This window comes from Numida meleagris, chromosome 2, assembly GCF_002078875.1.
Source record: "Numida meleagris isolate 19003 breed g44 Domestic line chromosome 2, NumMel1.0, whole genome shotgun sequence".
Classification (NCBI taxonomy): Eukaryota; Metazoa; Chordata; class Aves; order Galliformes; family Numididae; genus Numida; species Numida meleagris.
In genome coordinates this window covers 137,618,394-137,762,572 of record NC_034410.1, presented here as the reverse complement: position 1 = coordinate 137,762,572, position 144,179 = coordinate 137,618,394, and the positions used below count along the sequence as shown (strand labels likewise).

At 42.4% G+C, this 144,179-nt stretch overlaps 1 protein-coding gene and 3 long non-coding RNA genes across 6 annotated transcripts; 3 read left to right on the top strand and 1 right to left on the bottom strand.

Annotated features, from left to right (window-relative positions):
- On the top strand, window positions 31,666-32,969 carry LOC110394922. The gene is made up of 3 exons (XR_002436027.1): window positions 31,666-31,861; window positions 31,965-32,035; window positions 32,522-32,969. It is a non-coding gene; the product is annotated as an uncharacterized LOC110394922 (long non-coding RNA).
- On the bottom strand, window positions 73,634-89,453 carry LOC110394103. Its single transcript, XR_002435367.1, has 3 exons — window positions 89,055-89,453; window positions 88,399-88,524; window positions 73,634-74,080 (listed from the first exon to the last, which is right to left on the bottom strand). It is a non-coding gene; the product is annotated as an uncharacterized LOC110394103 (long non-coding RNA).
- On the top strand, window positions 89,518-96,533 carry FAM84B (family with sequence similarity 84 member B). 2 transcript variants are annotated; one of them, XM_021387774.1, is made up of 2 exons: window positions 89,518-89,650; window positions 90,379-96,532. In XM_021387774.1, the coding sequence occupies exon 2, from the start codon at window positions 90,384-90,386 to the stop codon at window positions 91,284-91,286; it is 903 nt and encodes a 300-aa protein (XP_021243449.1). In that variant the 5' UTR covers window positions 89,518-89,650; window positions 90,379-90,383; the 3' UTR covers window positions 91,287-96,532. The 2 variants fall into 2 exon arrangements, with proteins under 2 accessions (XP_021243449.1, XP_021243447.1); XM_021387772.1 differs by lacking the exon at window positions 89,518-89,650 and adding an exon at window positions 89,775-89,980 and having other exon boundaries at window positions 90,379-96,533.
- Window positions 96,613-118,091, top strand: LOC110394332. Of its 2 annotated transcripts, none has more exons than XR_002435556.1 (4): window positions 96,613-110,332; window positions 114,410-114,581; window positions 115,235-116,680; window positions 116,971-118,091. It is a non-coding gene; the product is annotated as an uncharacterized LOC110394332 (long non-coding RNA). The 2 variants fall into 2 exon arrangements; XR_002435557.1 differs by having other exon boundaries at window positions 96,614-110,332; window positions 115,340-116,680.

Sequence of the window (144,179 nt, the reverse complement as noted above, 5' to 3'; positions counted from 1 at the left end):
GCTAGCAGTGTTGGAAGTCTTGCTTAGAGAAGAAGGCGGCAGTCTCTGTGTCGTACACGGTCAGGAACAGTGGAGTTACACATTCACTATCAAAATGAAATCTGCTTACACTATTGAGAAAAGGAGACTGCCTACAGTGGTCTCCAGTTTTGGATTTGATTTTCAGTCCACATTCCTAACTTCAGTCCTCATCAGTCAGTTCTGCCCCAGACTCTTGCATTATGAAGACTAATTTACATAGCCAAATAAATGGCTCTCAAAGGAGAAATTTAGGCTGACATAATGTAACTCATCCTCATCCTTTTAGAGCTATTTTTGCATAAAAAAAAGATTAACAAACAAAACCAAGGAGATAAAGAAAGAAATGTCATGGAACCTCTGGGATTTTTGAGAGACTATTCAACTATCCTGTACAATCACAAAGATTGGGTTGTGGGGAGGGAGATTTCCCAGTTGACACGTTTCTCCACTTGTGAACATGTTGAAAGATCACTCATATGTTTTCAATGAAGTCACTGACAGTCAAGAATGCTGGAGGCAACAGCTGTTGGGGATTGATTTACCCCAAGGCTATTTAATCTCTCAGCCTCTCATAAGGATGCTTGCTAGGGGGAAGGTAAAGAAGCACAACTAAAAATTGTATTGCTTTCAGCAGCTGTTGTTATTCCTGAAAGCCAAGAATGGGTCAAAAATATGTGATGAAAGTCTTGGATTGTTATCAGCTATAAGGGTGGCCAAAGCTTACTGCTTCCTTTGGGAGTAGAGTTTCCTTTGTGGAATGAAATACAGTAAAATTACTAACTCCCTTAGGCTTAGTTGCCTGGGAGTTACCATGAAGTGTATATGTGCCTTGGAATTTCCAGAATTATAAGTATATTATGTCAGTTGGAGTGATACAGGTTGTGAAAGGCAGCAATTGTGTTCAGTAACAGGAGCTGAGACAATCGGGTAGCAAGAAAAGATAACATAAAACATTCATTAAAATGGTGGAAAAAAATGACTGAAAAGCAGAGTGCAGCTGCTGTTATGTGTCAGTTACTATTTCAGAATGGTCTCCTTCTGTGAAACTCCGGACTCTTACAAAATCAAATTGTCCAACCAGGCATTAGACTCTTAAAGTGTAAGGTAGTTGCCTACCTTGTTGAAAATAAGATACATGCATCTCCCAGCAGAGATTCTTTTTGTAACCATGCATTTTTCACGCTTTGCTAGCAGAACTTCTCAGAGGGGAGAATTAGCATGGATTACATTTTCACTTGGGAAGGAAATAGAGTTGCAGTTTTGTTTCACCTAGGATTTCATGGCTGTGAATATGGGTGATGCCTTGTGGCTTCTATGAGTGCATAATCAGCCACAGAACTTCTGTCTCTTCCCTAAAGCAGTGCAAGCTGTTTGAGCCATGCCGTCCTGGGCATTAGCATTGTATAGCTCCACATCTCCCTCATCCCTTCCAAATCCATGCAGTGGCTTACTCAGGACGTCTCTACACCAGGGCTTTCCTTTGGCTCAATAATACATTTTTAAAGCAAATCTGTTATCCCCACTTACTGTGCTTTGTTTCCCATCATGGATCTGTTTTGGAGAGCATGAGCCAGATTTGTTCCAGATGAAACAAAAGTGGAAAGTGCTCTCCAGGAGCAAACCTCATGTGTTGCACCACAAAGGGCTCCCCAAGCTATTTCAGTGTAGAACAACCTTAAAAGGTGGATAATAGGGACATGAGACACTTAGATGTTTCATTATGCAGATCCACTCCTACTATCCACAGAACTTGCTTATACACAGTCATATAGGTGTCAGTTAATTAGAAGCCTCCTCATAAAAAAAAACTGAAAAATAACAACAGCAAAACAAGGAGCAAAAACCTCCAGGCAATGGGAGAATGGATCTGAAAGTTACGGCTAACCCGAAAACAGTTATGTTCTGAGGAGGATGAGTATTCTTCAGGGCAGTGCTGTCTCCTTACACTAGCAGAGTTCTCAAGACCAAAACATAAGACTGCAATGACAAAAAAAAAACTGAACACAGCAAACTTTGCTTAATGTGGACCTAAAATAACTTTAAATACTCTTTAGATGCTGAAAAAAAAAAAAAAGGCAAAGCTATAGAAAAGATCATAATGCTGAAAAATAGGTAGTGTGCTCATAAAAAGTTTACAGAATCACAGAATCAAAGAATTGTAGAGGTTGGTAGGCACCTCTGGAGATGATCAAGTCCAGCCCTCATCATAGTGCCATGGGATTATTGCTTAGTCCTGTGGACACCCAGAACATGGTGCAAAGCCAAAGTTCCAACAAATTCAAAACTTTTGGCTCTGAAAAAACTGGAAAAGGGCAACTTTGGGCAAGTACTACGGGACTTCAAGGAAACAATAATCAAATTACTGAAAATCCCTGTCCCACAAGTGCTTACCAAAACAGAATAGTAATTTTTCTTGTGGCTTTTCAGCACATCTCCCTCTGGGCTAAAGTGAAAATGGGAAAGAGGAAAAATGTAGAAATTAAGACAAATTAATTATGAACTGTGTCCATCAGAATTCAGTAACTGTTTTTCTGCTGATTATACTGAAGTTTGGATTGGGTAGTTTTGGTCTTCAGAACATTCGACAGCTTCACAGTGGTATGACTGGACAGATATCCAATTCCTGTTTTTACCCACCTGCCAAACTGGCATGCATTCTAGGATGGAATATGCAAGTCCTGTAACACAATGCAGTTCCCCAACAAAAAGTGTCATGAAAAGATTACTTGATTTTCTAATAGCAATCTTAAAACACAAAATAAACCAAACCAAAACAAAGCTCAAAACTTATGAATTATTCCTTAAAAATCAAAACATTAAAAAAAAACACAACCACCCTCCTCCCACCAAGAGACAAGGTAAAAAATGGAAAAGGAGGATAATGAAAACTTTTGACACTTACATGTATTTTACCCTATGGCACTCTAACACCGTATACTTGTACTCAGCAAGCTGAAGTGTAACCACATCTGGGCCATGGATAGTCCTTGTCCTCAAAGGAAGACCTGTACAAGTATCTGTGTTCTTCTTTGTAGTAGCACCAGGCACAAAGGGAGCCTTGCAAGGACCTGACTGAAGTTCCCACTAATCTCACTAGCTGTACACCCCAGCTTTTTCATAGGGATGATCCCCATCCACTGAAGGAAAAGGGATTTGTTCACCTCTAGCTCCAATGGTTATAGAAGTGTAATCCAACAAAAAATCCATGCATACAGGTCTTCAAGAAGATTTTCTTCTTCCTGTATATTTGATTCTCTCTTTCAACATTTTGACTTCCAGGCATCTCAAGAGGCCCTAGTGCAGCTGGCTCCCTTCCCATCTTGTAAAAGAAAGAAAGTGATTATGTTATTTTCAGCCACCAGATAAATAAACTTCTACAGTTTACTTGAAGTGTATTATTTTTTTAAACCCATGGTTGTCATTTCTGCTTGTTTAGGAAAGTGTTTTTAGTTCTCCTGCAAATCTCCTAGTCTGTGACACTGTGTATACAAAGACAAACCTCGCTACAGGAAACCTTTCAAGTCAACAGATAATGAAGGGCCAGCGGAGGCACTGAAGGTATGGAGATGCTGTCATAGAATCAGAGAAACATAGAATCATTTGAGTTGGAAGGGACCCTTAAAGGCCACCTAGTCTGACTCCCCGGCAATGAACAGGGACATCCACAGCTAGATCAGGTTGCTCAGAGCCCTAATCAGCCTGACCTTGAGTGTCTCCAGGGACAGGGTATCCACCACATCTCTAGGTAACCTGTTCCAGTGCCTCATCATCCTTACTGTAAAACACTTTGTCTTTATATCCAAATCTAAATCTCCCTTTTAGTTTGAAACCATTTCCCCTTGCCCTATCACAACAGATCCTCCTGCAGAGTTTGTCCTCTTCTTTCTTATAGCCCCCTTTAGATATTGAAACCTTTCTTCATGTCATCTAGCCAAGCCCCAAGATATATTTTTTTTTAATGGTAGAGTTTTATTTTGAGTAAATCAGACTCTGTAACTGGCTCACCACACAGACACATGGACACCAGTATGGGCGATAGAGAGGAAGCCAGTGGAAGCATTGAAAAAAAAGAAAATCCAAAAAAAAAAAAAAAGAAAGAAAAAGAAACCTTGACTTATATTGATTTAAAGTGATGTGAAACTCCACCAAAGGCTCAGTGTGAAGCTCACACCAAATAGTGAAGTCCCAAAGACAGTGAGTAGCAGTGTGTAGGCTTAGCAAAGGACCCATCATATCATGAAATATGTCAGTGTGTTTTCTCTGAATCCATGGAGTTTTGTCAAGATATAGCTACAGCAGATGCCATTATAAATGTGTGAGTTCAAGATGTTACAAACCAGATAAAGAACATATTTCTCAGACCTGTTTCTTTTCATAGACATATTTTTTTAAAGCATGGTTCTTCAGTAGGACTGTCATAATTAGTCCAAAAACCTGTGGAAAAATATAACTCAATTTCATGCAAAGAGTGAGGATCAAGGTATAATCTGTGAGGTCTCTGGTCATTTTAAAGCCTTCTCCTAGTACAGTCTCTTTCACACTGTTGATGGAAGTCTTAGGGGCAGGGAGACAGTTGCTTCTGTCTTGTTCTTAGGTGTGAAAATCAGTAGGAGAATGTGAAAGGCTTAGAACATACCATCCCAGAGAACTGAGTCTCAGCTTGCAAAGGAGACTCCAGTTAGGCAATGACAAATTCCTTCCTCTCATTAGAGACACGTTCCTCAGCATCAGGGACCTTCCCTGGAATGTGGCTTCCAGCTCCAAGGTCATTCTAATGATGGAAAAAAACCCAAGATATCATGATGGTCTAAAGCAAAAGCTTGTGAAGCGGCTTTCTCAGACCCTCCAAGTCATGTGTGAAGGAATGAGCAGCAGCATGCCTGGGGACATTGAGAAGCTGCAAGCTGTGTTCCTGCAGTGCATGGAGAGGTCACCTCCCAGGGCAAGGCACAGAGAGGCTGATAAGAAAACACCCACATCACCTGCTGGTTCAAAATCAGTGTCTGTGCAGAAGGGTGTTGTTCACAAAGCAGCATGAAAAGAAAGAAGAAGCTTTTGTGGCCCTTTCCATGAATGGTAAGGATGCATTAGGTGATGGCAGAAAGTGAGGAAGAGGATGCAGTTCCGAAACTCTGGGGCACAAACATGACAAAGTACAAGAGAATGAGGAAAGATACAGAGAGGGTAAAATTAAACATTTTGATTCATCTCACCTTATCAATCATGAATGACAGGCACACGGAGACTCAAAGAACAAAGAACAACACTAGACCCGACAATGCATAATTCAGAGCCACCAGGTACAACAGAAACAAAAAGCAGAGGTACAGATATAAGAGAGGATTAATCTTGAAGTAGAACATCATTTCTATAGAAGGAGGATAAAATAATGAAGGATTCATAGGAAAATTTACTGAAGATACTCATGGAAACTTAACTAAGAGGGCTGCTTCTAAAGTAATACCTCCTATATTATTATGTTGGCCCATGACGTCAGAGGTGGATGTTGGTGTTACAGCAGTAGATACTGAATCTTCCCACCAATATTCCATTACATGTTGTTGTCATGTGACAGATGGCAGCAGAGGGGCAGTCTGACAGAATGGTGTCTGACATGGAAGTGCATATGAAGCAAAGGCATGGAATTGAATTCCTCCATGCAGAAAAAATGGCACCCATTGACATTCATCAATGCTTGTTGTATGTTTATGGACACCAAACAGTGGACGTGAGCACGGGGAGGTGGTGGGTGGAGCATTTCAGCAGTGGCAACAGTGATGAGAGTGACAAGCCACATCCCGGACTGCCATTCAAATTTTTATCAGTACGGCACACAGGCTCTTGTTCATCGCTGGTGAAAATGCACAGCTAATGGTGGTGACTATGTTGAAAAACAGTAGTTCGTTGCTGAGAATTTGCTCTGTCAAATAGAATTATCGTGCTCTTTGTATCTGTTATAGTTTCCATGGAAATAAATAGGAAGCATTATTTTGGAGTGACCTGCATAGTTCTGACCTCTATGCCAAGGAAGACAATTCAGCTGTAGATAGGAATATGATATTTGCTGATTTGAATATAAAGGCCTAATCAGTACATATTACCTGCATATAACACAAACATGTTCTGCTTTCCACTGTCACTGACTGAACACCAAATTAGACAACCTGAACTTCTGAGGGCAAATATAAGTTCTGAAATGTTCCTCTCATCTTTTGAGATGTCTTGGTCATTAGGGGGAAAGAGGTTCCTATATTAGCAGATTTCATAGAATCACAGAATTTCAGAATCATTTGAGTTGGATGGGACCCTAAAAGGTCATCAAGTCCAACTCCCCTGCAGTGAACAGGGACACTTACAGCTAGATCACTTTACTTAGATCCCCATCCAGCCTGACCTTGAGTGTCTCCAGGGACAGAGCATCCACCACCTCTCTGGGCAACACATTCCACTGATTGAAGCATTTTGTTGTTGAAAATAAAAACACAAATTATGTTACATTAAATGTGTGCTTAAGCAGAAAGTATAAACTTAAACAAGTATACATTCATTTATATAGTGTTACCTCATTACAGTCAGCACTAGTTTCAAACTGACAGCAATGCTCTCTAAAAACAACCGATCAGGTTGTTGTATAAAGTTGGATGTGGAGGCTTTCCTCCAAAATATTTCTTCTTATAGAATATCTTGAAGGAAGGCTGAGTTACAGGGGTATGCATCTGCGTGTATGTGTGACTACACTCGTGACTAAAGACTGGAGGAAGGGAGGAACCTTCTGTCACGCTGGGGAATTTCTGTGTCCCAGATTATTGCAAAAGGGGTGAAAAATGATAAAAATTAGTATGGTGCCTAGTCCTATTTCTTAATTCCTCATGGAGCCTGAAGGCACAAACTATTCAGCAGCTGGGCTGGGAAAGAAAATTCCCCCTCCATGAAACATTATAGCTCAGTTGAGCACATTTACGGTTGCACAAAACTTTTCATGGCATCAGCTATTTTCTTTTGGGAAAGACAAAATACTTGAAAGCACAGCCCTGCTGTACTGATGCAATTTTCTAAAGAAATTTTCTTTTTTACCCGAAAGAATAGCCAGTCATGAATATGCATGCAGGCACTGGGCAAGCCAGGAGAAGGAATGCTTTTCCCAGAACCCTGCCTGGGGGAAGGCTTGGAGGGCCTGCTGCACATCCCTTTGGCCGCAACACAACCTAAGGGACTGTTGGACATGACCCCAGTAAATGTACCTAAGCACAGTGCAGGAGTGCATTCCCCTAAGGAATCAACTGCAACACAGTTCTAAACTTCTCCTTATTCTCTATCAGGCAAACCAAAATGAGAAAGCTGGATAAATAGAAAAAATGGGAAGCTTTTTATGATTTAATATCTGGAGACCAGAAGTGACAGCTGTGTTGTTTGTTTGCTGTCATTTCGTTATCACTTGTGAAGTCATGTTGTCTATGCAGGATATTTATTTGTGTTTTACTTTTCCTTATCTTAAGTTCACAGTGATTTCTGAGTTACTGGATAATGAGAAGGCAATCCCTCTCCAGGACTCTATTGACTCTATAAGCAGGAGGACCTTGAATGCTTCAGTTCCTTTCATGTTCTCCAGAAGGAGAATATTTCTGTACCAAGAATATTATACATATAGTAAAGGTCAGAAAAAACCATGCATCTCAAGGGTCAGAAGAGGAAGAAGCACCCTTCCATGATGAGGGCAACTCTGGGTGCTCTCTGCACCAAAATCCTAGGAAGCACACCTAAAAATTGGAGAGCTACAGGGTGTTCATCGCGCCTTTTCTCTTCTTAATAGGGCTAGGGTTGTACCTCTGTAGTTTATAAGGATTCGGCTTTCACAGAATAATAGAATGGTTTGGGTTGGAAGGGACTTCAACGACCATCTAGTTCCAGCCCTCTTGCTGTGGGCAGGGTTGCCAACCACAAAATCAGGCACTAGGTCAGGCTGCCCTCTGCCCCATCCAACCCCATGGGAGATGCTCAAGGCGAGGCTGGATGGGGCCCTGGGCAACCTGATCTAGTGCCTATTTAGTAGTTCCACTATATCATCCTAGCTCAAGAACATTATTTTGTGAAACCACAGCCCAACACGCTGAATCGGAAAGTAGTATATAGGCTTTAATATACTGAATTGGTTAGAAGAAAAGATATTTGACAGATTTTTTTACATAGTTCCTAGTTTTGGCTACATATCTAAGATACTAATTTCCAGTAAAAAAAAACACGCCAGTAAAAATAGCAGGTATTCATCATTTCCAGAAAACAGGCCTCAATTGGACCTAGCATTTTCCCTCAAATTTTATAAGCCATTCTTGAGCCTACATTTTTAGAATAGTTCTTTGAGTTAGCTTCCACTTTCCTATCTCTTGCTGTATCTTATCACCAAAGTTATTTATGTAGAAATAAGCTCCAGAGGCCATTTTCTGACATTTTGAACCCTAAAATGAGCAAATGTGTTAACATCAGTCTGTCAAAGGAAATTTTATCTGCATCTGTGGAAGAATAGACAACAGATACCACTTCCCTAGCCTACAGGATTTTCAAGATGTGGGATGGGACACCCTACTGTTACAGTTCTGCTTTTTCACATTTGGCACATTTTTTTCTCAATGTGGAATCCGTACAATCATAAAAAAATGCACCAATTTTCTTCATAGGAATAAATAAACCTGATATTGGGAAAACATCTTACTAACTTCAGAAGGAATGCCTGGAGATACTAACTGATGGATATCATCCTGTTCGAAAACAAATGTCATGTCCATTACCAGTACCTGCATGGGTAGGGAGAAGTACTGAAGAAGTCATAAGGTTAAAAACGCAGCAGAACAGAGAGCTCAGCCTGCCTGACAGGCTGGGCAAGTGATCACTTGTAAAACTTTATACATCCTTATCCATGTCTGCCCTCTTTGTGAGCCCAAGGACTAGAAAGTGTGTAGGGAAGAGAACTAAGATGTCAGACTCAAAGCAAACCTACCAACTCAAGCTCTTTGTTCACAAAGCCTCTAATTTTTGGAGTTTTCTGTTTGTTTGTTCTAAACTTCCATTCATTTACAAAGGACACTATTGCTATAGTTACTATTCAGATCTCAGAGCTTACCAGACCCATTTTCAAGAGTCGGCTCTGACTTAACAATGGTAGGACGCTGCTTTTTGGTAGTCTGGCTTTGAGCTGAATGCTATCCAAGCACCTAAGCTTAGACAACATTTTAAAACATTTAACAGTCATATTAACCTTAGCAATGATTTTTCTCAGCAATGTTTTTGACAGTTTTTTTGAATCTATGTTGTAAAACTGATGAATAAGAAATACTGAAAGCAATTTTAGCCATTGATGGTTTGATGTATCTTTCAAACAAGTGGATTCAGAGATGTTACAAGAAGTCTTCATCAGACTGCACGTGTTTACATTGTACGCATATACATTTATGCTCATTGCCTGAGCAGCTTTTAGTTGGTTGTGAGTTATTCAAGTAATTTGGAGTGTGCTTTCATACTAAAACACAGTTTCACATCTGGTCCAGTGAATCACCTTTTAAATGCAATTGACTGTATTGATCAGATCTCCACTAGTATTCAGGGGAGCTTAGACACCTCACTACACACAGATTCTACATATCTAAATAAAAGGATATAAATACCAACTTAGGACCTCACTTTCATTAAAACAATTTCTTTAAAAAGGATACTTTCTAGACAGATCTGTTTGCTATAATGAAGGGTAAAGTTTGCCATTTAGTTTATTTTTCTTAAAAGCTAAAAAGCACATTTCCATCATTCTCCGTACGTGGATACACTTAGTTCCACCATCACCTAATCCCATACTTTTCTCTCTCCTTCTCTAAACCATTTTAGCTGCAGCTTTAAGAGAAAGGATGGACCTTCCCCAAACAGTTTTTTTTTTGTACTACAATTTCATCTGGGATTAACCTCAGTTCTTCAGAGTTTCTCCAAGATGCCCATGCAGCTGCTGGTTCTCTTTTTTCCTTTCCCTTTTTAAAGACATTGGTGCAGCTTTATCTCACATACCCACAGGAAGGGAAGCAAGGAAAATAGCCCCCTAAGACTGTGATGAGTTCCCCATCCAAAGAATACTAATGACAACATTACACTTTGATCGGCATAGCCAGCCAGAAAAATTTCAAAAATATCTATTTATTCAAATATTTACAGACTTAAAGAGAATATCCCTACCAGGTGACATAATTTAGAGGTTGTATAACTCAATTCCATAATAAAACATGCTGCTCCCTTTTTGCTAAGCTGCATCAGATTTTGCTCTCAGTGCAGAGTCAAAGGACCTTTTACCCTGGTATAGATCTGGGAAAACCCTGCCAAACTTAACAGAATTAAAAGGCTGTGAAATAGAGTAAATTACAGCCACAGCAACTCATTTAATTTTAGCAGAGCTATTCCAGGTTCCCAGCAGTCCAACTAATTGCTTGGCCTTACTCCACTTTCTCTAGAGATGGAAGCATACCTTTTTTTCCCCCTTTTTTTCCCTGTGAAATATTAACAGGAACCTATGTATTGATTGTCAGAAGACACCTAAAAAACTGAGCATCCTTCAGTAGCACCTGTGCAGCCCATGCTGCTCTAGGCTTTGTTTCTCTCCTAATCCTAACCTTAATTTCAATCCTAATGTGAGGCACTGTCTGAGTCTTGGCTTAAAATCCTCAGACATGGCTCAGGAAAAAACAATTTCAAGGGAGACATCTTTGTGCAGTTTACCCCCTCTTTTGGCCGCCCCTCGGCAGCCCCACTCCAACTAAAGCTGGTTTGTATTTAGGATAATACTCAAGGAGTAGAGTAAGCAAAACAATAGAAAGAGAAAGCACACCCAAGAGGAAGGTGGCCAAAGAGAAATATCTGAAACTGGGAGTACTGAGAAGGATCACTCTGAGGATAACAGCAGCAAGGTGTTGTCCCAGCAGCTGCACTCCATCCGCTCCCATATTTTTCAGCTTATCTTTTAATCATTGATGTTCCTTGTCATACCCTTCAAACCTCACAAGTTTACTGCTGTTTGCACAGTGTAGCTTCCATCCCTAAAGGCTATATGCTTGACAGGGTAAGAAATGTATGCAAGCACGACTTTCCCTGTGTTCCCCTTGGCAGGCAGATGGCTCCATGTCTTCCATTCTAAAATCTGACAGTTATAAAAACTTTCCAGCTACACTGGTGGGATTTGGGGCCAAAACGGTAGCAATCTAGTGAGGGACACCGAGACAGAACAAGTATGACTGCAAAATAACCTGGGCTTTGGCTGGAGAGATCAGGTCTACTCACAGGCTGCTAGAATGAAAGGCAGATTTTAAAGTGATTTGGTGCCCTCTAATGGCAAGGATGCTTTTTACCAGAATGCTCTTGTGAACATTAACCCAAAAATCGGTCTCTCCACTACCAAGCTCAGTTCAAGTAGGATAGTCTTATTTTCAAGTGTCACTTTGTCTGGCTTTACTGACAGGCTCTCTCTCTCACTGGCCAATTTATATTTGTTTATCATCTGGGCTTTTTAGAGAATGAGGTATTTCATGAAGGCAAATCACTGAGATCCTACTCCACTTTATGTGCACAATGAGGATGTGGCTGTCCTGTCAGCTCTGTCATGCCGGAGATGATGGCTATTTGCCCTGTCTGAGCTGTATCCCATACTGCCAGAAAAGTCTGCCGCTCCCACAGTGGGAACATATGTCCCATCTGTGGTGAGAACAAAACAAGAACCACACAGAGCAGAACCTGTGCATGCCTCTTGAGTGGATGGATTTGATGAACTACAGTCTATTTCTTAAAGATTCAGAATTTAGTGGAGTACAGTGAGTTCAGAGTTTTGTGATCACTCGACTATTCACTTTCTGGACTCAGTCATGGGTGCTAGCTTCAAAGTAGTGGATGTTGTGTAGCTTGACTTCAGCAAGGCATTTGACACCCACAACATCCTTGTTATGAAACTTAGAAACTGCGGGATAGATGAGTGGATGGTGAGGTGGACAGAGAACTGGCTGACTGACAGAGCTCAGAGAGTGGTCATCAGCAGTGCAGAGTCTGATTGGAGGCACGTAACCAGTGGTGTTCCCCAGGGATCCAGTCTTGTTCATCACAGGATCATAGAATCATAGAATCACCGAGGTTGGAAAAGACCTACAAGATCATCCAGTCCAACCGTCCAATTTGTGTGTGGCTATGACCTTTATTTTCTGTATACTGTCTAAATCAGAATGGGTTTATTGATCTCCTCATGGGGAGATTGTGTTCATCACTTGCGTAAATGTTTTATAAATATTCACAATTTTTCTTCATAGCTTCCTGTCTGACAAGAAGATATTAGTACTTCCATTTCACAAATAAAGAATTGAAACAACAGAATAAGCACCATAATGTGAAAGTGTCTGCTAGTGATTCAGACAGTGACCTGGATGAAGGGATAGAGTTCACCCTCAGCAAGTTTGCTGATGATACAAAGATGGGAGAATTGGCTGACACACTGGAAGGGTGTGTTATCATTTAACATGACCTGGACAGACTGGAGAGCTGGGCAGGGAGGAACCTGATGAAGTTTAACAAGAGAAAGCGTAGAGTCTTGCATCTTCTGGGGAGCAACCAGATGCATCAGTACAGGTTAGGGCATGACCTGCTGGAGAGGAGCTCTGCGGAGACAGACCTGGGTGTACTGGTGGACAACATGTTGGCCATGAGCCAGCAGTGTGCCCTTGAGGCCAAGAAGGCCAATGGTATCTGCAAGTGCATTAGAAAGAGCATGTCCAGAAGGTCAAGGGAGGTGATCCTCCCTCTCTACTCTGCCCTGGTGAGGCCACATTTAGACTATTGTGTCCAGTTCTGGGCACCTCTGTTCAAAAAGACAAGAATATCATAGGAGTCCAGCAGAGGGCCACAAAGATGATAAAGGGCCTGGAGCATCTCCTGTATGAGGAAAGGCTGAGTAACCTGGGTCTGTTCAGCCTAGGGAAAAGAAGACTGAGAGGGGATCTGATAAATGTGTATAAATCTCTAAAGGGAGGTGGGAGGCAAATAGATTAGGCTCTTCTCAGTGGTGTGCAGCGATAGGACAAGGAGTAATGGCCTAAAACTTAAGCATAGGAGGTTCCGTACTAATATGCAAAATAACTTCTTTATGATAAAGGTGACGGAGCACTGGAACAGGTTGTCCAGGGAGGTTGTGGAGTCTCCTTCTATGGAGATATTCAAGACCCAGCTGGACACCTACCTGTGCAACCTATTGTAGGGAACCTGCTTTAGCAGGGGGGTTGGACTCGATGATCCCTTGAGGTCCCTTCCAACCCTTTAGAGCCTGTGATTCTGTAGTATATCGGCTACATAGTGATCAGGTCAGATTGCCTGAGAAAAGGGGGAAATTAGAAAGAAAATAAAGCTTTCTATCTACATTTGGGCATCTCCTTCTCCTGCCCCTCTCTCATCCCAAGCCGGTGCTATTGCCTCCAACAGTTGTCCAAATATCAGGACAGACCAGAAGCTTTAATAAGGTAGATACACATGGAGCAATGCAGGCAGCTGCAGGTCTTCTGGCTGAATAGAAGCTACCTGTAAAAGGATGCCTTTTATTCACACGCTCCTCTCTTTCAGCTAATAAACCCTGGAATAACAGCAGGAGAATCACAAGGTGCTGTGTGTCTGGGTGATAGCATAACAGATGTAATTCAGCTTCAATAAACCCATAGCAATAAACATAAATAAAAACAAACACAATTGTATCCAGATACCGTGATGGTTTCTAAATCAGATTTTACCACTCTGGGACATGATCTTGTAATGACTGTAGTGATTGCTCATGCAGTGACTCTGGAAAAGGCAAACTGAATCACTAAAGATGAGTAGATTAAACAAAACATCATTATGACATTATGTTCAAATCCTAAGAAGTGTCTAGAGCTGTCTGTGTCTCTGGTAATCACAGCTTAAAAACAGACTGCAGAAAAAAGCTGTAGAAAGCATGCAGAGAAGCATGACAGGGATGATTAACAGTGTAGAACAGTTTCCATACAAGAAACAAATACAGAAAGGTGCAGAGAATCACAGAAGATGTGGAATGAGGAGCTCAGGGAGACTATTTCCTGTTTTTCACAGTGCAAGACCTAGGGACATCAAATACTTTTAATCTGGCATTTTGAAGACAGAAGGTGTTCCCTTTTCTCACTGCCCTCTCCCTCCACTCACACTCAGCTAAATATTGAAATTATTGTAATTGTGGGTCAAAAATGAGATTAATCCATGTCTGAAGGTTGGATCCATCAAGATTTAGAGAAGCAGGAAGGACCTCAATTTCAGGGACTTCTTATCACTCGTGGCTGGAAGCTGGGTGGAGAAAGACAGGACTAGTTCATGGAAGCAATGGAAAGGACACAAGCAGAATGACTCCTTTAGAAGGAAACACTGCCTCTTTTGGGATAAACTGAGCAAATAGCTCAGCTTCGAGGCTCCAAGGCTGTCATGAAAAGTGTCATTCTTCAGCCTTTGAAAAGCATTGATGGTTCTATATTTCTCACTTAACATCCTTTTTAAAACATGGACAATTGAATTGTATATGGGATTTCTACAGCATCACAAAAGGTGCCGGAGGCAAAAATCTCTCCACTCCAACTGTAGTATTTTTATACAAGACTGTCACACTATGTCTTTATATCCAATTTCTTGCCCAATAGTCACTCTTTCCTTCTCAGTTTTTTCCAGAGTGCCTGTGAATGAGGATTTGGTCCCTGATCAGTAAATCTGATCCAAATATTCTCCTAAATGGCACAACTGCTGTGAAAGCCAGTTACTGCACAGTGGGTTCTTCAGATCCGTAGCTTCCCAAAATTTAATGTAAGTGCTGGAAAAGATACCAGAAAAGAGATCAGTTATGGATAATCTGAATCTTGAAGTGCTTCCCCGGGCTTTACAGTTAATCTCTGACCCAACCGAAGGCTGTGGAGGGACCATACACAAAAGCAGAGCTGTAGTCCCTTTCCCTTGTATTTTACATCACAAATGAATATTCTGTATCTACAGGCACCACAAATTACAATTCAGAAAGATAGTTAGAAGCCTCAGTGAAGTTCCTGGTGTCTTGGCACAGGACTTCCTAATGGGGGTCATTCAGAGGGAAACCTGCTGAGGGTTACTGGAGGAAGAGGAAGACAGTGCCTCTGAGGGAGCCTCCTGTCCATATCTCAGGACTTTTACTAAATAGTGACACTGCTTCAGAAAGAAAGCAAGCTTAAGCTGTTAGAGCAGAAAAAATCTTCATTATGGTACCCCACCCTCAGGCACATGAAAGACAAGCACCTCAGCACCTTCCAGAGTTAGGCCCATAAAGATGAAATACGTGCCGGAGCAGTGCGCTATTAAAAGACCAGATAAATATTTCAGAGAGAGGCATTGCTTGGTGTGGTTGTATATACTCCTGCAGCATGGTTACATACCTCATTCTTGCTGTTATATACATGCACAAGTAGATAGTATTTTGGGAGGCAAAAATCACTGTGTGGTTCTACAATAGCATATCAAAGTGCTTCCTTTGGGGTCTCTGCTTAGAGACTTCTATACAATGCATAGTCTGAAATACAGCGGTAGCTGCCTTAGTCTGCTTTGAAGTCTGCTTTCTCCACAGGCAGACAGCTCTGGTGTGGTCACATTCTGCACTGAAGCAAGGAATCGCCTCAGCAGGGCAGCCAAATTCCTGGCAGCAAGGGGCTGCTGAGTGCCTTAGGGAGTGCAGCTCCCAGGAGCTCTGCCAACAGGATGAGCAGGGAGCATGGCACACCAGTAAGAGTGTGGCACAGCAGTAAGAGCATGGCAAGGCAGTTTGTGTGGCAATTGGCACAGGCAGGGCAAGCAGGGAGAGCAGAGTATCCCTCCGCAATCAGCAGACTGGCTCACCTATTGGCTGCCTTCCAGACAACTGATCTAACCATGGTCTCCACGAGGCAGAAAGCTCTCACCAAAAAGAATGTGTCTACTCAGACTGTGAGTGCCTGCCCAGAAATGCAGCTGCTGCCCCCTCAGGATGGTAGAGATACCACCTGTGTGAGGTGTGAGCAGGTGGATGGTCTGCTCAGCATGGTGGCAGAGATCAAGGAAGAGGGGGAGAGGTTAAGAAGCATCAGGGAGCGTGAACAGGAGATAGACTGGTGGAGCAACTCCCTGCCATACCTACAAGAAAGGCACCTAAGTAATACATCCCAAATAGTGGTGGACCCCCCGCAGTCCTGTCACCGATGAGCAAAGCAAGGGGACCTAAGAGATGGGGAGGAATGGAAGCAAGTCCCTGCTCGGTTTTGCAGGAAAACCACCTCCTTATCTACCTCACCTTTGCAGGAGCCTTACACAATAGGTTTGAGGCTCTGAAACTTGAAGGACAGGGAAGTGAGGATGTGGTGGAAGGTCCACTCAGGAGGTTATCTAGGGCAAGGAGGCTGACTCCAAGACTGCCACTGCCAAGATGGTAAGATGAGTAATCGTCGTGGACAACTGCCTTCTGAGAGGAATGGACAGCCCCATATGTTGGCCAGACCCAACCCGTAAGGAAGCATGCTGCTTCCTGGGACCCAGGGCATTACTAGGAGACTCCCTAGTATGGTTCTCCCCTCTGTTTATTATCCCTCACTGATAGTTCAGGCTGGCAGTGATGAAGTCACTGTAAGAAGCTTGAGAGCTATCAAGAGGGACTTCAGTGGGCTGGGGTAGTTAGTGGACAGAGGAAGCCACAGGAATTTTGGCTTTTTAGATCATGAGGCTGTTTACTCAGCACCTGGCCTGATGGCTGCAAATGAGGTCCACCTGGGTCAAAGGGGGGAAAAGAATTCTGGCTCAGGAGCTGTCTGGGCTCATTGACAGTGCTTTAAACTAGGTTTGAAGGGGGAAGGTGGTGATAGCAAGCCTGCCCATGACATGGTGTGGAATAGCATATCTAAGTTAAAGGGACAAGGTGCTAGCAGGGGCTCTCAACCTGTTGCATCTTATAATGAATATACTAGGCATCAAGCTGGCAGGACTCATCACCATGGCTTTAAAACAGATTTGATGGAGGAAGGGGATGTACTGCTGAGGAACAGAGAAGAGTCAGGGAACACTGCCACTTTAGGAAGCAGAGGAGAAAACCTCAGATTTGTCCCAGAGGTTTTTGGGAGGACTCCTCCAAGAAGGGAATGTGGCCCAAAGCCCAGCTGAAATGCCTCTATACCAATGCATGCAGAATGGGAAATAAGCAGGAGGAACTGGAAACTGTGGTGTAAATGGAAAACTACAATCCTATTGCTGTCACAGAAACATGGTGAGATGACTCACATAACTGAAATACCATGAGTGAGGGCTATAAGCTTTTTCGAAGGGATAGGTGAGGTAGAAGAGGTGGGGGAGGTGCCATATATATTAAGAAGTGGATAGACAGCAAAGAGCTGCTCCTAGGAAACAGTCATGAAGAAGCTGAGGGCTTGAGGGTTAAAATTAGGGACTGGACCAACGAAGGGCATCTGGTGGTAGGGTCTACTCCAGGCCACCTGATCAAGGGGAGCCTGTTGACGAGACTTTCTTGCTTCAGCTGCAAGAGGTGTTGCGCTTGCAGACTTTCATCCCAATGAAGGATTTCCACCACTCAGTTAACTGCTGGGAAAACAACACGGCAGCCTGCAAGCAGTCCAGGAGACTCCTGAAGTCCATTGATGGCAACTTTCTGGTTCAGGTATTGGACAGACACAGCGGAGGTGAAGCGTTCCTGGACCTGGTGCTCACTAACACAGGAGAGATTGTAAAAGGGGTTAAGATCAGAGGCAGCCTGGGCTGCAGCGACTCTGCCCTGGTTGAGTTTGTGATCTCAAGGAACACGGAAGCAGGGATGGGTGGCCCGGGAAGAATATAGGGATGCTGTCTGGATGTGCAAGGGTGGAGTCAGGAATGCTAAGGCACAGATGGAATTGAATTGAATTTGGTGAGGGATGTGAAAAACAAGAAGGGATGCAAACAAGACAAAATAGAGGGGTCACCCTTCTCCACAGGGACTCCAATGCTATTACAGAAAAGGACATTTTAATGTGCTGCTTCCCATCCAAACCTCATGAAATGCAAAACCTCCCAGAACTCTCCCAGATACCCAGCTGGAACTCCCCACCATGAAAAACACCTCAGTATGAATTAGGAAATCTGCAAGACTTCCTACAACAGTACCATCCTTTGCTACGCTATGCAGCACTTCCCACATATCAAAGGACTTCCGAAGAATGTCATTTTTGCCTTGAAAAAAGTATCTCAAGCTATTCCCATCAGCAGGGACCATCTCTTTACTCCACTCTCAGAATGTATGATGTCCCAGCTATATCAGAGCCTACACCACGGACATCGTGACAGGTTAAAAACCTGAAGTACTACATCATCTGGTGGTGCAGGAGTGCTTCCTTCTGTGCCTGACTTTACTTTGGACTTGGGAACAGGAGCTAAGTCAAAGAATGGATTTTCTCTCAGTGTTTGCAGACACTTCTATTACATGGTTACATTATAGCACTGTTGAAAACTGCTGTCAGCCCATTAAATAACAGTAGACAGGTACTTAGGATCTTCCATTACCACAGTAACTACAGTATTTCTCAAGTTTTCAAACACTGGCTCAAGTTGCTCCCAGCTATTCCGTAGCAGTTCATTTTCCTGCCAATCACCACATGGTGGTGGTGTATCACCATGAGTTCAGTGTTCAGGTCTGACTCCTGGGAACTGAACAGTTGGTTAAAGGAAGCTGGATATATACAGCACATTTACAAGGATGCTTGTAGAGTGAACCCTTGAAATCCAGTTTACTTTTGAATTTAATGCATTGCTTAACTGCTTTTCATACAGGACTGTCTGGCTTTCCAGTCAGGAATCTCCCAGGGTATTTCAAACAACATATTTATAACTCCAGGTACAACCAAATGCAGAAGTATTTGAAGTCACATGCGATTTATTTGTCTGATCCATCTCAACCTATCTTTTTTGTTTTTGTTTTGTTTTTAATAATCCTTTGATACTTAATCCATTTCCTAGGAAAAAAAAAAGTGCTCCTGAGAATTCCATTAGAATCAAGGAAAGCTGAGTGCATACGGTTCTGAATTTGTTCCTAAAACTCTTCTTCTGCAAAGCTTTTCCTCCACCCTTCACCAAAGTCAGGTAATAAAAAGAATGTGTACTGCACTGCCATTGTGTTTTTCAGCTCATTCACAATATAGACCTTAAATTAGCTACTATATGTCCTTGGCTGAATATAGACAGTGACAGCCTGATCGAAGAAACAGTGAAGTCAATGGGAGCCTTTCAGTTTTCCCTCATTTGGCCCTGAATCAAGTTGAAAGTTGTCTGATTCAAGAAACAGATCTTCTGTGTTTTTACAAAGATGATTATTCTCCAATATGGATGTAGGTTACGAAAAAATCCATTAGGACTTTGTGCACAAAAGAAGCTATATGTAACAAAGACAGCATGTCTCAAGCCAACAGAGAGATTAGCTCTACTTTAATTGGTTTGAAACAAGGGCACATCATCAACAGGGACAGGAGAACTGGTTTGGACTTAATGAGAAATGCATCATCTCCCACTCACAAACTTACTGAAAACTCACCGTGAACTTTCTGAATCAAAACTGTTTTTAATACGCTTTTTCTTTGCACTGTTACAGGCCTTTCTATCTTAACGTTTTGTCAGGGATCAGAGAAACTGAAACCACCACTGTGAGAGGGCTTTTTTCTGTCAAGGGGGTCACCGTATACAGGAAATATCAGATATGCCACGAAATATTGCATTCCTGGACATATTCTAGACCAAGTGTACACAAGCTCTGACAGTTCCTTTGAGCCACACAATATTCTGACTTGAAAATCTTTCTGCACTTTCTAAGTGTGGTGTTTGGCATCACAGTTCTTTTGGTGTAGGCAAGTCTCAGTGTGGCTCCTTAACATCTTTGGAACTTGAGAAAATACTAATCCACAACCATCTATTTCAAGCAGTTATCAGTTACTTGACGTCCTTGTGCCACTGCTGCTCACCCAGGAACAACTAAAATCCCCCAGATATCTGCCCCTTTTTTTGCGGCTGAACATTTGTGGGTCCATCCCAGTCCTCAAAACACTAAGGATTTGGAAGTCGACTTCCTCTGCCCTGACTTTGAGGCCAGCTCTATGAGTGCTTTCAGGAAACACTTATTGGATAAGGGCTCTCTGGAAAAGCTGACATGGAGGATCTTCTGCTCTGCAGCTGGAACTGAATGAGCTAGAGCCCTTACTGAGATCTGGCATCTTCAGATTTATTCTGTCTGTTTGAAGTAGGTCTTCAATCAATGTCTTCAGTGGCTAAGAGCATACACTGAACCTGGCTAATACGTCAGGAAATTGAGGAAATCTTCAGTGCTGAGATTTTCTGCATAAGTTTTCCAAATATTCAGAAAACATATGTATATATTAAAAAATTGTCTATATATTTCTGTGGCTAATGTTTTTCGCTTTCCCAAAAATCCACAGAGACTGAAGCAAAAGGGTTAGCTGGTATGGCTGGAAAGGAGGTAACACTTTGAAAACGAAAATAGATACATGACTGAGATATACTGAGGCCTGAGTATTGCAAATAGGATCAATTGATCCTCAGTCCAACTTAGACATAAAAATTAATTTACAAAGTAGAATGCTGCAGAAATGATACCACTCATTTTGGCACATACCTTTTTCTTTTTTGTTTTCTGTAAACTGGCAGGCCTTGCTAGATTTTGACATGAAGTTCAACCAGAAGCACTAGCTGTACAGAGAAGATACGAGCCATTTGATCCTCTCTTTGAAGATACTGTTCTCCCAGTGTTCTACACTTGGCTCTTCTCTGAGCATAATGTAATCACCACAATGTCCAAAAAATAACAGAAAATTCTTCCAAGGCTAGTGCTACAAAATCTAATGTAATCAATAGGGGTACTACCACCAATCAATTCTCTTCTGACAGTCCCTTAATGCCTCACTGACAACAGTAACTTTAGAGACAATCTCTTGGCTTTTCTGGGAATGACAGAAGAACAACATCTCTCCTGGAATTACATACACAGTGAGACAAGTTAAGGAAAGATGAGACACCCAATCCGCACCTAATAGCCTTCATAAAATTGAGGTAATGTTAACCAATGCAAAGATTGCAGAGTTCCTTAATGCACAGCACAAGTGGACATTTGCTTTCTTTCTCTACCTTCCCCTGGCATAACAGGCAAACTTCCTATCCTCCAATAGCCTGCCCAGGCAGGAAACATGCACTGCATCACTTACCAGGGACTGGGTACCAAAGCTTCAGTGTCCTTTTAACAATGTGTTTGGAGGGGAGAAGTGGAAGCTGAAAAAAATCTGTGCTTTGGTCCTGAATGAGCCAAGGACAATTCATTCAAATCACTTTACTCTTTGTGCCAGAGGCAACCCAGCTGGGAAACTGAGCAAAAAGAACTGCAGATTAAACTCAGCCTCTGCAATGAGCTCTCCCAGGCCAATGAGTTACAGTGGCTGAAAGGATTCATTTGAGCAGAGGATCTGACTGAAACCTGGATAATGTGGTAGAACTAACAAAGTTAGTTCTTTATAAAAATGCTCGGCAGAACTTTGGCTCAGAAACACTGCCCTGTCTGGTCAAAGCTAGTTCTAGAATCCCAGAATGGCTGAGGAAGTCAAAGAGAGCCAAGGACAACCAGAATAAAGTCTTACAGACTTTAGTAAAGGAACGTAAACCAAAATCCCTCATGCTGTGAAGGACTTGCCTGGTCTCACGTTTCATGTTTCTGTCTGTATCTCAGGTAGTATGAGATCATAGAATCTAGAATCATAGAATGGCTTGGGTTGGAAGGGACCCAAGGATCATCAAGTTCCAACCTCCCTGCCACAGGCAGGGCTACCAACCTCCAGATCTGGTACTACATCAGGTTGCCGAGGGCCCTATCCAACCTGGTCTTGAACTACTCCAGGGACAGAGCATCCACAGCCTCTCTGGGCAGCCTGTTCCAGCACCTCACCACTCTCTCTGTGAAGAACTTCCCCCTAACATCCAATCTAAACCTTCCCTCCTTGAGCTTAAAACCATACCCCCTTGTCCTATCACTGCCTACCCCAGTAAAAAGTTTAATCCATTCCTGTTTATAATCCCCTTTTACATACTGGTGCTGGAGCAGGTCCAAAGAAGGGCAACAAGGCTGGTGAAGGGCTTGGAGAATATGCCCTACGAGAAGCGACTAAAGGAACTGGGGCTGTTCATCTGGGGAAGAGGAGACTGAGGGGAGACCTCATTGCTCTCTTCAAATACCTGGAAGGTGACTGCAGTGAGAGCAGGGTTGGTCTCTTCTCACTGGTGACAGGACAAGGGGAAATGGCCTCAAGCTGCGCCAGGGGAGGTTTAGGTTGGATATCAGGAAAAACTTCTTTACAGAAAGGGTTGTTAAGCACTGGAACAGGCTTCCCGGGGAGGTGGTTGAGTCACCATCCCTGAATGTGTTTAAAAACCATTTGGATGTGGTGCTCAGGAACATGATTTAGTGGTGGGTTGTTAGAGTTAGGGTAGTATGGTTAGGTTGCAGTTAGACTTGATGATCTGGAAGGTCTTTTCCAACCTGACCAAGTCTGTGATTCTATGATACTGGAAGGATGCAATGAGTTCTCCTCGCAGCCTTCTCTTCTCAAGGCTGAACAAGCCCACCTCTCTCAGCCTCTCCTCATAGGGGAGGTGCTCCAGCCCTCTGATCACCTTCGTGGCCCTCCTCTGACTCTCTCCAACAGCTCCACATCTTTCCTGTATTGGGGGCCCCAGATCAGGACATGCTACTCCAGATGAGGCCTCATGAGGGCAGAGTAGAAAGGGACAATCACCTCCCTCTCCCTGCTGGCCACCCCTCTTCTGATGGAGCTCAGGATACCGTTGGCCTTCTGAGCCGCAAGTGCACACTGCTGGCTCATGTTCAGTTTTTCATCCACCAGGACCCCCAGGTCCTTCTCTGCAGGGCTACTCTCAGGGAGTTCTTCTCCCAGACTGTGTATGTTTCTGGGGTTACTCCAAATCACGTGCAAAACCTTGCACTTCACTATGTTGAACCTCATTATGTTCACATTGGCCCACCTTTCGAGTTTGTTGAGGTATCTCCAGATGGCTTCACTTCCTTCTAACATGTCAACCGCACCACTTAGCTTAGTGTCATCAGCAAACTTGCTGAGGGTGCACTCGAGGAGTCATTGTGGCATTCTTCAAACAGCTCAGGCATATTTATTGAATGGTTTTTCAGTACTGTTGAGCAAACCTGTCCTGACTGCTGCAGCAGCACTCAGATAGGAGCCTTTACAGGATCTAAGATGTAATATTTCTAATTAAAAGTACAAATGGATAGTAAATACAAACAACATCTGTGGACTTTCTCTCTCTTTTCTGTTGTGTTAACCTCCTTTTGACACTATCACATGTTAAATGTATTATCTGGAGATTAGGGTTTGACTTTAGAGCCCTAATTCATCCCCAGCTGAGCATCATGTGCTGCTCTGCACAGTTCCTTATTGCTCCCCAGGTACAGGGGCTAAGCTGAGTGGTTAGTGCTTTCCCTTTAACATCTTGCTGGAAAAACTCCTGCACTTCAAGCCATTAGACTGTCTAATAGGAGTAATAAAGCTGATATTGGGTACATTTATTTTAACTATACAATAAGGCACAATGTTAAAACTGCAAGGTGCCAGCCTGGTTTTCAGCAGTACATAATATGTCTTGCATTTTTTACAGTAACCAGCAAGGCATAAACATGTCAGAGAAACTACCCAGCATGCAGAAATATTCCTTGCAGCATCGCTTAAGGAAAAGCAGACACCATTCTTTAAAACCAAGTAAGCACAATTAACAAGAAAAATATTGCCAATAAAAAGGGGAAAGATGGCCAGCAAGTATAATTAAATGGGATAGTTCAGGGTTTGGGTTTGGCAGGAAAATGACAGCTAGAAGTAACAAAAGCACTTTCAAAGGGAAGCAGTGCTTGTAGCTGCAGCTTCACTGCTTACACTTCATTGTTATGTGCAAGTGGAGCTTTACAGAGGCCTCTTGGCCAAAGCACATGGTTCATGTTTGTCAGGTAAGAGTTGAGTGGGAATGCAGGGAGGTGACAGATTTGGTTTCCTATGGGAAAGGATTTATGTCATTGTTTATCTCCAGTGAATGATCAGCCCAGGAGGTGTTAAGGTGTCCAGGTTTCAAAACTGGAATCTAAAATCTAATTTGTCAGAGTTCCTATTAATTCATTGCATAAATATTTCTCAGGATCTAGACTCAACTAACTTGGGAAAGGTCATAGGCAAGCAGTATAGACAGTTTGGAAATACAGTCACACCACAATATGTATCATGGTGTCCATGTTTTTTGTATTAGTTCTCTTTGCTCATGCACTGACCAGATGGCACAGTTGCCCTCAGTCCTCATATGATCCTTCTTTTGCCAGTGCCAGACCTCTGGATCTGGCTTATGATTTGTCATGAAACTCCCCTGAAGCAGAGGAACATAAACTGTCCCATTGGGAACTGAAACACAGACCCATATGGCCATAAGGATATGTTGTAGCAAAACAAGCACTGGACTGTGTCCCATGCCTTTGTTTAAAATCCTTTGCAACCAAACTATTAATCACCTCATTGTATTTTGGAATATAGATAATCTCTAGTCTCTACAGTGCCTCGTTAACAAACAGTTCAAACTCCGAGGGTTCAGCTCTAAAAGCCATCCATATGGGAACACTCAATGAAATCCAAGGAATTCACTGCAAACAGCTAGCAAATATACAGAACTGCAGGCAAGACTGCAAGCAATACACCAGCAAGCACAACAAACTCAAAATGGATTTGTGTCTTTTATAACATAAATGCCCTCAGTGCTTTGCAGCAAAAAGTAATAATTTTTTTATACATTTTAACTGAAAGCATGTAAAAATGAGACAATTCGAAAGAAAGAATCCATGACTGTATATTCAGTGTTGAAGAGATATAGAAACAGATTTGAGTCAAACTCCATTGTAAAACATACGTTCAGTGAGTTGATCTGGAAAATCCTTGAATTTCATGCAATTGGAAGAGACCTCAAAGATTTATATAGGCTAGTGCTCATGTCCAAGAGCAGGATTGAAGAAGCTCACAAGATTTTCCTACACATTATTTCAAGCCTCCAGTGAGAGTGTCCTGGGATCTTGTTAGGCAGAAGAAAGATCTTTCTTCATGGAGCAGATCAAAATCTCAAGATCAATCTACATTACACCACGAGGAAACGTAAACATGTCAGATGCTTTCAATGCATCTTCCATTCCCACATCTCATATTTGCTGTCTCTAAGTTGAGTTCAGAGTAGTCTTACTGAGTACTCATCACCTGATGATCTGTCTTTGTTAGTAAGCACAACTGCCCACAAAGCTTAAAGATGTTTTCAGTTGAGAAATACACACATACACACACACACACACACACACACACACAAAGAGCTTCCTATCCAGGGAGCAATGTGCCTTGTTCGTTGAAGATTGTATCTACAGTCATAACCAGTGCAGGTTTTCATCATCGGAGGAAGCCTGTGCAGTCCCCAGGGGTGGGACAGGACAGAAAATGTCAGCCACAGATAACACCTCTCACAGAAGCACAGAGAGGCTTTACAGCATTATCTGATACCTATAATGTCCTATCCTAAAAGGAAGTCATGTGGTAGTTACAAAAGAAAGACAACTTGTTTAGGATATTCTGTTTTCTAAAGTAATAAATTAATCATTACTATATGTGTCAGAAAACAGAGCTGCACAACAATTAACTACTCCTTTATTATACAGAATGCCTTTTTTTGTTTGTCTTTTAAATAGTAAGGGATAATGACTCTATTTAGCAAACATGCTGTCCTCTCTCTGGGCTGCCAATTTTAACGCATTGTTTCTTGCCCTGCCTCAAGGGTGATGCAGCTGTGCTCTGTCCTGAGCTGGGCTTCATTACAAGTTTTGCTCTAGCCTGCTTAGCAATTGAATGTAGATGAGTCTAATACAGGAGCTCTGACAGTAATTTCCCAAACTATGCTTGTTTTGCTCTCAGAAGAAATTTGGTGAGTAGGAGGAAACAAATTATACTGTCTTCACCATGGGCACTACTGTGGACACTTTTACTGTGGATACCTTCACAAAGCATTTTCCTAAGCATTTCACTTGTAAGACTCCAGGAATACCAAAATATAAGAAAATGGAAGTCACTGTACTAGGTCAGACTATCTCCAACAGCTTTCTGCTTTTGCAAGTGGCCAAGATGGTTCTTAGAGAAAATTTTAAACGTGAGGGACAAACCTATAATGCAACCTCCACAATCACTTTATCATCTGCCAACAGTTAGAGCAAAATTCTTCTGTGACAGCTGTCATCTTTTTTTCAGTAGACCTCAGTAGATTTTTCTTTCATAAAATAGCCCCATTGCCCTGAAAAACCACAAAATCTATTAGCTCTCAAACCCCTTTAAGATACCTACAGCAACCTGTGGTGCAATGCCCCACAACTCATCTACGCAACCCATGAAGAACCATCTCTTTCTGGACACATTGAACTTGTGATTTGCTGGCTTAATTTGAAGTTCACTAACATTTTTCTTGGAACAGACAGGCAATAGTAATTACCTATGTACCCATTTCTGGCCACTCATTATTTTACAGACCTTCATCATATATCCCCTCAATAGTCCTTAAGGTCTCCTAATCTACTTAATTGTTCCTTGCAGAGAAGTCATTTTATACCTTTATCATCCTTGTAGCCTGTCTCTGAGCCTTTTTTAGTCCTGTTATATACCCTTTGAGACACACGGAGCAGAACAATATGCCACAGTGTGGTATTTACATACCACATGTATACCACAGGCACATACTCATGTGTTCTGTTTTGCCCATTATCCTTTTCCTAAAAACTCCTAATATAAGATTTAGCTTTTCCAAGTCTGTTGAGCACTGAACCATTTTTCACAAAGATGCTTTCTAGTATACCCTGAGATCTTGTTCCTTAGTGATAAAGTTGTATCACCTCATCGTTTTATAAAAAAAGCTCAACTTTTACCCATCTGTATTATTATTCACGCTGAATCTTGTCAGCCATTTTATTGCCAAGGAAAACCCTTTTGCAGTTCTTTAGAGAACCAGACTTCCTTCTGTTATCTTAACTTTGTTTGCCTTTCTTTCCAAGATTTTTGATAAATGCATTGTGCAAAACGGGTCATAGCACACTTCCTTGTAGATACTGATCATGTTCCTTTATTATGACAAATGATTGTTTATTCCTACTCTGTTTTCTCTCTCTTACACAGTTCATTGTCAAAAAGCTTATGCTGAAATTCTCAGCTCTATATGAGCATTTTTATTGATTATGGCAGCCAGTAGAACTAGCGTTCATCACTAATTTCTACCTGATACTGATTTTAAATGAAATCCAGCATTAGCTCTCAGAGGTTACTATCCAAATGTATAAAAAAGATATTCAGGGACACAGCAAGTGATCAATGCTCCAAAACAAAGTTCATACTCTTCAGGACTGTTCTCCCCTTCAGCAACTTCCTGTCTCTGGACATAGTACCAAACTATTACTTTTGCTGGAAGAGGCCTCAAGAGTCCATACACCTTACTCTAAGCATGGCTATCTCCAAGGTTAGCTCAGTTTACTTAGGTCCAGCCAAGTTTTACTTATCCCCAGAGATGGAGAGACCACACATCATGAACCATATTATACATAAATTGGAGTCATACTTAACTGGATAATGTTTTGAGGGTTTCCTTTCGGTCTTTGGTGGTAATGTACCTCTTCTACCTCACATTTGATATTGAACTAGTGCTTTGAATGAAGCGTACTAGGACAATGTTGGTGGTATTTGGTTGCATAAAAATAGGTATTTGCCATCTGAGATGCTCTAGGAAAACACCAATGTCTTCTATATCCTTTATTGTATTGGTCAGCCCAAAGAGGATGCCTCAGACACCAAAGAACATCACAGATAGCACAGATGCTTATGTTTAGTCAACTAAACCATCTTAACTGATCACAATACTTCCCCCTCTCCCTATTCCTTTTGTTAAATTCACTCTGGGCAAAAGACATATGGTTTTGACTTCTGAAGTGGAAGGATAGCAATTCAACACACCTCTCTGCTCACAACAGCACTTTGATTAATAGATGGAGGCCAAAGATAAACATCTCATTTCTCCTTTTGCAGAATTGTATAGCTTTTCCACTGCAAAGTTCACCCAAGTGTTTTACTCTCTTTAGTACCAAACAGCAATGCACAGAGTAAAGGGAAGTAGAAGTGTAGTTCCCAGGTCAGTGGGATTCCTGTTCCTGGCTAAGGCAGAGGTACAGTTCTGTTTATTCATTTCCTTTGTAGAGGAATATTTCACAACATTTATCTCAAGCCTAAGTCTTAGATCCAAATGGTATTATAGTAAAAGAAAATGTGGGCAGCTTCTCCTCTTGCTTATGAGTTACTTTACAAACAAGCTAGAGATGCAAAGGCAAAGGGGAAAATGAAGGTCCACAATGGAGTCTGTTAAAATAAAATGAGCTGATAGATCCAGTATATATTTTTTTCTGTTTTCTTCAGGAGTTAAAATTCTCATTGATGTTTTGTGCAGACATTTTCAGCACCAGCAGGAGAGCTGGTCTTTTTTTTTTTTTTTTAACTGTGACAACCTACCTCAAACTCTGTTCTACTTTAGAAAATCAAACCTTGCTGCAAATGATATGTTAAATGAAGCCTGCATACTGTGAAAAGGGTTATATTGGCCTCTGAGCAACAGAGAAACAATTTTGCATCAAATGGATTTAATTAAATGGAAGTTTGCATTTACTAATGTGAGTTGAACTGTGAAATAGTGGAAGAACAGAGTGCGAGTCTTTGTTCTGTTGCATTTGGTTACGCTAACAGAAACTAACTTCAAAATTTAGCTCCTTTACCTAGCTTAACTGGTTAGAAAGGATATTCCTTCCCATTTTTTGAATATCACAAAATCTCTCTCAGAGAATAGTTGTCTCTTAAAACCATTTTCCTCTGTTCCCCTAATGAGTTATTTGAGAAGAGAACATTTCTATTCTCCAACATGGATTCATTCATGACCAGCCTTTGTCTCTTGTTTTCATGACAGTTTTTTCCTGAAGGAAAGCAGCACCTACCTTCTCCTTGATACTTGCCTTCATGCTTCATGTATGGACACCCACTCTATCCCCTCAGCTTCCACAGTGCCTGCTGAGCACAATAAGTTATCTATTTCTGTGGTCTTTTTCTATCTCCTTCCAGACTGCATTCTACTCAGGCCAGGTGACCATCTCTTTTATCACAAAGTGTCTAAATCCCTTTGAATGAAGATTGCTCTTAGAAGATAAGCAAATGCTTAAATCAATGGGAAAACAGCTCTGCGGTTGCAGAAGTTAAGCTTTATCCAGACCTTTATTTCCTGTTATAGTTGTCTGAGATCATGGACAAGGTCATTTTCTGCAACTCATCTGGCATGGAAATATTTTTCAGTACAGACTCAGACTGGAATTTCCTTTTGCTCACTGAGGTGATGAAATACTCTCACAGATTTCCAAGAGACTAGTTTACAGAGAGTAATCCATCTGCATGAGGATGGTAAGTTGTGAACTAACTGCAATATCCAGACCTGTTTTTAAACTCAGCAGAAGTCTATGGTTTGGAGAAAAAAAACCAACACATTCTAAATCTATGAAATTAGAAACAAAGTAATGGTGATGATGTAGAGAAACCTGACACTGAGATTTGTTAGCTTCTGGAATTATTTCCAAGGTTAATGATAAAAACCCATTTATCACTTCGGTCTTTTAAAACTACTCAAAGCACTAAAAACAAAAACACTTTAGGAAAACAATGCTCTATTATCAGGAAGATGTGCTGAGTGACCTGATAAATCTTTTCTACCTGTGATCTTTTGGTCTGCTGAGAGCTGTGGGAGGATGTTTTTCTAGGGGTATTTCTGCTAAAGCTTCCATTCTCTGGGAGTAGGCATTTCATTCCGGACAATTCTGAAGTGGTGTTCTTATAACTTGTCAGTGAATTATAAAGGAAAAATCCTTATTTATGACATATTGTAACAACTGGAAGGACAAACACGATGGAAAAGGCATTATAAAAGAGATGGAAGAGACCAGCACAATAGCATGGTGCTACAAAAGAAGGGAAGTAGATCACTCACCCATAACAGAAGATTCTGGGTTTGTAGAGAAAAGCTCCCACTAAAGAGGATCTCCAAGAAAAGAGCCTTCCTTAGTGGCAGTCAGCCCTTAAATGTGGCCTAAGAGGGGTGGAGCCTGGCTCTACCACCTTCTGGTCACACAGGTGAATTGCCTTCACCTGTGCTCCCAGGGCTGACTGCTTCTTTCCTCCAGGTGCTCAGTCAGTGGTTCAGGTCATGATTCAGCAGTTCTCATACACATATTTATATGTTTTGTTTTAAGTATATGAAATTGTCTTTAAAATGTCGACATGTTCTGTTAGCCCCTCACCAGAAAGCCAGTAATTTTGTTGGTAAATGACAATATATGGTTCTACACAGTAAGCTCTTTTTACCTACCTGCCTATCTATCCTTAACAGTGCAGTAAGGGGAAAAATGGACGAACAGACAGCTGTCAGCCACACTGTCTGTCAGACTGGATGGGGCTTTGGACAACTTGATCTAGTGGAATATGTCCTTGCCCATGGCAAGGGGATTGGAACAAGATGATCTTTAAGGTTCCTTCCAATTCAAACTATTCTATGACTCCATGTTTCTATGATTCTATGAAATCAGTGTAGAGATGACTTGATAGCAGTCCAGTCAACTCCTAGCATTAAAATGGTGTATTGAAGTCACTGAGTGCAACAGATTTACTCCTCATTTTTACATATGCAAAAAGCGAATCCTTGCCATAGGAGTTAACTGATGAGCCCCTATGAAAACTGTCCCAGGTACTACCAATAGATTCAGCAGAGCAAAAGACATGTTCTTAGCAAAAGTTTTTATGTGATTAATAAAGGAAGCAGGCTGGAAAAATGGTGTCAGAGGGGAAAAAAGAAAAATCTCAGATCCTTCTCTTGTCGGGAACCTTTGACTTAGGTATAATTCTGAGAACAGTTCAAATAATTCCCTCTAAGACACCATTATGGTAACATGTGATGGAACTTAACAGCCTGATCTAATAGCAAATTATCTTCTTGATGCAGAATTATAGAGGTAGTTCAGAAGTCCTGAAGAAAGGATAATGTTTTCCATTTAGTACTTTAGACTTTTTGAGTAGTTTTTATAGAACTCCATTGTGTTGTTCCATTATTTCCGAAGTGAATTACTCTATGAATCTAGATGGTTATTTTCAAAGCAATAGTAGCCCTTAACATAAAAGGCATCAAGAACCAGGCATGGCCGAGGTACAGCTGTGCACACTGCAACTTTTTCATCTGGAAGAAAAGATTTCCCCATGCAAATGGCTGTGTTTACTGATTTGCTTGTTTAAAAAAATGTAAAACAAACTAACAGTGAGGCATCATCTTTGCCTGGATTGGCAGAGCTAAATCCCGATTTACACAGCTGGCATCCTTTAACACAGCAAACAACCAACACTAATACTCACCAGCCTTCCTGTCAGGTGCTTCTTTTGTGAGCATCTTTCTTCTTCCCTCTCTTCCCCTTAATAAGTGTTTACCTGATAATAAGGGCCACAAATCCAAATGTTCCTGCTCAGCCACATCAGGGAAAGAGGAATTTACTTTATAGTCATGTTGTTGTCTGCCAATAACTTGCTTTATTTGAGTCATGAATGGTTTTCTTACTGGCTTTGTAAGTACCTTTCTGCTGCCTGCTACAGGCCTATTGAGGGGGACACTGTGGTATTTTGGGTCTGCAGATAGGAAAAGCCTCCAACCACATCCTTTGATTGCAGAACGATCCCAGACGCTCTTCCTTACTTCCAAAAGACTCAGCATGGTGACTACATGGCAACGCACCTGAGAGGTGAGGCCCACCTGAACAGATCTCATCGTGCACAGTCGTGCTGCTTGGTCCTCAACTATGCAGTAGGCTGGCAAATTGAATGGGTAGTCTTAGCAATCTGATGGTACAGAGGAGGCAGCAGAGATGCTGGGTGATTTCTCTCTCGGTAAAAAAAATTGTAATTTCTTACACTGCTCAGTCAATAAGCCTGTTCTAGCACAGCCCTGCTGTCAGACGCTGTATTTCCTGATGCTGATATTTATCAAGCATGACCCATGCACAGCCAATGCACCCTAGGCAAGACCCATGACCTGAGATGTTTCTGTTTCTTGTTTTTTTTCTGAGGTTTTTATTTCTTCTGGTGAAGAAATCCACTTGTACTCTTGCTTGTGTCCATACTGCAGTTAACTAGATATGAGTCTTCTGGCAGCATTTCCATGCATCTGATCTGGTAATAGGAGGTTCTGAGACAAAATGTGCAGGAATTTACCCTTATGTTGCCCACAGCCCCCGCTGTGATTCCCCAGATCACAACAAGGCATGGACACCAAACACGAACAGGAGCCAGCCTTTAATGCTGAGCTGCAGTCACATCCATTACAGAAAAGGAGTGAGCAGCAACCAACAGAATCTAAACTGCAATAAATCACAAGAACCAGATGGCTTACTTATCTGAGGATCAAGTAAGAACTAAAGCCTGGACTACCAAAGCTGCAACACTACAATACATGATGGACCATTAGCAGCAGCTACTACACCTAGAGACTGCAGTGTTGAAGGCTGTGCCAGGCTTGGTGGTACAGCTGTGATAGTAGCAGGAGAAACAGCTGTTAACATCTCCGAAGCAGAGCTGAAAAGCATTGAGATGTATTTAACAGAACTAGAACTGCTCATGTAAGGGTAAATCATGCCTCCTTTGTCTGTTAGGATGTTTTGAGAAAGCTGAGGAAGGAGTGCTACTCAGAGCTTGTTGAAGCCTCAGCTGGAGTGCTGTGTCCAGTTCAGGGCTTCCCAGTAAGAGAGACCTGGGCATGCTGGAAAGAGTTCAGTGTAGAGCCACCAAGACGATGATGGGTCTGGAGCACCTCTCCTGTAAGGAAAGTCTGAGAGAGCTGGGGCTTTTCAGACTGAACAAGAGGAGGCTCAGGGGGGACCTTAACCCATGTCCGTAAATATCTGAAGGGAGGGTACAATGAAGACAGAGCCAGGTACTTTTCAGCAGTGTCTAGGGCCAGCACAAGAGGCAGTGGGCACAATCTGGAACAGAGGAAGTTCTGTTTTCAATACCTGGAAGCACTTCTGTGCTGTGCTGATGGCTGGGCACTGGAACAGCTTGCCTCGAGAGGCTGTGGAGTCTCCTCCCTGGAGAACTCCAAAAGCAGCCTGAACACGGCCCTGGGCCCCCTGCTGTGAGTGTCCCTAACAGAGCAGGGCTTGGGCCAGATGGACCCAGAGGTCCCTGCCAACCTCAGCCATTCTGGGATTCTGAGATTCTGTGGCTTATCACAATCAGTCCTGGAGCTGAAGATTTAAAGGGCTGTGGTGAAGCCAGTCCTGGGCCCCAGTGGCAGTTACAGCTCCATGATGAAGGACAAACTTCAGGAAGGACTTAAAGGCCACTCACAATGTTTGGGCAATGGCGGAATCTTGTGGCCAGCATTCAACAATGTTTAACCAACACTGATCTAACAGAAAATGTGAAACAACTTCTCACTACATTGGATGAGTTCCCTCTTCAGGGGGAATTTTGTCCAGGAGTGCATGATGACAGCACGTCTCTGTCAGAAAGGCCCTGACAGGCAGGAGGCCAGAGCTGCTGATATTCTGCAGTAGAGGCATCTGTGCTTTGTACAGATGGTCCTGGCCTCCCTGTAGATTGTGTGAGATTTGCAAATGGGCCCCATGGCAAATTTTTCAACAATGGAGTCTGCTCCAGCTGCTTTCATCTAGCAGAGCCCTGACAACACCAGAAAAGCAAAATATATCTACACAACCACACAAATCTTTGTCTCTTTCAGCAAAATCAGTGGAAGCAGTAATATCAGAATTCCTTCTTTTAACTAAAGATTTATCACCAAAACAGTGGAAATACATATTTATCTATGCTTTTTTTTTTGCTGCAGAGTTTGCTTCCTAGTATTTCAACCAACAATTTCTCTCCCATTTCTACATATTGTGCTACACAGCTGACATATTGCTAACCCCATCCCAAAGCACAAGCTGTAATAATGCTAGCAGACCAGCATTTCAGAGAGTTTTTTCTCACTAACCTGTGTCTGACCTTTAATTGATAAACAGCAAAGTGGATCTGATAGCAGGGTGATGCAGAGGCCTTATATCTCTCTATAACTTCAATTGATTGCCCCTAAAATTGAGATAAAGTGATACAAGACTGCAGTATCTGATATAAGAAAACACATTACTTAGCACATGAACAGAATGCCAAGGCAGAACATGAAAAGGTTAGACAATTGGAAGAAATGGACGGGAATGTGGAACAAAAATCTCTGTTCAGAGAACCACAGCCGGTCTATCAGAATTAGTCATGCAGTTGTCTACAGCTTTAAAACATCTTGTTTGATTAGTCCCAAAGATTATCAGGGAATTTAGCTACACAAAACATTAATTTCAATGAGCATTTTAGTTTCTAACTACTTTTATTGGCGTTGAAAATTCAGAGACTTGAGATTACATTTTTTCCGTGGGTTTTTCATAAGCTGAGAGCAGCAACAATGAAGAAAGGTGTTACTACACGCGTGATTTTATCCAAATAAATGTCTAACGCAGTATTTTTTTTCAGCTACTATGGCTGTTATGAAGAAGAAGAATTTAGAAATATTGCTATAAATAGAAGGCCATGTTCATGAGCATGTGCTGTGAGTCACTGCTGTTAATTGCTCAGATGCCTTCTCGAGATACTCAGGGATTCTCAACAGTGAGCAGTCAGATTAGAATTAGTTATTTAGCATTGTTATTAACGTATATATTTATATATCTGTTTGGTTTTGTCCTGTGTACAGGTACTCTGTATAATTAAAAGGAAGGAATTGTATCACATGTTAGAAGTGGCTAGTCACACGATATGGTGAATAATGAACTCAGTGTGCAGAACAGCTGACAAATCCCCCATGCTAAGCTATATTGTATGCAAACTATTTGTCAGGTGCCTGTGACTAACAGATTGATTTTTCCAGAAATCACGACCAGTTAGTGGACAGCTGACTAATCCAAAAAGAGGTAATATCTCTGATGTATGTTCTTAGAAATAAATTGCTTTCACGGGTTTATTAACTACCATGATCCTGCAGTGGGGGTGTTTCGCTTCTGTGCCTGTTTTAGTTGTTCACTCTAGGATGTTTTTTTTTTTAAAGAGAATTAGGAACAAAGTACAGATAGTACTGATAGAGCTAGACTGATTTGGAGTAAGCATCCACTTCAAAGCAGGTTAGACCAAACCAAGAATAGCCTCAGTAGTCATTACTTTATTAAAAAAAAAAACAAAATATTATTGGGAATATCCGCAGCCTGGTATGGAGTTGTCTATACTGTTAAATGAACATGTATACCCTGGCCCCTGGCCTGATTCTGGGGCAATTAGTACCTTCCCAAACCATTTCCAGGTACCACTCAGCAGTTAGCACAAGCCAGGGGCCATTCCTGGCAAGTTCTGGGCATGGAGTCATGTGATTGCAGGGACTTGGGGACCAAGCCATCAGCAGCATGGATGCAGGATGTTCCACACCAGCAGCTTTCGCTGCCCAACAACATGATATTTAATCTACTAAACTTGATGTAGCTGCTGTCCCCAGGAAAGCTTCTCACTATGCAGTAACTCCTCTGCTTCCCAGACAAGAGGAACACTACTTTCTTGTTATCCTATGCCCAAGATCCTGCAATGGTCATGGTTTCATGTACACCTTTATCTGTCCTTGAATTCCTGCTCCCTTTGGGAGGATGCTTCTCACTCTTTTGCTAAGCCAACATTTAGTTGCTTTTTACTGAGCCCCACAGGTGAATGTGTGCATATGTGTAAGGTGGGCTCTTTTTGCAGGAGTCCATCCAGCTCTTTTAAAAAGATTTAGAGTTTATTCCATCAAAAACCCTAAGGTAAGGAGAGTAACATTCAGTATGGTTTAACATATCAACCTGGAACCTGTTATCACATTATCTCAGTCCAAAGGTACCCTCACTGAATGCAGAGCATTCGCATTTCACTTTCACCCAGGCCACCTCTGTTTAGGTTATTATTTCCCCTTGTTACCATTCCCACAAGCAGAAAGACCATTTACTTCCCCCAAAGTACAGTCAAGCTGAGCTCTCAGGTGTGCTAATAGCAGTAATAAATGACAAAAGCCACAAATAAATGAAAGCAAAGCTGCATTTCCTCCAACATTTAGCCATTGTTCTGGTCTCAGATCAGTTGTGTGGAGCATGTGTGCAAGTAATGGCACAGTCTGGCAGCAACAGTTTTCTCTGAGATCACATGACAGCAGTGGTCTTGAACACTGGTTGCAGTAAAGAATTTGCTGAAGTCCAAGACCAATTGTACTAAAATTCTCAGCCTCCATAGTGGAAAAAAAAACACCTTGCTTTCAGGTTTGCAGGGTAACCATTTCCATGTGCCTCCAGAGGGTACCTTTGTTTCAAAACATCAAGGTGAAGGATGGTGTGTAGATGCTTAATCTCAAACCCATGTCTTCCCTTCTCAGCTACACCTCTTCCTCTCCAGTCCAGACGGAGAGGACACAAAAGATAACAGGATAAGGCATATATAGAAGAAGGAAAATTTGTTCTCCTCATGGCTTGGATCCCTTGCAATATCTGATGGTGCTCCCCCAGTTCTCTCATTCTCTCCTCATAATAGAGATGCTCCAGTCCCTTCATCATATTAATAGACTTCTGCTGGACTTTTTCCAGTAGCTCAGTTTCTCTAGTCCAATGTTTGGTAATGTTCTGGGACCACAGCTAAGAAAGGTCCAATGTACTATGGCTGTATGAAAGCCCTTTCCCTCACACCAGTTGCCCATGTCATGAGCAGGACTAACTCAAATCCTTGTTTACCCTGGCAAAACCTCAGGCAGACTGGAAGCATGCCTGCTTCCTCCCTCTGGTGAGCAATGCAGAACGGCTGTGTCATGGCTGCTGGAGATGCTGGCAAGAATAGAGCCTCTACAAAGAGCCATTGTATCCCATCCAACACAGACGCAATGTTTTGCTTCTTCACATTAGTCAACAAAATCCATCAACTGATTAATTTATGCCTTGCAGTGGGTGAGGTAATAGTGAAAGAAGCATGTCTTGTTTAATCCTCCTCTGTGAGGCAGGTGCCAATGGGTTTAACGGAATAATCTCCTGTAGATAAAAATATCAGTTGCCAAGTGCCCCACTAGCAGCAGGCTGGGGAGTGCTTGGCTGTAACTCCTTTCTGATGTTTGTGCAGAGCCTCCACGGTCAGTGTCATCACCAACATGAGCTGCTTGTCTTTGGCAAGGCAGTTCCTGGAATGTTCAGTACAAAGATGCACCAATAAAAAGCTGAACACAGGAATTTGTGCCCCTCTTAGCCTTTGCTTGTGAGTGCAGCAAAAGACCTAACACTTGGTACTCATTTCTCTACATCTTTGAAATCCATTGCACTGAACAGGGTTTACTTCTGAGGCTAAATTTTCATCTTGCTACTCTGGAGGAGGAAGGCCACTGTGAAAACTAAAGGGTTGTATTTGATTTGCACCCTTATTAAGGAGAATGGAATTTCTCTCCTGAGATTTACATAACATGGGGATTTTTTTTCCTTTTTCTCTTTTCTATTTTTCTTTTTCATTTTTCCTTTTCTTTTTTCTTTCTTTCTTTTTTTATTGTGGGGGTGATTCTAGGCATTTGGAATCTTCTAGCATTTTTTTTTTTCATCAGAACAATTTAAGGGAACCAAATCAGTCTGTAAATTGCTACAGATTGTTGCTATGAATTATCCCAAAGCCTTTGTGCCAGCATATTGATTGCTTTAAAGTCAAGTGAAAATAGATGCACAGCTTAGAGGAGCCATAAAAAACCCTGTACAAGAGCAAAGGGATTATTCATCCATACCATTTAAAAATGTAGCTTGTAGGTACATGGGTAGTATTAGTGAATAAGAATAAGTGCAGCTCTGACAGTTTCAAAATTGTGAGACATACACACAGCCAAGTGTCTGCCAATTCCTTAAATAAACTAATTGTCTAGAAGGAAGCTTATTCTGATTAGTAACAGAAGATTCAGGTAAAGACTTTTATTTCCTGGGAAGGTATAACGACCTGAGTTGTAGTCAGATTTTACAACAATAATGAAATCGAGGTTTCGTTTCAAATATTTATTAGATTTGTTACTGTGGCTGTATCCTTAATCTGGAGTGAGCTGTTTTATAATTTATGACTTATAATGGCATAGATTCTCAATGTGCTGTGGCCAGACTTTGTTCCTTCTCTCTGCCTGTCGACTCAATTGGTTGCTATCTCTTCTATGCTAGATTAGTGCTTATTAGTTCTGATAGATGTTATCCTTTCAAGTTGTTGCTAGTTCGACTTTGTATCTGGGCTAGAAGGAAAACGTTTCATGAAACTAGAGCTGTGAGCATGCCCTTCAATGCAGATTTTAACCCTCGTGGCTGCTTTGCCTGCTGGTCCTGCATTTACTGACTCCTCCGGCTGTTAGCATTGAGCAAGGGCCGAGTTGAGCAGCTCTGAAGCACACATTTCTAACATCCTCTACAACCCGGCCATGCTGGTTAATGAGAATGTTCATAGCTAACATCTGAAAAGTGTTTGTCAACCTCAGTAAAATAAAGCCAGTCCTTGTGAAGAAGTCTTCTCTGAGCAGAAAATATCCTCTCAAGTAATGTCCGGTATCCCTACCAAACAGATAGGTGGTCCAAGACCAATGGAAGAGGAATGACTACAGAATCACAGAATTGCAGAGTGGTTGAGGCTGGCAGGGACCTCAGGGTCCATCTGGCCTAACCTCATAGAATCACAGAATTGCTCAGGTTGGAGAAGACCTTCAAGATCATAAAGTCCAACTGCAACCTAACCCATTCGTTTGGATGTGGTGCTCAGGTACATGATGTAGTGGTGGGTTGTTAGAGTTTGGGTAGTATGGTTAGGTTGCAGTTGGACTTGATGATCTTTAAGGTCTTTTCCAACCAGGGACAAGGGAAGAGCCACTGATGACATCTATGTGGACTTCAGTAAGGCCTTTGACATGGACACTTTAGCAGGGTCTGTGGTGATAGAACAAGATGAAATGGCTTCAAGCTTAAAGAGGGGAGATTTAGGTTGGATATAAGGAAAAAGTCTTTATAGTGAGGGTTGTGAGGCACTGGAACAGGTTGACCAGTGATGCAGTGGAAGCCCTATCCCTGGAGACTTTCAAGGTGAGGCTGGGTCAGGCCCTGGGCAACCTGATCTAGTTGGGCATGTCCCTGTTCATTGCAGGGGAGCTGGACTAGATGGCCTTTAAAAGTCTCTTCCAACTGTAAGGATTCTGTGATTCCATGAGAGCAATTCCATTACTGAAACCCGCTTAACTGAGTATCCTAGCAAGCACTGTATGTTTTGGAGGGACTGAGCAAGACACTTGCCCACAGGGAAGGCTGCTACCTGTCAGCATTTGGGAAAAAAAGTGTAAAAATGTAGAACTCACATGAAGGTTGCTTTTGAGCACTTCTAAAGCATGCGTTTCCTTTTAGTACTGAATATCATTGTGTTTTGTACAAAAAATACGTTTCTAAATTTTATGACCCCCTTTAAAGTTAATATCTTATTTTAATGAGTTCCTCATGCTAATTGTGCATTGCCTGAGAAAAAAAAATCTCCTTGCATCAGTTTCTCTGAAAATATTTGCTATGCCAGTTAAAGGACTTTATTTTCCACAGCAGTTAATACTGCTGTTAGTTTGCATTCTCCAGGTTGGAAATGGCTGCTATATATTTGGAGGAGTGATCTAATCACAGGTCTGGAAACCAGGAATTTATGAGTTCCTTAAATTTTTTCTAATATTTTCCCAGATTTTTTTTTTTATTAAGCAATCCTTTTCTTCCCTGTATTGTTTAATCTGTTCTACTTACACATGCATATACATGCACCTTGGTGTCCATTCTGAACAAGGGCAAGCCACTGGGCTCCAAGTGCTCGCAGATCCTCTCAGAACAGCCCATTTTGTTTCCAGGAATCACAGGAAGAACAGGTTCAGCTGGTTCCCTGTGTCAAGTTAAACCAACAGAGACTGGTATTTGTTTTCCTTCAAATTAATGTGTTTAGTGGGGCTCAAAATCAATCAGGAAAGAGATGTTCAGAGCTAAAATACACACTCTTTTTTTAGTATGGTTTTGTTGGGGATTTTTGTGTTGGAAAAAAAGCCTTTTGGCTTTGGCACCTGGCTGCCTCAGATTTATGGATATATCAGGAGGGAATTTGTCAGAAAAAAAAAGAGGACATTTGGCTGGAAAATTTTTTGAAGACATAATAATTAATCTCTATTTATTCAGGTTGCAAGAACGGTAAGTGTTTATTCCATACATTCTTTAGAGGAGTTACTGGCTGCATGTTATAGTCTAGTTGTGTTTTGTTTTTTTCCCAGCTTTCTGAGCCTCTGCTGATTTGATACCAGCCAATTACTAACCACACTGCCTTAACCTTTCTTTGTGCTGAGCCACTGAAGAGAAACAGTGACTCCACGATAGATTATTGCATTTCCAGAAAGGCTGTTGTAAACTAAATGATGATGCATTGTGTGTTCCCTTCTGGCATCATAGACAATGGGCTATCACTTTCACTCTGTTGCTGCTGTCTTCACTGTATTTAACATTTAAGGAGATAATTTTGGGGCAGGATTGTACACTTAGAGGTGGCACCAAAGGCACTGAGGGGCTCATGTTGCTTCATGGTGAGGAGAGGAAAATGAATGCCAAAACTTCTGAATTCAGGCTGAGAAATGCTAAGTGCTGAATAATCTCCAGGTCAGCTGTTAGGACAAATGGGATTGAATTCTCCAAGATGGTTAAGATAGCACAGAGAAAGCCCAGAATCTGAGTCTTACTGTGGCTTATGATTGTCGCAAAGCCTTGAAAACTTCTCATTTATCTGCCACCTTGACTTTGGGAATCTCAAAGCATACCACCTGTAGGAAACAACCTGCTTCCATTGGGGCTATGGTAGAACCAACACCTGCAGATGTTTGCAAGGTGAAGGCAGAGGACAGGTTTCTCATTAAGACCCAGGTTGCCTCTCAGAACCTCAGGCCCTCTGAGCTTAGACTGACTCAAAGAAATCTCTGTGCAAGATCTTTGGCATTCCTGAATGATAAAAACTGGGAAGGAGCCAGTGACTGATTATGTTCAGGGACCTCCAGCCAACATTTCCTCATTCCAGTAAGGGGATTCAGGATAAGCAAAAAGGCTGGTTTGCCCATCAGTAGTGACCAGATGAGAATTTTTGGAAGAGCCTATGGTCTGGTTTCCTCCCTCCACATTCCTGCTCCTGTTATTGTTTCAGCAGTTCAGACAAATGGTTGGATACACTTGAGTGAACAGCCCTGCAATGCTAAGGTGATGCTGCTGTAGTGACTCTTGTGTTTAGGTATTTCCAGCAGGAGGAAAGGACAGGAGAGAGAAAAAAACACAAGAATGTGTGAAATGCTTCTTCTTTATTTTTTTTTCTTTTTTCTTTTCCTTACCAAGTCTTTGTTACAAAAGCTATCAGCTGTGCACCAGGCAAACCTACAGCCCTGTGTTATGCCAAACAGCTTTGCAAATCCCCTTGCACGGAGAGCAAGGTCCTACTCAGAACATTGGGAAGGTCCAACTGCAGCATTCCAATCAACTTTCCTGAGATATTGACTATGATTTGCTTAAAACTGCACAAGCATCAGTGCTGCAGCCCAAAGTTTTGGCTTTGATCACACACATTTAGGGGATATTTAGATTGGATATAAGGAAATAAGTGTTTTATGATAAGGATGGTGAGGCATTGGAACAGGTTGCCCAGAGAGGTGGTGGATTCCCCTGGAAACACACAAGGTCAGGCTGGATGGAGCTCTGAGCACCCTGATCTAGCTGTAGGCATCCCTGTTCAGTACAAGGCAGTTGGACTAGATGACCTATAAAGGTCTCTTCCAACTAAAATGATTCTGTGATTCTATGATTAGGGCTGCACGAATGTAAATGAATGTAGGGTTTGGCAAGAAAGGAGTTTTTCAGAATGGACCACTATAGACTTCATGGGACTGATGGGGGTCAGTTCTTGGGTACTGAACCAAAAACTATCCCTGTATGTGCTCTTAGACTACAAGTGTGCTTTGTGAGCCTCTAAAACCACAGACACTGTGCAATGAGACTCCAAAAGCACAGTCACAGTACAGTACTTTGTGCTCAGCAGTGACTGAAAATACAGGGGTCAGTGTTAGATCCAGTCTTGTTCAACATCTTCACCAATGATCTGGATGAAGAGAGTCCACCTTTAGCAAATTTGCTGATGATACAAAGCTGGGAGGAGTGGCTGACACACCAGAAGGCTGTGCTACCATTCATGAAGACTTAGACTGGAGAGTTGGGCTAGGAGGAACCAGATGAGGTTTAACAAGAGCAAGCGTAGAGTCTTGCACCTGGGGAGGAAAAACTGCATGCATCGGTGCAGGTTAGAAGATGATCTGCTGGAGAGGAACTCTGCAGAGAAGGACTTGGATATTCTGGTGGACAACAGGTTGGACATGAGCCAGCAGTGCACACCAAGATGGCCAATGGTATCCTGGGGTGCATTAAAAAGAGCATGTCCAGCAGATCAAGGGAGGTGATCCTCCCCCTCTACTCTGCCCTGGTAAGGCCACATTTAGAATACTGTATCTAGTTCTGGGCTCCCCTGTTAAAAAAAAAAAACAGGGATCTCCTAGAAGGAGTCCAGCAGAGGGCCACAAAGATGATAAAGGGCCTGGAGCATCTCCTGTATAAGGAAAGGCTGAGTAGCCAAGGTTTGTTCTGCATGGGGAAAAGAAGACTGAGAGGGGATCTGATAAATGTGTATAAATCTCTAAAGGGAGGTGGGAGGCAAATGGATGAGGCTCTTCTCAGTGGTGTGTAGTGATAGGACAAGGATTAATGGCCTAAAACTTGAACATAGGAAGAACCATTAAGGTAAGGATGATGGAGCACTGGAACAGGTTGTCCAGAGAGGTTATGGAGTCTCCTTCTACGGAGATATTCAAGACCCATCTGGACACCTATCTGTGTGACCTATTGTAGGGTACCTGCTTTGGCAGGGAGGTTGGACTTGATGATCTCTTGAGGTCCCTTTCAACCTCTGCAATTCTCTAATTTTCTGATTCTATGAGCTGTGCCACTCTCCTCAGTTTTAGATATCTTTGTAAAATGAGGTAACAACCCAGGTATCAAATGCATTATTTCCTTGTTTCCTTGTGCTTTTCCCCCCAGCAGCTGGGCACTAAGCTGACACTAGGGCGAAAGGACAGGCTCAACTTGCCAGAGAACCAGCCAAAATCTGAAATTATTCAACTGAAACCAATAAAGGGACCAGGATCAAAATCTGGCCTCATGCCCAGCTCTGGAGTCCTTTCTGAACAGACTAAGGAAAAAATCACTGTGGATTGCAGGCAGTGTCTGCAGCAGAAAGTGGAATTTGCTAGGGAAGCAAACTTCTCAGCACATTTATAAAGCTTTTGAGCAACTTAACTTGCTCTCTGATGTTTGGAGCGCCTTTAAATAAACACCTGAACTGTAATGAGCTTATGTGTTAAATGAATGAGAGTGGAAATTAGGACATGAAATATTTTCATAGCAGCCAGGAGATAAATGTTGGGGGCAGTCCAAGCTGAAGAATAGTATCTATTGTTTCCAGTAAGCTAGTTTTCATAAAATAACATGGACTTCCTGTACGCAAAATGCTCATACCAGCAATGTCTACAATAATATGTGGCAAATTGTTAACAAAGAAAGAACATGGAGAGGGAAAAGTCAACCCTAGAAAAACTGCAAAGGATTAAACCTAATCTGCAGTAAATCTCTATATTTAAAAGGTCTCCGTACTGTATATTTTTCTATCCAGCATTAAGTAAGTGCAAATATATGCTGGTGAAAGACACTGGATTTTCATTTCGGAATGACTAGAGTTTATGCATATTTATACACATGCAGAAATACAGACATTAATAAATTACCTCCTTAGGTCAGGAGGGTCGTGATAGCTAAGGATCCCATTAGAGGGCATGGCTATGAATAATTTGAGGTCCAGTCTAACAGAGTTGGCTTGTAATATGCCATAGGTAATACAATTAGTTACTAGCAGAGGAAGTCATCCTTACTCTGGCACCATGTGGGCCAGTTTTCCCCACATGAAATGTAGCTGCCCAGAAACAGATCTCCAAGACTGTTTGGTGAAACAATAATTCATTCTGCCTAGGAAAAAAATGTTACAGGACCAATGATGGCAAAGTGACAAACACCGCAGGGTGATTTAGGTCCAAAGAAGGGAGGAAAAGCCTGCCAGCTTTGCCTCTTGCTCCCTGTGCATCTGCTTTGGGCCACTGTCACACACAGGCATGTGGGCTTTGTGCACAGGAGCTGACCTGCTCTGCTGGTCCTTATGCTCCTGTGACTCCTTACAGGCAACTGCTGCAGAAATTGTGCTGCATTGTTTCAAAAATGGGTATCTGGAGGGCCAGGACTCAATTACATATCATTACTCAGGATTTACTACTAAACCAACATAGCTAGAAATCAAGGCTCAGCATCTTAAGTAAGTCTATGGACACCCACGACCTCCCTCCTCCTGGCTTCCCTAAAACTCCTCATGAATTCAGCAGGACCTCAGTGCCAGTGAGAGTGGAGCAAGGTGCTGAACATTTTCCTGAATGCTCTCTTTGTCCTCCCAGTCAGTCTGTGTCACACCAGCAGATGCTGAGAGCAAAAGGCCAGGCCCCAGGTGGTCTGAGCTGCAGCAGTTCCATGGCAGTAAGCAGAATGATGCCAGGTTAAATCACTCCACAGATTGTATCATCATGACCGAGAGGATTATTATATGTGTAGTTTCCTCCTGCTGGCCAGAAAAGCTCTCTGTTCTTTTTTTTTTTCATGCTACCTTCCTCTTTCATTTTACTCTTCCAAGGTCATCTTTTGATAGGAAACAAGTGGCCAGATAACAATATGATATGTGTGGCAGAAGAAGGCAAAATCAGATATGCTGTAATATGGCTGTATGGCAGAATATTATTTTCCAAGGAAATTTGTGTTGGTTATTTAACCCCCCTCCTTCACTCTGCCCACTCTCAACAAACACTGCTTCCTATTTATAGAGAGTCTCTCTAGCAGTCTTTTCATGTCTCACTGTCTCATTTCCACTGGGTCTTGTAACACTCTGTGAAAAATGTTAACACTCGTTTTTAGTCCACTGAGAAGCAAACAGAGATACAGAGCCTGAGAGAATCATAGAATCATAGAATTGCTCATGTTGGAAAGGACCTTCAAGATCATCAAGTCCAGTGCAACCTAACCATACTACTCTAAATCTAACAACCCACCACTAAATCATGTCCCTGAGCACCACATCCAAACGGTTTTTAAACACATTCAGGGATGGTGACTCAACCACCTCCCCGGGAAGCCTGTTCCAGTGCTTAACAACCCTTTCTGTAAAGAAGTTTTTCCTGATATCCAACCTAAACCTCCCCTGGTGCAGCTTGAGGCCATTTCCCCTTGTCCTGTCACCAGTGAGAAGAGACCAACCCTGCTCTCACTGCAGTCACCTTCCAGGTATTTGAAGAGAGCAATGAGGTCTCCCCTCAGTCTCCTCTTCCCCAGATGAACAGCCCCAGTTCCTTTAGTCGCTTCTCGTAGGGCATATTCTCCAAGCCCTTCACCAGCCTTGTTGCCCTTCTTTGGACCTGCTCCAGCACCTCAATGTCCCTTCTGTACTGAGGCGCCCAAAACTGAACACAGCACTCGAGATGAGGCCTCAGCAATGCTGAGTACAGGGGCAGGAAGGAGATACGCAAGCAGCTACCTCCGCTTTTGAAGAATGTTTGAAGAGCCACTCCAAGTGACAAGAAGAGTTTGGGACAGCTCTGGGAACTAATCCCAAGTCTTCTTCAGTTTTGGGTCCTTCACTACAAGAAAGACTTTGAGGCACTGGAGTGTGTCCAGAGAAGGCCAGCGAAGCTGTGAAGGGTCTGGAGCACAAGTCTGATGGGGAGCGGCTGAGGGAACTGGGTTTTCTCAGTCATAGAAGAGGAGGCTCAGGGGAGACCTTATTACTAACTACAGCAATCTCAAAGGAGGTTGTGGCTTCTTCTCCCAGGTAGCAGCAATAGGATGAGAGCTAACGGCTTTAAGTTGTGCCAGGGGAGGTTCAGGTTGGATATTAGAAAAAAATTATTCTCAGAAAGAGTGGTGAAGCATTGGAACAGGCTGCCCAGGGAGGTGGTGGAGTCACCATCCCTGGAGTTGTTCAAGAAATGTTTAGACACAGCACTGAGGGACGTGGCATAGTGGGCATGGTGATGATGGGTTGATGGTTGGACTAGATGATCTTTGTGGTCTTCCCAACCCTAATGATTCTGTGATTCTATGGTTCTGTAAATACATGACTCATCCCACCTGTTAGTTTTTCATAGAGGTGACACCTTCCTTTCCTGGGATTACCCATGGGTCGGTCCCGCAGGTTGTAAGTGCAGCAGGACTCATTAAACTCATTAAAGAAGAGCAACTGCACATGCAAAGAAAGGAGGGAGGGAGCAGGAGTTTTTCCTTCCTGTCTACTTGCTCTTTGATAGGGTTTGCAGGTTAAATCATTTTAGAACCTGACAGATATTTTGACTCTTCTTAGTTTCTGAAATGATAGTAGAAGAGTCAAGCACACATATCCACCCAACACAAAGTTTTAGTGTTCTAAGCAGACAAGTTTCAGTGACTGTTATTATTGGAAAGGTGTGTGGGCATGTGTCGCTGCATGCAGGTGAACAGGAATATAATGAGCAAAACCTGGCTAGGGCAGGGGGAGTCCGAAAATAGAGTTGGACTGGGGGTGCCAAGCTAGAACTGGGAACTGCTTCTGATTGCTCCTGTGCTCAGGGAAAATGGGCTCAGCACATTCCTGTAAGTACACAGAAATACATTCAATGTCCCCACTCCCAACATATCGTCCTAATTACAAGTGCCTGTAATGATCCAGACTTTGTCGATTTATTCAGATCAGAATAGATAAGAATATCCTTCTGTCATGGTTTTATGATTTTCGGTTATTGGTACTCCACATCATAACATCATGTAGTGAATGTACCTGGTTCTCAGAAGAGAAGGACTACTACAGTCCCCACGGTACTTTGCTCCTCTGTTACCATTTTCCAGCCGGAGGGAAAAGATAAAAGCTCGCAGTATAAAAACTTGCAGATCACGAGACCTCGTCCCTTTTTCCGTCTCTCGTCTTGGCAGCACCTCGCTCTCCAGCCATCTTATCGTCAGTAGTAGAGTAAGGCCTACCTTGATTTTGGGACATTCTTTCTCTCTGTATTGGATTTATCAGCTTAAATTGTAATTATATTGTATTATAGTGTATTGTTTTGCATTCCGATATTTTATTTAGTAAATTAGTTTGTTTCTCCTCAGATTGTTGCCGCTGTTCTTTGCTCTCAGGGCCATCTCCCTACACTTTTCCCCTTTCCCCTTTTCCTGGGACATGGGCCCGTGGGTCCCCTGTCCCCTTTGTCACGGAATCAGGCCTAACACTCGTAAACCGTTGACACCTTCATATAAGGAATATTTATATTTCCAAATTGATGTATCTAAACATTTCACAACCGGCCAAGTTGGTCATCTACTACTTTATTCTCCTGGTTCATACCCAGATACTAATTTCTGCTCTTCAGTTATTCCATTCAGCAAGAACACTGACAAGATTTTCAGAGACCATGTTGGGAGAGCTTTGCCCTTAGACCATCAATATCTCATCCCATACAAGAACTGTACTTAGGAGGAAGCACAGGAAGTATAGTCTATTCTCCTTCATACCTCTGCACCACAGGGAATCGAGCAGGGCAAACTGGCATGCCAGGCCCTTTCCTGGAAAGCATCTCTAGGCTTATCAAACTGGAGTGTTTCTCCAGTGCTTTTGGCACTTAATGCAACTTCTTTACATTCCTAAGGCTCCCCACAGTGATCTCTGACGCAGGCATGTATGAACATACATACTCAAAGGCGTCTACTCTCCTATCACTTGATGCATAAGGATTGGCAGATGAGCAAAGACAAAATGTTAAGCAATTATGCTTAACAACAGTGGTGACAGAGTTATGGATATGCTGGCAATGGGGAATAATACTGGTGCAGCTGAGTACAACTCATATATCCTGCTGCATTGCACTGGAGACAAGGTAAATAAGCATGTATATGAAATAAAGTCAAGTTACATGTAAAAGTATCTCATCCATTTATGATGTAGCAAAATGTCATGGTTTTATGATTTTTGTTATCAGTATTCCACATCATAACATCATGTAGTGCACTGGGAGTTAAAGAGTTAATGCTCCACTGCCGTGGATCATCGATAGACAAGAAGAACTACATACCCCAGAGGACTTTGCATTGTTCTGTTTCCGTTTTCCACTCAGAGGGAAAGATAAAACTGTTTGCAGATCACGAGACGTCCTTTTTTTTCGACCTTCTGGCTCATCTCTGCTCCGGGTGCTCCTAGCCGTATCGCCTCAGCTTACTTAGAGAAAGGCCTTTGGTCTTCGGGCACTCTCTCTCATTTTATTTGATTTATTACCCTCAATTTTAATTATTCTGTATTATATTGTGTTATCTTGCATTCCAATATTTTATTTAGTAAATTAGTTTGTTTCTCCTCAGATTGTTGCCACTGTTTTGTTTTAGGACCATCCCCCTACCCTTTTCGCCTTTTCCCTTTTTCCCTTTCCCGGGGTGTGGGTCCGTGGCTCCCCCCGCCCCATTAGTCACAGAACCGGGCTGAACCAGCGCATAAACCATTGACACAAAACCTGTGAAGTAGACAACTCATAGACGGCTTTGTTGATAAAGAAAATGGAATGGAAGGGCCTTGTAAATTATTGATATCACATATTGCATGTGAACTTTTGACACTACTGTCTCCCTGCTGTCGTTCACTGCATGCCATAATCCTTTCCTTCCCTGCCAGATTTCTATTTGTTCATGTAACCCTTGCAATTCCTCCAGCAAGGGAATTCAGCAGCATCATAGATTTTGTACAAGAATTGTATTTTATAAATCATTCCTGCATTTAGCCTTCTGGAAGGCAATCACTTAACATGTTTTAGCCTCTCTCACATTGATTCTTAGGCATTTACAGGTCTAAGCTTCAGTAGCAGGATCCTGTCTTTGGAAAGAATAAGAAGCTCCTGAAAAGTGGGGAAGCCAGACCTCCAAGAGTCCTCAGGTGTGAACAAATTTTTCAGAAGAGCTCAACTGCCTTTAAGCCCCTGTGTAGGGGTCAGATGTTCAAAAGTGCCCACTACCTTAATAGCTCCCACTGTAATCCTTTTCACTAGATTTTAAAAGCCCATGTATTGATTTATTTGAAGCCTCTGGACTCAGTAGTGAGAGTAGAGCTCCAAAAAATTCAGCAGTATTTTATCAACAAAGCCTACTAAAGAATAAATGTTCCAGTCTGAAAGTAAAGAAAGAAAGAAAGACCTAACATAAAAAATTCTCCCATTATTTTTCCTGTTCTATTTTACTGGGAGCTACTCCAAATTGGTACCACTAATAAAAAGCAGTGACCGGATTTTTTCTGTTAACTTTTGAATAAGTACAAAAATATTTTGATAGTCTCCAGGTTAAAGATTATCAGGGGCTGCATCGATTTCAAAATTTCATCTTAGGGAAAACTTAAATATTGTCTTATTGTTTGAAGCAAGAATCTTAAAGGCCACCATTCCTTGTTGCAGCTGTTGTTACATTACATGTCTTATGTCCTTGCTTTGCTTCCTTAGATGAAATTATATCATAGCTGATTGCAGGCTATTCTAAATCATTTGATAAATGCCTTAATGCTACTTATTATCTTTTCGTTGTTCAGTATCATACACTGAACTGACTGAAAGATAAGAGTGGCACAGACCAAAGATCAAAGCCCAAAGCACTGCTAACCATTTGGTATAAGTTTGATAATCAAAATCTTGTATGGCATGAGTTCAACAACCAGGTTACTGCTGTCCTTCTTGTCCCAGCATGTTATGTCCCAGATTAAAAATCTTCATGAACTTGTATATTAGGTTATACTTAGGTTTATAGAAATTCATTTGGTACAGAATTTAAATAATTTATCTTATAGATATCATTGTTTCATACCTATAAACTTTACAACTATCAGATGATCTTGAAATTGAGTAGAAGACTGCCTAATATTGTACCTCCTCACACTAAAGACGCACATGACCGAGTAACGCTTTAGACAAGAGTTGCAGAGCATCACCAAGGACCCTTGCAAAACAAGGAAGCTATCTAAGCACTAAATGAAATTGCAGTTTTTATCCCCACTGCAGAAATCCTGGAAAGGAATGAAACTGTTGGAATTCCTTCACAATCCATGAAAAAAAAATGACTGAGGCAAGAAAAATTGGGTGCTGAAAGTAGCTAAAGGCCGCAATTCAGTTTTAAGTATTTTTGTGAGCAGCGTAATAGATAAATAACTGCCCAACAGTACCAAGGTTAATGAAACCCTTCATGATCTGCTGGCTACCATCTAGCTATATAATCTAAAATGACTTGGGTGACCTACTCAAATAAGCACATTTTTTTCCTGAAATTTAAGTGACAGGAGAGACTGTAGTAGATGTGTGGTTATATCAAGAGAGATAGTGAAGTATTAGTGCAGGGCTCTGTTGAAATTTGTGTGTGATGCAGTGTAGAAGCCTAGCTAGCCATATTCAGGAATGCTGAATTTAAACTGGAATGGACACAGAAAAGGGCTCTTAACATTGCCAAGGGAACCTGACTTACGAGAGAAGAGAGTATCACAGAGAGTATCATTGTCCCTAAGTCTGCCAGACAGTGAACACAATCAAGGAATAAAATAGACTAAAGAGACAGCCTGAGGCCCACATTATGGCTGAGCACTAGGAGTGCCAAAGGCCTCTGTCACTTGGTAATTGGTTTGTCACTTCATTTTGGAGAACTAAGTTGCTCAGTTGCAATTCAGAGGCGGACAGAGAGCCATCAAAATCCTCTGAAAGGCTAATGCACCACCCAGACAGCTCAAGTCACGCTGAGCAGAGCTGAGACCACAGGAGGGAGCATGCATAAACCACAGTAGAGTCTGGGCTCACACAATAGACTGACAAGGTGGAAGTGCGAATCCTATGCAATTTTCCACTACAGATGGTGTAAATGGTGCTCTTATGTCTTTCAGGAATGAGGAAACCACTCCATGATAAAGCTGGGGATGAGGAGCATTCCTGACTTCTTTCTCTGAAGAGCAACTGCCATACAACGAGCAACAGGGTCTGCTTCAAAAAGTGGTGTGTTTTTCACCTGAAGAGTCATTATATGAAATACACAAACTAGCACTGGAAATAGGCCCTAGAACTCAGCACTACACATGGTGCAGCACTCTATCATGATTTCTCAACAAGGCATTCCAGAAGTATTAGGGGAAAAAGAAATAAGTGATAAAGGATGGGAACTCTGCATGTAATAACAGGGATATTAGACACACTGGCCAAAGGGGTTCCTTGTTCCTTACTGGGGTCTGCTTTTCCTGTTGTTATGTCCTTTTTATCCTTTCCTCTGTACTGGTGAGAGCATTCACCACCTCTGCATACATCTCCCTTTCCATTCTACTCTATTTCCTGTAGATGGACACAGACTGTTGAAAGTGGAAGGTATGTTTTTATGCTAGCCACTTCTTCATTTAAATTAACTTAAAGCTTATTGAGAACTGGGGTCTGAGTAAAAGTGGAATGCAACCTGAATAATTGTAATAAAAAAACCTAATGGCTTCTATAGGACCTATTTTGAGAAGGGAAGATGATTGATAACACAGTGAATATTCTAACTGGCATACATTTTGTCCCTACAAGAACTTAGCTATTTTACGTGCCATACTCTGTAGAAAGCCCCACAGGATTTCATTCTCTAATATCTAAACTGAAGGCAATACATATTCTTAGCACATAAACAATAAATAGGAAACATTCAAAAAGATCAGTTCTTATGGGATACCCATTAGTTTCCACAATAAAAGAACACAAATTAAACCCAGCAGCTGAAGAGCAGATGAGTGAATGATTATTCTGAGCCTCTAATGAAATGATACTTTGAAAGGCATTAGACAGATTGATTAGAGCTCAGCTGACCAACAAAACTGCCCATTCTGTCTGCCATTATAGTGAATCTGCCTAAGTCTCTTTTCTTCTAATTGTGCAGTGGTGTGTACATTCATGTGGGTGTGTATGTGTGTTTGTGTGCTTTGTAAATTACTCATTGCTGTTTCTACATAGTGTAAAAACAGTCTCAATTTCAGAGATTCATGCTTTAGACCTCTCTGTGAACACACTTTCAAGGTAGGACTCCTGAAATGACTCACTTTCAGTACATCTGACAGTCATTTCAATTAACACATTTATCAGTGTATTTACAACATGCAGAGAGAAATAAAAAGCCTCTGAAAAAATGAAGTAAGATGAATCAAGCCTCTCACCTAGATTAAAAAAGAACTAAAACTTAATCATTACTACAAGTTAATACTGAAGCTAAAAGCACAGTAAGAATACAAATGAAGATCGGATTCTGACACATTAAGGAGGATATTCAGAGAAACGATAGTCAGGATTAAAAAGAAAGCAAGATCAAGATCTTCTGCTGTATAAATGTTGTCGGTTCCATTAACTTCAGCAGAACCATGCCAACAGCCATTAGTGATGGATCTGACCTGCAGTCTCAGAACCTGGACATTTTAGATATACAATCTAACCTTGAAACAAAGGTTTACAAATTGTTCCTGGAAAAAAAGGCAAATGCGAAGTCTTGCACATGGGCTGGAAGAAATTCAACAGCAGAGACTGGGTTCTGGCTACAAAGCACCTCTGCTGAAAATGATCTGGGGTGTTACTGGACAATAAGCTGAACATGAGTCTGCAACACAGCCATACGTTGAAAAATGCTGACTCCATAACAGCCTGCATTAGCAAGAACACAGTTGGCAGTTTGAGGGAATTTCTCCTCCACTTTGCACTTATGAGGAGTACATATCTGGAGTACTGTGTTCAGCCTTCGGCTCCCCAGTACAAGAACGATACCAACAAGCTAAAGTCCATCAGAGACTGAAATATATGAGAGGCTCAAGAGGCTGAGTTTGTTTAGCTGTGAGAAGTCTAAGGGAAACAAGTTAATATCTTCAACTAGCTAAACAGAGCTTAAAGAATAGATGAAATCAGACTAAGAGGTGACAGTTACAGCTAACAGCAAATGAAAATTATACATATCAATTAGCTACAAGGGAAAAATTCTTCACAGTGAAGGTGGTCAGTCATTACAAAAGAGGCTCAGAAAGGCTATGCAATCTCAGTCGTTGCAGATATTTGAAACAAGATACAAAAAGGCCCTCTGAGACCTCATTCACATTGAGTTCACCCTGCTTTGGCCTCTGGAGGTTTCTTTGAATTGTATCATCGTATGATTCTAGAAACAAATAGGAACAGGGTGTAGGGAGAAAATCAGAACTGTCAAGGTACAAAATGTGATTAAAGAACCAAGAAACATATAAAGCAGTCAGAAAAGAGGTGTCCAGGTTGGATATTGACCTAGACCCAAAGAATCATCATTAGGTGATTCAGAGGCCAAACAAAGACAAACTTCATCTCCCTGTGGAAATTTAATCTCTGAAGGCTTCTTGTAGTGAGGTAAATGAAGAACAAAATAACCTTGAGCTCCAGTCATACTGTTTATTCACTGCTTATTTAAGACATAGCAACTTATTGTATATGGCTGCAATTTGTATAGCTAATTACATAGAGCTACAGTTACACATTGTGGTTAATTGCCGGAATATACATCCTCTGAAACCATTAGGAGTGTTACCACTGATTCATTTTAGGTGTCTAATTTAGACATCTGAATTATGTGACTCATCTCAGCAGGCTCATCTCAGCAGGCTCTTCTAACGTTGCTCTTCAGAGAGGCTTCTCTACAGCACTTACTATACAGAGGTCTTGGGGAGATTGACCTAAGGGAGATACCAGTGCCAGGTTCCATAAATACCATCCTTTCTTTCCTCCATGATGAAATGAGGATGGTAATAATTGCCTACTCTCATATTCCTTGTGTAAGTCAGTTGGTATAAGAGCAATTTAACATCAGGAATAGTAATATATCCATGCCATTTGCCAAGGTATTGAAAGATTAGAAGAATGAACTGGAAGAAGGATTGCTGACCATTAAAACGCCAACTTTTTAGCATCACCAGTTTATATGGTGGTTTTAGGGCTGTGTGAATGCCTTGTTAAAGAAAGAGTTGAAAGACTAATCAGTGAAACTGGAGTTTGCAGAAAACTATGTGAAGGTATGAAAGAATAAAAAATAAAAAATTGAACAAAGGAAGATAATGAGTACTGAGAAGGCTTCAATGAATATGGGAGCATGCAGAGTTCTTCTGTCTTTGATTTATGGTCGCTGAATGGTGGTTACACAGGTACTCAGGGGTTTATGAAGCATCAAAAATATTCCAAGAAGTACATAAAAGAAAACAAAAATTTTAGAGTATATTCACGACACAACATGCGGTCAGATGCAGCAGCTGCAGCATATATGTATTCATATATATTCTACATGTTCTGTTCTACCAAAATAGATTTGCTGCTGCTACTTTATAATAAATGAATATGGCCGGAGGAGGGATACAAATATTTCTGCTTTAGAATGGAACTATCAGTTTGGGGAAGAGTGAGAAATATAGAAAAGAAAGAATTACAGATGGGGAGATCTAGTTGGGAAAATATTATTAATCACTTTGGTTAGGTCAGTGTCAGTGAAGACAAAGGAGGGGATTAAAAATGACTGGGGATTGGTAACAGGAAAGGACTGCCAAAGATTGATTTTAAGTACCACGTCTAACATTTGTAAGGCTGAAAGAAAGTGTTTCTGACAAATGCAAACTAAAGCAGGGTTATATTTTATGAAAATATGCCATGGAGAGGAGTAGGAGTATGAAGGAAGGAAGAAGAACAGGAGAAAAATGCAGGCAATATGTTGGAGTGGTGGCAGTAAACAATAGGGGCTTAGATGAGAATTACTGAAGGAGTGAACTGCTGGATGTATTTGATAGAATCATAGAATCATGGAATGGTTTGGGTTGAAAGGGGTATTAAAGGTGTTCCAGTTCCAGACTCTCTGCCGTGGGCTGGAACACCTTCCAGTAGATCAGGTTGCCTGAAGTCCCATCCAACCTGGCCTTGAAGGCCTTTTATCTGATGAGTGATATCTGACATCATCAATAATCTGTGAAGTTTTGTGCAAAGAGCCAAGTGGACATCAGGGCATGAGAAATGACCTGCCCCAGGAATGTGTGTTCTGATTCACATGAACGAATCTCAATAAGCTTCACCAAGAGAGGTAAAATTAGGATAACTAAGAGAAGAATTAAATCCAGAGCAGAAAGAAACAGCTGTGGGGGCCTATGTAGACTGCTGCTAGGACAGCTGTTGCTGGAGATGCATTACTGGCTGAGAGCTCCATGAATGGCCCTTGCCAGTCCTGTGCTCTGGGCATGCAAAGACCAGATCCAGCTCTCATGTTTCACCCACTGGCCTGCTTCTCTACGTCTAAAGTGAAATGTTTATTGATTATGCAGCTGCAGGAGTTATTGCCTGAGTTATCTTCAGGCTTTCCAAACACTGGAGTCAAATGGACAACCAGCAGAGATGGACTGACCTTTTTTTACCTAAAGCTGGACAGGTTTGGCACAGGCAGGCCAGGTGATTCAAATGATGAATATCCTCAAATTGTCATCCATCCTCAGGCTGTGTTGAGTTCCTTGTGGTTGTCTGCAGAGCCTGCTTCACCAGGGCATGTTCAAAGACAGCTGAGCCCATTTTCAGGTGCAGACAATAAAAAATGCAATGCGATAAAAAATGTTACACAGAAGGAGGATTTCTGTGACTCAGACTGCAGCGGCCTAAAGGATAGCTTCTCAGTTTGCCCACTAGTGTGTTGGATTTGGCAAAATGTGAGTTTCTCCCATCAACTAACTACATTACAGCCCATTCGGATCTTTGTAAGCACTTAGGATCACAGCACTATAGTTGCCCAACATCCTAAATTTTACCAGGCATACACACCAGTGTGAGACAGCACAAGGGCAGTTTTTCACAGACGTGAATGGGGTGTGATTCATCTCTGTAATTAGGTCGTCGCTGCTGGCTGGGTTCCTGTTACTGTCTCTGGGGATTTGGTCAATACAGCCGTAAGGCAGTTTATTCTACTGCAGACATCCACATTTAGGTTAGATGAGTCATGCCCAAGGTATTATGGACTGTATTGACTGGTTATTGACTGGTTATCCACAAAGCAGAGTTGGAGCTCAGATATCTGCCTCAAAGATGAAAATTTATATTTCAGAGATCTAGAGTTAGGGAACAGCATCCCACTCTTGAGTCCTTGCCACGTGCCCCCATAATGCCATGTAGGGGTAAGCAGAAGTAGAAGGAGAGCAAGTTGACATAAAGGGATTGGAGTGATAACTTAGGTCTCGGGAGGTTCACATAAACTTCCAGGAGGAAAGATGAATTCACAGCTACAGAAATGATCTCAGACCTCTGTTTCAGTCCTGACCTTACTACAGGCCACATCCTCTGTTATCCAGTCACTTTGGCTCTCTGCACCTTTGTATTTCATATGGACAGGATGATATCCTGCTCATAGAACTGCTCTGCTACCTATTTAGAGAGTGAGCACTTACTGCTCCTCACAGGGTTTGGCACACACAATCTTCTGTTTTATTTCAAACCTTTTCTTGCTACTGTGATATGAGTAAATAATGAAGAAGCCACAGCAGCTAGTCAGGAGAGCTTTCAGTCTCAAGAGTGATTGCCCTTTTAACTAAGAATAGTTTGTTTTCATATTGGATTTCTTTCTTTGTGTGTGCATGTGTGTTATTGTTGTTGCTGTTGAAAAATGTGATTTATTTCAACACGTTTTCTCTTGTTTAAAAAACAGAAGCTTAACCCTTGCTCTTTCTAGAGTAAAAGTAACCCTATGGGGTATATAATAAATATTTAAAATGTGTAATTGAAGGGGGAAGGAAAAAATCATGTCACTGAGGGATAGCAGGAATTTTATTTCAGGGTACTGACAGCTTCTGTTGTCTCTGCCATCAAATAACTCTGAAGTTGGGAGAACTGCTGCATGCAAATGAAGCCAAACTACATACAGGTGTCCATGTCAGGCACATCATCTTCATCAGAGTGGCAGATTGGCCCCCTCTGCACAGAGACCAAGTGTTGGATGCTGAGCACTGCACTGCTAGGGGTGGTCCCTTGAGGACCAGGTTACAGCAGGTTAATAGCACGAGCCCTGAATTGTGCCTTCCCTCCCTGTCTCCATCTAGAGCAGATTTCCTCCCTTGGTGCAGTCAGGCCAGTACGTTTCTCCATTTAATCAGTGTTTTAAATCACAAGAGGGAAGAACTGTATGCTGATGAGCTGAGTAAGCTGTCATCATCCAACCAGCCAGGTCCTCTGCACCTGTCTTGAAATCCAGTGCTGGGATTGCACAGGCAGCAGCACAGCAGCATGATGCCAGCCTGGTGGGACATGGAGAACATCCTTCAGAGTCACTGTCTTCATCCCTATCTCTGTCTCAGGAAGATTTCTCTGTTTCTCTTCAAGTCTCTGTCCAGGTACATTTTCTGGGGGGTGGTGTGGGGGAAACTGGTCCTGGCTGTCCAAAGCCACACCAGCACTACTGTGATGATGGACTATGCTCATTTACCACAAGGATCCAGTCAGACTCATGTTTGCATTCTAAGTACTGTACAAACACATACCCTGCTGCAAGTCTCCCCAGCTTCTTCATGTTCTGAACTCCAGCTCTGCCAGAAATTCCACTGACTCCCCATTATCGTGCATGATTTCCCCTCATTGCCTAAAGCTCAGTGAGACAATAAATAAAAAAGCACTTGAGCAACAAAAGGCAGTTGTAACCTGGAACTGATTCCTTCCAGTGCCAGTGAGCATAAAGCATGTGTTTGAATTACTTTTCTGATCTGAGTAGTGTAAATTGCTGACAGGCTATAAGGTGATTGTAGCCGAAAGGACTGATTAATTAAAAAAAAAGAAACATATTCCTGAAGAGGATATTCTTCTGAAGAATATTCTGAAGAAGATCTTCTCAAATATTACCAGTTCAAACACAGAATCATAGAATGTCTTAGTTTGGAAAGGACCCTAAAAATCATTGAGCTCCAACCCTCATCTTCTGTCCTCCAATTGTATTGAAAAACGTATCTAAATGTAAAACCATTTTTGATCTGTATGAATGGCTAAAATAAAAATAACTTTTACTAACAAGTGATTATGTAATATTAAAGTGTTGTTATCACATTTATCTGTTTACCAGCTGGAGTTCTAATTGAAATTTGTTCAGAACTCATAATAGCATTAGGTCATGTTATGCTTACAGCATTAAGCAATGATTACATCGGTGGCTTTTGTTTTAATTAGCTTTTTCAGTTATCTGGGAGAGATAGAACCTTTCAAGATTGTAATTCACTTTTGATTACAATGGAAAGAGAACAAATCGAGTCATGGTACAGAAGAGTGTGTGCCTGTATAATTTACATCCCTGACTCTAGAACTGCTAGATCTGACTCTATTTTGATTTCCTGTCACTCATCAGTTATGTTAATTGCTTTTTGATGGCAATGAGGTGCTGGCGTTTGCACATTCAGGGATCTAAAATGACTTTTTACAAAAAAGAGATGAGAGTGTATTGTGTCTTACTTTTTCAGTGGCAAAGTACTGAAAAACAGATATTGTACCAGCCGTGCAGCTGAGCATAGACAGAGGTGAATTTTAAGGAAGGTCTTGAAGGTAGAAAAGCATTTGAGCATGTGCCTCCACCATTCATCTTAGCATACCGACATGTGATTACTCACCTGTTTTAGGTTAAACGTCTTGCTGAGTCTTGTCCTATGGAAAGGGCAAGCCTTTGCCAGCAAGTAGCCCACGGGGGGTACTTTGTGTGCCCTTATCAGTAGGTAAGTGGCACTAACTGCTTGTTAGTAATGAACTGACTCCAGCAGCTCTCTGGACTATCAAAAGTGCCCCTGCTGCCCTCTTTATTCAAGCCCTTCCTTTGCTTGTTGTAAATACCCATGCTTGAGAGAATGGATGAGTAAGTCTATGAGCCAAGACAGGGAATTATCAGCCTTAATTCGCTGGAACAAGCAACTGCGGAGAGCCAGAAAGCAGCCAATCTCACCCTTCTGCTGCCACTGCAATCCTAGGGACATCACCAAGCAGAAGTGCCACCTCATCATGCCGTGATGCACTGCTGTTCTCCAACAGCACCCAGGGACTAACAAGAACCTCAGCATGGCCAGCCAGGGGAATGTCATAGCATCATTCATGGGCGAATTGCTTATGAAGATAAATTAGATGGGGATAGAAGGCTGCAGCTGTATGAAAAGAGCATGGTCACTTGTTTCTAATACACTTACAGAAGTGTGAGACACATGACATAGTAAGGCACCAAGTCTGATATGCGTACATGATAGTGATTGGTATCCTTGGAAAAGCAGGAGAAATTGTAGAAATTGTAGAAAAAATGTTCAGAAGGGATCTTGAGATGTAATGTAATCCATCCCCCAGCTGAGACAAATTGAGAGAAGAATTGCCCCCAAGACACATTACCTGTAATTCTCTTGCTCTACTCAGTGCCAGAGGAATTCAACTATTTCCCAATGGCCAGTTGAAAAAACAGCTTTTTAAGAGGAACTGTAGAAAATTCAGGGTGAGTTATTAGAATGAACAGAGGTCTAAAATACTTCTATCACTGAAAATGAAGATAAGCAGCTAATACCACTTATAGGTGAAAATATGTAAGCTAGAGCTCAAATTACCTGACCTGACTTGCAGCCCCCACACATCAGTAAATTAGTCTCCATCTCATCATGTCTCATTTTGCCCAAATAGCTCTTTCTGCATTGACATAAGCCACTCAATCATAGAATCATAGAATGGCTTGGGTTGGAAGGGACCTCAAGATCATCTAGTTCCAAACCCTGTGCCACGTGGGCAAGGTTGCCATCCACGGGATCAGACTGCCGAGGAACCCATACAACCTGGCCTTGAATGCCTTCAGGGGTGGGTTATCCACAACTTCTCTAGGCAGTATGTTCCAGTGCTTCACCACCCTCTGAGTGAAGAATTTCTTCGAAACTTCTAACCTAAACTTCCTCTCTTTGAGTTTAAATCTATTCTCTCTTGTCTTGTCACTATCTGTCTGCATAAAAAGTCAGTCCCCCTCCTGCTTGTAAACTCCTTTGAAGTATCAGAAGATTGCAATGAGCTTTCTCCAGAGCCTTCTCCAAGCTAAACAATCCCAACTCCCTCAACCTTTCATCGCAGGAGAGGTGTTCCAACCCTCTGATCATCTTCATGGCCCTCCTCTGGACCCACACCAACAGCTCTGCACCGTTCTTGTACTGGGGCCCCCATGCCTGGACATAATATTCCTGATGGGTCTTCACAAGGGCAGACTAGAAGGGGACAGTCACCTCCCTCTCCCTGCTGATCATCACTCTGTTGATTCAGCCCAGGATACCATTGGCCTTCTGGGCTGCAAGCACACACTGCTTGCTCATGTCCAGCTTTTTGTCCATCAGGATTCCCCAGGCATTCTCATCAAGGCTGCTCTTATCTCCCAGTCTGTACTCATATTAGGGACCATGACGATTGAAGTGCAACACCTTGCACTTGGCCTTATTGAACCTCATTAGGGTCTCATGGGCCCACTTTTGAAGCCTGTCCAGGTCCCTCTGAATGGCATCCCTTCCCTTCTATTGTATCAACTGCACCACTCAGTTTAGTGTCATCAGCAAACTTGCTGAGGTTACACGCAATCCCACTGTCTATGTCAGTGATGAAGCTGTTGAAGAGCACCGGTTCCAAGATGTACTCCTGGAGGTCACTGATCATGACCAGCCTCCACATGGACATAGAGCAACAGACCACAACCCTCTGGCTATGATCACCCAGCCAATTCTTTATTCACTAAACAGTCCACCCTTCAAATCCATATCTTGCTAATTTAGAGATAAGGATATGGTGTGGGACCACATCAAAGGCCTTGCACAACTCCAGGTAGACAACATAATTTGCCCTTCTTTTGTCCACCACTGGCACCACTTCATCATAGAAGGCCACCAGATCGGTGTCAGAGACACTACTTCCTACTGGGAGTGTTTGAGCATGTCCTGTCCTTCCCTGGGATAAATGGTCTGTAAGAGCATTATTCTGGATGGTTTTTTTATGGGGAAAGGACTGAGAGGTTTTGGGCACACTGCTAGTTTCTGCAGGATGTGATGTTCTTTCCCACTTGTCATGGAGCAAGGGGGGCATTCCCATGGCAATTCAACCCGCAGGCTTCTGCTGCACTCTGTTTGTGGGGCAACTCATTCATAGCCCATGGACACTGGCTGGAGGTTCCTCCTTGCCTTTGACAACAGCACTTTGTGCCTCTGGTTATGGGAACTGGTAGTTCTTAAAAAGCTGTGTGAGGTCTAACAAAGGAGGACAGGAACATTGATTTTGCTTTTTTTTTTTTTTTTTTTTTTTGGAAAAACAAACACTATGTTCTTTGCTGTTTATATTGACTGCCCTGCAGGATCTGTGGTGAGGTCCAGGCAGTGTGAACAGGACAGATATCTGTGCTGGAGAAGAGACCATCACCTCTTCCAGATGGTGCCTTGTACTACCACGAGGTCACGTGAGGATGCAGATGTGAGCTAAGTCCGTTAACCCTTTAACACGACTGAGGAGACAAAGACTTGCTCGTACATTTGGAAATCTTTCCTGCTCTTTCTCTGCATTTTGCTCTTCTTTTTAACCACTAAAAATCTTTTTTTTTTTTTTCCCGTGAAAACATGGGAGACAATAAGGCTCTACAGTCATTATGCATCAAACAACCAGTTTAGCTAAGGTACAGCAGTCACTCTATTTCCAGTCCGGCTGTGAGCCATTGAGCAATAGGACTCTAGCCTGCCTTTCCCAATTTATAAGGCCCCAGGGAGACCAGACTGAGGCATTCAAATGCATAAAGGGGCCTATAAAAAAGTTAGGGAGAGACTGTAGTAATATGGCAAGGGTTTAAGGACAGTTTTCAACTAAACCAGTAGATTTAGACTGGATATAAGGAGGAAATTCTTTACTCAGAGGATGGTGAGGCACCAACACAGGTTGCCCAGAGGAGCTTTGGTTGCCCCATCCCTGGAGGTACACAAGGCCAGGTTATATGGGGCCCTGGGCAGCCTGATCTGGTGGATGGCAGCTAGCCCACAGCCTGGAGTTGGAGTTGGATGGGTTTTAAGGCCCCTTCCAACCCAACCCATTCTATGTTTCTATGATTCTAAGTCAGCTGCCCAAATGCTGGCAATTAGCAAAATTCCTCCTGGGACCTGAGCAACCTTTTGCAATCAGAATTTCAGCAAAGGGAATGCATAGCCACAAGAAAGTGCTGGCTCGTTTCTGAAGTTCAGGTAAAAAAAAAAAGAAATCCAACCCGTTTTAAACATGAGTGCAATGCCATTAAATCAATGTAGCAAAAATAACTCTAGCCTGGAGACTCAGAAATGTAAGTGAGACTGGAAGAGGCCTTTAATTACTTCCATTTTTTGTTCCTCAGCAGCCTCAACAGGACTAAAATAGTTCCTCCCCACTCTTCCCAGTGTGTCAGTAGGACAGAGCGGTGGGACTGGTGCGTGTCGTTCCTCAGACACAACAGTACCTCCGTTGGCTTCCTCTCCCCCTGCACAGCAGGCATTCTATGCCGATCCATCCTACTACAGCCAAAACAAGAGGCACAACAGGTGGATTTCTTTTTTTGTCTCTGCTCTGTTCCTTTTTTTTTTTTTCAGAGGAGATGCAGATGGCAGAGTCACTCCCTTTGAGATGCATGAGCGTCTCGATGGAAAAACTACCCACAGCTTGTGCAATTTTCTGAGCTGCCTTCTGCTCACCTCCACCTCCTCATTTCCCTCTTTATCTGCTTTCTGTATTCTCCATGCTGCTATCGGTCCTGTGGAAATGAACACATCAAAGCCACGAGCAGTCATTTTTTTCTTCTGCTCCCGTGTCCTCTCTCTCTGCTCTTCCTTAAGCATTAATATTAATAGCCACTGTACCTTTTTTCACTGTTGCTTTCTTCTTGATCCTCCAGGGAGTAATCCTTTTCTTGGACTTTCTGCTACACCGAGTGCTTGTTTGAAGGAAGGCTGGGGCATGCTGGGAAGCACAACGTCGGTGATGCCTGTGATACAATATTGGGCCAAGCAGCAAAGATATTAAACTCTATTGTACTCATCGGAGGAGTCAAGCATGCTTTCATCCTTGCCACGTAGAGCTGGACTTTTTTTTCTTCTTGTTTTCCCAGCAAAAATAGCTTTTTAATCAGTCCAAAATCTCCAAGGAAAGGGGAAAACAAACAAACAAACAAACAAAACCAGCACACAAAGCTCTTTCCTATTTCCTCCTTGATGCTTTTCCACAAGGCTGCTACCTGAGGACCAAAGGAGCAAGTGCTCTTTCACTCTCGTTGTCAAACCAAACCTGCACACATAAATACATGCTACAGGGACACACAGCACCTGCTGCCCCCGGCACTGCTGTTATTTAAATTGTAGTGTTAACGAGCTCCAAGCCCTTCAAGGTTGCAGACCGCTACCGGTCCCTGGGGCAGCAAGCTGAGCATTGAGCGCGTGCGTCAGCCCTGCTCTCCATTTGTATTCTGCAGTGCGGGTGCTTGTCTGGAGCGTGAGGAAGAAATCCCCCAGGTTTGATTTCACTCACAGACATATAATGGAAATACAGCAACGTGCCAAGCACAAAGCTTCTGCTCTGCAGAGGCCTGCTGCAACCCACAGCCAAGGTTGTCCTTAGAGTCGCAGTTGTGTCCAAAAGGCAGAAGGTGAATTTCTTGGTATTGTCATAAGGAACAGAGACCGTGGTAATAATGGAATTCACTATAACCCTTGCAGTGATTTATTCCAAGGATGCTTTGTGCCTGTACAATGTATGGATGTAAAGGTTATTATGTGCTATCTTGTCACTCAGGACCACTCCTCTTGCATGAAGGCTTCCCCTAGTGTGCAGAGAAAGGCTGCACAGCACAGTACTTAGGTGAGAATCCCCCACCGTTCTTTGACAGCACGTGCTGCAGTTGGGCACATCAGCAAGGAGCTGCAGACTGCACAGGTCAAGCTCCTCTTATGGCTCCTCTCAGGAGATATTCAAGACCCATCTTGGCACCTACCTGTGCAACCTACTGTAGGGAACCTGTTTTAGCAGAGAGTTGGACTCAATGACCTCTTTCAACCCCTGCAATCCTATGATTCTGTGATAACCTTTTCAGAGACTAGAAAGCCTTGGACAAGAAAAGCTCCATGCCCAACGCCTCAGGTCCAACCAGCAGCACCAAAAGCTGCTAATGGAAGATTGCTGCAAGACACCGGACAGGAGAGTCTCACTATATTTGTATTGCATATTGTTAGTGCTAACAAACAAAAGGAGGTGGGGCAATCTATTTTCTTGCTATAAATAATCACCAGCTGGATGATTTAAAGTATATACAGCAGCTGTGCAATCTAATAGAGATTCCTCGTGTTTGCACACATGCAACCTAAACAAAGTTTCAGGCGGTGATGATGGGATGCTTTCAAGATCTCTGTGGGATGCCTAATAGGAAAATTCAAATGAGGTCACATGCTTTGTTGCTTGTCTGCAAGATTCTCCCAAAGGTCTCCCTGCTACCCTGGCTTATGAGCCTAATTAACCCTCCAAACCTCATTGCCAGGCATGGAATTTTAAGTAATTATTGGGATGTGTGCTTACTTACCGGCATGTCAAACTCTTCATGTCACACTCTGAGCGCTGGTATTTGCCTTGCACTTTTTTCTGCATTGCAGAAGGTGGTCAGACACCCACACATGCAAAAACTCAACCAGGAGGCATCAATTTGCAGTCAGTCTTTGGACCAAGGGGGATCAAAATTCCCCTGGAGAGCCTTGCAGGTTTTTGCAGCACTCTAGAGCAGTAAGATTCAAGTCTGAGTTGTCATTAGATGTTTTAAACTACTTCACAGGCATTAACTATGCCCATTTCATACATGCAATCCTACCTTAACCAGCTCCCCTGAGCCAGGCGAATGGTGTGTAAGCTTTTCTGCATATTCAGCTGGAAAGGGACAACCTGAGGAAGCTGCACTGCTCCCACAACTCTTTACACATTCCTCATTAGTTAGCTTGGATTGAAAGAAAAATAAATATAACCTCGAAAAAAAATCCAGGAGCAGTAAGCTGTGCTAGGAATCTGAAAGAAGTTTGAGTGCAGGATGCTATGAATGTTGCCCTTTGCTCTTTTATTTCCAATGCACACTGAATTCCTTCCTACTCTGAGAATTGGTGATGAGGGCATCTTCTCTTGCCCCACTGCTCTCAGATAGATCACACCCCGGCTCTTTCATGGTGTGCAGAAGACACAGGATTGGATAGGGAAGGACCCAAAACCTTCAGATCTCACATCCTGAGTGGGTGCCATAGCCACTAGGTCAGCAGGAAAAGACCAGGAGTTGTAAGAGTCTCTCAGATACATGACCTTGCTTAAGACAGTTTCAGGCTCTCCATCCCAGGGCAGACAAGCCCAGATGACAGTTTCACAAACTCCTTTCTTAGTGTGCTTCTTGGCTGGCTTGGAGGATCCAGTGTCCAGCACACTAAATGTTGTAGATCCTGTGGCTAAATATCCATTTCTGCGATCATTTATTACACAGTGAATTTAGGAGTTATTCAGTAATGTACTGAATTTGCACTAATTTTACTGTGCAGACTTTACAATACCATAATTCCCAGAGCTGTGAGACAACGTGGAGGAGCTGCAGTCTCAGCATCATCATACAACACTGACACAGTGCACTGTCTGTCAGAACTTCTCTCTTCTCCTTGAGAATTGTTTAGGTCCTCCATATACAGCTAGGCATGGAATCTTTGTTCATTTGAATGGGAATCCCTTGGTACTGGAAATTCACCCCAATTGCTGCCCAACTGGGGGCCAGTAATGGACTGTTAAAGAAAATAATCAAGTGCACGAGCACAGTTTTCAAAATGATCTGGAATAATCTGAATAAAAAGGATAACCTTTACTGAAAAACTTAGTAAATGGCATGCCATTTTCTTTTTAACAATTTCAGAGACCAAAGAACAAATTTTGATTGTATATAAGCTAAAAAGATTCCTAAAGATGAACGTTGCAACAAGTTGATGTGTATATTATGATAGTCTCTACGAATCCTTAGTTCTATTAATTGTTGACATCCAAACACAGTAACATGTAGTTGTATCTGAAGGAAATATCATTGTACATTCTATTTACACCAGTTGATCAACCATTTATTTTGTTAGTCCCATGTGCGTCCTACTAAATAAAGCATTTGCCTTAACTCAGGAGCTTGCATCCACAAATCTTATGTAGTGGGTGACTTTCCCTTTCTCATATTCAGTTCCTGAAGATATAAAACAGGGATAATGATAATGACCTCCTTAGTAATGCCATTAGGGATTTACTAATAAGCAATTATTATTAGGGAATAAAACTTTATGTGAGCAACCATTTATTAAAGCCTTCCCATGGCTTATTCGCACTCCAAAAGTGATTTCTGAATGGAGCCTGAGAGGGAAGGTCGATGATAAGTGCTGCAGTGCCAAAACATAAAATATCTAAAGCTCGTGGTTGTATCTCCAGCATACATGGGTGATTCAAGGAATAGACATACGAACACTCAGTAGTTCTTTATCTTTCTGTCCCTCTCAGCCTTCCTCAGCAAGAAGGAGCTGGGGAGTACTTCTTTAGCTGTTCTCATGCAAAATTACAGTATACTTCTTTGTTTAACGTGATCACCAAATGGGTGTAAAACATTATTCCTGCAGCTGTTTCTGCAGTGTTAAACCCATGGGAAGCAAAGGAAAAGGAGGAACTGTGCATAAGGTTATTGGGTGCAGGCGAAGAGAGCTTCCTCATAGTGCCTGGAGCACATTTGAAAATATATATGAGTTTGAAAAATACTAGATCATAGGTTTCATCTATCTCTGTCAATCTGCCAAAGGCCAGGTTTAAGCTTCACGATGGAGTGAGTGGAACAGGAAGTAGAAATCAAATCACTAAAAGTGATCCAACTGGTGTGGAATGGAGGTAAGTGGTAAACAGTATAGAAAACTTCACCTCTTTTGTCCACCTGTATGGACAATCTCAAATGTTACTAATGTATTTCTTGTTATTTTTTCCTCTGTCTAGTAACCTCTATTTATCGGCTCTCCTGTCATGCATTCCGTTTAAACCTTTGCAGGGTTCTTGGCTTGCCCAGCTGCAGCATTTGCTTGGATTGCAAAACTTTGAGATCTGACTGAGTGGCAAATGTGCCTCTTTGGCTCCTACCATACTCTCAAATGAGGATTTTAGCCATTTTCACTTATAAAAATAGGTATTCATCACTGCAAATCACAGCAAGGTTGCAGGCTGGAAAACATTCGAAGATGTTTACTTCTATAGTACAACTTTTTGAACTGTCCAGAAAGGACTCTAAAGAGTGTTTTGTCACTGGTTGTGATGACCAGTGACACATGGATATGGCAAATGGAGAAGTAGAAAGAGAATCATTATGTGCCAGGGATAATGACAATAGTAAATTGAATGTTTAGTCACATGGCTAGGCAAGATAACCAGGGTACTGTAGGCCTGTTCTCAACCAAATCTCCTCCTCAACTGTAGGCTACCATTGACAATTTCATACCGCACTTGATGCTACTGGGAGCCTATTTCATATGTCTGTGCGTGGCAGGTCTCCCCAGTATAATTCTAGGAACTTTCTCAAACGGGAAGTGCAGGCCACATAAGGAAGGGAGTTACTGGGAAAAAATCCTACTGAACTCTCATTTACTGTGCAAAAATAAAATAAATCCTCTCTCTTCAAGTCCTCAAAGCTCTCTTCCCATGCATATGGTAATCTGCTGCTGTTAATTTAATGGCACCGATGGTCAGGGGCACCAGCTAACAAAAAATTACATAGCTGCAGTAATGAATAAAGTGGTACCAGTGCCAATCAGTACAAGATGTAGCCTCAAGTCATATAGGCTAAAGTTGCATGAGTTCTTGCAGTCAGACGGCTGATACACAAACACAGGAAAGATGCCAGATCATAGGTTTCATCCATCTCTGTCTTAAAGCTGAAGGTCAGGATCAAACTTCTTATTTCTGATGTGGGAACAGAGATAGAAATCAAATCAAGATTCTTGTGCATTAAATCAAGAACAACACATTCTTAGCTGGTGTGAGATGAAAACATGTCAAGGGAAGAAGAAATCTGTGCCACCTAAACATCAGTCTGGTCTTGGGGTGACATATTCCAGCAGAGGGCCACAAAAATGATAAAGGGTCTGGAGCATCTGCCACATGAGGAAAGGCTGAGTAACCTGCGTCTGTTCAGCCTGGGGAAAAGAAGACTGAGAGGGGATCTGATAAATGTGTATAAATCTCTAAAGGGAGGTGGGAGGCAAATGGATGAGGCTCTTCTCGGTGGTGTGTAGCGATAGGACAAGGAGTAACGGCCTAAAACTTGAACATAGGAAGTTCTGTACTAACATGTAGAAGAAATTCTTTATGGTAGGGGTGACGGAGCACTGGAACACGTTGCCTAGAGAGGTTTTGGAGTCTCCTTCTATGGAGATATTCAAGACCCATCTGGACACCTATCTGTGAGACCTATTGTAGGGTACCTGCTTTGGTAGGGAGGTTGGACTCGATGATCTCTTGAGATCCCTTCCAACCCCTGTGATGCTGCGATTCTGTGATTTCTCCCCATAGTCTTGATCTTGGCTTTCCTCTCAATAGCCAAAAACACATCTGATAATCTGTGCACGGAATCTTCACATACTGAAATCCATACTGCTGACCTGCAGGAATGACAGAGGTCTAGCATCAGTGGAAAGTGTCTCCAGTGAAACCATGATTAATTTCAAAGTTCATACATATTGAATAGAAAACGACACTCAACATTGCTGTAAAACATGAGCCTTTCAAAGCACAGTGCTATGAGATATGGAGAAGTGGTCTGGCTTTTTACAGAGACATGATGCTTCAATTTGTTCAAAGCCAAGCAGATTGCTTAGTGGTGACAGAACTTTGAAGAGGAGGTGGTGGGCAGCATGCAGCCAGGTTAGCTTTGCAGACAACTGCCTCTCTTTATAACATTTTTCCAGTGAAGGAAAGAAAAGCTCTGATTCTCCTTTCATTTACACCAGCATAGATAACATGAACTGTGCAAGTCAGTGAAGAGTATCCAGTTTAGATGAGGGAAAGAGCTAGTCTAGAGAGAGAGAGAGAGAGAGAAAATTTGTTATCCTGAAACAGTGCTCTGCAGGTGTTTCTGCTATTACAGATGCCTTGTACAAAGCCCCTGGTGGCATGTAATTTAAATCCAGTTGGGCCTAAGCAAGTACTGTTGTAAGACACACAACTGTCTCCTTCCTCAGCTCACTGATGTCGTGAGCCCTCATTCCGTTCTGTCAGGAGTCCCCACAGCACTCACGGTAAATGACTGGGGATGGATGCCTCATGCAAAGTCAGAAGACAAATTATATTAAAAAGTAAAAGAGAAAAAGCAAACAGCTCAATGGGGACTTGAAAAAGAATAGCTGCAGTGTGTACTTTTCATTGACAGCTTAAGTTTTTATGGCTGAATGACTGTTGGAAATGCTAAGGGTTTGATCTGGCAAATCTGTCTCATGCAGCATTCCAGGGAGTTAGGACCATTCTCTTCCCCAGACATACTAACTGTGCCATATTCACTTCTGCTTCTCTCTAAGTATCCCAGAACTACAGAAATACCAACAACATGTAGGCAAACCCCAGTTGCCATTTTCTCTCAAAGATATGTGTTACATGACACAAAAACCCAAATCAAAGTGCATCTGTTACAGAGCTCATCTTACTCAGATTCCCATCCAAGGCCTATTTCTCTTGGAGAACTGCTTTTCCATGTTCCGTAGTCTGGAAGCTGTTATGCAGTGGTTTCTCCTTGAAGGCTTCTTCTCCTGGTGAATTCTCCCTTTAGACAGCCATAGCCTTAGTCATGCATTTCTTTGACGGTGCTTAGTTTTCTCATGCTGCACTATATTGAGCTAACCAGAGTAAAGCTGGGGACTCTGGACTCTGCTGCAGTACATGTCATTAACAATACTCAACTCTCAAATGAGCTGCAAGGGGAGCTGTGTCATCTACAGCACATCAATGGGTGATTATGTTAGTAAGATTTCAAGAACTGGCATCATCTCTTGGGTGGCAGGGGCCAGCCCCAGGGGATACAAAGCTTAACCCATTTGGTAAGGCAATCACAGGATGTATGTTGGATCCAAACCTTCCTAAGGCTGCCATGTGGAGTAAACAGAACCAACCATGCAATCAAGTGTTGATCAAGTGTTATTACCAGCCTTCAAGGAATGTACCTGAAACCATTAACAAAGCCTCCATCCCATCTCATTCTTTCCACTTACTTTCTGCCTTCCACTGAGATATTCAGGTATAGTAATGAGGGAGGGAGAAATCTAAATGCACCGAGAGCTCTATCCTGGGCAGATAGGCAGGGCTGGCATTTGTGTATCATACAATCATACAATGGTTTAGGTTGGAAGGGACCATCTAGTTCTTACCACTCTGGCATTGGCAGGGACACTTTCCACAAGATCAGGTTGCTCAAGTTCCTTCCAACCTGCTCTTGAGCCCCTCCAGTGACGGGGCATCCACAGTTTCTCTGGGCAGCCTGTTCTAGTGCCTCATCAAACCTCTGAGTAAAATAAGTAAATTAAATCCTTTAGTTTAAAAGATAGTTTTAGTTTAAAATTGTTGTCACTTGTCTTGTCATCACACTTCCTGACAAAGAGTCTCTCCTCACCTTTCCTGTAGGCCTCCTTTCAAGTACTGAAAAGCCACTATACAGTCTCCCTAGAGCCTTTTCTTGTCTGGGCTGAACAACTCCAAGTCTCTCAGCCCTTGTTGTTCACAGGAGAGGTGCCCTAGCCCTCTGATCATCCCAATGGCCCTCCTCCTCTGGACGTATTCTAACAGCTCCATGTCTTTCTTGTGCTGGTAGAGCCCCAGAGCTGAACACATTATTCCAGGTGAGGACTCATGAGAGCAGAGTAGAGGGGGAGAATCACCTCCTTCACCCTGCTAGCTGCATTTCCTTTGATGCAACCAAGGAGACCATTGGTTTTCTGGGATGCAAGTGCACACTGCTGACCCATGTTGAGTTTTTCATCCACTAGCACCCCCAAGTACTTCTTCACAGATCTGCTCTCAATCCATTCATCACATGTATTCATGTTTGTGATTGCCTTAACACGGGTGCAGGGACTTGCACTTGGCCTTGTTGAACTTCAGGAGGTTTGCATGGGCCAACCAGCCTGACAAGGTCCCTCTGGATGTCATTCCTTCCTTCCTTCAAGTATGTTGGCTGCACTTGATGTTATGTTCCCCTTTTCCAGTCACCAAAAACTTCACCGGACTGCCACAGCTTTTCAAATATGATGGATAGTGGCTTAGCAACTTCATCCAGCAGTTCCCTCAGGACCCTTGGATGCAGCTCATCAGGACCCATGAATGTGTATGTCCTAGCATCATCCATACTGACCTACCACTGTGCTGAAAACTTACATCTCCAATCTCTTTGGTCTTTGTAACAACTTTGAGTCTAACTTCACTGGAGGTGTTGATGGGGGTATGAGGAGTTACTTGTAAATAAGGAGAGTAGGAGATAACTGAAAAGTTATTTCCTAGGCTGTTCCGAACTGATCAGCTATCACAGCTTTGTGCACCTTTAAGGAAATCAGGCCCATTCTCCTCTCAGTGACAGTTATCATATCAAAGAATCACAGAACCATAGAATGGCTTAGGTTGGATGTGACCTTAAAAATCATCTAGTTCCAATCCCTTGCTATTGCCAGGGTTGCCACCCACTAATCTTAATCCTTCAGTTCACTGGGCTCCTGTTTTGGTAGAGTGAGACTATTCCAGACCCCCAACTGCCCTTACTCACTCCCATTCCAGCCTTTTGGGTGCACGTGCTTGCAGTCAGCTCAATGCCAGAATTAGCACTGCTGCTAGCAAACAGTGCACCAGGCAGACACTGAGCTCTTACTCGTTCATCTTAGTGTGCTTAAAACTAGTTTTCCCTAGCATTTTTTATTTAAAGACCAAATATCAAGACTCTTATCTGATAGTTACAGAACTACAGAAACTGTGCTGGTTTCAGGAGGACTCTTGTATGATGAATGTACCAGTATCTAGCTGATTTTAGTCTTCAGAAACTGCCTGCAGCAGGGTCCCCAGTCTCTGTCCTTCCCATGGCCCCAGCCTGAAGGAGAGAAGCTGGCCTCTCAACACAGGATCTTGCTGCAGCTCCTCTGGCCCACAACACTTCTGCAAGGGAAGATGGTAATGAAAGTCAGCTTGCATATCCTCTTTGTCCCTTCCCACCACATAGCTGAGAATCTTGCCTTGTACAAAACCCTAATGCAACTTCAGGTTAAAGCCATAAGGATTTTTTCAAGCTGGTGACTAAGCAGTCATCAGAAAATGAAATGATGCAGGGAGAAAGTGAATGTAGGAACTACCCTTATTTTAAAATTCAATTAGCAGTACATCCATGATGAACAGCCCCGTGGTTATGTAGATCTAGTAAAGTTATTAAGATCTCAGATTACATGTGGTGCTTTTTCCCCTTACTCTCCCTTTTGCTGCCCCCAGCAATACTGCCTTTTTTCAGCCTGTCATAATACAAACTGAAACAAAATCACCAGGGGTTAAACAGCCCAAATTGGATTACAGTCACACTGTTCAGAAAATAGAATATTGCTCATAATTGTATTCCATTGAATAAATATCTCAACATTAATTTATATCACATTAATATTCTGACAATGGTTATTCTCATTGTAATTTGCCTGTCCAAGAATAAGCATAACACAGAGCTCAGAATCCAAATAATTGATGTTTTCTGAGTTGTTTTTTTTGTGTGTGTCTTGGTTGGGCATTAATAAAATCTTAGATCAAAAAATTTCCCAGAGCTTCGTCTTTCAATATTACTGAAAAGTTATGAGCCAAATAACTCAAGGCCTAAACCTTTTCCTGCTGAAGTCTGTACTTCTGACATTTTTTTCTTGCTTCAGGATCTTCAAAATTTATTTTATTTTTATCACAGTGGCCTTCTGAAGTTTCTAGTTCCAAAATATCTATGGACAGTCTGAGATACCTCTTTTGATATCAAAGAACTCAAGACAGAAATGGGACTGGATAACTTCACAAGAACTTTATTACAGCTTTTTAATGTCACCTTGTCTTAGTTCAAAGTGTCCACACCTCCCTCACCATTGCTCAACTTGACTGTGACCAGTGACTGGAGTCTCCAGGAAGTTAACTGAGATTATCATCAACCACTTTGATTTTGCTCAATGCCTGTTGTTCTTCACTTTATCAGGGAAAAATACAATGTCTTGACAAGCAGATAAAGAAGTATATAGAGCAATAAAGATAAAGAGCAATTTAGCCAGGGACTTCTGTAGGCTTGAAGGCATCACTGGAGACACATCTATGGTGTCTCAGTATCTTTGTTCCTCCAGCTTTGTCTCTGACATCTCTGATGTTGCTAGAAGGAGTTTATGGACCTCCAACTCAGTGAGGCAACTATTTAGTAACCAGAAGCATCATCAATGTCCATGGACCAGCAGGCAGTAATGAGGACCTAAGAAGATAAGAGAGGAAAACACTGGCAATTAGATAGAGAGAAATACAATGTCACTCCTTGCTGTCAGAATCATAGAATCACAGAATGGCTGAGATTGCAAGGACCTTAAGGTCCATCTGGTCCTGCTCAAACAGGGGCACCTAAAGCAGATTGTGCCCAAGAATATATCCAGCCAGGCTCAAGAACAACCACACTACTCCCACTGTTTTTCAGTGCTGCCCATAGTACTTCCTCAAAAGAAATATCCAATGGCTGGGCATCTTGATCTGGGCATTTATATGTAGTAATTACTCATTTTCCTTGCTATAGGTCCTCTAATGAGAAATTCCCCAGGACAACTACACTGTTCTGTTTTCAAGCACATGCAAAGAAGAACAACAAAGCTGGTGAGGGGACCAGAAAAGAAGATGCATGAGGACCAGCTGAGGGAATAAGAGTTGTTTAGTCTGGAGAAAAAGAGGCTGAGGGGGGAGCTCATCGCTCTCTACAGATACCTGAAAGGAGGTTGCAGTGAGGAGGGTGTTGGTCTCATTTTTCAGCTGACACATGACAGGTGTTGTGGTTTAACCCAGCACGCAACTCGGCACTGCACAACCATTCACTCACTCTTCCCCTCCCCATGGGATGGGGAAGAGAACCAGAACAAAAAAAACGTAGAAGTCATGGATTGAGATAAAAACTATTTACTAAAACAGAAAAGGAAATGAAAAGTAGTAGTAATGATAACAATAATTAATGATAACTAATAATAATCATAATCATCACCATATTTACAAAACAAGTGACACACAACGCAATTGCTCACCACCTGTCAACCAATATCCAGCCAGACTCCAGTCAGTGGCAGCCCCTCCCCAGCCACAGAATCATAGAATCATAGAATCCTCAGAGTTGGAAGGGACCTTTAAAGGTCATCTAATCCAACTCTCCTGCAATAAGCAGGGACATCCACAGCTAGATCAGATTGCCCAGGGCCTGGTCCAGCTGTGCCTTGAAAGTCTCCAGGGATGGGGCTTCCACCACATCTACGGGCAACCTGTTCCAGTGCCTCACCACCCTCGCTGTAAAAGACTTTTTACCTATATCCAACCTAAATCTCCCCTCTTTAAGCTTGAAGCCATTTCCCCTTGTTCTATCACCACAGATCCTGCTAAAGAGTCTGTCCCCTTCTTTCTTGTAGCTCCCCTTTAGATACTGAAAGGCCACTATTAGGTCTCCCCTGAGCCTTCTCTTTTCCTGGCACAACAGCCCCAGCTCTCTCAGCCTGTCCTCATAGAAGAAATGTTCAATTTCTTCAGTAGGATCACTTCTGCGGCTGTCCTCTGGACGACTCCAACAAGTCCATGTCTCTCCTGCACTGAGGACTCCACATCTAGACGCAGTACTCCAGGTGAGGTCTCACCAGCACAGAGTAGAGGGGCAGGATTGGCTCCCTCAGCCTGCTGGCCACCTCCTCCAGTTTAATAATTCTGTGTAATGTCATAGTATATGAAATAACCCTTTGGTCAGTTTAGGTCAGCTGTCCTGGCTCTGTACCAACCCAGCTCCTTGTGCCCCCCAGTACCAGAAGCTGAAACTTCCTTGGCTCTGTGCAGCACTGCTCAGGAACAACTAAAACATCAGCGTGCTATCCTAAAGCTCCTAAAGCTGAAACACAGCATCATACCAGACACCATGAAGAAAAAAAAACTCTATCCCAGCTGAAACCAGGACATGGGACATGAGGAAACAGTCTCAAGTTTTGCCAGAGGAGGTTTAGTCTGGATATCAGGAAGAACTTCTTCACAGAGAGGCTGCCCAGGGAGGTGGTGGAGTCCCCATCCCTGAAGTTATTTAAGAGATGTGTGGACATGTCACTACAGGACGTGGTTTATTGATAGAGTTCATAGGTCAGGTCAATGGTTGGACTTTATGATCTTGAAGGTCTTTTCCAACCTAGCTGATTCTATTACTCGATTATTTCGAGGTCTGCAGGAGAATATCTCAGAGATGAAGAGTTCTTTGCAGTACTTTGCACTGATAAAGTTTTGGGGAAAAGATGCCACTTTTCATGCGTAAGGAAGGGGGGCTGACATTAAAAGACCTTCACTTCTCCCATCACTTCAGATGCATAGATACTGTCATTTATTAGACAATTCCAAAAGTATGCTCAGTTTTCAGCCAATCTGCAACACAAGGAGTTTAGGCTGAATGGCAATTTTAGGCAGATGTGACTATTTCTGCAATGGTGTTGAAATACTAAATGTTAGAAGTAGCTGTATAGACAAAATCAGATTACAAACACTAAGGCTTTTAACAGGTATATCCTTTAGGAAATATATTCACTTTTTCAGCTAGTCTTTGTAGTTTCCCACAGCCAAGGATTATTCAAGTGTGTCATAAAGGAAACCTTTAAAGGAGACCATTAATTGAGGAACACTGAAGTGTTAATTTTGCATAATTTTACTGGTGCTAACTTTATCTAAATCTTGTATTTTCTAGACTTTGCTCTCAAAAACAGTCAGATAAGATGATTGGTTGAACGAAACTTTTGCAACTTGACTGAACTGAGGGGTAACTTACTGCAGTTCACCTAGAAGCAGCAATTTCAAAAAATGCTTAAAATCTCTCCTTGGCACTTTTGAATCTTACAAATATACTCATGTAAGATTTTTTTTCCCCTGTATTTTGTAATCTGTAGGTCTCTGCTTTACGAATTCCCTGTCAAGATATATTTTTTTACAACCTGAACATAATATTTGAATAAGGCTATCAACAGTGGACAGATCCTGGAAGGCAAAACCTACCACGGCTAGCATTTTGCAAAGAATGATGGGACCTTGGAGTCCAATTTCCACAGGCCTCCAGCCTATTATCTTGCTGATCAATCACTTCCATATGTAGCATTTGATGCTAAACATTGAAAACAATCCACATTTTACTGCCAGCACCAAGTGCGTGAGATAGGAACAAAGCACACTGAAAAAACTATTATGCAACTGAAAATAGGAAGCAGTACAAGACTGCATGACAGTGAAAACCAGCAAGAAGACCGGCACTTTAGCTCTTTTCCTGGTACCTGGCACCACCAAGTCTGTGGCTGTAGGCAGTGGTGAGTGAAAAACAGTGACAGAATGACACAATCACTCTCAGAAGCTTCTTCACCTGATGTCACTGGTGGAAAGACCTTGCATAAATATTGCCAGTTGACTGCATCACGCATGATATGAGAATATCGGAGGGTAGAGGTATGGAAAGAGACGATTACAGTAGGCTCCCTCCAGGCAAGGGCACCACGAGAGCCCTTTTGTATTACAGCAAAAAATCATAATGTTTGGAGTCTGGTAGGAACAGAGAGGACTGCCAGAGAGGAATAAGGTCAGTACACTACTGGTAATGCTACCTGCAGTATCACTGATGCACCCTTGAGCTTTTTAGAACACAGATATTCATTATTTATTGCATCTTTTGTTTATAATATCTCAGACCCAAGCTAGAGATATGTATTTGAGGCTGGGGGAAATGAGGGTGAATCCATTCTCCACAGCCATGGTTCTACCTTCCGTTAGGTCTCCAAAGAGATAAAGCAATCCCACAACCTTTGTGAACACTAGTAGAAGACTCCTGTCTTCATTTAAACAAAAGACTGACTATCTCCTATGTGTAATTCCACCAATCCCCTTCAGCTGAAACCTGGGACAGGTCAGCTCGGGGATAATGATGAAAGCTGTGGCTTTCCAGAATGGAGGATAATACAGCATGCTGTTTTTTAATGGGAAGAGTTAATAACTTTTGTCAGGAATTTACAAAAATGAACTTAGGTCCTGGGCAGTCTGATCTAGTACTTGACCTAGCAGCTGGCAACCCTGCCTGTGCAGGGGGGTTGGAATTAGATGATCTTTGATGTCCCTTCCAACCCAAGCCACTCTATGATTCTATGACCCAAGACACAGCAATTTGGAAGCTAAAGGAGAGATAAACAGACTCTATTACGTGGTAGCAGCGTTTAAGTATCCAAGAATGCTGATATCAAACATCAGTCTTGGCTCAGTATCTACAGATATCATAAAACCACCAAGTGCAATTAGACACAATCTGTGATGTGTATTTCATAATAAAACCAGAACTACCACACCACAGTTACTGACTTCATTCACAAACTATAAGCATGATCTTCCCAGGTCAATATTAAGATCATTGTCTAGCAACAGCAAAAAATCTTCTGTTCTCCTGATAGGTATTTACAATCTTTCCAAGGCTGATTTAATTAGTCAAATTTTATTTTGCTGATGACATTAACCTTGGCAGGAGGAAAAAAACAACAACCCAGAAACAAAGAGAGAAAAAATGCTGTTCCAGAAAAGCAAAATCCACAAATCTGACCAGTGTTTTTTTTTCATTAGTATTCTAAATAAATCACATAGTACATTTCTACTGAAACACAGTATTTTATTTTACGTATTTAAAAGCCTAAGAAACAACATGTAAGCGATAAGCACTGCTTTTCTTCTTTTGCATAAGAATTACAAATATAAAAATTTATATCTGACCCTTACATTCCTAAAGCCTTTATTAAAATCACATGCAAAACCTGATCCTACTGGAAGCACAATCTACACAAAGCACCTTCGCTCTACTTGGCTAAAGAAGGAGCAATAATCCATGTGCTGGTCTCTATTTGCAAGCCATTTCTAAGAAACAAATACCTTAATCTTAGCAACAACAGGTCTTGGTATTTCCAACCGGGAGCTTTTAACAGAGAAAGCTTTTTGGAAAAGTTAAAACCTAAGCAATCAACTTATCAAAGGCTCTTTTGTGTACTGAATAAGGACTCTGCTTCAAGAAAGCTAGAAAAGCCCAGACATGCATGGCACTCATTGACTTCATTCCAGCGTGGAAGAAATCACCCCGTTGCCTTTCCTCACTAACACTGAACACAATGCTACCAAAGACATTGGACTCCTTGAGGGCCAAGATCTCACAGCCTCGCTTGCATGGGCAGCACCTTCTTACAATTCTGTTTAGATCAGTACAGAATGGAGTCAACCTTTGGCCTTAAGTTATGCATTTATTTGTGATTTATAATGCTTGTTCTTTACAAGACCTGACACAGCAGTCATATTAATACCATATATTGGCCTGGCTTTCAGACATTGGCCTACCAGTACTAATACATCTGACTTTCAGATGGGAAGAAGCTTCCTCTTGAGAATTCATGAAACTTTGCCAGAGGAAGTGCATCACTGCTCAGGTCTGTCATTTCTGTTGTGGGCCAGGGACAAGGTCTCCTAGATATCACTGCCAAGTAACTAAGAGAGCAGCATGCACCATGGACAGTACATGGACTTCTACTAAGTAAGAGAGCTGCTCCGAAAGTAATGCCTCCTGTTTTATTATGTTGGCACACAACATCAGAGGCAAATGTTGGTGGTATGGCAGTAGAGGCTGTACCTTCCCACCAATACTCCATCACATTTTGTTGCTGTGTGACAGATGGTAGCAGAGGGGCAGTCTGAGAAAATGCCATCTGACATGGAAATCTGTATGAAACAAAAGTGTGTCACATGGAAAAAATGGCACCCACTGACATTCACTGGCATTTGCTGAACATTTATGGAGATCAAACAGTGAACACGAGCACAGAAAGGTGGTGAGTATTGCATTTCAGCAGTGGCAACAGCGATGTGAAAGACAAGACACATTTTGGACGGCCATGCAGATTTTTACCAGCATGGCATGCAGTCTCTTGTTCATCACTGGTGAAAATGCACAGCTAATGGTGGTGATCATGTTGAAAAATGGTGTTTTGTAGCTGAGAAATTGCTCTATCAAATAGAGTTATTGTGCTCTTTGTATCTGTTGTAGTTTCCATAGAAAAAAATAGAAGGCATTGCTTTTGGAGCAACCTATGTACACACATCAGAGGGAGTTAAGGGGAAGTAGTTTTTTGATGTGTCATCTCTTCACATGACCCATCAGCAGGGATAAGAATACTTATTTTCCCAGGCATCCCCAGATGGAAACATTTACTGGCAGAAAAGAATTTTTCCCTTTGAAGTCCAGGAAAATCACAAGCATTTAGGGAAGGAGAGCCTCAAGGGGTTTTACCTCTTCATGGAGTTTCAAACTGAACAGTAGATTTTATCTAGTTCTTACTGAATCAGACTCCAGGATGAAGAAAAAGGAAGCTGTAAATTGGATTGGCTAGTGGGCATTATTAAGAGGCAGATCTCTTGTGTCCTGTGAGAATAACAGAACCATAATTTGGACTGAAAAGGACCTTCAAAGTTCATCTAGCTCAACCTCCTGCTCGAGGCAGATCTACTTAGGTCAGACTGATAATAGAGGTATCCAGTCAAGACTTTAACCCTTCCAAAGGTAGACATCACACAGCTTCTCTGGGCAACCTATTCCAGCACTTGCCCACTCTCTTTCTCGAAGAAAGAAAGAAAGAAATATTCTTAATATTAAATCAGATTTTTTCAGATTGCTACTGGTGCCTCCTGTCTCTGTCCCCATCTTTCTTGTACTAGGGTGTCCAAAATTGAAATGGCATTCCAGGTGCAATCACATGAATGCTGAAAAGAGGGAGAGGATCACTTCCATGGACCAGCGGGCTACACTTTCATTACTACAGCCCAGGGCGCCATGATGAATGGCTAGACATGAATCTTGTTGAATTTAATTAATACAGAACTGCTACGTGAGATGCCTTCTTGGAGTCACTTCTTTTCTCAGACTTTTTCTCAGTTTTTCTTCAGACTCACTTCTCATTTTACCTGTTGTAACAAAGCTAGTAGAAATGACATCTTATCTTGAAGACATTACCTTCACCTGGATTTTATTGTTAGACCTTTGATCAAAGAAATGGTACAGACAGCAGAAGGTGTTTTCCCTCTCTTCTACTCCAACAAAATAGCACTGATTAGATACTCTTAGGAGTATAGATTGGAGATGTTGGAAAGGCATATCTAGTAGTATTAGACTGTTGAATCAGTGCATCCCCAGAAAAGCAAGATACACACATTTTTGGTTTTTTGCTCTTAAATTCAATTGAAGTCTTTCCCTCAACTTAACTAGGAATTGGATTTAGCTCATAACATCAACTGAAGGGCATTTCAGGTGAAAACAAGAATCTGCAGTTCCCTTGGAGGAGTGTCTTTACACTGCTTGTTCTAATACAAAAGTCTCACTGCAAAATGATTTTGTGTTGAAATCACTTTACATTTGATGCAGTGGAGATTTAAGCTGATTGTTGCAGAGAGTTACTACAGTAAGAGTTTTGGTCCCTTGGCATGGTGGCCTTGCTGCTTTCCAAAAATAACGTTCGCATCTTCCATGATGATGATTTATTTTCACCCGCAGCTTTGCTCATGCTGTTATCTCCTTCATGTGGAACCATAAAACACTTAAATCAGAGCATGAGAACACCACAGAAAGAGCCAAGAAATAGGATTTGGTGAGGGGTCAACAACTTTAGCATACACAGGGACTGTTTGAAATTAAGCACTGCCTGCAGGCATGAGTGTCAAGCCTGGTCTGTGGCTGGTGTGAAAAGGAAAAGCATCACTGAACTGCTCAGCTGAGCAAAGTTCAGAGCCCTTCCTGCCCTGGGCCTCCCTTCCAGCTCTATTAGCCCACAGAGGAAGAACTGGAATGGCCAAGGGGCTTCCCTGCAGCAGCTGATGTGATCGTGTCACGTTCCTGCCTAACAGACAGCCCAAGGAAGGAGAGAAGGGAAGAAGGAAAATAAAAGGGAATGCAGTAGCACTGAACAGCACATCACTCACTGTCCTCTTCCCCGGTTGGAATTGACTCACGTAGCCAGGCAGGAGAACATCTGTCTCCAGAAAGGCAAACACATACAGCTGTCAATTCTAACAGGTATTAGAGCCATTATTATGAGCACACACCATTACCCAGACAGCACTTTATAAATCCAAACTAGCAGAGCCATCCAGCAGGCCAGAAGCTTCCTCAACAGCAGATTCTACCAAGAATGTGATTTTTATCTAACTAGTTCATGGGAGTGAAGGAATGAATATCCATCTGCTTCCTGCTCTCCTCCCATGAGCACAAACAGAAAGGACTTAGAAGAAGACAAGGTTAATATCAGTGCTTCCTTAAACCAGAAGTACAGTGGTGTTGTCTCATGATCACGTGCCTTCTGCAAAGGGGCAGCAACTGTTGAACACAGCAGCCACAGTGCTTGCTCTCTGCTTAGAAAGTTGTACAGGTTGACTCCACACTTGCACTTGACCAAGACAAAAAATGGTTCTTCATTGAGGGCAGCAGTGAATGAGTCCACAGGAGTGACCTTTAAAGGTCCCTTCCAACTCAAATGATTCTATGATTCTGTGATTTCAACCTGCCTGGACTTACTGGTCTCCTGCAGCCTTCAGGATCTCAGGAGCAGCATTACTTGAGTTAAGGCCAAGGGATACTTGTAGCCAGCAGAAAACCACCATGGCGTTTGCCATGCATGCTGCAGGAGGAGTTTGCTGCACATCAGAGAGGTGCAAAGCCACGGACCTCCCTGAGCATGGTGGGTATCAGCACTCTGGCTCAAGCTGTGACACTCCCACTGCCTGGAGAAACGTAGCACCTACCTACTGATTTCCTGCTGTCCCCTGGGTCTTGTTAGCAGGGAATATGAGTGCCTTAATGCTTATTCATCTTTGCAGCACTTCAGGGCAAAAGGTAGGAGTGTCTTCTATTCACAAACCGCAAACAAAGGCTTGACAGCATAGATCCTCCCACTTCATTTCTTTAGAAGTCTGAACGCATTGCTACAGCACTCTCAGGGTGTCACTCTGCTGTCACCCTCCTTCTCTGGTGCCTCAGAGTCTGGAGTGGGGCATTTGCAAAGCTGTTTCTGATGCAGCCTCCAGCCCACGACCTCCTCCAAACCCTGAAGGCCAAAGCCTCAGCGATTGCCCTGGAGACTTGCAAGGGGTTCAGTCCTGCTCTGTTAGATTTGGAGCAAGCGCTGAGGAAAGCCCTAAGCATCACCTTCACAGCTGTTTTGAGGCCTCATATCTCTGTTGCTTTTTGCTGGCTGGGGAAGAACAGTTGTAACCTGTTTCCCAGTCTAATGTGTGAATGAGAAGGGGAATTGCTCAGCTCACTGCTGCCTCTTCCACTAACCTGCAGAAAGGTTGTGACAAGCAGCCACGACCACTGCTTCTGGCTCAAATCTGCAAGCGTTCAAAGACAGGATAAAGACAGCAGGCCCCACAGATATCCTGTTACCACTGTGTGGATGGCTACATGCTCCGACACCATCAGCCTCACATTCTGGCACTGACACTATCAAAGTCACAGAAATGGGCTCTGCCTGCTGGTTCCTCTGTTCCTTCCCATTTAAAATGGAGGCACTAACATACAGACATGTCCTAGGCTTGCCTGAAGAACTGCTGTGTTCACAACAGTGGCTTCTGCTTAGGTATTCCACACTGAGAGCAACCACAAGAGCTTTCTCCACCAAACAGGGCAGCTCTACCCTCTCCTGGCTGCAGATTGCCACCAAAGCAGCCAGCAGTCCTGTGATGTATCAAAAGACACTGACAGAGTGGCTACTGGGGAGAAGCATGGAATGAAAGGAAGACCAGAGATGCAAGAAACGAGCAGTTTTCACGCGGACGATCACAGAATCATACAATCATTTGAGCTGGAAGGGACCTTAAAGACCATCTGGTCCAACTCCCCTGCAATGAACAGGGACACCTACAGCTAGAGCAGGTTGCTTGCAGCCCTGTCCAGCCCAACCCTGAATGTCTCCAGTGACGGCACATCGACCAGCTCGCTGGGCAACTTGTTTCAGTGCCTCACCATCCTTACTGTTAAGAACTTAGATACATCCATATACATGCATACACACATATACATTCTTATGTACTTATATATATACAGTCTAAGATGCATGTGCTCCACCTCTTTCATTGTTCAGCTTATGTTTGAAATACAGTTGCTATTTTCTAGAAAAAAATGGACTGCATTTTAATTAAGCTATGCCTGCTGCTCAAGTCAGTTTGATAGCAATTCCTAAAACTCCAGACCTCCACTGACACATGAATTACTTCATTTTCATTTGCTGGAATGCACCAATTAAAATCTCACAGTGGTAAAACTTCTTTCGAGAAATGGCTTGGGTGCCTCAATCAAAAACTCTGTGGCTTTGGCAATCTCAGCAATTCATTTTGCTTTGGATCACATTTAGTCAAAAAATTACAATGCTGAAAGTATTTAACAGAAGCATAAGCTGCCACTGAGAGTTTTAGAAAAATAAAACAGTTTGCTGATGTGATAAACATGGTAATCACAGTTTCCACTCTCTGCTCTCAAAATGCAGATCTCCTTCTGATCCCTTTCAAGTCCTGAATACATGGTGGCCCATGCTAAGCTATACTAAGTACCAAAGACCACGTTTGGAAGCAGATAGATGCCAACTTTTTGTTAATGACATCAAAGGCTTTTAGGCTAAATGGGGAAACAAACGCTAAGATCTCAATTCAGGTAGTCACCTTCCTGAGACCAGAAACTCATTATATGCCTTATGTTATGTCAAATAACATGAATCCGAAATTTTAGAAATACCAAGGTTCTCATGCTATTTGACAACATTTTGAAGTACATAAATGTTGTGGTTATCTAAATTCCAAATATTTCTCCTGGGGACAAATGCAGAGTCACTGAGCAGCGACAGCAGGAACAGATCAATGCTTGTTTCACACATAAGCTCAAAAACAAATCACAAACTAGTTGTGGTCTGATCCAATGGGCATATCAGTATGGCTCTAACACAACAGAATGATGATGAGCTGATATCTAACAACATCTGGGTTACAGCAGTCATGCAGGATACGTGAGACCCAGAGGCTCAAGCTCTACTCTGAGAAGACGTGAGCAAAACTCACCCATGAGCATGCCCTAAAAACAAAACTTTCAGATCTTGCTGGTGGGTCTGTCTGAATAACTCCTGATGATGAGACATGTGAATATTTATTAGAGAGGACCTCAAAGCGATCTCATCCCCTTCCTGCACCTGATCTCAGAACGGTTGTCATTCTTTTCTTTTTTTTCTTCCATCTGACTGAATGGATATTTAATGAACTGCTTCAGTGGGACAGACAGAGCACAACTTGCTCAAAAATAGCAAACAGTCTGGTGGCTTCCAGCACTCTCCTGGGAGATACTGGTCCAAGTTCCTTCAGCAAGATGAGAGGCTTCAACCTTGGTCTTTCGTACCCGAAGGAAGCAATGTGAAATATTAATGCATTTTATTAACTGACATGGCATCATTGTGAGAAACAGCCAACCTTATTAAAGCACTTAACCTTGAAAGAGTATTAGGCTGTGTAACAGGAGTGAAAGGAAGCACCGCTTTCCAACAGCTGTCAGGACGCTAGCTCTCTTCTGTTCCCTGCCACCTTGCTCTGGCATGCTGGCTTTGATGAATCTCATTTTAAGTGGCATTCACAGCTTTACAAGAACTTGATGCCTTATTCAGGGACGAGACTTCCACTGGAAGGCAAGGAGGTGATGAAGGAGATATTACAACTCTGCATCTAAACTTCTTTGGTGAACTGAGCTGAGGAGCTCTCAGGTCCCAAACCTCTCTCAATTAAGGTATGACTGACTTCTACAGAACTCAGTGGAAGAATTCCCATGGACTTCACTAGGACGTGCTTCATAACCTCAATGCCCCTAATTACACCATAGCAATTAAGCACTCTATTCTGCAAGGGCTGCAATGCAGTAGAGTGCTTACATGCCAAATGGAGCATATTTTATTTTAGTTCTCATAAAACTCTACTGAAAAAAAGAAACTGAAACAATTAAATAATTCAAGTGTGTCATAGCCATCAGCTGGGTGAATACCTGTAAACACAACTTGCTTACAGACTGCAATACTAAACCTTGTCGTGCACAGAATGACTGGTCCCTAAGAAGAAAACATAAACATATACAAGAAGAATATCTTCCCATACTGGATATCTTTTAATAACAATGGCAACAAAGCATTTCACATCCAAGTAAGGATGAGCTGTGATTTCAAATCAACATCACCTTTTTGAGTCCTCACTGCAAGGTATGTGTAAGATTAAATATAAAGTAGCACTGCAGCAACAAAACAGCTTAGATGCCTCATTCTCAAAACTACAGACCTGATGTTTAAAGCAATCAGAGTTGGCACTACAGAGGTCCCTGGATCAGGAGCGGTGAGGCATTGGCACAGGCTGCCCACAGAGGTGGCGGAGTCACCATCCCTGGAGGTGTTAAAGAAATGAGTAGATGTGGGACTGAGTAACGTGGTTTAGTGGGTATGGTGATGATGGGTTGATGGTTGGTCTAGATGATCTTAATTGCCTTTTCCAGCGTTTTTGATTTTGTGATTCCTTATCAGCTACATAGCCCCAGGGACTGCTACAAATGCACTTGCTCCTTCCACGACCCACAGTCACTAAGCCAAGAGGTACAGCCATCTCTGTGGACTGTATACATCACTGGACTACATAGCAATGCAGCTTTGAATTTCCAAAGAGCCCTGCACCATGGCAGTTTTTTTGGCCCTAGAAGGGAAAATACTATTTAGAGTGTATGTTCTGGGCAATCAAAATTTCAAGCATTTAAAATATCTTACGAGCCATGTTGCAACCCACTAGGATGGTATTTTTACGACATGAAGAGATATGTGTTGCTGCACTCAGCAATAGCTAAAGAACATATGGATGCGCAAATTCAGCTGGGAAAATGTTGGAGGGCTGTGCAGAGCAGAGGGAGCCAGACCTCATGCAGGTCCACCCGTTTCGTTGGAGTCTTTGCAGGGACTCAGATGAGGTGGCTGCCTGGAGTGAATCAGCCCTAAAACCACACCTGGGTTTTGTCTGTGAGGTGACTGATTCACTTCCAAAAGAGAATCTAGAAGGAACAATGCTTATGCAATCTGGATGAGCAACTGGGACCAGGCAGTGACCCCGGTGAGTTACCTTATTTCAGTCATAGAATAATAGAATGACTTGGGTTGGAAGGGAACTCAAAGCTCACCCAGTTCCAATTCCCTGCTCTGGGCTGGTTGCCACTCACCAGCTCAGGCTGCCCAGGGTCCCATCCAACCCGGCTCTGAACACTGCCAGGGATGGGGCATCCACAGCTGCTCTGGGCAGCCTGTGCCTGTGCCTCACCGCCCACTGAGTAAAGAATTTCTTCCTAACAACTAACCTGAATCTTCCCTCTTTTAGTTTAAATCCATTCCCCCTTGTCCTATCACTGTCAGACCACGTAAAAAGTAATTCTCCGTCTTTTTATAAGCTCTCTTTAAGTACTGAAAGCGTGGACATCCCTGTTGACTTTTGCAGAAGCACAGCACAGCTGTATCTGGTTCACAGCACTCGGTTCCCTCTGTGACACGTGCCCAGAGCTGAATACCTCACCACTGGTTTACAAATAGCAGCTCGCTGAGCAAGCACTCTTGTAATTGAAGAACATCCAAAGTGAGGTCAGAGGTGCGTCTTCAACTCTGCCCTGCTGCAGCTTGGGCTTCCAGCTCAGGGTCGTGCAGTGCATCTTCCCTTCCCTCAAGATCCACAGACTGGATTATCTTTAGCAGATAAGTACCAAAGACCTTTTTGCAAAAACTATGCAAGAGGTCAGTGCTCTCTTTAAAAGCGCATTCACCAAGATAGCACATCACTGCCACCAGCCCCCAGCCCTGGTGCCCATATAGGTTGGCTGTTTCAAGGCTTAGAAGTTAAGGACACAGCAGTTTTAAGCATTGTAATTTTAGGCACCAGCCCAGGTGATATATAGGCACTAAAAGTCCTTTGTGGATTTTCCATCCAATGCCTTATCTGCAGGCACAGTACGCAATTACGTATGGGTTCTGTGACACAAAAACACTCGCCTAAGGTTTCTGATCGTGGAAAGCAGATTGATCAGAGAATGTGGATTCTGAGGAACAGCCATTGAAAGGAAACTAAAAGAGATCAAAGAGATCAAAGCAGCTGACAAGGTGCAGAAAATTAAGCACTGGGGTGAGCTGAAGTAGACAGGAAGAAAAAGACAGAGAGGAGCAAGAACGTGTGGATGTGCAGGCACATGCAAGTGCTCCTCTGGGCAGTGCTGAGCTCCTGCATGGACACAGGTTTCCTGACACTGCAGCAGAATGAAAAGGAAACCTGGCTTTCAGCAGAGGGCTGCCCAACCGTTGTAGTCGCAAAATAAAACTGCTCCAAAGGTAGTAAGGTAGGGTGCTGAGGCACAGCTTCCAGCACAAATGCAAAATGAAAAAGTCACTTCTGCGTTCAGCCCAGCTCCTCCTTCCAGCAGAACCTCACCTTTACACATGCCCATCCTTCAGTAGTGAAGCAATTTTACAGAGCCATATGGAGCAGGGCCTTCTTTTGTCCAGCAGCATCTGTATCAACACCAGCAAGCAGCGCAGGGAGGGAGGAAGTGTGGTGCTGAAAAATGACATCGGAATTCAGCACCTTGTAGGGGTTTCCTCAACTAGTCCTTGGGCTGGAGCACATCTGGCATAGCTGAGGTTGTCTGAAACCTCTTTGAGATGAAAAATGAATAGAGCCACCAGGGGACCCAAAACACGAGGCCCCCATTCAAGCTGCCCGTCACCTTCTGCAGCACTGGGGCTGTCCCGGGGAGCACCACACACACCTCCCCCTCCCCATCTCCTCTCCCCACACCAAATCATGCGACTGTATCTGAAGCCACAGCAGCACATCACCAGATGGAAATGGCATTCTCTGAGCCCACAGGCAGCGCCCAGCACCCCGTAACACTACACTTGTTCCTGCATTCACTGCCGTTCAGTGAATCCTCCAAGCAGCGGAGTGCAGTTGGGTTTATAAATTACAAGGCAACAGACAATGAGACAAAATTAAAGACATTACTCCTAGCTCCCATAAATTATCCCTGTAGTCTATTTTAGCAGCATGGATTTACCAGTGCATGTGGAAACAGGAAGAATACCCACCTAGCAGACTAACTGGGTATTAATGAAAAAGCAGAATATTGTGTTGTTCTCTCCGAAACGCAGAAAGAGAAACACTCCCACCAGTCCCGATAATGCCGTTCCAGGGGGAAAGAATCATCATCTTCTATATTGAAAAAGAGACTCTTGGAGTCGGAAAGAAAATAAATTAATAAAACTAATTACACACTCCACTCATGGAGGAATGCGAGGCACTAAGTCAGCCCAGGAGAGCCGGGCTCGGCGATTTCACTGCGTTACAAGTTCCCCGCTACTGCCGGCAGCTCCCGGCGGGGCTCCCCCCGTGGGTGCAGGGGGACCACCCCCACAGCCCCGCACGGGACTTCGCGTCGCCTCCCGGTGCCGTCCCGAGCAAACTCCGGCTCCCAGTTATCCCAACCCCTCGCCAAAGCGGCGGGCTGAGCTGCTGCATGGCAGCCCTCCCTTAAAGGGGCCGCGTGCGAGCACGCGTGTGAGTTGGCGTGTGAGCGCGCTGCACGCGCAGCCCTCAGCGCAGAGAGCCCGTCCGACCTCCGCCCGCGGATGTGCTTCGGTAGGGAGCAGAGCGCTTGGCATGTAGAGCGAGGAGAAAGAAAAAGGTGCGAGGAGGAGGAAATGGGGAAGGAGGGGGAAAGACGGAAGGGAGGGAAAAAAAAAAAAAAAAAAAAAAAAAGAGCTGCCTCTTTAAATGCTGGGGGCTGAGCGCTCGCCGGGGCGTCCGCAGCCGGATCCAGCCTCCCGCCTCTCGGCCGTGCCTCCCCGGCGCCTCCCGCACAGCCCCGAGTGCCGGCAGCGCGGCTGCGGGCGCTGCTGCTGCGGGGAGCGCGGAGCGGGGCCGGGGGGACCATGATCGCACCCGCCCCCGGGAGCCGCGCCGCCTCCGCTCGGGAGCCCTAAAGCCGCTCGGCGCCGCGCTGCCGTTCTCCGCGGTAAGTTTGCGGCCGCCCGGTGCCGGCGGAGGTGGACCGGGGGAGGCTCGCCTCCGCGATGGGTGGAACTCCGCCGTCCCCAGCTCGGACCTCCAGTCCCCCTTTTAGCCGCGCCCTCGGTCCCTAAACAGGTGGCTCGGTGCTCCCTCGGCGCCTTCTTCCTCCTCCTCCTCCTCCTCCTCGCTGCGGGCTAACAGGTGGCCGTGCTGCCTCGCCTGCCCCTGGGCGCTGGGGTTGGTCCGCGGCCACCACCTTCATTCCCCCCCTCGAGTACTTGTGGGGGCTGTATGGCAGCGTGAAGTGTGGTTAAGGAGGGGAGAAACCGTGCGCTAAATTCCCCCCACTGCTGTCTGTCTGTCTGGCCCCTTCATGGCCCTGCTGTGTGTCTGTCGTTGCAGCGGGCATGGGGAACCAGGTGGAGAAGCTGACCCATCTGAACTACAAGGAAGTTCCCACGGCCGACCCAACGGGCATGGACAGAGATGAAGGGCCCAGGATCGGGGTCTCCTACATCTTTTCCAATGACGACGATGAGCTGGAGCAGCAGCAGGACTCGGGGCACGACCTCGGAGGTGAGCACCCTGCCCTGCAGCCCTATGATCCCCAGCTGCACGAGGTGGAGTGCTCCGTCTATTACCGGGATGAGTGCATCTACCAGAAGAGCTTTTCCGAGGAGGACGTGCTGCCGGAGGAGGGTGAGGAAGGAGGCAGGGGACACCTGAGCACCTACACCCCGGAGAACCTGCTGAACCGCTGCAAACCGGGCGACCTGGTGGAGTTTGTGTGCCAGGCCCAGTACCCGCACTGGGTGGTCTACGTGGGGGATTTTCAGGTTGTGCACCTGCACAGGCTGGAGGTGGTGAACAGCTTCCTCACCGACGCCAGCCAGGGCAGGCGGGGCCGCATTGCCAACCAGCTGTACCGCTACAAACCCCTCAGCCCGGCCACAGTGGTGCGCAACGCCCTGGAGCAGGTGGGCTGCAAGGACCGGGACCTGAGCTGGAGAAACTCGGAGTGTTTCGCTGCCTGGTGCCGCTACGGCAAGCGGGAGTTTAAAATCGGCGGGGAGCTGCGCATCGGCAAGCAGCCCTACCGCCTGCAGATCCGGCTGGGCGACAAGCGCAGCCACACGCTGGAGTTTCAGAGCCTGGAGGATCTGATCATGGAGAAGAGGAGAAATGACCAGATCGGTAGGGCTGCCGTGATCCAGGAGCTCTCCAGCCACCTGCAGGCTGCAGAGGAGGAGGACGAGGAGGAGGAGGAAGACCATCCCCACCATCCAGGTGCCCGGACTGCTGTGGAGTAGTGCCTCAGCACCGCCATGCTGCTCGGGCTGGGTGATGGGGATTAAAACGGAAGGCTGCGAAATTGAGCTGTTATAAACCCTTTGGGCCGTTTCAGTGCAGCTTCATTCCGATCACATGTGAAAGGAAGGGGGGAAAGCTGATTAAGTGTCTGTGCTTTAGTGCTTAACTCCTTCAGTGCTCAATGATAAAAACCACTGACTTATTGTAGAGGATAAAACTCAGGGCAACTCTACCCTTCTCCACTCCCACCTCTTTCCCTTCCTCTGTGCCAGCCTGTTCTTCCACCATCTGCCAGTAGGCCTGACCCTATGGGATGCTAAATGCCTTTGACATCTACTTATCAGCAGAAGTTAAGAGTACTTAATACTATTAAGGAGCCAACAACTTTGGGACATGGCCGTGTTTATGTGAGTGTGTGATTAGTTGGTAGCTGGGAAATGTGACATGCTGTTGACCCTTCTCTGCCTTTTGTCTTCAGTTGGGGCTCTGTTGATCTCGCAACAAGCTGCTGCCTTGCTTGCTTGAGTGGTGCTAGGCTTTATGGATGGGCAGCCAGCTCCCCAGGAGGTGTAAGGGAGAAATCACCTCTGACTTCAGTGAAATGTTTTTGATGTGCCTGGTGCTTTCTTAATTAATAGGAATGTGCAGGTGGGCTGGGGGAGCTCTGCCTTTGCTAGCAGCACGTGGTTCTGTTGGGGAGAGAGGAGTTATTATTGCTGACCAGCCCCAGGGAGGAGGAAGCTCGCAACCCTGGTTGTGGAGTCTGCGCATTGGTGTGTGCTTAGGCTCTTACAGGCAGATACTGAGCTCTGCTGGAGCTTGTTACAGGCTCCCTGGCCCCCCCTAAAGCAAGTGGCAGAGCTCCTGATGACATCTGGGGCAAGTACAGAGGCCATAGAAGCAGGTTGCTCATATGCTCCAGCACATCTCCAGTAAGCTACCCCTCAAGAGGTGGTCTCATGACTGGGAGCTCCTGGCTCGCTGGGAGTGTGGCACAGGTCCTGCACAGCAGCACTCCCTCCCTGTGATGGGAAGGAGTGCAGGATGGAAGGCAGGGGGGTTGGGATGTTTGTTTTATTCCCCCCCCTTACCACAAAGCAATTTCTTCTTCATTAGGGACTTCATCTTTCCCTATTTTCTACTAATTTTTATGATGTGCAGCTGAGCTATAGCATTGGACGAGAAGATATGCCTTCGGAGTTGTTGGGTAGGTCCCTCATTAGGTGGGTTGGGGGGTGCAGCGCTGCCTCCCTTGAATGTTCCCTGAATTTTGCTTTCAGCTGTTGAACTGTCCTCCCATGTGGGCACCATCAGATCATTGTCCCGAGATCTTAAGTGCGTGAACAAACAGATTTGGACTCAGCTTATAATACAAAATTCCTTCCCTTTAAAAACACGGTAGTGAAGAGATGAACCTGAAGATAAGCTTGAGTTCATTTAAATAACAGCGATTAACGTTGTGCTGTAAACTTGAAGCGTTGTTACTACCGTCTTCCCTGCGGTTGTTGACAGTTATACCACAAATAGCAAAGTACTCCGTGTCCTTTCTGCCCCTTGGGAGCGGAGGTTGTCGATTAAGAAGTTGATGCCATTTTTTGATTAGCTAGAACTATATGGCTCAAATAAATCTGAGTTTTCTTCCTACTATACGCAACCTAGAGGGAAACAAAGCAGTGATTAGCTACTTCAGCCTTGCTTGGAGAGGAAATGTGGCTTTTAAGGTTATGCAAATACACCACACAGTGTTTCCTTAATGGCTCTGTGTTCTCATTTTGGGTTGCGAAATACCCAAATCCAAAGGAGAATGTAACGCCCAGCTCTGTTAGAATGCTATGGCTCAGGTGTCTGCACCGGTGATGGTTTTCCTCAATATGCAGTTGAGTCATACTCATGTTGGTGTGGCTGTCAAGCCAATGTGCAACCTTTCTTTAAAAGTATGGTAACAACCCATATCTGACTGCAACAGGATTCGTGTGTGAAGGGCTGCACGCAGCTTTTATACAATGACAAAATGCTGAAAGCTGAAATGATCACAAAGTCCGAAAGAGAATGGAGAGTCTGTGTTGCACTGACTGCTATGAGACAACTGAGGTTATCTAGACCATAAGTAAATGTCTGGCTGTTGCTTCTTTCATACTGACCCTTGTATATAGCAAAGTTTATTTCTCTGTGTAATATATGTATGTAAAATAATATTTTCTTACAGATATTTTTGAAAGTTAAAACAAAAATAATCCATCATAACCTTGCATTTGAAAATAAGTTGTTATGCACATTATTTTCCAGTCCTCTGAATGGGTTTATTTTTCATTAATGATCTAAAGTATATTCTAGGTCATAAAGTATAGAAACTGCTATAAATGTCAAATATTATGTATCTACAGGGTACTAAACAGTAAACTAGTTGTGAAAATATTTTTCCCTTGTGTCTGAAACATCAGAACTATGACACACAGCCATTTCTCTCCTTCTGAGATATCCTGCGTGGTCTGGCTTTGTTTTCTGTGTTTTGTTTTTTTCTTTTCCTTCTTTCCCTTTGTTTAATTAAAAAAAAAAAAAAAAAGACCAAATCTGTCTGAGAACAAAGAGCAAAGCTTCTCTGACCAACCGAAAACATGTCTTGTGCTGATCTTGGTGCTTCCCTGTGCCGGTCATGCCTCTTGGGATCAATTCCGATGCAGGCATTAGGGCCTTAACAAAGAATCCCAGAGCTTGCACAGCCTTCTAGGACAGAGAGCTGAGCAGAGGGCTTTGCTCACAGCAAAGCAGCCTGGCATGCAGTCAGCTGTGTTACAAAGCCTGTCCGCTTCTCTGGCACCTGCAGTTCAGGTGTTCAGTGCTTAAAATGTCTACATTTGGAATACTTACGTTGTTCTGCAAGCTATGCTGGGGATTTATTCTGTCTCCTGCAACTCCATTATTTGCAAAAGTGGGTTTTCGTTATTCCTGGTGTTTTTAAAGGTTGATTTTGTTTTGTTTTGTTTTTTTTTTTGTTTTTGTTTTTTTCCTATGTCCTAACAGGAATTTCTTACCCCAACAGCTAAGGACTGTTGAATCTTTAACAGGTGGGTCTTTTTTCCCTACCTGTTGATTAGGCAGTGTTATTCAATAGGTGCTATAAACACCACTGCAAACACTTCTAAGCATGTTGGTTTTTAAAGCCATGGACTCATAACGTGCAAACTAGAATTGCTGTCGGAGCGCATCACAACTGCTTAGCTTCTCGTTTTTTGTTTTACTTTATTCAGTTACTTTCTGCAGACTACGCTGGGATTTCTACAGTTTGTTTTTTTTTTTTTTAATCAAAAAATCTCTTGGGGAAAACTGATTCTTCTGTGTGTGTGTAGCTCAAGATTTTTTTATTGCTCAAAAAAGAGGGGGAGAGAATAGATAAAAGCACCGCTCTTCTTTAAGGTAGAGAAATGAAGGTGTGATCCTTCTGCAGAGCTTCTGGTTCAGTAAAGGCCCAAGGCCTATGCTGAATTTGAAGTTGAGCCACTTGGAAAAATCCTCAAAACTCGTAATATGCTTGAAGTTAAGTGACTATTTGCATTTCTGTCTGAATAAGGCTGGAATCTTGATCTGAGGTCTCTGGTGGGAGTGTGGAGGATCTGACGTCGCCTATTCACAGGAAGGGCACAAGAAGCACTGTGGAAGCTCTTTCTCAAACGGCCCTTGTCCAAACAAAGCAGGTGGGAATCCAGCCCAAAGTTTGGCCTCAGTTTCCCCCTGAAAATCTGGGAGCAGCACTGACTCAGCGAGTGGTGAGACTGACGCATTACACAGCAGTTACACACTAAGCTGACAGTCGTGCTGCAGACTGCTTCCTGGTGTCTTTGTCTTGTCATGCTTGAACTTCCCCTTGAGTTTTTAAGTTAAAGTTTAATACTATTAGCTTTAAAAGCTCTTTGTTGTGCAAACGCTTAAGCATCTGTGTGAATTTACTCATTTGGATGTTTGCACTGTTACTGATGGGAAGACTGCTGTGGATGTCATTCTGCACATGTAAGGCTAGCAAGACAAAGCTCCAGATCTGTGAAGGTAGTTGCAGTTAGGAAACGGAGACGAGCAGTCTTACTTCCCCAGAGTACTGGTAGGTTTGATGCAAATAATGCCCTGGAAATGGCTTTATAATGAAGCCTACAATTATTCCTTGATTGAGTAGTTTTAAAAACACAATTCAGACACTTGAGTTCTGTGATAGTGAACAAAGATATAAACAAGGCCATTTCAAGTTTCCCTGATTCGATGTGAGTATGAAGTATTGATTACAGCTCTCTGTAGCTCAGCTGGACAACACAGTAGACAGTTGCAGGGTAGACTGGGGGGGGGGAGGAAGGGGGGGAGGAAACACAACAAAAGCTACTTCAGAAACTAGCTTTTGCTCAGAAAAGTATATCCTTCAGACCGAAGGACTAGGGAAGTAAACTTTAATTATTTTGTATTAATGCAACTCTAGGCACGCTTCTTCCATTTTGTTCTTTTAAATTCAGTATTGCACTCCAAGCAACAAAAAGGTGTTCTGTGCAGAAGATATTTCAGATTTTGACTGTAACAGCAGTTTTCTTTTTCTTTCTTTTTCCCTTTGGGTCTCACCAAAGGGTGTGTGAAGCTTGTTGAGTCGTTTGCCACCTGTGCTTTCCTGACAATTAACCGCATCAACCATGATTCCAACAGCCATTTAGGAACAAATATTTCTTTTGAAAGTGAATCTTATACAACTGATGAGAGATGAGTGTCTAAAAGAAGGAAATGCATTGTCTCCAGCAGCTGTTTATATTTGTAAGAAAGCTACTGTTATTTATGTGTTGATTTTGCTACTCTATAATGTGCCGTGATGAGGCAAGGTTTATTGTATCATGGACTTAGATTCTCCAGATCAGACACTTCTTTTTAACTGTGGATAAGAAGAAATCAGAGTAGCTTCTTCAAACATCAGTGGCTTAGGTGGTTCTTTTGCATTATTGTTGAATTAGCAGCTTTCTTTCAATGCACACCTGAAATTCCTGATATTGTAATACTTCATGGAATCATCCACAATAGCCAGTGTAATCACAAAATATGATTTTCTTAACTCCATGAGCATTTTCTGTAAGCTGTCTTTTGTCGATGAATGTTTAATTGTTAGTGGAAATATCTCTTCTTTTCCTGAGAAAGAAGTACAGATCATTGATTGTACCATTTCCTTCAAAATGAAGGGCACTGCGTAGTAACTAAAAAGAAATAAAAGATTTATAGTATCTTTTATAATCTTTCTTTCCTTTCTTTGTGGGGTTTTTTTTTTTTTTTTTTTTTTTTTTCTGAATGGTATGTTTTTTCCCTAGCTTGTTTGGAAAACTGTAGTGATTTCTTTCATGACTGATGCATCAGGGACAAAACAATCAATGTTTTCACTGGCTTCACATGTCAGATCAAAATGTAACTCCTTGGTTGTGTTCATGCTCAAAAGATGCCAGACCATCATCTGATTAATAGGCAATAGCTGTATTAAATCTGAGGATCTGCCACATAATTTAATTTTAAAAGTGGAAAATGAATTCAGTAAAAAGATCATATAGTATTAGTTGGCACCCAGGCCTATCTTGTTTGCCAGCAACTGCTAAAGGAACAGATGTAGTGTTTGTGAGAGGGAGAAATGAGAGAACATCAGAACTCATAGGGAATTTTTGGAAAATCTGTACAACTATTTGGTTTGTGTGATGTCTTGTCTCATGGAAATTCCAGGCATGGGATGGGAATGATGTGCTGCCTGCTAGTGAGTAGCCATATCATGTACAATGGTATGTAATTTGTCAAAGCCTTCCACCATGTACATGTTCATAACTACACTGATACAGCAGTGGAACCTTACTTCCCTGAAGTCCTGACTAGAAAAAGTTGTTTGAATCTCATGCAAAAGCACCAAGTCAGCTCAAGCAAGAATATTTTGAGTGAAATCCTCCTGAGGAAATGTAGCTGTAACAAGACAGTCCTTGGCTGAAAGTATTAGTGGAGAGTTAGGTCTTCCGGAGGCTGCAGCTGTCCTTGACGGCCTTCTCACAGGTATGACAGAGTGAGACAAATCCCTGTAACAAAGACAGCAGCTTCTAAGGCTCAGGGCCACAGGTAGCATTTGATTTCTAGCTCTAATGTAGGCTTAGGTGGTTTTGAACAAGATACGTGAGGTGCCCAGCTGTGCTCTATGGGACTGCAAATGCCTGAATTTTAAGGTGTCTGATATTAGATCTGAAAAATAGCATGAAGAACCAAAAATATCAGTCAGATGTCTGAATCCATATCCTGAAATCCCTGCTCAGCTGCTACCTAGCATTGGAGACCACTAAATCTGAGGCTTGATTTATCAATTTTTACCTTGTTTGCAAAATCTTGAAGTGTTGGGCCTTTTTCTCACCCAGAAGGTTCTCCAAGTTCTTGAAGCAACGCAGCTCACGTCTTCTTTCACAGCCTGTGCCCAGGGACAGAGGGATCCGGTATGGGGGAGCCTCACACCACAGTGGCTGCTGCCAGAAGGTACACGACTTCAGATGCTGAACAGGAACTTCTTTAAAGTGTCATTTGCACTGTCCTTTTATTTCAGAATTTCACACCTGAGCCAGAAATAGGCTGATGTAAAATGCATCTAGGAGGACGTGAATTGTGATGAGTTTTTTGTTCTCAGCTAGCTGCTCTGAGCAGTGGGATTTCTGCAGTGAAACTTCCTCATTATTATCTCTTTGTGGTGCTCCAGATCTCTTCCAGCAAGAGCACTCATGAAAGTCCCCACCTCACAAAAATCTGGAAGTGGTGGATGGGAATTTAAATCCTACTCTATCCCCAGGCATAAGAGGAGATGAAATTGCAGTCTTTCTCCATCCTGAAACTATGCTCAAATCTCCATGATACTGGTATAAAGGAGGACCACTCACCACTATCACCTCGTCAAATTTTCTTTATAGAGGAAGGTGGTCTCATTTTAATTTGCAAGAGTGGCTACCATGTACTTTCTTCCCAAGAGCATGGCACTGTGGTAGGAGGCAGATCCTGTTAGCTGAGATCAAGGTGCTCAAGCACTAGAAGGGAGTGTTGAGGGGGAGCAGCAGGTTTGTAGAATAAGAGAAAATCTGTAATAGTGTGAGGGACCTTTGGAAATTATCCTTCTCCAAGCATGAGCAGGTTGCTCAAGGGAACATTCAGTCAGATTCCATGGATGGAAAATTATGATCCCTGTGGGTAACCTTCCGCCTATTACAGACTTATTTTTTTATGTTTTACTTCTGTCAGGAACTTGTTCATCCATACAAGCCTCCTGCCACCTTTGCCTCTTGCATGGAGGAATGTACCTTTATGGAGCTTGCAGGCAGTGATCTTTGAAGATCAGCCAGCCCCTTCTCTCCAGGACTGTGTCCATGGGATCCTTCCAAGCAGGGTACTGAACAGGCAAGAGTTCTGCTCTTCTGAAGCCCAGGTTGAAATCCTGCTACTTGCCAGGCTCTTCTTAGTGGTGCCCAGCAACAGAACAGGGGGCAGTGGGCACAAACTGGACCATAGGAAGCTCTGTACAAACATGAGGTAAAATTTCCTTACTGTGAGGGTTACCGAGCACTGGAACAGGCTGCGCAGAGTGGTGGTAGAGTCTCCTTCTCTGGAGATATTCAAAAGCTGCCTGGATGCTTTCCTGTGTAACCTACTGTAGAGAACCTTCTCACCCTTGCTGAAATCTGTTTTCTCTGAAGATCCGCCAGCCTGGTTCTGGGCTCAGCTGTGCACTGTGGTGGGGTCAATGGAGCCAGCAGGAACTGACTGACAGTCACAGGGCAGCCCCGTTCTCTGCCTATGGAAGCCCTGCAGTCCCCTGGCCAACACTGGACCTGCAGGTACCCCATATACTCTGTCAGCCTGTGCTGCATGTGCTGTGAGATTCCAGGGACATTTGCGCCAGTAGAACAGGTGACCATGCCCTGTAGCACATCACCACCATTGCTGAGTATCTGTATGCTGTCCTCTGGCCCCTTTTGTGCAAACTGTTGCATTTGTTGGCCTCACATTGCCTGCTATTCACTAGGCCTAGCAGTTATGTAGGCCTCTCCACAGTACTAGCTCAAAAGGGTGCTTGACTGCCCTGATCAGGAAGCCAGATGTAAACAGAGTACTCAAAGCACCCTTTGCACATGAAAAGCCAGCAGAGCTCATTAGAACCATACAGAGCTTGCTAGAAATTCGTGTCAAACAGTCAATAAGAGTCATTTGTCTCACTGAGTCATTATGTTACCAAGGACTGTGGTCAGTCCCTGTGCTGGAACCTGAATTGTTGCTTGTGTCAAGATTATCAATGGAAATAAACTGGGTCTGTTAAGAATTGAGTTCATAAAACCATACAGTCATTTGAGTTGGAAGGGACCCTTAAATTTCATCTCGTCCAACTCCTCTGCAATGATCAGGGACACCTACAGCTCAGTCAGGTTGCTCAGAGCCCCATGTTTCCAAGGATGGGGCATCCACCAAGTTAGCTCAGGATCATATAGAAGTCTGGGATCTAGTTTTTAATTGCTCCCGGGCTTCTTCCATCTTGTCCTATTCAGAACAAGCATTCTGGGGCAAACTCCACTCTTTTTGTATAGGTCTCAAGGAGTTGTTTACATAGTATTAATCAATTCAGTCACCAGAGGGCAGAGGAAATGAAATGAGGATGTTCTGGACCATGAAATAGATGACTCACAACCCTGGAAAAGGTTTAATTGAGCAAAACAGGAACACAAGTGTACCTGGCTCACCACTGATATTGGACAGAGGAAGATCAGACTCCAGAGGGAAAGATCAAGACAGAAAAATATGTGCTGCGCTTATGTAAATAATATTTATGGAGAATAGGCCTTCATGTACAGCTCTCACAGAAGGCTCACTTAGAAACCAGCTGGCATCACTATCCTTTGTAATGTTTCCACTAAAGCCACTGGGCATGTCCAGCGTGGGAACGGTACTCTGATGGGCAGCTCAGCACTGGATACACAGTGGGGAGCATATCCATGAGACCCAAAGGTGCTCCTGTGTCTCTATAGTATCTGCTCGAGTTAATTTTTCAAGCAGCAAAAGTGTCTGCAAGTACTGGGTATGCACACATGCCTTTGTGAGATTGTTTGAAGGTGTTGGACCAGATCTTCCATGCTCTGGAAGCCTAGGGTTCAGCCACCTTAAACATCAGAGAACCAGACTTTTGTTGATGTTATCAAAATTATTACAAACTATAGACACAATTAAAAGGCATAGGCAACTATTAACAAAGTGGTTTCTGTTTCTCTTAATAATAAATAGTCTGTTCTTTGAATGGTTCTGCATTTGCCCACCTCCAATAGGACCTAACATAAGTTTATGTTTTCATAGCCCCTGTATGCCCAGATGCATCTCAGATCCCCAAGTCTAATGAGTTCCCATCACATGAATTAATTATACTATGAAGCACAGGAAAGAAAGCCATTAAATCTTAGATTAAGTTATTAAATTAAAATATTACTGCAGAAATCCAATAGCAGCTTGCACCCTGTGGGAAGTCACTCTGCAGGGAAAAATACCATTTGCAGGTGAGGTGGCACTCAGAGCACCTTACCATATTCATAGGGAGGAGGTGCTGACCCCTGCAGAGGAGCTGCAGTTATAATGAGCCTCTTATCCAGGAAAAAAAGCTGTTATCCCAATGCATTTGTGATGGAAGCTGAGGTACTGAATAAGATGCTAGCAGGATATAAATAATGAGGTGGTACATGGCTGCGCGTTGGAAATGAGCCACTAGAGCATGATAATGGCAAAGGCACAAGCTTAACTTACGTTGTGCAGTTCCTCTGGGAAAGGGGGTGGGAGGAAAATGCCATGGGGAAAGCTGATTCCTCTACTTGTAGTGAGTAACATAACTCCGTAACCCTGCTTGTCTTTGTTCAGAGCCAGAACAAGCAGAGTTGAATTACTGCAGAGGTCTAACCTTAGGTGCAAGGCTAGATTCCAGCTGAATGTGCTCCCAAAGTCTAAACATACAAAGGGCATTTCTGGCTTCACATAACTAAACCCATGCTGAGAAAGGGAAGAAGCTGCTGAATGCATGGGGCTAGATTCATCAAAGAGTTTAAGCACTGTCCCACTGAAAAGGGATTTGAACTTACGCATGACTGCTCTAGTAGCCTATCAGAGTATATGCTATTTGACATTTTATGGTGGTCTTCTGTCACAATGCAAGGCAGAGGTTACATCTGGAATTAAACATTTTAATATAACACAGATCATAAGAGTCTCACAGTACAGCCTAGTAAACACCCAAGATGCGGTTTTAAAGGGAGCAACATGATTTTGTAACCACCAAAGCCAACGATTTTCTAGAGGATTCTGCTCTGCCCTCTCTGCTGCAAAACTTACGGCAAGAATTCCTAATAGGAACATCAGTCAGTTTATTCACCATTGCACAGCAGTGTGTTTTGTTACAAGTTTGCCTAAATATCATTCACTGAGGTAAAGGAGTTGCAAAGAAAAATGGCACAATTCTGAATTTCCAGTTTTTGTAACTCTATACAGCCTGATTTAGAGATGCTGAGATGCTCTGTTGCTATGCTTAAATGAAAAAGAATTAAGTCAACTTCTCTGCTAACAGAGGAAAATATTCACTAATAATCACATTTTATTTTGAAGCAAATTATTCTGTTGCCTTGCCTGGCCCTTCATAAGCTAAATTTAAAGCCCAATGAAATCAAAAGACTTTGCACTGACAGATGATGGGGGATGCCTTGTGTGTAGTTTATCACTGGTGAACTACAGCAGAGAAATTGGGTGACTTGTTTGAAGTCCAATGGCAGTGAATGACTCATAACCACTCCTAGCTGCATGACATGGCATTCACCCCTGAACAGATTGGGTTCATGACAACTCTGAGCTTCTTGCTAAGATTCTTTGAGGTTCTTTGAAGTCTCTGATGAGGTTGTCAGCTCCATCCTGACCACAACAAAATGGGACAACCCTTCATAACCTGTGTGAAAATATAGATATGCCTTGCAGTCATATTTATAAACTATAGCTCTCCATAATGAGCGTAATACATATAATGTTTCAATTGTCCCATAATGTGCCATAATGAGAAATGAAGAGCTGGGGCTGGGGGCAGCCCTGGCCATCACTGGCCCCAACATCCTGACTTGGATCTTTCTAGGAATCTACTTAGAAAGCAAAAGCATTGCTTTACCTCCCATCCAAAGGGCTCCCAGGCACTGAGGAATTAAAAAAAAACCTCTGTTCTCCGTTCCGTTTTGGCTTCTTCTAGATTCAGAGCTAATTGCTCTGACCAGCAGTTTCCCTCAGGGAGTCATTATTAGGTCCCCTGTAGCCTTCTTTTTCAGTCCTCTCATCTCCCCTGAGCTTATGGTTTCTGCAGTGCAGAGCTCCGCAGGCTTTCCTGTTACCTCAGCTTGTTCCACTCGCTCTCAGAGTTAAGCCGCAGCTCAGTAGCTCCGATGGAGCTATTGGAACAATAGCACTGTTGCTTGAATAAAAGCATAATGAAAAATGGTCCTTCAAAGATCAAATAGGTAATGGGAATGCCTTACTCTATATACTTTTACCAGGTTTACAAGGATACCATGAATACTTCTTCACTGTTTTCTAGGGCTCCTTCCTTCACCCATATGGGATGTGAATCATCAGCACACGATCCCTCTCCTGAGTTAAGCTGGTGTTGCTGTAATGCTTCAAGACTTTTCCCTACCACTTTCCTGAACCATGTCAGATCAAGACAGGATATTTTCTCAATAACAGAAGTTTCTGAAGTCTAGGAAACTGTAATTTCTTCACTGAAAGCAATTCTTACAAGTTCTCGTCTGACCCATTTAGCCAGGGATATAACTGTTAAAACCTGCAGGAGATACATGAATTCATAACATTGATGTGCGGCCTGTGTATGCTCCAGATGCCCACAGCATCTGTCCCTTTGCCAACTGAATGACCTTGAATAATCCATGACACTGCAACTGTCACAGGTGCTCTCCCGTGATGAATATTTTTAGCTGACTTTTTAAAGGTATGAAGCTCAGCAGCTCTGTTGGAATAGGTGCTGTTGTGTGTGTGCTCTGCCTGGGATTTCAGCTCTGCTTCTGGGAGTTGGCTAAGTGAGGATTACCGCACAGCACAAACACTCTAGCTCAGTGCTGAACTAGGCACTCAGCCCTTGTAGTCTTGCAGGTTCCTCAGCACAGATATCATTCCTTGGGCACTGGGATCAGTGCCAGAATGCTGGTCCTCCACCCCTTCCTGCGTGAAACTAGATGTGTAGGAGATACTCCTTTGTATTCCCGGAATTTATCATAGTTCATGTGACCATGGAGAACAATTTAAGAGAGATTCTTTTCTCACAAGAAATTGTCATTGAGATTATAAACAGCTCTTGATGATAGCTGCAGAAATGTGTCAAGGGGAAAAAAAAACAGATAATAACATTGCAAAACAGCTGTGTCTCCTGCTTCAGGACCTTCAAAGCATAAGATATTCCGCTTTCTTGGCCTTTTAGACAGCTTTGTTCCAAAGATGGTAATCAGCCGGAAGTTTTCTGCAAGCTTTTGATGGTCTATTAAATAATGTTCTTGTCTTTTAACAGTTGACATCTCAACGTATTAAACTTGTCAACACTTTTGGCCTAGTAACATGCAAGTTTACATTACACAGAAAATTTTTCATTTTCTAACACTAATGACGCCAACTGAATTTGGTAGTTTTGGTTGCAGGAGAGTCATTTGTGAGCCTAGTGTTAGGCAAGCAAATGATACACTTTTTCTGACAATGTTTCCAACCACAATCTGTGAAAAAAGGCAGACTTCTCTCAGAATTAATCCAATAAGCCAGATCTCTGTAGACTTCAACCAAAAACACTGCCTAGTTTGCTAGACCTCAACTTCCTACACAAATAAAATCCATTGCTCAGAGATGATGACTGTTTACTCAGGCATTGCTTCTAAAAAGGTGTTGTTTAGGATCACACCTATTCATAAAATCTTAAACAAATGACAAAAAGCAAAGGCAATGGCAGGGGATACTGGAGTTTGACAACAAGATTCACAAATGAAGTTTGCCAAGGCCAAGTTTTTCTCTCCCCCAATATAATGAGATCAGAGACCTTCATATTCTCTTCTGAATCTGGAATTTATGCATACAAATGGCCTTTGTGTCTTCTAGGTGATTTCTGTTTCCTATTACAGCACTCTGCTTCCCCCAGAACAATATGGAACAATTCTAGCTTGTCTGCTAATTAAGTGTAAAGTTGTCTGAATTTCTTTATTAATACAAATTTTAATGTGCTCATTGAATGGAATATATTATGTTTCCACTTGCTTCTGAGCTTACCAGCAAGATTTTGCTATATTTGTACTATAATCTCTTCCGCTCCTCTACAGATGAGAAGGAAAGACCCGGCCTATTGCTGATACAGAGCATCAGTTTGTCAAGCATTTTGTGCATCCCCCGGGATTAGTGGAGCTATGAAATTGTATCATTATCGTTGCTTGCTGCAGTACTGAACCACAAGGCAGGGCCTGAGAGAATATGCATGCATGTTTGTGCAATGACATTTTTAAGCCACGGTTCGCCTTTACATTTCTTTATATCCTGCATACTAATCCAGCCCCAAAGTATTCCAGGCTGGTGCCCAGAACCAGAATTTCCTTCTGTTTCAAACAAGCTGTTTAAGCTATTTCACCACAGCTCATTATTTACAGATAGGTGAACTGTTGCTTTTTGCTTAGACACATTTACAACTTCTGAAGGGAGAGGCAGACTTGCAGACTGCTGTGAAGAGATTTGGATTTCAACCTTTGTCTCCACGGCATACCTTTGAAAAACAGACCTATTGTGGACACAGGATTTGGCTCTGCAAGCACTAAAATGCACGTGTAAAGTGCAATAGCAGCCGCAAAGTCATGGTTTTGCAATATCTGGGCCTTCTTTAAGAATGCAAACCAGCCTGGAAGCACTTTATTTTAGGCAGATTTGTTCTTCACTTTGTTACCGCAAAACAAACTTCAGAGCTAAATGAGCACCAACCTGACGGGAAAGTCATACACGCAAGAGAGAGAGAAGAGTGCTTGAAAGAACCTCCTTTGACATGCTGCAGAAGGTACTATTTTCTTGGAATCCTCTATGTTAAAAAAAAAAAAAAAAAGCTTCTAAACTAAAGGCCTATAAATGAACAAATAAGTGATAAGAGCTGGTCTCAGCATTTCCTGTTGTTCCAGCTCAGCCACGCCAGGCCATTGTGCTCCTGTTGGTCCCTAAGGGCTGTGCCAGAGCCAGCACTGCCAACACTTGCAGCTCCCTGACAGGGTGCGACTGTGCTTTTGGACACGGCCCTAAGCAAACAGCAGTGGCAAACTTTTCCAGCCAGCAAGGGAAGTCACTGTGACGCAGCAAGCCATGCTTCCAGCAAAACCTGGCCAGGAGGGATTAACTCTTCTCAAGGCAAAAGATTCTCTTTGCTGGCCAGATCTGAGCGGAGGGCTCATTTACCCACTCCTCATGCACTCCTTCCTCTTCCATTGGCTTGGTAACGAGAAAAGCAAGGAGTTCAATGCACTCATATCGTGTGGTTGTGGAGGGTGTGGGAGGTTCCAGTCCCTGGCATACCTTACCAGAAGCATGAAGGTTAAAGCAATGTTAACATTTAAAGTGTAAGGAAGCAGAGTGAGGAAGCACCTTCCCAGCAGCCTGGCAGCTCTGTGCACATCCTGTAAACTGCTTACAGGTTGAAGCTGTGGCAGCCCAGAGTGTTATTTTTAAATCTGAAAATAGGGTGACTGTTTACATCGCATCACAAGATTTAATTTTAGAGAGAAGTTCTTGAAATTATACAAAACTTGTGGTTCTCATTATCAGGTTGGATATTAGGAAAAATTTCTTCTCGGAAATAGTGGTGAGGCATTGGCACAGGCTGCCCAGGGTATTGGTGGAGTCACCGTCCCTGGAGGCATTCAGGAGACGTGGAGGTGTGGCACTGAGGGGCATGGTTCAGTGCGCAAGGTGGGGATGTGTTGATGGTTGGACTAGAGGATCTTTTCCAGCCTTAATGATTCCATGATTCTGTGATTAATCTATAATATGTAGCTCCTGAAAAACAAGAACTGTGATGATAATAACTGGTGTGCAATGCTAGCACTGGAAATAGAGCTCTTGAATGATAAAAAGATGTATTGATATTTTCCAAAAAAAAAAGTGTTTTGAATTTGTGGATGGTTTTGTCCATATTTTTCAAGGAGGGAAATTACAGTCCTTTCCCTGCCACTCTCAGGACCGCTATCATGGGATTTTGCAGTTAGGTTTCTGTGTTTTAATAAAGGAGCACATCTACAAATGGATTGAAATACATATTATAGATTTTAAAGTGTTATGTTAACAAAAATGTTTTTCAAATTTGAGGAAAGAATGATGAAACTCAATTGCAAGAATTTAAATTGCATTCATTGCTCTTTATTCTTTTGGCTGCAAACAATACATCCTACTGAGGTGCATGCAAAGAAACTAAGAGAGAATCTGCCACTTTCCCTGGTATCTAAAAGCAAAATGAATGAAGTTTGCAATGTGGACACTGATCTCAATCAGCCGGTTTTGCATTAGACAAATTTTCAGGTCTGATATCCTTTTAGACTCTGTGATAACTAGTACAAACGGTTAGATAGCAAACACAGCATTTCTCAGATTGTGCTGAGTGGGATTCCCACTGAAGCACTGAAGTATACCTCAACATCTCTGATGGAAAACAAATACACAGCTGGGCAAACATGTGCGGCACATTCTAGTTAAGGCAAAATGGAAGCTACTTTAAAGGAAAGGGTACTTGGAAGATACAATTTGGTAGCAGCGCTCACAATTTCATTGCCACATGTCAAGGGCTCTGCAGTGACATAAACTAAGTCCAGTGCAATCGTGAAGTTGAGATTTACTTCCTTTCAGACACAGGTGTATCTGCAAATTGGAAAGCAGAACTTGCAGCAAATAAGTGGCAGCACTGTACACAGAAATAAAGTTTTGGTTTGGGGAAATGTCATGCTTGTTCTCCACAGCAGGAAAGTGGATGCATGGAAGTGTCACAACGGATAATGTGAGAAGCATTTTGACATTTACACATAAAAATCACTTATGTGTTGAGATTAAGAAGCAATTCCAACATCCAGATTTAGGAGAAATTGGCTGTCTCAGTTGAGCATTAACAGTCACAAAATTCAACACAATTTATCTGGCTAAAACTCAACGGAATTGAAACACTCATCAATAGATACTTTCAGAAACATACCAGCTCCTGAACAGCAAGCTGAGTGCTATGAATAAGGAGCAGAGAGGGAAGCACTTCCTTCAGTGTATTGCCATGGACTCCTGTGCCTGTAGGGAGCCCAGAAATGTTCTGCCCAGCTCCCAGGATCAGGCCAGTGGAGCAGCTGAAAACCCCTGTTTTCATGTGTCAGTCACTGAGCGCACTTACGTACGCTTTTACTGTTCTTTTAAGGATAATTACTACTGCAATAGCTTTATCAGCAGGTTTATTGCTATTGGTTTAGGCAATGTTTTATCAATGCAGTCTGCCTATGTTAAATAATAACATCTGTTGACAGAACTGGGGAAAGGTTCTTCCCTATTGAAAAAGCTAACATCTCAGATGCGGGCTTTAAATTAGGAGTAGACAATATTAATAATAGCTGAAGTAGAAAGAGCACTTAGAAGGTATTACGTTGATCTGCCTTTACAGTGCTGCCTGTCTACCTGGGGTTTGTCAAAGTGCACAAAAATGAGGTGGACTGGCTGCAGTTGAAAAGGAAGGTCCGGGTGGTGTGGATTCACTTATTTGACTTGGATTTGCGTTGAGCCACAGCCATGACAACCATTTTAGTGGCAACATCACAAAGTGTTCTGTGTGGATCTTAAATGTTTGTCCCCGAGATTAAAGGCAGGAAATCTTGAATGACAAGTTTTAAACTGAACTGGAATATTTTTCATTCCAATCAACAAAGACAGTATAAAGCATATTGTTTTACACTGCAGAAAGGCTGCCTGTATTTTTATTTATTCATTACTTTCTACTAACAAAAAGGATTGTTGGCTTCCAGAGAAATGTCTGTACTCATGCACAGGAGCTCTACGTACATGTTAGAAAATGTAAAACTGAAAGTGATTGGACACTGATTGGTAATAAAGGTGAAAGTACACAGTTCATTTTCGTTGCTCACAATAGAACAAAGCAAACAATCAGGATTAAAAGCCAAGTTAAATTCCAAATAACTTTCAGTGTAATAAGTTACAGTGGTATTAGTAGCACAAGCTAGGAAATTTATTGCTAAAAATAGCATTTTTTCAGTCTCTCTGGGTTTCCTCTGTAGTTAGTAAAGAGGGGCGAGCACATCCAGAGGGCATTTCAGCTCTTAGGAGAACCAAATTATTTTCTTATATGTACTCAGTCTCTTTTTTTCTTCTGTAAAAATATGTGTGTATACACAGACATATAGGAACACACACACACAAGAAAAAATTTGTGTGTATACACAAATATGTCTCTGTGTGTGCATAGGACACACACACATGTATATGTGCTCATGTATGCACAGTCCCCAGCAAGCCGCAGTCTTAAGTCAGACTCCGATGCACTTAAGTGTGATAAATCCAGGCAGGGGAGTTTGGCAGAGCTAATTCTAATTCTGCTCTTTCACTGTTTTTACAATTATGTTGGAAAAAGGAGTTTCTTCTGACTTACACTGGTTTACATCATCTCAGAGTAATGCTTTGAGAATAAAGCATACCAGAAGAAAAGATTGCATGGCTCTAAATAGAAGCTGGTGCTCAAATTGCTGATGCATGTTTTAGCGCTCAGAATGTCATACCTGGGGAACAAGCAGTCACATCTTCAGCTCATGTGGATGAGAACAGCTCCCAAGACCTCAGCCCTCTCCAGACTGAGCCTTCCTTGACCAGCATTTGGATCTCCCCACATGTTCCCTTGGGACCACCACGCATGGGTTTGTCCATGCAAAGCCCTTAGAGCAGACAGATGTCTCTCAAGGCTGGGCTGTGCCAGGCACATCAGCCCTCAGAGGCAGTTGGCTGCCTTTCAGCTCTGCTCTGAGCACACCCGGGAGTGAGACTCTACTGTTACCAATGCAAAATGCATGAACTTCGCTGAGATAAGTGCCCTCTGCTCAGTGCTCAGGGAATGAGGCTTGGCCTCCCACATGCAGGAGAACAGTATTTTGGCTCTTGTTTGGAGGTCACTGCAGGAATGGTGCCAGCATGAAAATATAAATCTCACTGAAAACTGGTTGCAGACAAGTTTGGGCAGGAGCTACTGCATCTCTCAGTGTGGTAAACACAAAGTATTTTACCTTGTAGTTATGTTACGATTATCTTAGTGACTGTTACCACTGAGTTCCATGATCTTTGAAGATCACCATATATAACTAAACAAGTAAACTCAGTGTCTGCAGAAATACTATGCACATCAACAACACTGGGCTTATCTTGCTGCCAAAGCTGATTCAGTTACCTAAAGCAGATCACAGGTTTTAAGGAAATTCCCAATGGTGGCTGAGATTCTTAAGTAAAAGCTCTGCAGCTGCACAACATTTTATCCCAGTAACACTGGTTACAATTTCATCAGCGTGATTGCTCTCTTCCCTTCATGTTCTAATCATAGATCCAAAGCAGGCTGACTGAAAGAGAGCACCAAATTTTAGGTGACTCACACACTCCTGAAGTGTCAGCTCCACACCTTCAGCACGCTCCCCAGTTACCATGTGGCAGCCAGAGATTTCTGAGCAGCTCTGACTGTGTTTGCTGTCACTGAGCGACTGTTAACACGGAGGGAAAACACAAGAAAGCCATAGCTGTGCTGGCCAAACAGCACCCTTGTCCTTTCATACAGCTGTGACTGTTGGGTCTCAGGGACTGTGTCCATTGAGGGGGTCACCTATGGAATGAAGCGTGTGAAGATTCCAGTATTTCTTCCAGTCACAGCTGCAGCTCTCCCCACCCTTTTAATGCACTCTGACAGAGGAAGGCAGCTCTAAGTTACTCAGTAAGTATACGTTCACTTTGTTTTACTGCAAGGTACATCTGCGCCTGCTACGGAAACCTACAGACACCATGACAGCTTACCTCGTAGTGTCTATGCAGAGATTTACATTCTAGCAGCTGTGCTTGGATGCTTTAAGAGCCATCACTACTATAACCACTGAGTGGTGCTGGTTACTTCCAGTGACCATAAACAAAATGTGGCTCTGGACATGGGAAAAAAATAGATACTACATATTTTTCCTGCTTGTATGCTGTCCATAATGTCATTCTCCTCAGTATGAACTTTCAACTCAGCTTCTCTTATCATTCCAAAGCCTTAATGTCTGAGAAAAAAAAAAAGAAGAAGAAGAAGGAATATTTAGCTAGATAACGATGCATTTCAGGTATAAATGTGACCTCTAGCTACAAAACAAACACCCAGGTCACAGACACGACTGTGTTCTTCTTTCCAACTCCTCTGAAATTAGGGGGAGATGAAAAAAAAACAGCCAAACAGACTGCATGATAAAAGCTCTAAGAAGTAAAGGTTTACTGAGCATATCTAAGCTGAGATGACTTGATGAATACATCATGAGCTGACAGCCTAAATGGCTTATCTCTGTGTCACTAGTGAGTTACTTCTTTGTTATCTCCCTCACTCTGTAAAGCTAAGTTTATGCATTTTCTTCTGTCTTTATTAATGTTTTAAAGTCATTCCTGGAGTATTTCATTTTTTCCTGACTTGATGTACTTTCCCTCTGTTGATACTAATTTATTTCTGTAGACCATTAACACCTTTGAAATACTGAAGTTTTTTTCTTCTGTCTCTGCCCAGTAGATCAGTTCTAGGGAAGAAGGTGATGTTTAGTCCAGCACATAAACACGATATCACATGCAGAGGTGCTCAACAGCTGTAGGAATCAAACCTAGTAGTGGAGATAGCAAACTATAAAGTCAGCAGGTGCTAGCAAGGCAGCAGGGAGTGGTGGTCATATCAGACAAAATCAACAAATACAGATGCTGGCAAGTGGGAGATACCTTTCTGGTGCTACTTTGTCCTCCTTGCCCAGGTGCTCATAACCCGCTGTATGAGTTGTTATCAGCCTATCTCAAAGCCCGCCTTTCTTCTTGATTTAGATTTCCACCCACGCATGTGTTAATTTGCCTCCCTCATGTTGAACAGAGAGCAGATCAAGGGCTGTCATTCTGCTCAGCTTAATCTCCAGGCACAAAAAGTACAAAAAAACCCACAATTTCAGAAGCTCACTGATTAGTCAGCAGAACCACTGTCTTGGCAACAGCAATGCAGAAAACACCTTTACAATTGCACCTGCACATGACGAGCAGTGAAACAAGCCACAAACAGATCTTGTAGGTCAAGTAGCCTCTCAGCCATGAAAGCAAAGTTTCAGTTCTGTCACACTCAGAATGGCTACGGAAATTCTCGACAGCATGTTCACCAGCACCATGGAAAAGGGCTGCTAAGTTATAGTTGCAACAAAGCAGGCTGTGGTGAATGTGCTTTGCTGGGCATCTTTAAATTCTGTTCCCCAGTCTCCCCTCCTCCATACACAGGCTAGGGGAGAACCATGAATATCCTTGCAGATGGCAAATACTTAAGTCCCCATCTGCTTGCATGGAGGATAAGAAGTCTCCTAATATTTTTTGTATCCTACAATACAACCGATGCCCTCCAATAAATGCAGGCAGTGGAGTGTTCCATAGTGCTTGCCAGTGGTTTCAGGAGGAAACAGGAAGGGCTCATTGTATTTAAAATGAAATCCTGGCAAGGTGATGACTTAAATGAGGTATCTTGCCACAGATGTTTTCCAGGATTGTATTGAACTGCTCAGTTCAGGTTCTACTGTATGGTTTGAGAAAAGTGTGAGATTTCAATTCGTGCAGTTTTATAACGCATTCAAGCATAGGTATCATCAACATCACTCATTAAAGAGCGCATTCATGTTGAATCCTCATGAGGGGTTTATGTTCCTTCCTCTTTAATAATGCACAGCCTTGTAGCTTGTGCAGTCTCTAGGAAACATTGGCAACCTGCAGTCAGGTGAAGCAAGGGATTCTTCGGAGACAGCTGTTTTCACACGTTTGGATGCTCCTGTTCATGTCACCAGTTTTGCTGTATACTCAATGTTATAATATATTGCATAGCACAAATGTACATGTAGGCATACCTAAATGTTTCTAATGATACACTTGCACACAGACATACATATACATATAAAAGCACATGCACATCCTTTCTCAGGATTCAGCTTTTTGTGGAGCAGTCTCAGTTTAATTTGTTCAGCTGATCTGTGCTGTCAGTTGTACAGAAAATGCTCTGTATTATGCACTGTTCTACATAATCACTCATCATACCTCATCTATCAATTCTCCTCTTTGAGTGTAAGGAACTTTACAACACAGTGACCACTGATATATAGCATATGCTGGGCCATCTATAGCTCTTTTGTGTATGAATGTACCTCTACATATAACATGACAGATCTCTAGCTGATATACTGATTAATGAACCAGTACCGTTCTGTAGACACCACTGAATCTCTCTTGATTTACTTCTGCAAAGCATCTGATCTGTGATATTCTATGATGTACCAAAACCATGAGTATTTAGTGAGCTTCAGGTATAACATAGCTATATATAAACAGATAGAATAGGGAAACAGTTAAAAAAAAAAAAAAACTGGAGACTGAAAAAGGTAAGCCTAAGTATAAACTGATAATTTTGTATATAAGCAGTACCTAAGTTTTGCATTTTTTCTGATATTTCCATCTGTGAAGCTAACTGATTCACTGTGAGCCCAAGCAGAAACTTGAAGTACAAAGAAAATAACAGGTATTTCACGTTCCCCAAACTAGATCCATTGTTTGAAAAACTCTCATGTTGCATATCCAGCACTCACTGTGACCAGTGATAGATGAATGTGTCTGTTACTAACACAGAGATTAAATATGATCTATTTTGCATTCAGTTCCAGTAATTTGGAGAATGAAATTCTGTATGGAAAGGTAACACCTCAAGAACAGGTCAATGAGAAGAAAAGAAAGACAGTGAAACATAGCAACTGTCTGAAAACATACAGAAGTTCAGAAAGTTAAAAAGGTTGAGCCACTATTTTCTCACAAATAAGATTACACATAAAGATAAACAGAAAGCAATTTTCCTCACTATCTGTGGCAGTAAAAGTTAACGCCCTATGAAGTGTCGTGCTGCAGTCTAAGAAAGCAGGATCCATAAGTCTACAAGACCTGTAAAAGATCTCTGCATGTCCCAAATGAGGCAGCAAAGGCAGTAAGCGTCTTCGGAATAAGAAAATGAAACAGGAGATCAATACCCGGCACAACTGAAAAGCAAAATGAATATTTATTCATTAGTATTTAGAAATATCTTGGAGAACTCCCCTCAGCGCAGATGTATAGTATTAGTGATGAAGGACTTCAAAATCTTTTCATGACAGAGGGAAACAGAACTTGACCCAAAGATGCTGGATTAGCAATGACAGAAGGAGCAGTCAGAAGTCAGAGTCACATGAACTGACTCAATAAACAAAGCAAAACATATAGCCACTTCTGAAGATCACAAATCCTTCTGTCTCCAGTATGAGTTCATTTTATATGCACTTGTAAATGTGAATTATCTACAAATGTCAGACAGGCCTCCAAGAGCAGAACCATAGCTCAGAAGATGCTAACTAGCATCTGCCTTGAGGGTGGTCTTTACCCTCAGAGGACACAGGGAAAGGAATAAAAAGCCAAATTTGGGATTGGGAGGAGGAAAGACAGAGAAGTCAGTATAGCTTGTACTGTACATAACAGGAACCAACAAAGCAATGGTGGAATTAAATAGTTCTAATGGAGCTGCAGCTTCTCTCATCGTGAACCCTTCGTATCAGTAGCACAAAGATGAACCAGGCATGTACAGAAACAAGCTTGCTCCTACCCAGGTGGAAGCTATCCATGTGAATGGGTTAGAATTCATCCCATAAAACAGGAAAACCAAAATCATACTGTAGTGGTTAATTGTGTCAGGAAATAAAAGTTAAGCAGAAAAAGAATAAACCGATTTACGGACCTGTTACAGGAAGTTCATGAGTACAGCAACTCAAGACCATCCACGTCTGTATGAATGATAAAGTGCAAATCTGAAAACATAGCATGGTGGATGCGTTAAATGGGATGAGGAAGTCTGCCTGTGCAAATGGAGTTCTTACTGCTGGGGTACCATATGAATCCAGAATTTTCAGGTAAAACAGGTAAGATTCATTGAAAATGTTGCTTAAGTTGAGATTATCCTCATCATAGAGAGACAGGAACACATGAGCTTCCAACATGCTTGCCCCTCTACTCTGCTTTTGTGAGACCCCACCTGGAGTACTGTGTCCTGTTCTGGTGCCCCCAACACAAGAAGGACATGGAGCTGTTGGAGCAGGTCCAGAGGAGAAACATGAAGATGATCAGAGGGCTGGAGCAATTCCCTCACATGGACAGCTGCTGAGAGCTGAGGCTTCTCAGCCTGGAGAAGAGAAGGTTCTGAGGAGACCTTATAGCAGCCTTCCAGTACCTGAAGGCGGCCTACAGGAAAGCTGGGGAGGGACTTTTTAGAAGGGCATGTAGTGACAGGATGAGGGGAAATGGTTTCAAACTGGAAGAGGGTAGATTTAGACTAGATATTAGGAAGAAATTCCTTACTGTGAGAGTGGTGAGGCACTGGAACAGGTTGCCCAGAGAGGTTGTTGATGCCCTCTCCCTGGAAGCATTCAAGGCCAGGCTGGATGGGGCTTTGAGCAACCTGGTCTAGAGGGAGGTGTCCCTGCCTATAGCAGGGGGGTTGGAACTACGTGATCTGAAGTGTCCCTTCCAACACACACCATTCTATGGTTCTAACATGGGAGATGTTTCCCCACAGGCACCTCACTACCAGTTCAAACCAGGGATGAAGTCACAAGCAGCGGTCCTCTTCCCGTGTCATCTATACCACAGCATGGTTAATTGCATCCATTTATCACCACAGGTTCATCAACACCTGAAGGAAGACTTCCCTCTGGTACAGTTGCATAAGATAACTTTAAACCAATGCCTATAATACTGGAGTTCACTATATCTAGGAGAATGCAAGAAATTATCACTCAGATCAACTCAGAGAAGATTTGCATGGAGCACTGATCTCACAGGAAAACTTCGGTTCACTCTTTTATGGTGACCAGGCATCAATGACAGCTAGGAAAAGGAAGCAAAGAAACATCAAATACAGCATCTAAACTCTTAAAGCCAGGGCAGCGAAGTTATCCGTAAAGCTCAGACATATCAGGCAGACATGAGAAAAATGTGCTTTCACATTTGAAATGGGGAGAAGAGGTGATGGTCTCAACAACCTCCGTGACCTGTGCAAGCCCAGAAAGATCTCTGCTGCCATGGACCAGCCACAGCAGTTAACATGAGCAGTGCCCTCAGATTTATGTGCATAAGGAGTTTTTGAACAAGATGGCACATTTTGGTTTTCCAGTATATTTTTTAGAGCTGAAAATGATAAATGAAACCCTGGCAACAAAACTAGTTTGTTAGTTTTGTTCAATCCAAAGCACAAAACAGTTCCTTAAGTTATGATGGGAATAGGTGTACCCCAACACTGATGTGAGAGAAGATAAGAATGTGCTCGGATTTACTCATGCAGATGCAGAAGGGAAATATTAAGGGAACAAAACTCCACCTTCTTTCTTTGAGCTTTTCCTTGTTTTTTGCTGTATAGTTTCAAGGCTTAGTGATGAATAAGCTGCATGAAAAAAAGCTGGCCTCACATTTTTCAGATTGCATCTGCAATTAAAACAGGATAGGGCCTATTCCCTGGCCCCAGCAAGAAGTGTATATGGTATCAAAGCATTTATACCCATACAGACAAATCCATACTCCACGTTCCTGGTCTCAGCAGAAGGTGGTCAAGCCCATATCTGCTTTTCCATGTTGGTCCCATAGCATGCCAGAGCAATCTCTGGAAGAGCACTCGTTAGTGTGGGCCAAACCAGACTAAGGAGCATGCTGACTGTTTAACAATATGGCTATCTGCAGGACAGAACACAGCCCTGTGCCATGATGATGTTCAGTTCATGACCACTGACATAGCTTTATAGCCTCTTGAAGCTGTGCTCATATCACAGGGAAATCAGGCTGGAGTTCGTTCACAACATGGTTTGTTAGTCCTCTGCACGATGACCATGGGCCAGGGCCAGAAGAATGGAGAACGCAGGACATGTCTTCAGAGAAACATCCTGAGGGTGTGGGGAGCTGATACCTGACAGCAAGATTGTAGCTGAGTCCTACACTGAAACATCCTGGAGCTGTCATCAAAGCTATCAGGGTTAGTCAGTTGTTATGTCGAGCAGAGCCTCGACCCATGTTATTTCCTGTTTTAAATCAGTTTGCACAGAAACTTATGCATATCCACACACACAACCACAACTGGTGGTACAACTCAGTAATTCTGTGTATTCTGGAATGTTATATAGGAACTCTGATTATGTCAGAGGCTCTTTTTAAAAACTTCCTGAGTGCAAATATCAACACGCAAGCAATAGTCCTGTTAATACTTTAGTTACACGCATTGATTTGGGTGTGTATTTCTACTAAAAAATGTGGGGTTTTTTTCAGATAAGCAGATGGCCATAAACGGTAGCATAACTACGCACTGTGTTTTCTAAAAGCACTGATCATGCCTGGATGTGGACAGCATGAAGTGGATGTGGTCGACATGAAGAAGACTTTTTTTTTGTACTTCATCAGAAGATGGAAAGTTGTCTAAATCAAACGTAGTGATGTATTTGTCTGTAAGACTGATTTTTGCTTTGGGCAAAGTTTTGATTTGATTTAAATCCCTGATTTAAAGAATCTGCAATGGCTGCCTCAAAGGGCAGTATCAGTGTTTATTACACTTCTGCAGCCCCTTTCAGCAGTGCTGGAGAAGGGAGCTGAATCAGTCTGTTCACTGAGAGTGTCTATTCCTTCTTTCCAGGCAACCAAAAAATGTTGTGTGACTGTGGCAAAAGGAGGAAGAATGGGCTTCCAATTTAGGTTATTGTCTGGGAACACATAGAACAAAAAACGTTACCACAACCACAAAACAGAAAACATGTTTTAGGTAACGCAGATAACATCCTGCAACAAACCAGAAGCCTATTTCCTAAGGTACCATTGGTGCCATTGCATTATTTGCAAATAAAATGGTCCCAGCTGCTTAAGACGGTACCCGATTTGCATGTGCCACTGCTTACATAACTGTCAGCATATCTGCAAGACAAGGTCGCTTGAATGCATGGCATTTCACATTGCAGTCACTGTTTCTTTTAGGAAACGTTCTGTTCCTGAAAACGCAAAGAACTCCGTTTAATGATTAACCACCAAAATGGATTCTCACTTTATAATCGAGGGAAAGGGCAAACCACTGTAACCAGTTTACTTTCAGAACCACTCATTTTACGAAAAAAAGAATATAATCACCACAGTCTCTAATATTGCGATAGAAAATGCAGGCTGGAATATTTTATAGAAAGCCTCTGGTGTGTTAGAAGTTCTCCTGCCCTCTGTATCTCAGGGTGTATCACTTCCTACAAAACAGCAGTACTTTGCCTCCAGCAACTCCCTTCACAGCTCTTTCAGTACTGGGAAACCTTGCCTGGTGAGATTGGTTTTCTCCCCCTAGGACATTTTGATATAGAAGTGCTGTTTTATGCATCTTTATTTCAATAAATAAAGTTGATTGTTGCTGTGTTTGCTTTTCTGGTTTCAGTATTTTTACTGTGTATAACAGATGGATCTGCTAGCAACAAAAAACAGATAAAGTTGCTTAACATTTTCTGTGACATGTCTCTGTTTTCAGATGCTTATATCTCATTTTATCCAGTTGGGCTAAAGCATTTCATGCTTGCTTCTTGGCTCAGATTGATTTTTTTTCTCTGTTTTTTCACAAAAATGATTCTTCTACTTCTGAGAATCAGAAAATAAATAAATAGATTTCCTAGTGTTAATTTCATTCTTGTAAGGCCATTTGGGATGAGAGTGCTACATTTTGATAGGAAAGTTACGGTGGAATGAATTCAATTAACAGGTTTACAGCTTTTAATCCATGGGCTGATCTTAGGAACATTACAACTACTGGGAGCAAAGCACGTAACTTAGAATCACAGAATCATGGAATCATTTGAGTTGGAAGGGACCCCTAGAGGTCATCTGGTCCAACCCCCCTGCAATGATCAGGGACACCTACAGCTGGAGCAGGTGCTCAGAGTCCTGGCCAGCCTCACCTTGAGTGCCTCCAGGGATGGGGAATCCACCGCCTCTCTGGGCAGCCTGTGCCAGTGCCTCACCACGCTTACTGTAAGAAACTTCTTCGTATCCAATCTAAACCTCCCCTCTTCTAGTCTGAAACTATTTCCCCTTGTCCTGTCACAGCAGACCCTGATAGAGTCCTGCACAGCACTGACTTTTGAGCTAAAAAAAAAATCATTTAAAGGCATAAAAGTACTGAAGTACTACTACCACAGAAAATATAAAGCAGAATCCTTAATATACCACCTCTGAAAATTTTGGCAGGTACATATGCACACACACACACACAGAAACAACTGTGGAAGAGATGTGCTGCCTTATGTTAAAGAAATATGATCTGAAGATGGCCTAAAGATTTCAGGTGGAACGCTGCCCCCACTGAAATAGCTGGAATATTTTTCTGTTGACTTCACTGGAGAAAGTATCGTTTCCTTGGTGAAGCTCCCCGCAACCTTACATTTTAAGTAAAGTTATGCAGCTCAGGCTGCTCCTACACAGAAAATACAGATTTTACCTTCCCCCCTCCTGCATCCTCCGCACACATTCCCAGGCAGCTGTGGCTCCTGCTCTTTGCTCAGCTGTTCCCAGGCCCTACAGGCACTTGGATATTTGAGAACTGCTCAGTGCTGGAGCAGCTGCTTTCCACACCGCTTGGCTGAGCACCTTTAGCATTGGCTGGTGAGGAAGCCTCCCTGGGCCAGCAGTGCTTTATCCCCAGACCGTGTGCACCACCACAGCACCTGGGATGTTTTCTGTATGTGCTATATACTTAGAAATGAGGATTTCCCAGGAAAATACAGCTTTAATAATGCTTTTAATAAAAGCAAATTAATCAATTAAGATTTGTCCAGCAATTACTCTAAGTACTGAGCTACACAACTGAAAATAAACAATAATTAGCCGCGCGTGTTTGGCTAATTATATAAATATTTACCATATATATTTTCAAACTAAACTTAACTAGCATCCATCTAGGAATTCTCCCAATGTGAAAGATTGTACCACAAATTACAGAGTTGATGTTTAATATATGTCAATATTTTTCCAATGAAAATCGCACAATATATGCAAATATATTGAAGATTCTTGGCTATTGTAAATTCTAGCCCCACCTTTCTCATCAAAATCATATACAGCAAGATATGGCATGTTTTTTTGTGTGTTTTGCTTGGTTTTTTTAAAGCTGACCAGCTCCTCCACTCATTTAACTAAATTAGTGAGGTTGTTGGAACGTGCTCCATGCGGGGCTGTGCTCTGGGATAGCTCAGGCACTGGAGCGAAGGCAGAATGCAGCCTGATTATTAAGTGTAGCTGTTCACTGGGGACACGGTAAGATTAGAAATCCACAATCTTCTCTGCCTGCCAGTTACCTTCCAGTTCTAAACCGAAGTGTTTGCCATAGACTGTAAAATCTTTGATGATTTTGGCATGGTCAGTAAAGATATTGTGATTCTGCTCATCATAAACAGATAGATAGAATAATGCTGGGAAATACGCAGGATTAATTACAAAATAGGAACAAAAGGGGATTCAGGCTTCTAGGCAGGCTGCTGTGCTTCCAAGCTCTTGTACTCAGAGAAACAGTAACATTTTAGGGCATACAATCATAGAATCATAGAATCGTTTGAGTTGGAAGGGACCCTTAAAAATCATCTAGTCCTATTCCCTTGCAATGGACAAGGACACCTACAGCTAGATCAGGTGCTCAGAACCCCATCCTGCCTGACCTTGAGTGTCCTGAATGGCTCCAAGGTGTGCAGGGACTGCTTTGCATTGCCTGAATCATTCCTTCACTTAACGCCAAGGTGCTCGATGGTGTCTTCACCGGGCTTTCCAACTACCTTTCTTAATGCAATGTACATAATTCCTTCTCCACTGGTGAGCATCTTTTTCACTCCTTAAAGAAGTACTGGAAGGGAGGAGAGGGGAGGAGAAGGGAGGAGAGGGGAGGAGACGAGAGGAGACATCTTTTTGCATCCTTGCTTTTCAGCTCAGCCCATCGCATCACCTTGGCCCTCTTCCCACACAGCCACTCAGAGCCCTTTCTGAAAAACACAGGAGCCACACAGATCTGTTTGTACAAATGCTTCTCACTAAACTAAGCTGGGCTGCACACACAGCAAGCTGAGGAGCAGTTGTCACTCGTATGGTTTCCAATTTACTCAGCAACAGCCCTGGATTCCTTATTACACAAAGTTATTTCCTGTATGATATCTGCCACAGACGATAAAACTAAATAAATGGGTGAATATAATTCATTCACTGGTTTATGAACCTTCGGTCCCACAGAAACACTAGGATATGGCAAGCCCAACTGCGGTGTTGCTACAAGGGAGGGACAAAAAGCCACACAGGATCACAGCACTGCCAGCTCACAGGGATTTATTCTGGGAAGCTGAACGTGCTCCAGGATTGATGTTGATCCTCTCCTTTCTGGGTTCCTTGTCCCCACTATAAAACATTTACCTATAAACAACGAAACAAGGCACTGGGAAACACATGCATCAGCTCCAGCTAGAAACGGATGTGTGTTTTTTATGGTTTTGCAAGGTTGTGAGGGATTTAGGTGAATGATTCCTTGTAATGGCAAAGCCCAGTTTGCCCCTTTAAAAACTGCAAGGGTGCAGTAGATACATAATAACAAAATTATTACTCTAATCGCTGTATTGTTCCACCTGCTTCTGGTTGCATTTTAATGCAAAGAACAATCCAAAAATAACATATGATCTATAAACTTGTTGTCCAGTTGGGATCATTATTAACGTGACATTGACCCTGCAGGAAAGTTGCAACAGCAAAGGTAGCTGAATTACACAGACATTGTTTGCTTTGGGATTTTTAACCTAAAAAGGTAAAGCATCACACAGTGCTCAGACAGAAATCATGCCTGATATGAAATGCCAGGGAAGGGAGCTCAGTGCAAAACAGTCTTGAGGACACCAAGAATGTCCAGACTGGCACTGAGGATAGTAGTTAATGCTTTTCAGGATTAGTACAATCCTGTATCGCACGATGATGCAAATGTTTATTTATCCACAGAGTAGCAGATTGTTGGTACTGAGTGTGCCAAAATATGCCTTGGCCACAATCTGATGACAAAGCCTTGTCTGAGAGATACTGATCAGTCTGGGGAGCTGAAGTGACACAGAAGAGATTTAAAAAATCCAGGGGATCTCTCCTCTGAGGCATACACAAAGTATTCATTAAGTGTCACCAGCACACAATTCTCCCTATCCAATTTCCTGCATTACAACCAGATGAGAGGATAAGATACTTTAGGGAAACAGATATATCAATTATTCTCTTCCTGGTGAAAGAGTTCAACAGTGCCTGGACTATTTTCTTGAGCACGTACATATTTTCTGTTTTCAAATTTAGGGTCTAGGAAGCACTTCAGAGTGCTGAACTTTAATTGCACAATTTCAAAAGCAGCTCTATAAAATGTTTACCTGTAAATAACCTCACCCGTACATACAGTTCAAATGAACTTCGTTTTGCTTGGTTGGTCTATAAAAAGTTGTACACCATAACACCTGTATTTAATATGAGACGAAGGTTCTTGCAAAATGGAGTGGTCGTGTGGGACCTTAGTTACCCTACCAAACTCACTTCAAGGGCTGGAGCAGCTCCGACTGCATTTAATCAACCCTAGGGGAACAGCACCTGATGCATTCACTGCTCTGAACGTTACCCACCAAGCTTTCTTCCATCCCAGTTTTCAGTGTTGATTTTGATAATTTTTCAGGTTATGCTGAGACTTGCTTATTTACGTTTTCATTAGTCATCCTCCATAATGGGTTCTAATTAAGCATAATGCAGCTGCAGATACTGTTGCACAAGGCTTTTCTGTCTCTTCATAATCTGGTGTGACTTCAAAGTCTGCAATTACACTCAATATGGTCCCAGCAGTGTGCCAACCCATACAGAGAATTTATGGTTCACCACCAAGACCAAATTACCATTGTACATTCCCCAAAGGTGCCATACACAGGTTTCCTATTTAAGTTTTTCCATTGCTTGTAAGACCAGGAGATTTCCCCATGTGCTAAGGAGCAGTTCTGAGGCAGCTGCTGGCAGCCTGGGGAACAGAAAGGAGCAGAGTGAATTGGCAGAAAAATGTCATGGATGAAAAAGAACTCTTTCTGCTATTATGCGTTTAACCTAAGCAGCTTTGGTTGTTCCAGTTCCGTTTTAAAGCGTCCTCCTAAATCCTTTAATAGGAAACACCCTCTTGCTGAATCCAGACTATTAGCTCTGTTAGTGTCATCATAATGGAAAACACCACCCACAAAAATCTATGTATATGTTAGCGAGGAATGAAATACTGTAAAATGGCAAAACATTATTTGAAGTTTCAGATCCATTAAATTAGTTATAGCATTATCTGTCCAAAATTACTTTTAATCAAGAAGCTTTACATTCTTATTGCTAACTGAGCAGTCCCCCATCATCATACCGCAATAGAAAGAATGTTGGAGGAGTCCAAATTCAGCTGCTGGAGATCAGACAGGACAAGGAGGAGTGGTGTGCATAGAAAACTCTCTACACATAGCTTCATCATTAAAATTTCTCTAGCATGAGCAGAAAAGTTATTAAATTTCCAATAAAAAATGTTTAAATGTCATTAAAAAGTTTCAGTTCTATCATAATTCTCCTTAATGGTGAGAATTTCAGTGCTGGTTCTCAGTCCTGAAATTGCATTTTCAAAGAACTCTGAGCTTTAAGTCTCAAATTGCCTAATTACCATATTTATTGCTGGATTCTGTTTTCTAATCCCTGATGACTTTGTCGGATATATTTATGTTCCCTTCATTTTACTCTCATGCAAGGACATACAGGAACTAGTAAGGATGCCTATTGCAACCTGCATAGAATAGGTGGCTCTCTTATCACACAGTAGTAATATCTGTCTGGCTACCCATTATTAAAGACTCTGTGAACTATACACATCTACATATGGAAAATCACAGCAGTTATTTTCCACTTAACATTTATCAGTGTTATGCTCGCAGGACAGTCATTATAATCAATAAAAATGAAACCTGAAGAGTAAACCATCCAGTCTCAAGCTGACAGCACCAAAACCAGGTCTGTTTCACTGAAGATTTGAAGAACAATTTTTCTATTTCTCAGCTTCCTTTAATTAAATAATTGCCACAAAAGTATAATTCAAAGAAAGAGGCTGGATATAATATTAATAAAAGCAAGCATCCAGGCAGTCCAGGAGTAGAAAAATCTTTAAAACATTCAAAGAAAGGTTCTAGATTTATTTAGCTCCTGTAAATTTTGGAAGGGAAGAAGAAAAGGAGGAGATCATTGCTTGTTGTTGAAATTAAGATCTTATTAAACTGCAGTTCTCCTTTAGCACTGAGTATATAGAAATGCCATGATAAACATTTTTTTGCCTTTTCATAGATTTAATATTTTTAAACAATATTACATTCCTGTCCAGTTTTCCTAGCTTCTAACCTTTTCAGCTCAATAGAGCTCTTTCCCATCCTGAGGTTGACAGCTAGCCTCAATCAAGCATGTTTTGTTGCAACTTCAGCTGCATGATACTAAAACCATAAAGCATTAGATATAGAATTTTGATTAAAAAGGGAGAAAAATTATCATTGAAAACATACAAATACTAAAATGTCAAAATATTATTTTGGCAGTTTTAAAATATAACTTTGAAAGAGAACACTATTTCAAAATGACCCCTTCTCTTGAACACTGCCAGAATTTGGGTGCATAAAAAATTCCTCAAAGGAACTGCAAACAGATTCTGCTGTTAAAACCCATCCCCTTGGTATTATAAATTAAGCAATTTTTCAAATCACATCATGGAACTAGTGACCATTGCAAAGTATCCTGTTCTGGTACTGACACTTAGTAAAGAATAAAATTAATAATAAGAAAATCTGTCACTTAGTCATTTTGAATCACTAACTCTGTAGGTCTGAGGAAAGTTTAAATTTACTGTAGTCATTATAATTATCAGATTTAATTCTGAAGAAAAAAAGCAGGTCCCTCACGTTGATTTCCTTATTTACCCATTACCTCAGTACAGAAGAATTTTAAAACTATGAGCAAAATCCAGCTGTGGCACCATAGTGTCATAAAGTCATAGGTTCTAAATTACTCTGAATTTTGGTTTACCCTCATGGAGCTAAAGGACAAAATGTGGTGTAGAGTTCATGCTGCCCCTAAAATTGGCAGTGATCAGAATAAGGTGGTTAACTTCTTCTGTAGTTAAAGATTGATATGAACAGAACTGTGCTTCTAATACTTACTGAATTAGAAACCACATGCCAGAGAACATTTGCTAAAAATAACAGAAAAATGAAAGACAAAGTATGAACTGTAGGAACATAAAAAAAAATAAATAAATAATGTGCTGCATCTAAGAGGTTGAGTTTTTTTTTTTGCCTTCTATTCCAGCAGAAATCTACTTTACAGAGACATGTAAATATCTTAAAATTTTAACCAAATGTAGGTGAAAATAGGACATTTTCATTTCTGTTTTAAATGTACAACAAGTTGTAGGTAATTTTTAGTTTTGCAAATATATTTTAAAGCATGAAAAAAAATGCAAAGGATGTACGCCTATCCTGTACAAACAAAGCAGCTAATTTCCATTAGTTGGACCTCAGAAATTTTTGAATGCATCCCACCCAGTATGTAACGACATGAATCACACGTCACTTTTAACAGAACAAATCTGCACCTGTTTCACAAGCATAGTAAAGTGACGGAGTTCAAGAAGAACCATGCTCTTTTGCCAAAGAACTAACTAACACAAACGTGTGTTCCTCTTGGAACAGACAGTCTGGATTCATTTCGAACTTAGATCCCTAACAAATTAATAGCTCACTTGATAGTTTTTTGCATGTTGAGCATTTTAAGCATTTGCTGCTCTGTGGGTTTTCAAACAATGGTCTGTATTGATAGGCACTAACTCCAGGACCAGCACTCAATGCCCAACACCAGCTTAGCTTCAATGCATACGACTTGCCTTCCTGAAATGAAAAAGCCTGGGTACAAGCTTATGTCCAGAAAACGGTAATTAAAACATGCGTAAAAACTCATTCCAATATGGCCAGTGTATAAAACTATGTAATTCTCCACTGTGCTAAGAAAGCTGGAGGAAATTATTTTATTCAGGTTTGGACCATCAAGCAAATTAGAAATTGCAAAAAGCACTGGCATAGGAGACATCAAATAAAATCCTATCTGCAGGCTATTTGTTATCCATCCAGCAAACAGGAATTGGAATATCCTGACTCTCTGGCCACTGAAGCTTCAGCAGCATTTTTATGAGCAAAGAAGGGTTAGTTCTAATTCCTCAGGTTAACTATGACTTGACTTTCTCAGCAATCTCAGTTTAAGCCCACCTCTCCTCACTCCCCCAGTGTTTTTTAACAGTCTAATTGAAGCTTCAGAGTATTTTCATCTAACAGACATCAATTTCCATCTCAGATGTGGCTAATTTTTGTGGTGTATCCTCAATATTGGTCTTAATCATTCCCTTCCTACTTCACATGTGCCTTGGATGATGTAGTGGAGAGCAGCCTGCAAAGTGGATTGGCAGCTGTGGATGAAGGCTCACCTGGTGTGAATTATTAGAATGAGAAAATTAGCCTGAATGGCCAAGGTAACAAAACTAAAATTGCATCCTGCTATCAAAGAGAGAGGTCGTAGAAACTACACAAACAATAACTGAAATGATTAAAGCTATAAATAAAGCTGAAGAGGAAAAAAATCTGTAATCATGATAACATACAAAGTCAATTTGTAGTCATCTGATGTAAGATGCCTAAGGCAGGACATAGGTCTCATGAGGCTCCCTATGTGGTCAGTGGAGACAGAGGGCAATTCAGCCAAGAGCGCAATTTACGTGTCTAATAAGCCTGAAAAGCCTAGAGCTCCTCATCCTCCCCTGGCTACTCACAACACAAAGGGAAAAACACTTTCAGATTTCAGTATCTCAGTTTGATGGTTCAAGCAAGCTATGCAGTGTAGATCCCTCAAAGACTTCAGCTCATGGAAGGGTCCAGCTACTCTGTAAATGATCCAATGATGTATGAAATAACTTCCCCAGGGCATGCAAACCAAGACAGCAGCCTGGGCAGAGAAAGGGAGGATACAGCAAACTGGGTAAAAGAGAGGAAGACGCCAGCTGGTACGGAGAGTGGGCATGGCTTCACAGGCAGCTGCTGCTCTCCGTTTCCTATTCAATTAGAGAGCAAAAAAAATTGAAAGGAGGATTGGATGGATTTTTGAATCCTGTTCTATTGCCACTTCACTGGGTAGGGAAGCACTCTAATACCTGTTTACAGAAGCAAATATTTGCATTGTCTTCAACAGAACAGGGAGTCAAACTGAAATTTCTGAAATCAGAGGCTGTCTGACTTCTCAGAGGGTGGGCATTCATCCTAATACCTTTTGTTTATGAGGGAAGCAGTCCCCTCTATAAGAAAAATTTCTTATTACAGACAGAAGGATAATAAGGCAGCAACTTGAATGCACAGGGTAAACACAAGGTAAAGATCAGGCTTTCAAAGATTTAATTCTAAAGAAAAAATATTATTAAGGCAGCAGCTCAGAGGATACATCTCCAAAAGAATCAAAGCCTCACAAGTCTAGAACGAGCACTACCTTATAAATTTAAATTCATCCACAATCCAACATTAATGGATTTTATGCCACAAAATCAGGGTTTAGTAGACTAAAATCAAAATGTATGAGTTTTCTTGTTACTATTTCACCCAAGGAGAATAATATCTTAAGAAACACTGATTGAGACAATCACCCAGATTTCTTCAAGACTTAACTGAAACAGCTACAAGACTTCAGAAATCAGCAGTTCTTTCATATAAATATATATATATACACACACTGCTTTAATGTTCTCTTTGTGCAATAAATTACTTCTCAGGATATTAAAATGTATCCTGTGTTGAAACTGGGTGCTGCAGCTTTTTGCTGAATCAAAGCATACAGGCCTTCTAAATGAAACTTTTCATTATTACTTCTCCAATTCATATTTAATCTTCACAGTGGTACTATAGATCATCCATACTAAGACTCATGTTTTTGCAAAGTGGGTTAACTGTACCTCAAAATCCAGCAGAGAATAATTTCAAGGAGTGCAAATCCTTGTAATAATTGCTTTCTTTTCCTCACAGCTATATTGCACATCTGATTTTGAAACACAGATTGAAAGACAAAGTGAAAAAACACCAAAATAAGATTATTTCTATACCTTCTTACAAACACTTCTTTCAAAATAACCTGAACACAATTAATACTAAAAAAACAATGCCATGCAAATAAGAAATATAAAAATGTTAGCGAAAAGCACATAATTTGATAACAGCCAACTTGTCTAATCAAATTAAGCAGGTTACACAGGTAACTATTGAGATCTGAAGTAACTTTGGCAGATGTTTTTAAGTCTCTCTTCCTCTTTTCCTGGCACAAAACTGAACACCTTGGTCTTTACATCTGGGCTGAGGAAAAGGAGGAAATTAAATGCTATACTAATTTATTGCAGTAGTTAACAGTCAGCTTGAAAGACAAGGAGACAGCAAATTTCTAAATAAATATATTTATCAGAATGGGTTTATAGTAATGACGTATTGAACAGTCAGTGAGAGTATAACTATGCTTCAATTTCTTTCGTATTGCTTCTTCTCCTAGCATTATTCCTTGAACAGAACCAAAGCAAGATGTTTTGGTGGTCCAACAGTGAGTCAGACTGAGGAACTGAGTAAAAGGAAGACTAAGGAAAATGTGGGTTGCCTACTAAATGAGGGGGGTGCTCTGGTAATGGGGGATGCTGAGAAGGCGGAGATACTGAATGCCTTCTTTGCTTCTGTCTTCACTACAAGACTCCCCCTCAGGAATCTTGGACCCTGGAGGTAAGTGAGAGAGTCTGTGGAATGGGAGGCTCTCCTTTGGTGAGGGAGGAGATGGTCCAAGAGAATCTAGGCAACATCAATGTGCATAAATCCATGGGCTCCAATGGGATGCATCCATGTGTGCTGAGGGAGATGGCAGACATGATTGCTGAACTGCTCTCTATCATCTTTGAGAGGTCTTGGAGAATGGGAGAGGTGCCTGAAGACTGGAGGATAGCCAGTGTCACTCCAGTCTTCAAAAAGGGCAAGGAGGATCTGGGAAACTACAGGCCAGTCAGCCTCACCTCTGTCCCTAGAAAGTGATGGAACAGCTTGTTCTGGATGCCATCTCCAGGCAATTGGAAGAAAAGAAGAATTGGAGAGACCATCAGGAGTGGTCAGCATGGGTTCACCTGGGGGAGGTCATGCTAGACCAACCTTGTAGCCTTCTATGATGTCATAACTGGCTGGGTGGATGAGTGGAGAGTAGTGGATGTAGTCTACCTTGATTTCAGCAAGGCATTTGACACTGTCTCCCACAACATCCTTATGACAAAGCTGAGGAATTGCAGAATAGATGAGTGGATGGTGAGGTGAGTTGAGAACTGGCTGACTGGCAGAGCTCAGAGGGTTGTGACTGGGGGCACAAAGTCCAGTTGGAGGCCTGTATTTAGCGGTGTTCCTCAGGGGTCAGTGCTGGGTCCAGTCTTGTTCAACATCTTCATCAATGACCTTGATGAGGGGATAGTGTCCACCCTCAGCAAGTCTGCTGATTATATGAAGCTGGGAGGAATGGCTGACACACCAGAAGGCTGTGCTGCCATTCAGCAAGACTTGAACAGTCTGGAGAGTTGGGCAGAGAGGGACCAGATGAGGTTTATCAAGAGCAAGTGTAGAGTTTTGCACCTAGAGAGGAATAACCGCATGCACCAGTACAGGTTGGGGCATGACTTGCTGGAGAGGAGCTCTGCAGAGAGGGACCTGAGGGTCCTGGTGTATGACAGGTTGGCCATGAGTAAGCAGTGTGCCCTGGTGACCAAGAAGGCCAAGGCATCCTGGCGTGCATTAAAAAGAGCGTGGCCAGCAGGTCAAGGGAGGTGATCCTCTTTCTCTACTCTGCCCTGGTCAGGCCTCACCTGGAGTATTGTGTCCAGATCTGGGCTCCCCAGTACAAAAAAGACAGGGATCTCCTGGAAAGAGTCCAGCGGAGGGCCACAAAGATGATAAAGGGCCTGGAGCACCTCTCTTATGAGGAAAGGCTGAGTGACCTGGGTCTGTTCTGCATGGGGAAAAGAAGACTGAGAGGGGATCTGATAAATGTGTATAAATATCTAAAGGGAGGTGGGAGGCAAATGGATGAGGCTCTTCTCGGTGGTGTGTATCATAGAATCATAGAATCATAGAATGGCCTGGGTTGAAAAGGACCTCAAAGATCATCAAGTCTCAACCCCCCTGCTAAGTGCAGGGCCAGACCACTAGACCAGGCTGCTCAGAGCCACGTCCAGTCTGGCCTTGAATGCCTCCAGGGATGGGGCATCCAGGTGGAGCAGAAGGGCAAAAGCTCGCTTGATCTTGATTTTCAGTACGAATACAGACCATGAAAGCGGGGCCTCATGATCCTTCTGACTTTTTGGGTTTTGGGAACGCCTCCAGGGATGGGGCATCAACCTCCCTGGGCAACCTGTTCCAGTGTGTCACCACCCTCTGTATGAAAAACTTCCTCCTAATATCCAACCTAAATCTCCCCTGTCTCAACTTAAAACCATTCCCCCTTGTCCTATCACTATCCACCCTCACAAACAATCGATCCCTCTCCTGTTTATACACTCCCTTCAAGTATTGGAAGGCCACAATGAGGTCTCCCTGGAGCCTTCTCTTCTCCAAACTAAACAAGCCCAGTTCCCTCAACCTTTCCTCATAGAAGAGGTGCTCCAGCCTTGGTCACCCTCGTCTGAACTCTTTCCAAGAGCTCCACGTCCTTCTTGTGCTGGGGGCCCCAGGCCTGGACGCAGTACTCCAGATGGGGCCTCACAAGAGCTGAGCAGAGGGGGACCACCACCTCCCTCTCCCTGCTGACCACTCCTCTTTTAATGCAGTCCAGAACATAGTTGGCCTTCCGGGCTGCCAGCGCACACTGCTGGCTCATGTCCAGCTTCTCGTCCACCAGGACGTGTAGCGATAGGACAAGGAGTAACGGCTAAAACTTGAACACAGGAAGTTCCGTACTAACATGCGGAAGAAATTCTTTCCAGTAAGGGTGACGGAGCACTGGAAAAGGTTGCCCAGAGAGGTTTTGGAGTCTCTTTCTATAGAGACATTCAAGACCCAGCTGGACACCTACGTGTGCAACCTATTGTAGGGTACCTGCTTTGGCAGGGAGGTTGGACTCAATGATCTCTTGAGGTCCCTTCCAGCCCCTACAATTCTGTAATTCTGTGATTCTGTGAACTGGTCTTGCTGGAAAACAACCCAAGGAAAAAACAGACATTACAGGTTTTGACTGGATTAGTTCCAATATGGCTCACAACACAACTGTAGAAAGATTTGCTCAAGCACAGCACTAGAACAAGCTGGCTTGAGCAACAGAGAGGGATGGAACAGCAATTGCAGAAGCAAATTTACATAGCCTTCCTTCCTAGGTTCTTTGGTTTCATTCTCTCTTTGAAAATATTCCCAAAGCACATACAAATTTTGGATGCATTTTCTATTGGACACTGTGATTCAGACATCTCCGATCTGATTTAAAGCAATTAGCCTCTTCACTTTCATAGATTTCAAGTCCCTGGAGGTGTCCCCTGGTGCACCAGTTTAAATAAGGTCAACTCCTTGTCTAGACGGGTGCCAAGAGCAGAACCTTCGCCTTTTGTTCTATAAACCTACATACGCTTTTTCTGGATTGATGATCAGCAAGAGGGATGAGGTTTTTTAATTATCCACTGAATCCCAGCCAGCAAAAAATGTGCTAACTTTGGAAGCATATTCCTTTACGTGTGAATTTAGTTAATTTGTGCGTGTGCTTTTAAATTAGTCATTATGTAAATTCCCTTGATATCTTAAGCAGAATAAGCTCTGCCATGCTTAACTTTAAATTGTTTTGTGCAACTCAGAAAATGGAACAATCATAGAAGAATACCCATGAGAGTGTGTTTGATGAAGGGGTAACCAATATGTTTTAGGCTTTGATTTTAAATAATACACCACTAATACACAGTTGTAACTTCTCTCTGATTTTATGAGCTGCTGTCTTTGATACGAAGCCACTGAACTTCAGTCAAAATCCCATCAATCATTGCTTTAAAGAGAAACCCAAGGTGGAGCATGAAAGAATATTATTTTCCATGCACTATGTGGCCTGTGTTGCTTTATGCATTGTTTGTTTTGGGAAGTCTCTGTTAAGTCAGAGTGTTTTCTTCTCACTGAACTGAAAAACAGAATGACATTGTAGAAATAAAAATGCTTGGTTAGCTCATTTTCCCCTAAGCATAAAACCTGTAGGTAAAGCTGGACAAGTCACTGAGGTTGGTGGACTAACTGTACCCTTTCAGCTCATGTTCAAATTTTGAGCTTGATTAAATACCATAATTATCTTCTTTCAAATTTATGGCTCAATTTTGCTAAATCTAGCTCCACTGAAGCCAAAGTGGCACTGGACCTACATCCTGCTCTGTTGGGTCTGCCAAAGGGGAGTGCTGAAGGGATGATGCCTGGCCTCTCAGAAAGCCCATGCGGAATTCAGGATTTGCAGTCTTTTTTTAATTCCTCCTAAGGAATGGTATTTTTTTCTAGTGTTAATTCTGTGACCGCAGGTCTCTAACAATTTATTGCCACTCTTTGTTTTACTTCAAGCACTGGTACACTTGTACACCACCTCTCCCCAGGGAAAAGAACATGGTTTACTTAACCTGTAATAATTCAGCTTAGCAAAGCAAAATGCTATTTATTTAGAGAAAAGGCGTTACATAACAATACAACAAACAGAACCTCTAATCTCCAGCTGCTTTTGTCCATACTGCTTCAAAGCTTCTGGCAAGACCTGGCAAGGAGCAAGAAATAGTGTCACCTCCTGGCACAGCGCTGTCCTTGTCCCTGTTGTTTGCAGGTTCTCCTGAACCAAACCGAACCAGGATATGGCTCCTCTCAAGCTGCAAAACCCCAGTGGACAATGAAAATTATCCACCACTGCCTGCTATGCCCAGTGGATCCCCCCCAGCAATCTCTAGTTCTCTTTTAGCTATACGGGTGCATCAACCCTCTTTATAAACCATCCCTGACTGTCCCAGGTGACAGCATCATAGCATGTCTGAAAAGCGTCTCTGAAAATCCAAGGTTTCCAAAATGTTGCTTTTCTCTCTAGAACTGTTCAGGAAGTTGAAAGGAAGGGAGTCAGAGAGATGGGTTTCCAATGCTCTGTACAAGTATTGTGACTGGCTCAACAGTTAGAGAAGCAATTAAAGCACTGCATTTAGAAGAGCATGCTAAAAAATATTTTATCAAAAGAATTGTTTCTTGAACAACAGGACAGTATAACTGACTGTAATGGGAATCTGCTTCAGGCAAAAATGCAAATATATAAAAACTTCCAAACTTAACCCTTTCAGAATGCAGTAGTAAAAAGCATTTCTAAACAACAGACTCTTGAAATCAAGCATCAAAACTAGGAAGAAAATTGTAATATCTAGTATAAACTAGATACTTTCTTACAGGGCTAATGAGTTGGAGACTGCACATTCCTTTCAATAGAAGAAGCATCAAAGAATCGCGGATACATTTCCTGCATCACTTGTCCTGATCCCAACTTCCCTAGCCCTCCCAAAGCCCCCTCTCAGGAGAGAATTCTGCAGCCTTCTGTCTGGCTGCCTCACATCCTGGTGGTAAAAGCAATCAGTAAAATAGCCAGATGTGCTGATTTTATGAGAAAAAAAAATTGCTATAGCAAAATCAGCACACTATACAGAAGTGTCGTAAATAGTTTAAATTCACCAGCAAGGGCTGTAGATGTGATAGACAGGGACAGAAAACCATGCTTCTGTGGCACTGTGACGATCACTGTTACAGACAGCAGGGCAGCACAAAAACTGCCTATCTCTTGGCATTGCCTTTGCTAGTAAAGTGTAAAGGAGTTTTTAAGGTGAGACTCAAAGGGGCAAGATGTGCTTCTTTTCTGACCCTTCTATTCCTCACTCTGTATTGCCTTGCCTTCTCTCACATTAATTGTTTAACTTATGTGAAAAATAGTTTTTCAGAATTTCTATGAGGAGTTTTGGAGTGTTTACCGAACAGACAAACTAGTCATAGAATCATAGAATTATAGGACGGTTAAGGTTGGAAAAGACCTCTAAAATAATCGAGTCCCACCTTCAACCCATCACCACCATGCCCACTAAACCACAAATGTCCATTCCACTAGTTCTATGTTTTTGTTGCCCTCTTTTTTTTTAAAACAAAAAATATTTTAAGAGAAGCTTTGTTACTTATATACTTTAACAATACTATATATTTTATATGTGGCCCAAGTCACTTCCTCTTCATTTAATATAAAGGAGGCAAGCCAAAAGACTGGACACCCATGGACTACAGGATGCACTTTGTCATGCCTCTTCTAAGGAAGGGCTGCTCTCAAGATTTTGCGTCTCATAGCATTTTCTCCAGATTCATATACTCTGGTTTTCAATGATTAAAACCATTAATCCTTAATAATTAATTAACTAAAAGAATTATTTTTCAACATGGTATTTTATTTGATGCAAACAAAGTAAAACATTTAAAAGATCTTAATAGGGCCTGAGAAGACATCAATTTCAATGTCAAGACTGAAATTAAAGGTTTTCTTTAAGGGCGAGCCAATAGATTGCCCCTAGTTCTGCAATTTTTCCATTAATGGAGGGCTGGGCTGCAGAGAAAAGTGACTGCATAGCCAAGGACATGCACATAGCAAGGCACAGTGGCAGACACAGAATAGGTCTCCAGGAGATTTACTTCAGTAACCCCTGCATTTTCACACTGTGGAGCTCACGACCTCTCTGGTCAACTACCAAAAAAGATCCTTAGACTCAACCACCACAGAGAAAATGCAGAACAAATAATCTATTTGAAAAACATAGATTTCAAATCAGTGTGGTGAGAACATTTTTTAGATGCAGTTTCCCTGAAAGCATTTAAAGCTAGAATGAAAGCTGAAATTTCATCTTCATGGTAGAGCCCAGGTGGATGTCCATGATCTTAATCCAGGATTCTATCTGACCTCAGATGATCCAAACTGGGGGATCAAAACGCCTTTCCTTCTTCAGAGAACAGTCAAGATGACACTGAAAAACAGTGAGTACCCTTTCCCAGGTATTCCCTACAGAGTGAAAATAAGATGTCACGCTATCAGTCTTTCAGTGCAGATTAATGCTTGCTGTCTGGCTAGAGAGGTGACAGAACGATGGGAGCTGCAGATTCAAATGGCTGTCAGGGAAGCAATGATGCTAAGTAAGAAAGAAAATGGACAAGTCCAAAGCAATCTGAGAAGCAGAGCTGTCAGGCTGTGGACAGGCAGTGCTTGCAGCTTGGTAGGATTACACTACAGCAGTTTTGAAGCAACGTGGTAATTTACTCCTAAATTTCTATTAAAACTGCAGGAGTTAATGCGTAGTTCTAATGAACAAAACCTATGTCTCAATGAAATTAAGGCTTTAAGCTCCTCTTAGCATCTATTTAGAGCTAAGGCCTAATACCAGGATTCACTTAACTGCAATTTCTAAATCTCCTCAAATACATCACACACATACAAAAAAAAATTGAACAAAATTATCTACTCCTCTCTCATATATTAAAATACATTTGTATAAAAATAACAAGTAACCTTAAGGTTACTGCTGGATATACGGATGACTTTCTTTCAACGGCCAGAATCTTGTGAAATTCTACTTTCTCTGCACCTTGGGAAAACAGAAATGTCTTGTCTGCAGTTCTCAGGTTACTTTCAGATGCATGAACCCTCTGCTGTTGGAAATGTCTGCCTACCACAGTGCTGACTCTGTTTGTATTCTTGCCTTATGTGGGGCTATATCAAACTTTCTGGTTTTTGACCATGCTTGGTTAACAAACCTGGAAAAGAACATGATGTTCTAAAACACAAAAACAATTTACAGAAATAAACTACATGGAAACAATTGAAGGTCTTCCATTTTACTTTAATTGGCTTTTGAAAAGAATACAAGGGCTTTTAATACTGTGCTGAAGAATGATACAGCACTAGTTCTAGAATGCTAGTTTTTAATTTCCATTCGTGTCATACTTCAAGTAAGTTTAATCAAACTATCAAAATAGATCCCAAGGCAATAATTTCTGGGGTCATGAAATTGATCTCATATTCAATAAATGACTAGTTACTCATTGATAAACTGATTGCTTGCTTTGGGTTTATTTTCTAGTATTGTTAAACCTTAGGATTCTAGTCAAGGACTACAGGGATGAAGGTGATATCATTCCCCTCTTCCTGTTTTCCCCTGCCACTGGAAAAGCACGATTAGGTGAATAACCCTGCCAAAAGGTAGAATAAAGCAGCATCCTTTGTTTTCAGCCAAGGGAGGACACTATTTTGCAGAGATAGTTGTCATCTGCCCTAGCCGAAGTTAGTGGATCCTTTCCTGAGGCTCCAGTAGTTTGGAATGAAAGTAGTCCAAACTGGGGAGATATCTCCTTTTCCAAGTCCTATTTTATAGAGTTTTTTCCTGGCATCAGTGTGGAATTGTTTGGATGAAAGCTTCATCCTATTTAAGTCTCCAAAGTAACTAAACAGAGGGCAAATTTCAAAACACTAGCAAACTGTTCTGTTCTGTGAGTGAAGGAGGAAATCATCTTATATGAAGGAAAAAAAATGATTTTGTTTTACTTTCAGCACTCTGCCATCAGTTCAAGAGATACTATTCCCATCCCACCATTACCCATCTTGAGAAACTCATGTGGCTGTGGAGCCACCTTCTAGCCAAGTGTTGGAGAGAACTCTGCTAGATGGTTTTAATTTACAGACATAACCACACTGCAAATATTAGAGTGCAGAGTTCCATACTTTCTTGGGAACCTCTAAGAGAGATTAAGAATTAATTAATAATCTATGTCTCATCACATTTTTCATCTGTTTCAGTGAGATGCAGCCTGAGCCCATACTGTCCTTTCACTAGGGACACTCATCCACCAAGATCTGTCTCTGCCTGTATTAGTCCCTCTCTGGTATGCTTCCAGATATGCACCAGATGGTGACTTTTCATTCATTACATGAAAAATGTTGCTTTTTGGGAGAGGGGACAACTTTCTATCTGTTTTTGGACATACCTCACACAGTGCAGTCCTGGATACCAGCAATTTTGCTAGCCACTACAACCCTTAAAATTAACCATAATTTTGAGACTGGCTGTGATGAGTCTGATGTCCATTCCCAGAGACTGATTGAGGGATCACATGAAGGGCCACACAGCTGTAGAGAGCACAACCATGTCTGAGAAGCCTACTACTGGCAAATCTGTACAAATTGGCAGCTTCTACTAGATTTTCCAGCCTGTTAGACGAACAAGCTCGTCAGAGTTAAATTTACTCCAAATATGTAAAAACTGATGGTTTGAAACTGCAGTGTTTTCTGGAACAGCTCAGCAGCTTGTTATAATTGTAGCATGATTCAGTGCTTGGGCATCTTTCATATCTCAAGTGCTGTCTTAGCAGAGCTTCTGACAGTCTGAATGCTACCCCCAGACATTGGAGCAGTTGTGTGTACAGCTGTGCAGCCAAAGATTTCTTAGAAGAATCCCTTGCTTCCTGCAAGGTCAAAAGCACCTGCTGAGGAGACACCTCCTGCTCCTAATTGTTACAGGGATTTTCCTAATCCTGTTGTAATCACTGTTTTTAAAAGCTTTTCAGTCATCGCTCCAGAGGTAGGACCATGGTGTGATCCCCATATTCCTGTTGGGAAGGCGAGACACAGAGAAGGGGCACCCCTATGAAAACTTAAGATCTACCAAGAAAAAGAGTAATCCAATGTCCTGATTTAGTCATTTTGCAGTAAACCATTCCAGTCTGGTTGTTCCCAATTTGTTTGACAGCACCTAAAGCCATTAGCATTAACTTTGTTTGAAGGGATGGAGCACAATGGTATGCTGAGCTATGTGTTGAGGTTACAGAGGCATTTTATCACATTCATCTTTGCCTTCCTTATACACTTCCACTGGAAAGTGATTTCAGTAGATGTAGAAAACTATTAGAACAGACACCAACGCTTGTAAGTATGTGCCAAGTCAGAATACCAGCTTCAAATAGTGCATGACATTGTCTCTAAGTGGGTCAGTTCATAAAATATTGTCTGTTCAAATGATGTCCATGCTGTAGTAAGAAAAAGGGGGAAAATGCAGTAGTAATTGAAGTGATCTGATCTGAAAAGTCTGGCACCTGGTGCACATTCAAAAAACATTTCATTGCTCCATTAAGAATGCTTCTAGGACACAGGAAATCTGCAAGATTTTGCTGCAAAAGTTTGTGATCTAAAGTTAAAAAAAAAAAAGGAGAGAAATAAAAGGATCTTTAAAAGACTTACATGATTTTGGATTTGGGGACACTTTTATTAGTATTCTTGCTTTATTTTATTTTTGCTGAGAATGGGTCTTCGAGAGCATCCCTACCTCAAATGCCTATTCAGTGTGCTAATGAGACAAGGAATACATTGTGCAATTGCAAAGCATTAACCATTTCCATGTATTCTTTAGTAACAGGCATTCTGATTCAGCTGAAGAATATTTTACTGACCTTTCCACTTATTTCTAGTTCACTGATGTGTCTAAAGCTATCTTGTCACTTTCAGATTCATTTTTGTTTTAGTCTAAGTGACTGTTAGGAGTCAGCAAGCTCTGACGGAATGTCAGACAGCAGCTCAGCTCTGGAAACACTGAAATGGACCCCAGAGCCACTGGGGAGCTGGGAAAGGGGCAGCAATTTGTGTAGGGGAAGTGACCCATGAGACAAAGCAAGATGGGCCCCTGCAGTTTGTACCAGCTGAAGCACTGGCAGGCAGTGCTTCATCCCTGTTGTGACTCTCAGTACTTGAGTCCAGAGTTTGTAATTGGAGATCCATGCCACCATGCTCCTGGGAACACGGGGTGCTGTTTTCTACCTGAGCACAGTGGGAATTAATATGTTTCTTGATGTGACTTTCTGAGCCTCCAGCAGCCACAGGTCTCAAAATGAACTCTGCTTAGCCCCACATTCACTTTTATCTCTGATTTTTAGTTTCACTTAGTAATTAATTCTATGCACAAACCCAGTCATGTCTATGCGATGTTAATGTATCCCTGTGTCTTCCCAGCCAACTCCAGTTAGACTGATAAATACTCCAGATTTCATGGTCTTATACCCTAATAATTCGAAAATCGTATTTAAAACAATTATAAATATATATAAATAAATCATATATACATATGCATAATATCTCTATATATTTCACATACTCATAGACAGGAAGATTCCAAGGCATTGCTGCCCACTTTGTTACTCATTAGGCACGCTCAGAGGTGCACAGCCTCCAGCCAATGTGAGGTTTGGTTTAATTCCACAACAGCGGAGTTAAAACAAATGACTTGAAGACAGACTCAGAAGTCAGTTCCCAAAATTAGTCTGTCCTCTGGTTGCATGCTGATTTTGGACAAACAAAAACAAGCAACATTTTAAGGTGTATGATATCTCTGGATTTTTAAAGCATATCACATCACTCTTCAGTTTATATGTCGTTTCATCTGGGTCAGTCACTGTCAGGTTAATAAATTAAAAATATGCTGTCTGAAAGAAAAGAAAACATCATTTCTGCCTTGGCATTAATATAGATTCTTTTACTAGTGTATACTGGGAAAGAAGAGAAATTTAAAAATACTTTTGCAAACAATAGAAATGTAAGAGCAAGAATGAGCTGTGCAACAGTAATTGTTTTCTCATCTTCTGTTATGAAGATGAAAATTGCATTGAAAGATGTGACTTAAACTAGAGAGAAAAGAAATTTGCCTCCAAACAAATAAGAATGATTTACATTTCAAGAGCAGCTGAGTATTTGCAGGCTACTTGTGGTGAGCTGCCATAGGTCCTGCTGGCTGCTGGAACTTGTGTTTTCTGCAGGAAGAGGGAGAGGAGGATGGCACTGTGCCTTGAAAGGTATTCCGTATTAATAAGCTAACAAGAAACAGCAGAGGGCCCAAGCCTGAGGATGAAAAAGGCAGGAGGGGCTCCAGGCCCACAGCAGGGATTCCCTTTTCCATTTTCCATTTTCTCCCTCTGTCATGATGAGGAGGAGTGAGGGGCTGACTGGATGTTGTAGGATCCAATGTCAGTATCACAGAATCATAGAATCACAAGGTTGGAAAGGACCTACAAGATCATCTAGTCCAACCATCCTCTTATCACCATTACTGCCCGCTAAGCTACTAAATCATATCTTGTAGCACCTCATCCAGCCTCCTCTTGAACACCGCTAGGGACGGTGACTCCACCACCTCCCTGGGCAGGCCATCCGAGTGCCTGACCACTCTTTGAGAGAAAAAGTTTTTCTTTAATCTAAATCTCCCCTGGTGCAACTTGTGGCCATTTCCTCCAGTCCTATTTGTTGTCTGGGAGAAGAGGCTGACCTCATCCCAGCCTCCCTTCAGGAAGTTGTCGAGTGCAATGAGGCCTCCCCTGAGCCTCCTCCTCCTCTCCAGAGTAAACAATCCAAGCTCCCTCAGTCACTCCTCATAAGACTTGTGCTCTAGACACAAGTCTAGACACAGTTTCATCGCCCTTCTCTGGACACGTTCCAGGGCCTCAATGGCTTGTAGCAAGGGGCCCAAATATCCTTGCTAAAGACAAGATTGACAAAATCTACTGCTCTCCCCTCGTCCTCTAAATGGTCATCTCATCATAGAAGACTATCAGATTGGTCAGGCATGATTTCCCCTTCATAAATCCAGGCTGTCTGCCCTCTGTAGCCTTTCTATCATTAATAAGTTCGGAAATGTTTTCCAAGGTTATTTACTCCATCACCTTTCCAGGGAGCAGGGTGAGGCTAACCATCCCATGGTTTCTCACATCATCCCTCTTGCTCCTTTTGAAGATGAAGCAGCATTATTTTTTTGTTCTGGCTGGTCACCTTACTTCTCTGAGGAATTAATGGGAACAAATGGGCACTTTCCAGGACATGATACATGATCTTTTCATGTTATTTAGTTTTAATCGAAGTGAAAGAGAAATGTCTTCTCTTATTGACCATAAAGTGGGGACAGTCGACCAGGTCACTGGTGGATGCCTCTATGTGCATACTTACATTTAGCTGAATAAATCCAGAATATAAAGAACCATTGAATCCTCCAACAAAGACCAGCAGGTGATGACAAGTCAAGTTCATTTTTTTGCCTGTGAATGGAAGCATCCTGCTAACGCAGCCAGATACCAAGCAGGTCAATTAGATGGACGAATCAATGTACCTGAGTGCAAATGGACTTTCTTTTCTTTTGATTTGAGCAATTCTTCCTCAGAGGTCAAGGTTTACAATCTACAATTACATCTCCTTCTTTTGATTTTACCTTGGTTGTTTTGGTGATATCCACTAAGTGCTGTGGCAGATTTGCTAGCTCTGCAGTGTGATCTGTGGGCTGTCCTTGAACAGTGTCATGGCAAGTGTTAAACTCAGTTTGGAATCTTTTTCTTTTTTGTCCTCCCTCTCTCAGCTGCAAGAGAAATGAAGTGTTGATCCCCCCGTCTAGCACAAATTGCTTCACAACTCAGATCCCCTTGTCTATCAGCAGCCTTTAAATTCTGCATATATCTCTTCTCATGTCCAGAGGAACCGGGATCCATGGCCCATGGGGTCATGGCTGCATCCACTGGGATGGGAGTGAATCCAGAAGCTTCTGGGAGAGACCAGTTGTTTGGAGGTTCAGGAGCAGTGATCCCAGATGGATTAAATATACAGTTTCAGGGTGATGAAAGAAAAGAATCTAGTCCCCATGTCATTCATTTCCACTAAAGACCCTTAGAGGGAAAATGTAAAATAAAATTTAAAAGCAAGCCAACAAAAAATTGTCAGGGGAACAAGATACAGGAGAGGGAGGATAAAGGAGAAAAACACTTGGAAAAACATTTCCCTTTCCTGACATGTCTCTGTTACGTACAGAGAGCCTGTGAGAAATACTGAACCTGTGACAGCAGAAACATCCCAAAGAGAGCAGTGTGTAGGGGGAGCACAATTAATAATAAAGCCCTGTGGAATTTCTGAAGGTTCAGCACAAAAGCTTGAAGCAGTCTTTTGAGAAGCCGAATCAGCTTTAATTACTGTACTCTGGGTTATTCTTTTAAAATGCTTTCGCAGTGAAAGATTCTCAGTCTGAGGGAGGGCAACAGTGCTCTCTCCTATCATTTCCCTTCATTGTTACAGGCTTCAGCACATAGTGAATGTGCATGAGGACAAGCAGACTCTCCATGTCTTTCATTTCAAGTATTATTTTTTTTTTCTTTTCATTAACAGCCTTCAGAAAGAACAAGAACTACTTAGGGCAGATTTTTTTTCTTTTTTTTCTCTTTTTTAAAAATATTTTTTTCTTTCTTTTTGGCAGCCTGGGTTAGACCTTTTGCATTCACTACACCTTGTTATCTAAAAACCAATATAATAGAGAAACACAGATTCTCATTACTAGTACCTATGCCATCTTGATGCTTCCTATAATGGTATTTTCAGCTCATAATAGACAGTCGATGAACTGTGTTGAATAGTGAATGTGGTGCTTGATTTTTCTCTCACTTAGCAAAATCTGTGGAGCATCTCCCCAGTTTGCAACAGTGGGAAAGAGGGGAAAATCCACTCCCTGCATTGGCTTTCCAGTGCATGGTTGCTATGGTGCCTCACTCATCAGCAGTACCAGAGGAGTTTTTTCATAGAGAAGGCAGAATCCTCTGCTTTTCTGGACCTTAGACACTGACAGAAAGGAGTTATGTTTTTTAGGATGAACAAGACTTGCAGTTCCAGAAAAAGGCTAAAGGAGTGAAGAGGAGAGGGGGAAGGAAAGTGGGAGGGGGGATCTAATCATTTTGCTTGAACTGCCACTTGAAATTGTAGTAATGTGCTGCATGAACAGGAACATAAATGAACAGAAAAGAACTTAGACAAAATAGGACTGGTGTTCTGTCCTGTTGGGTGGTGTGTTGCAAGAATTTTTTCAAAACAGTGAGTTTTAATAGAAATTACAACTGGCTACATGTCATTATGTACTGTCACATAGCTGGATGTGTAGTTGTGCCCACATCTGACTTAAGAATGTATTTTATAGGCAGAAATACAGATGGAAAAAATCATAAGGGACACAAAACTCAGTAATTTTTCCCTAAAAGGTAACTGGTTCAGAAACAGGCTGCATATACTACTCCAGGGGGAGAAATTTCCAGTGTTATCAGCCTGTAAGTATCAGATCTGACTTGAATTTATTGTTTTTGTGCAAAAAGGTAGTTACTTCAATTTAACTGTGTTTAACTGTGCCTTAAAACTTTTCTGAAATCAGCAACAGGAATGCAAGTGAAACAGCAGTTCTATAGGCACAAACTGCTCCTCAGATACCCAAGCTTCTCTTGTACCTATAGCTTATTGCCTAGAATGGTCAAGTTTTCACAGAACCATAGAATATCCTGAGCTGGCAGCTTCATCCCCACAAGAATCATCAAGTCCAACTCAATGGATTGTCTATTGTCTATGATTCCTAAACACTGCTTCATTGCCATGCAGTTTATATACACTAATGGATGCTTCTTCCTTTCCTTCACTTAATCCCAGCCAGAAAGATGGTGACAACACAATTTAAACATGAAGTAGGGCATTGTAGTTACAAAGCAAGTTGTATTCAGAATGACTGGAGGGTTTTCAGGGTCTATATTGAGGACAGGGTAGTTGGAGTGCATTTCTTTTGTCAAAAACTGCCTCATTCGTCGCTATGTACACGCTCAATTGCAGTCCCAAGGTTCAAATACCCTCTGTGCCACCCAGCAGACTGTTCCAGATCCATAACTGTTTCTTGAGGTCCTACCACTGTCAAAAATCTTTCTTCCTGGTATGTCTGAATGGCAGCTGAGAGTGAGGCTAAAAATAACCAAATACTTCCAAACAAAGTCATCATCTACTCTTTGAAATACATATATATATAGTGCAGAAGGAAAGATCCCAGAAACAAAGAGTCTGTGTGCCTAGTGCTCATAAGCTCCTCATCTTAGCTAAATTCCCTTGCCCTGAGTTCTTTGTAAGTCACAGCCCGCCCAGTGACACCTATGTTTCTCTCATTAGCATACATTCATTTCCAGCCACAACCACTTGCTCTCTCCCCTTTTTCCTATCTAGACAGGAACATCAAAGTTTGGGTTTTATTTGCTGACCTGACTGGAGCTGAACAAATAGACATTTCTTAATAAATATAATCCCCATTGTTTCTTCAAGGACTTACGGAATTTCCTCAAGTCATATTTAATTTTTGTTATTGTCTCATTTCCTGTTCGTGTCACCTGTCTCCTGTGCCTTAACTCCACACAACTAGAGTGCACTTTGAAAGTGGTAACATAATGTAGCTCCTGTTAAATACAAGGATCTGTTAGTCTTTTGGGAAAGTGTGGGAGGACTGACTGTAG

Coding starts and splice junctions, on each gene's coding strand:
- FAM84B (XM_021387772.1), top strand. CDS start 90,384: ATGGGGAACCAGGTGGAGAAGCTGACCCATCTGAACTACAAGGAAGTT.